This window comes from Rhipicephalus microplus, chromosome 6 (assembly GCF_043290135.1).
Source record: "Rhipicephalus microplus isolate Deutch F79 chromosome 6, USDA_Rmic, whole genome shotgun sequence".
NCBI lineage: Eukaryota > Metazoa > Arthropoda > Arachnida > Ixodida > Ixodidae > Rhipicephalus > Rhipicephalus microplus.
The window spans coordinates 107,337,365-107,459,260 of NC_134705.1; the positions used below are offsets into that span (position 1 = coordinate 107,337,365).

Here is a 121,896-nt window from a genome sequence, read left to right on the forward strand (position 1 = left end):
CTTAGAACCTAAACAGAATGGATGTTAACCTGACGTGATGGCTGTATCGAAGGAGTGCATATGCATTGTTTATAAAATTGGGCAAGTAGCACTGCAATCACTATCGGCATTTCACGAAAGCTTGCGTCAATTTGAACAGTACTTCCGAGACCTGGCATAGCTCTTTGGTAGAATGCTTCATTGCCACGCAAAATTATTTGGTTCAATTCCAGATGGAACCTTGACATTTATGCTATGACTTCTTTTGGTCGACGCTACCAATTTCGTGCATTGCTTAACGCTTACGCGTTGAAACTGCCCTTGGGTGCTTCTCGTCGTTCCAGGGTTGCAGATGTTTGTTTATCCAGTTGTTTGCACTTGCTCAACGATGCCAACTGGAACATGCGTATGAGCATGTTCCAGTTGACACTTAGATACTAAGTGTCAATCCCCTGTGGCACTTTCCCACATACCAGTTGAACATGCCTGGCCGTGGGTATGTGCCGCTGTCTGGCGGAAAATGTTTAGTTATGTACAAGGCGGGATTGCTACAATTACGACGTCTTCACCAGCGCGTCACATTCATCAAACCATCTTACCCTTCCATGCAAATTTTGGTTCACGCGAAGTGTAGGAGGTGACCACGAGAGCACCCAAACGTAAGAGGCTAGATGGAGGAATAGATATATAGATTGATACGCTCAAAGTCGCCGAAGTTTGCTGAGAAAGGCTTCGAATTTAATATAATCAGGGCCAAATATTTTCCCTTTCCATTTTCGCGAAACATGCTTGTATTCTGAAACGAATGGGGCAACACATTGCTACCAACGCCTGAAATATTCTGAGTAATTGTTCTCTTAATTGCAAGGTAGTCCACGGATAACTTTATTGTGCACACGACGGTGCCAAGTTCTCATACGTTGTTGGGTATCACTTGTTTCAGTTTTTGGTGGTGTCTGCGCAGAGCTGATAGACGAAGTGCACAAAGCGATGGTGACTCAACGCAAAGTTTATGTACAGTATTAGCAGAGGCATTATATATTCGGCACTGAGGCCAACAGCTTAACGACCTCGCACTGAGGTGCCACCATGACCCGGGATTGCTTTGGTCACTCTTTCTGTCTCTTCGCGCCATTCAGTTCTTTTAAATACCTTTGGGAACCCTTGTATCAGTTCCAAGCATCCAGTCAGGAGTCGACTGTGGCCGCTGGCTGGATTCGGAACCGTCGGTGAGGGGGGCTCTCCGCGCATTCTTAAGACGCGCCGCAAGAGATGCCCTTGATTGCATCAGCCTAGCTTACTCGCTGGTTTTGATGATAACCGCATCAGCCTTTCTATCGATCGTGACGCCACTTGCTTCAGACGATACAACCATGAATATTTTGCAGAAGCAATGAAGTTTGGTTTGGACTCCCATGCATAACAGCACCGAGATAGTCCGTTTTCAGGTGTAATCCTATAGTCCCATTTCATATTTAAACAGTATCTTGTAACACTGCCAGAATTGTTCAATTTAGTATTCAAAAAGAAGTTACCAAGGAAATAAATAATATTCATGGCCTCTTAAAAATTTGCTTATCGACCATTATAAAGCGGGCACGAAAAAAACAAGTCCCAGAAACGGCTAGGGACAATACATTAGAGAGCACAACGCAAGTGAGTACAAAGAGCACAAATGTAAACAAAAGCAAAAGTTGCACCAGTTACAGAACGCTCGTGGGAGGTAATTCATGTGTAGTGCAAAGATGCAATTACATGCGCACAGCGAAAAATATTTATTTTTTTGAACTTTAATCATCTTGGAAATATTTGCATTGAAATAGGAAAGCATTCTAAGTACTGCATAGTGTATTTGTACGTAATTTACTGTGACCATGAAGAAGTTCATTTTTAATTTGAATGATAGATATGTGGCGTTTAACGTCCCAAAAACACCATATGAATATGAGAGACGTCGCAGTCGAGAGCTCCGGAAATCGCGACCACCTGGGGTTTTTTAACGTGGAATAAAACTTTACCACACGAGCCTACAGCATTTTTGCCACCATCGAAAATGCAGCTACCGCAATCAAGATTCGTCGCACGACCTGCGTGTCAGCAGTCGTGTATTTTAACCACAAGGTGACCGCGTTGGGGCAGGTTGTCCGTAGAAAACTATTGCGTGTCAACTTGTACAACGCAATGGAAACCCAATACGCGCTCTCTTGCTTGCCCTCGCAGCTCGTCATTTCTTCCTCTCAACTGGTTCAATCCTCCATAGTCCCATCCCCTGCACCAAAGGCGCATGTAGTCGTGACCGCTTCTTGTAGGTAAAGCAGCCGTTGTCTGCTAGGAGAGCACGCATATTTTTTGAACACTTTATGGTATTCGTCAATATGAATAAATTATAGTGAAAGAGAAGCCGCTTCCACCAGAAGGGACCAAATGTGCAAAATTTACTTTACGCGGCCAATGCTCTCCCATGTGCGCTATGGCGGCAGTCACTCCATCATTGAATAAGAAGTCTTCGCCAAAGCACCTTCTGTGATAGATTCAAGCTGAGGGTCTTTTTCTGAATGATTTCATGTCTTGTGGTATTATGCGAAGGTTTATTGCTCACCTGCCGACTACATAAAATCACCTGAGTCGTCACAGATTGAAAATATGTTCCACACTTGCTGCTGCGATGACTTCGAGAGGCACTTTCCAGCACTCATATGTTCGAATCCGTAGAAATACCCTATCACTTGGCAGAAAGAATGACCAATAATATTCATGAATCGTTAGAGCATCTTATGTCAACCGAAGTATGCAAGTTGGATAGTTTCAGCAGGACATTGTCTTTGTTTCCTCGAAAGTTGCTTGCAACATATTTCACAATGTCAACAATCCACTTCAAATACCACAATCATGCCCCCTACAGCTTCTTTGGCTTCATATTTTGCTGATTTTACTAAAGCAATTAGAACGCACTCAACGAACCCTAAAAGTACCTGGTAAGCTGCCCAGTTAATAAATAAAAAGCGTGTGATCTGAGACGCCAGCTGCAAAAAAAAAAGAGCGTTACAAAGTCTGCACCACATGCTCCGCCGCGGTGGTCTAGTGGCTAAGGTACTCAACTGCTGACCCCCAGGTCGCGGGACTGAATCCCGGTTGCGGCCGCTGCATTTCCGATAGAGGCGGAAATCTTGTAGGCCCGTGTGCTCAGATTTGGGTGCACGTTAGAGAACCCCAGGTGGTTGAAATTTCCAGAGCCCTTCACTATAGCATCTTTTATAATCATAACTTCATTTAGGGACGTGAAACCACAAATATCAGTCACATTCTGCGTCACGGTGAAGTACGGTGCTCACAAAGATTTCAAGTGTTCTGTACACATGAATAGTCCATAAAGTGGAGAACAGGCGAAGCACAGCTGTAGCTCAGTTGGTAGAAAATCAGGTGCGCAATCTCTAGGTGGCAGGTGCGGCTGCCGCCATTGCCCTATTTTCGCTTCGTCCGATTTGCTTTCTTCACCGCAGCTTGAAAAGTACTACAACACCTTTACAACAATCAGACTGATGTGCCTTCTACGCTCTTTGACTTCATTATCTCTTTTTATGCACATTACGATTGCATCATACTTATGAAGTGTGCCTTTTGTATCTATAAAACGTGTTATTGTGCAAATACTACTGAATCTTTTTAGGCACCTAGTTGAATTAGGTATTAGTCAAAATTTTTGATTTTATGAATCTGTGTCCTGATGGCAATGCAATTATTTTTTTTTTAGCCTTCAAGTCCTCTAACTCTGGACAGTGTCGTGATCGGTGGAGTTTGGGCAAGTTTTTTCATTCCGATACATATAATACAACATTTACGGTAAAACGAAAGTTCTAAACATCAACCTGTTATGTGTCGTTAGTTGAGAGCACGACACAAAAAAATAGTGGGGGACCCTTAAGCTTCGCCTTTAAGAGTTGAACGCGATAGTGAAATTTGGCCCGTAGTGTGCCCCTCAAACGCCAAATGCATGCTTATTGATATGTATTGTTACATACACACACACGCACACAGCAGATTGTACAAGCGTGTGCGCTAATGGTACATACAGGTTTTTGATCTAAAGCAAGACTCGCATGACCTGCAAGTCAAACGCACCGCGCTCACCATCTGGAGGCCATAAAGCATCTCACAATGCCTCACAGATAGCAGCACATTATCTAGCGCTTGCTTTTGCTTGATCAAAGCCTCTGGAAAGGCATGGCAACTTTTCTGCTAGATGGACATGGTTGTTCATTTTTAGAGCTGTTTGAAAGTTCCTGTGTGTTTTTAGCGACGACGGCTACACTATCCCGGCTTACTTCGACGTAGCTTGAGGCCTCTCAAATGCGCCTACAAATCGCCGAATAGGCTCGTTTTCTTCGTGACACCTGTCGAAGAAAATGCGCTAAAGGGGCCCTAGAACACGTGTTCAAGGAACCATGGAATGAATTCTTTTGAAGAGCTTAATGCCTCATGAATTTAGCGCCACGAGAAGTTTAACCCTCGTATTCACAAATGCTCCTCGACCCGACTTTCACCCTTCACTTGATAGAGTTGACCACTGCACCGCTGCTCAGATGAAAATGACTCTGTGCTACTCAAGAATAGCAGCAAATTATCACTAATATGCAGTAAATTGCCCTGCCTTTAGATGGCGCCCCCATCGGCTTTCTCGAGTGAAGGTGGAGCGTTGAGTGAAGGGAGTTCTAGAATACGGTGGTAAGAATGCGTCCAGTGTGAGTGGAGTTACAAATATCTGTCGCGTGCTCTTATTGCATTATCTCTTCTCTCGCCCTGGCGAAAGCGCTGGAAGCTAAGCAGGAAGGGGTGGCAGGGGCAAAAAAATAAACACGTAATTCACACCTCATGACCTTGAGCACTTTTTTTCTTCGAATGCGTGTTTTTATTTCGTTTTGATCTTGGCCACGCGTGAACAAGGGGCGGCCTTCCGCGGTGATCTCTGTAACTTGCTTTTTCTCTCACAGAAGATTTTTTGCTCGCAACCAATGGGGCCTACACTGACGGCAGTATTTCTGTGAGCCCAGCTTTGTAATGCTCTTGCGTTAAAACGGTACTATTACCAGTGCAAGATTGGTATCATTCAGATAAGTAGGTGCACATGCGATCATCACACAGGAATGAGGTGGAGTATAAGTGTCACGGTAGAAACTCAAACCAAAGATTCACTCATTGCAGTGAACATTTTTCCAACTGTAAAAAGACTCAAAACAGCTCAGGCCAATACATGACTTTCAATTCGCATTTCAATTATTTCCCCTATCACACTTTATCTCTATAAGTCCCACAGTATTATAATTATTACATTGAATATAATACCTGGATAAAGGTACTATAAGTGTCATTCTGGGCAGCTATTGCAGATTTGACATGTTATCAAAAAGGAATAAGGACTTACATATTATACGATAGTAAATAATAATTTGCTACAAAAACTAATTAGGGTTTGCCTAAAACAAAATTTCATTCACATTGATCTCAAAACGAACTGCAAAAGGAGAATAAAAAGAGACAGTTTTTTCTAACAATTTTCGTAAAGGCACAACTGTTCGTTGGCATTACAGGGTTAGGGCCGGGAAGGCATTACATAAGAGAGGGTACATACCGAGGTTCCGAGACAATACAATAAATGTAATAGGAAAATTTTCAAACAAATGTAGCATCCAGTACACAGGGACACTTTCACACGTTGTGGTAGACGCATATTGTGAAAGCATATCACACGTTACTTTTTTTGCGAAAATTTTCTTGTTATGAGAAGAAAGCAAGGCTGTCAAAAAACGCGTCCGAGAGTATTTCGTTAGAAAAGAAGGAGTTATTCGTCGCCACTGTAAAACCAAATTGGTAGGCAATGCTACATGTGTGATCTAATCTCGAAGATTATCGCACTAGGTGCAATAAGATGCGTATCTCTTGTATGTGACTGACGAACTAAGCAACAAGCATGCAAACACTAGGAAGCGTACAGAGTGATTTGAGAACTTGAAGTGTCAGGGTGCGTTTCGAAGCACCAATACTAATGTATGATGAGTATTAGGATTTTTTATACGTGCTGCGTGGAATTGTATTGCTTGTATTTCTTCAGGAAGATACTGTTACGTGGAAAACAACAGTAGTCAGTCCACAGCCACAACGCAGCTCACCGACAACGTCCACTTCTTCACTCTCAGTCTTAGGCACCTTTATGGGTATGTCCCACTTTGCCCTGTTTCAGTCAGCCTAAATCACGTAACACAACCCCCGGCACCAAAAGCGCCAACCCGGTGAGCTTACGGGGCCACAGCAGGAGCAGTGAGATAACGCTTGAGCCTTGATTTGTAGACAATGTCCCGGGACAGCAGAGTAGAAGAGGGTTATGGATTATCAGGGACAATTTCATTTTTAGTATCCATCACTTGTCTAAGCACGCGGTATGGGCACGTGAAACGAGAAAAGAACTTCTCTGAAAGGCCCACCTGCATTATTACGAAACGACTTCTGCCTATTCCATTTGTGAAGCTAGGTTTATATTTAACCACAGAAAATGTTCTAAATTTTAGTGGCTCTGTTTTTGGAAATTGCCACATAGGTGCATTCGATGTGGTGTGTAATTTTATTGAAGACTCTAAAGATTTTCAACATAAAGCGCACGTTAACAGGTACACGAAAAAAAAGAAAACGTGTCGAAAAGTAATTTTTAAATCCGGATGAATCTGTGACATACCAAATTAATCAGGTTCGGCAAAACCAGCTGTCTCGTCGGCTCCCAAAATCAAGGTATAGCTATTAGTGTCTACTTTCTTGTTAATTTTTTTCTCACTCACTAAATCTTTGGTTTTTTCTTTTTTTCTTATATTGTCTTCACTCTACTACTCCCCCCCTTTCTTTGTTGTAAGCAATTGTGCAGTTATCGTCCATAAGAGACTACATGATCTCTTGGCCAATCCCCCAGTGTGGGTATGAGCGATGGATTCTAGGCTACAAACAAACAAACAAACAAACAAGGGCCCGCATGTCGCGTAGGGGACCAAAGAAGAAAGAACGAAGGAACCTTTCGGAAAATGTTTTTCATGATGCCGGTTGTCGTAACGATGCTTCTGCGAGTCTTGGGACACCAATAATCTGCTCCGGGCAAACTGACGAGCATGGTCAGCTCGTGTAGAAGCGTCGCGTGAATATTCAGAAGTAGACTGCGCAGTTGCTGGCAGGAAGGTATCCAACAGCAATGTTGGTTCGCGTCCAAACAGAAGGTAAAATGACGAGTACCCAGCAGTTTCATGCCGGGAGGAATTGTATGCGAACGTCACGTAGCGTAGTGCAAGGTCCCAATCACGATGTTCAGCCACGACGTATTTCGATAGCATGTCTGTCAGGGTGCGTTTTAAACGCTCTGTAAGCCCGTTTGTCTGGGGATGGTACGATGTCATGAGCTTATGTTGGGTAGAGCAGGAACGCAGGATATCGTCCACTACTTTTGAAAGGAACGTACGGCCTCAATCTGTCAGCAGTTAACGAGGTGCTCCATGCTCTAAAAAGAGATCGCGTAGTAGAAAAACAGCGACGTCTGTAGCGCAGCTTGTTGACATGGCTCGCGTAACTGCATAGCGGGTCGCGTAATCTGTAGCAACAGTGACCCACTTGTTTTCGGAGGCGGATGTTCGGAAGGGACCGAGAAGTTCCAAAGCAATACGAAAGAATAGCTCCCATGGGATGTAGATGGGCTGAAGGTACCCGGAAGGGAGTTATGATGGCTTTTTTCGACGCTGACAAATTTCGCAAGCGTTGACTTAACGACGTACGAAGCGTGAAAGGCCAGGCCAGTAGAAGAGTCTTTGCACACGGTCATATATGTGCGAGAGACACCAAGGTGACTCGCAGTTGGCGTGTCATAGAGCTTGCGTAAGACTGTGGGGCGCAGGTGCTTTGGTATGACCAGAAGTGGGTCGTGACCATTTGGCAATAAATTACGCCGATATGAGGTGTGGTCCTCTAAGGTAAACATGCGAACAGAAGCGTCTTGCGCTGAAGATTCAAGCTGTTGTATTAGGCGGCTGATATCCAGGTTGCGAGGCTGCTCGTCCCCGAGATGAAGCAGCTGGGAGATGGAAAGGACGCAACCCACAAAATCAGTGCTCGTAGGATCGCAGTCAGCGACAAGTTAGCGTGCCAGACAATCCACATCTTTGCGCAGTTTTCCTGATTTATACACTACGGTGTAAGAATACTCTTGCAGGCGGAGTGCCCAGCGGGCGAGATGACCTGTGGAATCTTTGAGGAAGGCGAGCCAGCAAAGAGCATGGTGGTCGGTGAAAACAATAATTGGTCGGCCGTATAAGTAAGGGCGAAATTTCGCGACTGCCCACAACAGCTCTAGGCATTCGTGCTCTATGATGGATTAATTACGCTCCGAGGGGGTCAGCAGCCTGCATGCACAAGCTATCACGCGATGCTGCCCACGTTGTCACTGAACCAACACAGCGCCTATTCCGTAACCACTGGCATCGGTGCAGACTTCGGTCGGAGCCGTAGGGTCGAAGTGAGCCAGAACAGGAGAGGAAGTGAACAAAGTGGTCAGGTCAGAGATTGCTGCTGCTTGCGAGGGACCCCAGGTAAACGTCTCATCTGGTTTGAGTAAATCTGTTAGGGGCCGAGCAATTTCCGCAAAGTTCTTGATGAACTTTCGAAAGTAGGAGCAGAGCCCCACAAAGCTGCGGACATCTTTGGCAGTTTTTGGCACAAAAAAGTCCTTTACAGCTCGAACTTTTCTGGGTCAGGCTGTGCGCCATAAGCGTCAACAATGTGTCCATGCATTGTAATGCGGCGGCGACCAAACCGGCACTTGGATGAATTCAGCTGAAGGCCAGTGAGATGAAATACATCAAGAATTTCTGACGGTCTCTCAAGGTGCGCTTCAAAAGTGGGAGCAAATACAATCATGTCATCCAGATAACAAAGACACGTAGACCACTTGAATCCATTGAGCAGGGAGTCCATCATTCGTTCAAAGGGAGTGGGGGCATTACATAAGCCAAAAGGCATGAATTTAAATTGGTAGAGGCCATCGGGTGTTACAAAAGCCGTCTTGTCGGTTTATAGGGTCCACGACAATCTGCCAATAACCAGAACGAAGATCGATAGAAGAAAAGTAGGCGGCACGATGGAGGCAATCAAGGGCGTCGTCACTTTGGGGCAGAGAGTATGCGTCTTCTTGGTGATGTTGTCAAAGTGGCGATATACTACACAAAATCGCCACGATTCGTCCTTCTTTTTAACTGATACCACCGAAGATGTCCAGGGACTGGAGGATGGTTCAATAATGTCCTTCGCTCGCATCTTCGTCACCTCCTTCTGAATGATGCTCCGCTCAAAAGCAGACACTCTGTAGGAACAGCGGTGAACAGGGTTGGCATCCCGTCTGTGTATGCGATACTGGACAAAGGACGTCTGCCCTAGACGTTGGTCGCCAAAATCGAAAATATTCTGGTAGGCCTCGAGAAGATGCTGTAAGGCTTCAACTTGCGGAGGCGGAAGATCAGTGGCGATCATGTCTACAATTTGACGGCTGCCCATATATGTTGCGAGTGGTGTGCGCAGCGTTGAAACAAGGGTGTCTAAGGCAAGCACTTCAGTTTGTCAATCGAGCAAGAAACTTAGGTGGGCCACAGAAATGCCTTGTGGAAGCACATTACTCATGTAGCCGAAATTTACAAGTGGTAGACAAGTTCTGTTATCTGTGATGCTGAGCGCCGTGTAGGCCACTGCAACATTGTTCGCAAGGAGTACGTCGGTGAGAGGCGTAGCGTAATAGTCACCATCGGGCACAGCTGGTGAGCACAAAAAATCGATGTACGTCACAATTTTGGAGGGCAGGTGAACAAAGTCACTGCATTGTAATCGGCATGTTGGTTGGTACGGGGTGTCACTGATTTGTGGCAGTTAAAGGTGGAGCACACAAGCGGAGCAATCAATCAGAGCAGAATTGGCGGCAAGAAAATCGATACCTTGTATGAGGTCATAAGGACATGATGCAAGCACGGTCAAAAAGAGGACCACTTGATGACCGGCTACGTTAAGTTGAGCTGTGCACATACCAACGACAGAAACTCTTGCGTCATCTGCAACTTGGACGACACTGGTCAAGGGGGGCGTGAGGACCTTCTTCATGCGACGACTAAAATGCGTACAGACGTTAGCGCTCGTATCAATCAAAGCTTTAACAGGTGTGCCATCAACAAATACTTCAAGGGTGTTCCGGTTCAAACGTAAGGGCAGCAGAGGATTTTTCAGGTAAGGTCGACTGGGCAGCTTCACCCCCAGAAGCTGCGCAACGTAGTTTTCTGGTGACAAGCGGCGGTTAACGATGGCGAGAGAGAGCGGCGATGCGTATTTGAACGAGAAGGGCGGCTTTGAGGCGGCGGCGACGACGGGACAGGGTGGCTGGCTGTAGTCCTCAGGGGCAGTAAATGCTGTAGAATCAGTGCGGATTGGATAACGGTGGTTCGGTGGACGGAATGAGTTACTGTAAGCGGGGTACGAGCCAGAAGGCGTAGATGGCCACTGGCTGCGGCAGTAACGAGCGATGTGTCCTGCGCGACCACAGTGGAAGCAGATTGGCTTATCATCAGCTGTCCGCCATTCAGACAGGTTTCTCGTTCCAATAGAGTACGGACGGTGACGTCTCATGTCCACAGAAGCTATCGAGAGATCAGTATTATCCAGGGTGGGTGCAGTGGACAGGATACCCAGGTTAGCGAATTCCTGGGGGACAACAGCCTGGATCAAGGAGACAGCTGGCGTTGGGGCATTGGGCAATGTCGGTTTGTTGGCAGCCGGGTAAGCGGCCTCGAGTTCACGTCAGACGATGCGCGTCACGTCTTCAGATGTAGACGGATGACAAGAAGTGGCTTCGCTAGACGACGTTGCAGCGGTGTTGGGTAGGCGCTGGTACTGGTGCAAAATGCGTCGACTCTTCGCCTGCTCGAGATGGCGGCACTCTTTGATCACGGCGACGATGGTCGTTACGTTCGTAAATACAAGCAGGCTGAACGCATAGTCTGCGATTCCTTTTAAAACGAGCGAAATATTGTCTGCCTCGGTCATGCTGGAATCGGCCCTTTGACACAACGCTAAGACGTCTTGAATATAAGCCAAGTAGGGCTCAGTGGACGTCTGTGTACGCTCGGCCAATTGCTTTCGGGCATCAAGCTGTTGACCAAACGGGTTGCCAAAAAAGGTCACAGAGCTGTTGTTTAAACATTTTCCAGCTTGTGATTTCGTGCTCGTGGGTCTCAAACCAGATGCGAGGGGTCTTGTCAAGATATAAATGTCATTCAGAAGCATAACGGTTGGGTCCCAGCCATATTTCTTGCTGACATGCTCGTACATACTAAGCCACTTGTCCACATTTGCGTTGTACTCTCCAGTAAAGGTACCGGGATCACGGGTTTGCGTTAGGGCGATGTACTGGGTCGCTGTCGTTGCCGAAGTAGGTGGCGAAGTCGTATCCCCACCCGGAGTCATGGTAGCAGACTTAAGGAGGCATCCACTGCATAGCTCCTCTGTCAAAAGAGCACCTAGCACTTCCACCAATATGTTACGTAGAAAATAACAGTAGTCAGCCCACAGCCACAACGCCGCTCACCGACAACATTTACTTCTTCACTCTCAGTCTGAGGCACCTTAATGGGTATGTCACCATGCCCTGTTTCAGTCAGCTTAAATCCCGTAACAATATGACTGTGATGTGTGCCAAGCGGATGACGCGTACTCAAGCTTCGGTCGCACATACGTCAAGTAAGCACGTTAAGGATGTCAACGCAGGTGGATTGGAGACCAGATAGACAAAGAGTCTGAAGCCTTCCACTATGGCGTGCCTCGTCATCATACAGCGGCCTTGACGCATGATATCCCAAGTCCAAGTGAAAATAAAGAGATATTGAAGAAAATTTTCGCTCTGAGATAAATTGCTCAATTGACGAATTCAAATGATTTGCCAGGAAAATGGTGCATTGACAACTCTTCTGTTACTTGTTCAACAGACATGGGTTAATTTTCAATGCGGCAAAAGTAAGTTCTGAGTTGAAACTTGCTACACTTGAACGTGTTTCTACGTCACGAGTATTTAACTCGTTTTGTGTATGTTTGCCAGATTACTTAACGAATTTCGAAACATGAATATTTCGGGAGGTTAAATTTGCTATCCCTTACATCGAAATAAGATGAGTGCGCGTGGCATACAGTATCATAATGGCTTTTTACGCCACCCTATTCATTGATGTAACGATGCTCATGTAAGAAATGCCGTTTATTAGTAACCGCTTATTTTATTTGCGTTATTTGAACAGAGTTCATGTTTTAAAATACTTGAGTTGAAGTACGTGGCATCAACTACTAAATTGTAGCCATAGTCTTAGTTCGCAAAATATGACCCAGAGTTGTACTGGTATTCTTACACACAAAAGGGGATCCTGTAAAGGCGCCGGCTGAGGATGCTCTCAAATCGAGCTCCTGCGCTTTGGCTGTTTGTGCAAAAATCATAGTGCAACCGTTACAAAATCTGCTTATCGTCTTCTTAGGGTTAAGAGAAACCCAACAACATCAACATTTGGACGTGGGCTTCAATACTTTTAAACTTTACAAAAAAAAAAAAACGCCGGCTGAACCAGCGCGACGTTCAACTGAATTCGCGCCATTGGCATAGTGCCAGCGGCTTGGTTTCGAAGCAGCTTGCCGGATTGTGAACTGGCACTCTGAAGGCAGTCATCACGAATTCAGTCCCGAAACCCATGTCGCAAATCACTAATGTCAATCATGAGCCCTTCTTGATTCATTTACGATCACCAATCACTCATGGACATTTGGGAGCGCTAAGTAGTTGCCGCCACGCTCAGGCTAGCCGCAAGCCAGGTTTCATGATCGTGGAATACGCAATAGCAGGCGATCAAACGTGCGTGCCTTCGAAAGCATTGTTTAAACACGCCACTAACGAACTGCTCCCTGTGCAACGAACGCACCAGCCAATGCTTCTACGTTGAAAGGCCATGCTGAGCCTGCCGAGCAAAGATTGCAAAGTTGTAACTAGATTAAGACATCGTATAAAGCTATAGAACATTGGCCTCACTAAACATCTGAAAATCTAAATAACAAGGCACTTTATTGAAAATACCTGTACAATAATTAAAGCCGGCAGAAACAGGCAAACTCCTACCGTTAGCTGGAAGTATATAAAATCCAGACGTACAATATTCACTTACTAGTGATAACATGCATAGGAGCGGCTGCCGCATCCAACCGTAGCGGCATGTGCAAAGCCTACACGGACGAATCCGACAAATATGTTTATGCAGAAGTATTGAAGAAAAACTCTGACATCGTTATCGTAAATGCCAAGAAACTAGGCGCACCAAGACACGTGGTAATCAGCTTTGCCAGCCAGGCCTCCTGCCATGATTCGCTACGGATATTTCACTTTGAAAGTATATCTCTTCCAGAAGATGCCTGCTTCAACTTCAAGAAGCTAGGGCACCAAACTTACGTGTTTGCTGAACGCTGAATGCGTAGTTCGCTCAACGAACAGTGCATCTGTCACACTGGTGTAGTTGTTGTGCTGCTCAAATTGTGACACCCTGGTGGAAGCATAAAACGGTGGCCAAGGAGGCCGCATTTTCCTGGAGGTGAAAGTGTAGTGGTAATTTAGGTCAAGGCCGAACAGCCGATTACCGATCTCCACAACAGTACTGATCTCCACAACAGACCCCACAGCAGACTTCACAACAGGCTACACGACAGACTTCATCATGAGGGCATTACAAAAACTCTGAATTAATAAAATTTCTACTAAACGAAAATTAACGTGGCCGGATTTCTTGCACATTACCCGATATTCTGCTAAACAATGTAGATTGTCGTCACATTTGCACGTTGAATGTTCAAAACGTTACAAGTGCTTAAAATTGAGAACTACAAACTTCAGCCACCAAAATATCAAGCATACTGCAACGCACGTTTGAAACAAAGAAGAAATTATGAAAATAAAGAAAGAAATATGAACTATGCTAAACAAGAAAGGTAGCACGACAAGGCCGCGATTCACGAACTGAACCGCATTGTGGTTCAGGCAGGCATTCGAAAATTTCAATCTTTTCCATCAACGATGCCAAAGGGCCTCTGAACAGGTGCTGAGTGACAAAAGAAATCTTTGTCTTCTTTACAAACGAACAGAGTCACGCTCCTGGGCATAAAATGTGGATTTAGATAATAACTTCTAAGGGACATGTCATTTGCTAAATATCATTACTGGAACTACTTTTGCTACAAGCTTAAGCACAACGCAGCTAAACAATATATGCAGTTCAGCTTATGTTAATTTACGCATCTCTCATTCCACACTGTCATGTTACACAATAAGTAAAGTCTGCACTGCAAAGTCAAGGACTGAAAAAATCTAGTTTTTTTCATCCTTAACTTTGCAGCGCAGCCTTTACCTTAAAGTATGTATGTTCCTACCCTCACAAGCTTCTCCGAACGATAAATAATATTTTCAGTCGCCGCAAAAATTAGGCTGCTTTTCTGGAGCAAATGGTTTCTTGCTTTCTATTGTGGCAATTCATGCTTCCTACATGGTGCTTATTTTGCAGAGATTCGCAGCAAGCATAGAATTTCAGTGCAACCCAAATCACTACTGTACTAATCACTGTTCAATGTGCTAATTTGAATCTACTTCAGCTAAGCTATATATCCAGCTCTAATTGTGTCCATCTAGGTATCTGTCATTAAAAATTGTCATGCGATACTCTTTTCAGTCACCGCTACGATTAAGCCCCTTTTCTGGCCCAAGTGGGGTAAGTGTTTTGATTATCAAATGATTTCCTGCATGTCACGTGGTGTTTTTCTTATTTCGTAGAATTTGCAGCTAGTGTAGAATGTCAATGCAATACACTCTATTACAGCCCAATATGATGACCAGCGTTCTCAGTCATGTAAACAATATATGCAGTTCTGCGTTCGTTTGTCTAGGTATCTTCCATTCAAAACTCTCATGCTGTACTCCCTTCAGTCGGCGTTACGTACAACCCACTTTTCTGGCCCACGTAGGGCGATTGTTTCTACAATCATGTCATTTCCTGCATGTCACGTGGTGTTTTCTTATTCGTACGAATTTGCAACAAGTAGAATTTCAATGCAATCCACTTTGTTACAGCACGATCTGATGAATTCTGTTCTATTTCAGCCAAACAATATATGCAGTTCTGCGTTTGTTTTCCTAGGAATCTCCCATTCGAAACTGTCATGTTGTACTCTTTTCAGTCACCACCACGATTAAGCCACTTTCCTGGTCCAAGTGGGGTAAGTGTTTCTACAATCATGTCATTTAGTGCATGTCACATGTTGTTTTTCTTATTTCGTACGAATTTGCAGCAAGCGTGGAAGTACCACGCAATGAACTTAATTACAGCCCGATCTGATGAACTGCGTTACATTTCAGCTGAAGAATATGTGCAGTTCTGCGTTTGTCTAAGTATCTCCCATTCTAAACTCTCATGTTGTAATCTTTTCTGTCGCCACTACGACTAACCCACTTTCCTGACCCAAGTGTGGCAAGTTTTCTACGATCATGTCATTTCCTGCATGTCACGTGGTGTTTTTTGTTTATTTCGTATGCATTTGCAGAAAGCGTTCAATTTCAATGCAATCCACTTTGTTACAGCACGATCTGATAAATTCTGTTCTACTTTAGCCCTACAATATATGCAGTTCTGCGTTTGTTTGCTTAGGTATCTCCCATTCGAACCTGTCATTTTGTACTCTTTTCAGTCACCACCACGATTAAGCGCCTTTCCTGGCCCAAGTGGGGTAAGTGTTTCGATTATCAAATGATTTCCTGCATGTTACGTGGTGTTCTTCTTATTTCGCTGAATTTGCAGCAAGCGTAGAATTTCAATGCAATACACTTTATTGCAGCCCAATCTGATGACCTGCGTTCTATCTCAAGTAAACAATTTATGCAGTTCTGCGTTCGTTCCTCTAGGTAACTTCGATTCGAAACTCTCATGCTGCACTCCTTTTCAGTCCGCGCTATGTATAACCCACTTTTCTGGCCCAACTGGGGCAATCGTTTCTACGATCATGTCCTTTCCTGCATGGCACGTGGTGTTTTCTAATTCGCATGAATTTGCAGCAAGCGCGGAATTTGAATGCAATCTACTCAATTACAGCCTAATCTGATGAACTGCGTTCTATTTCAGCTAAACAACATATGCAGTTCTGCGTTTGTTTGTCTAGGTATCTCCGATTTGAAACTGTCATGTTCTACTCTTTTCAGTTGTCACCACGATTAAGCCACTCTCCTGGCTCAAGCGGGGTAAGTGTTTCTACGATCATGTCATTTTTTGCATGTCACGTGGTGTTTTTCTTATTTCACACGAATTCGCAGCAAGCATAGAACTTCAGGCTCAATAAACTCAATTACAGCCTGTTCTGATTAACTGCGTTCTATTTCAACTAAAGGGTATATGCAGTTCTGCGTTTGTCTGAGTATCTTCCATTCCGAACTGTCATGTTAATCTTTTCAGTCACCGCTACGATTAACCCACTTTATTGACCAGAGTGGGGCAAGTTTTTCTACGATCATGTCATTTCCTGCATGTCAAGTGGTGTTCTTCTTATTTCGTACACATTTGCAGAAATCGTTCAATTTCTATGCAATCCACTTTGTTACAAACCCATCTGATGGACTGCGTTCTATTTCAGCTAAACAATATGTGCAGTTCCGCGTTTTTTGTCTAGGTATCTTCCATTCATAACTGTCCTTTTGTAATCTTTTCAGTCACCGCTACGATTAACCCATTTTCCTGGCCCAAGTGGGGCAAGTGTTTCAACCTACTGACTCTTTCTCTGTTTACAAATATTGACTCTTGATGATACCCGGCTTCATCCACCGAAGCGCTTGAATAGCATTGGTGGGCAAGAAGAGCGTTAGAAAATAGTCTATCAAAGTTTCTACACTTTCAGTCGCGCATTTAGCAAAATATATTCAAATAAATGTTCTTTTGAAATACATACAAACTACAAGATATGTACATGAACACCACGCACGTTCTTTTTATCCCGAAAACTTATAAAAATTTGTCCATATGCCTGAAAAAACGTGAAAACACCGTTCCAGTTTCAACGTTACAAACTAGTAAATGAGGTTACCGGAAGCTTTTTGGGGCACAACGCATGCAATCTTGAAACTGTTTATAGTGACAATTCATTGATGTCACTAGTTGTTTTCTTTATTTCAATGAAACTCGCAACAACCATAACACACTATAAATAAGAGAATTAGCGGTGTAAAACTTGAAATCAGTGGCTTCTCAAGCCAATATACAGTTTTCCACATACACCAAAACTTCTCTCTGACCTCCCTTAGTTTAAAATAATGTAGGAAGCTCTATGGCGAACCAGGTTTAACTGGTGCATAGGCGGTACTCAGCAGAATCTCGCTAGCAGAAGCTGCCTGTGTCGGCTTTGCGAGTTGAGAGAGAGAAAGAGTAGGAGAAGAGAAAGAGAGGAAGGGACGCGCATGTACAGTGGAAGTAAAACTCAATGGGGAGAAATGGTTAGACGAGAAGAGGCAGTGAGCATAGGTGAGCAGACGCTCACAGCGTCGCTGTTGCGAAGAGAGAGGATAGAGTTTAGAAGAGGAAAGAGAGGGGAGTGGACGCCCTTGCAAGTTGTAGAGAAGATGTTGAGAGGAACGTGCAGCTGTTGAAGAGAGAGAAGGAGGAGAGTTGCAAATGCGCAGGGTGAGTGTGTACTGCGACGTCGCGGGACATAGACCCGAGCAAGAGGTGCTCCACATCTACAATGTTATCGACACATGCACATTGTTCATGGGTGCGTATTAAGTAATTAGTTTGGAGCTCATTTGAGCTTAAAAAATGGAGGGCCACAAACTCCTGCTATAATCTGAGCGTAGTCACCAATAACCAAAGCCTAGAATGTTATTATGCTTTGTGCAAAGTTAGTGTGGACTTTACGTGATTATCAAGATAAGGAAAATGCTTTCATTGTTTTCTTGGCGTATCTGATAATCCGTTCAGTTACATTATACAATTTTCCGAATTCTTCAAATTCAAATTCTTGATCTTTTGGTATCTTAAAGGTACCAATAGCTTGTAATAGTTATGTGTCTCTTTTGGAACCATGCGTTCCCTCTTCAATTGTTTGGAAGGGGTTAGGATGCCTTCATTAAAATAGAAATACACGGTTCTGGGTGAAGTTAAAATATTTCCTTGAATGCACGAGAATTTCCAAAGAAACTTGGTTTGTGGCATGGCTAGTGGAATTGTAAGATCATCATTGAGGTTTTTTTTTTCAACAACTGTAATATGGGCACTCTCGAGAGGCTTTGGATATCGCCTTCGCCGTAAATATGAAGTTCCACTGAAGTCTTAATTGAAAAATCATCCCATGCTACGTAGGTTAAACCCGCCTGTATTAGGGTGACGTCACAGACGCGGAACACAGCTGAAGCAGGGAAACATGTCTGCCATGTCCGCCACATAGATGGCGCAAGCGATAACACGTCCCGTGTGCAAGGACTGGCATTGAATATTCCTCAAGTAGAGGGGATGTACTCTGCTCACTTTGACCTATAAAAAAAACTCGTGCGTGAAGTGGCAGCTGTGTTCCTTCAGCAGCAACATTTAGCTTTGGTATACTTTTCCACGCACTGTGTGGCGTTCCCACACTATGCGTTCACTCCATTGCCTGCGCGCATATGACCTCTCCGGCAAGAGTGGCTGCGTTTGCTTGCATCCCGGAGCCACGCTAACGATGGCCTTTGGCATAGTTCGCAATGCGTTGTTTAGCTGTATCTAGACAAAAGACCATCATGAAGTTTGAGCCACTGGTTCACTGGACGGTTATGGCTCTCAGAATAAGGCAGCGGTCCCTTTTGGTTTCCTCTCAAAGAAGACAGCGACCCCGAAATGGCCTGTTCAGACAAAATCTCCACCTATCTTTGTCTCTCTCCCCTTTTACATATTCGCACTATAACGCACTGTTCATTTCTCTTGTCAGCTGCTCATTTCAAAATTTGCTTAGTGTGTTCAACCCCACTGCGGAATGGGTAACATCGCGTTTTAATGATGATGCACAGGTGCGGCTTGACAGCCATTTTTATATTCAGGTCGGGTTCCATTTTATGTGCTCGGTGGTGGGTGACTGCCACTGTGATAGTGAATCCTGACATTCCCGGGTATAAATTCCAAGGTGTAACCGATGGAGTGGTAACACTTCATCGGTTACACTCTGCTTTATTCCGATTGATAGAACATAAATTGCCGATTCCACGTCTGGTCCCTGCCCTTATAAACTTTTATTCTGTAGCATTTCTAACTCAAATACTATAAATAATGTGCACTATGCTTTTACAGAATTTATTATGTGTGGTTCTGAATAGTGCTGTGCTCAACAGAAAAAAGAGAGCCATAGCAGTTATTTACGTGTTCTTTGAGATAAATAATCTTTATGACACACACTTGCTGGTAGGAAATAAGAGAAGCCTCTCACAAATATATGTATATAGTAGAATGTTCACGATATTGCTACGAAAGTTATTAGTTCAATTGTGCAATACGAGTCCGAGTGGCGTTTGTTTTGGGACGACTATTTCCACACAAAACACTAGTGGCATTTGCTGGATTGTAGAGCTCTAAGCTATTTGTTGTACAAATAAAATTTTTATTCGCCGAATTCTAAGTAGCGTGTTTAATGCAAGACATTGTGGGGTTGAACTAATATCAGTTATATTCTTTTCCCCCAAAATTTCTACCAACAGCTGTAGCTAGCCATCAACATTGTTTCTAAATATGCTGGCGAGAACGGGCTCAAACTGTACACACACAAAAAAGTACATATTCATGCTTATTGCGACAAATTAAGAAATGAACGAACTGGTATGCATTTTGATTAGGAGCGTCAAATATCGTGCGAACAGAGCTCTCTGGTAAAGCAATTATGATCATTTTTGCCAATATAAACTGATCTCATGCACTCGGTGCATGTTCGTTTGCGCCCAACTGCTTGCGCATGGCCCTCATTTGTTTTTATGGTCTAGGGGTGACACACAGAACATTGGAAACATAATTGTTGTTGTAATTATGTACCAAATAATTAAAAATCTCGTTATAAAAATATAAAGCTGTGAAGATTGGCTTGACTGAGCTTTCTTCTGGAGTATCGCCTTTAACTTTTACAGCAATCTCCTGCCTCAGCACCTGAAGTGGTTTTTCCTGGTCCAAGTTGGGCAAGTATTCTTTTGTTCTGTGGCATATTTTTTTCACCTATTCTTAACAAGCTCATGCAGTAGTGCTCTAATACAATATATTAGAATCTGCAGCCCCCTCCATTACGAAAATAAACAGTGGCACAATCAATGCCACGTGGATCGAACACAAAGAACGAGCGCTGACACACAGTCAGTGCTTCCACTCTGTAGTTTGTTTTTATGGCCGTGCAATTTTGCGCAAATTCGTAACAGTATGTACATCTAAATTGTTTAGTAGGCCATACAGCATATTTTAGGTTCACCGAATAACACTTGTGCGATAACCCCTTTGTGGGCGAACGCTTTGTTCTCTCCCTTAGAGGCTATTCTATATATGCCGGTGAAGAAAATTTTTACTTGAAACAGCTGTGTTTATTCACCAAGGTCTGAAAAATCTCGTAGCAAGACTAATCAATCGTAAGGCTCGGAAAAAAACGCCACGAGTAGTGTCACATTTAGATACACATAAACAAACTATAAAATAGTGCTTAAAAATGATTAATAACCAACCCGAGAACAACGTTATAAACAGCTACTGGTGATCGACAAAGAGGCCTACATGCTTCCGAAAGAGGCGAGAAAAATAAAAAAAAAACTCAAGATGCATCCCGAGTTCAAGTCGGTGGGTGGCAGTGAAACTGGCAAGAAGCTCGATTCTGGAATCCAAAATAAATGAAGAAACTGACTTCTTCACAAGACATCTGGAAGATTAGCCAGTGGGGAAAAAAACAGCCTACAAGATTTGCAAGATGGAGCGTTGTAACTCTGCACCGTCATTTACGTAGAAGTTGTGCGTCATATGAAACAATACGATATAGCCAAAAAAAAGAGCCTTGACTAAGCAAACTGATTGTAAGCGGTGCTGCGTCAAGTATAGTTCCTTTATTCTTAACTCTGTTGTTATTGTCACAGCCTTTTACATATGGTCTAAGGAAATTATTAGTATTGTTTTGTTATTACCTAACTTGTGTTCTTTTTCTTGAGTATTGCATTACACTTCTTGAAAACTTGGTGGTCCCCAAGTCCCCGAACAGGTACTTCACACTCGGCAACTGTTTCATCCAATAAGTGCTAAGTGATATGTCATCATGCAATGCTCAATTAAAGCATGCCAAAGAATATCTCAGAGCATAGACATGCTAGCAGAATTCTTACAACTGTAACTGTACAGAAACGTCACTGCCTGCAAATTTTCAATACAAATATACCCGCTTGCTGCAGTATCTGAAAAGGTAATTCAGAAATCTTAACTATTTATACCACTGGCAGTCACAATAATTTTCTTCCTTTGTGTCCCCCCTGGATACGTATGTTATCTTAAAGGGCCGTTCCTGTGTTCTTTCCACTGCAGAACTTATAGAAAAGGAGAAAGGTTAACTTTGGGCTGCTGGTATAGCGGGGGGCAGGAACCACACAGTAGTCCTAATAGAGAAACTGCTTGTGTAGCCTTAACACACGACAATGTGTATCTCATCAAACACACCGTTCTGGAAATTCTTCCCGCTACAAAGACAGATCAGAGCCTTTTCATTGTCAACTTTTAGAGTCTGCTGACGAACTTTTTCACGAGCTTTGATTTACTATTTTGTTCAAATACAACAATAACAACGGCAGGCCTTCGTGATGATATAGTGTGTGCCGTACATTTGTCACCATGGACAGGCACGCGTATATGCCCAGAGCAGCCCGCTAAAATTTGTGCCCCTTCCACTCGCGACAATTAGGCGACACGCACAATACTGACGTGAATTCTTGCCTTTGTTCAGGTTGCATTTTGCGCTGACAGTACTTCCGAAAGAAGTGAAGAAATGTACGACAGAGCACAAGCTCGAGGTAATGTAATATTTTCGTGTGTACCACCCTGCTTGTGTTACCACAAAACTGACAAGAAATAAACCAATGTCCATTACAAAGCGAAACACCATCTGTTGATTTCATGGACGAATCTACTTACTCCTATAAGAATAGGACAAAAAGAACAATAAAACCTTGTGGTACCCATATTGTTTGTTATAGCAAGATACCCCAACTGTGATATCACAAGCACAGCGAGAATATTTCAAATGGAATAGACTAGATTTGAAGAAACCCTATGAGGTGACCTCTGCTAGCTGCAAATGGACGTAGCCTACGAAAGGACACTCCTCAAGACTGGTAAAGAGTATATCACGGATGGAACCGCTTTCCATTGAAAAGAACTCACATAATGGATTGGAAACAATGAGGAGTGTACAAAACCTACAGCAGCAAAATCGCTGAAGTGAACGAAAAAAACTTAACAGTTTTAAACAAGCAGCGCACCTCCACCTTTTCCACCTGTGGGAAACCCGTTGAAGCCTTATCCGTCTATCTAAGGATTAGAAGGCAAACATGATCTTAAAAAATGAATAAGGAAGTTCACCAAGGCACAACTACAACAAGATGTACAACTCTCTAAAAAGTATTTGGTACCCACAAAAGCTGCCACAACAAAATTGATAACAAACTCCGGAAAAGTCATGACAAAGTTCATTCACAATTACGTGGTCTGGGATGGCGAAAATCGGTTAGAATAAATAAGAGCTGATAGGAGCTACCCAAGCTGAAATGCATATAGCTTTGGAGCTGAATCACACACATGTAAAAGAAATAATGGACTCGATCACCCATTCACACTGCAAGTTATTTAAATGCATTGGCAAAGTTAGCATGCAACGGGACCCTAGGTAAAGACCCCATAAATCAGAAGTTACCATGCAACGCAGGCGAGAATCAAGAAGATTACATTCAAAAGCTCGCAAAGGCAGCTGGAAAAGCGGGACTGTTCCAGAACTCTGTAAAGACGCTGAGATTTTCATGATATTCAAGCTAAGTGATCCACCGGATATAACAAATGTGCGACTCATATACCTCACGTCCTGCTTCTGTAAGTGGTATGAGCATTACGCTCCTCAACAAGCTTCATTCTTGAAGAAAATTAATGCTTGCCTGGCACCATGTATGAATTCCGCCATCAGTTATCAGTGCAAGACATCTTGTTGTAGCTGAAGGAGGAGATCATCGACGAACTATAGGCTAGCACAGTATGAGCGCAGTTATGCATTGGATGTCAAAGAACACCGGACGATGTTTTTTTCTTGCGCGGTACTGAGGGACCTTCAAGACACGTATGCCGAGGAAAGAACATACCGTCGCAGACAAAACTTTCTTACCCTCCAGAAGAGGAGCATAGTGCCTTAACACTCTGAAATCGGACCATTTTTAAACAACAAAGAAACTCCTCAAGGCTTTGTTATCTCACCACTCTTTTTGTTATACTCTTGATAATACTGTGAACATTTTGAAAGGAATGCAAGGTACAATCAACGCCCTATATGCAGATTATCTAACCATCTGAACAACCATCAGCTCTTTCGCACCTCAGCAAGATGCACTTCAAGAGGTAGTGGACCATACAGAAAACCACCTCAACACTCGTGGGCTCATATGTGCTCTAGAAAATTTGGAGCTTTTTCCATTCAAAAGAGAAGACGGGGGACGACCGGCAACAGGAAGAATCTTAGAACCAAAGCTTTGGTTGAATGGAGCGCACATATCTCAGATTATTTGGTGGCTCGTTGTCACTAAGGATCCTAACTCTATACTTCCACAATAGCGGATCGGGTGACTTCACATTATCGAACCTTCAAGAAACCCTAGCGAAAGTCTGGAACGTGGTAACTACGGACATCAAACAAAAGGCGCAGCTTGGAAGAACAGGATAATCTAAAAATGATGCATGCACTTATAATCAGTAAAACCAATTTTGGAACCTTTTTTTAGTAGCTCCAGAATGCAGAAATGGAAAACTGAATACACTCATTTGAGAGGCCACTAAGACTGTCATAGGGTTCTCTGAACGGGATTCCGGAAAGTGACCACTTTTCTTAGTTCTCCACAACACCCTGAAGAAACTTTTGGAAGCAACCACAGGAAATTACCTCGAGTGGCTTATACTTACTGAAACAGGGTGGGTGACACTTCAAAGATTGGCCTATATTGAAGCCACGGAACAATGTGATCAGAAAACGTTATCCTGAACAACAATTAAGCAACCCATTTCAGTCCTTTGCAACACACACTTAGGTTCATCCTACGGAACCTCAAATGTAGAAAATTCAACCATCGCAATTCGACCATCGCAAAGAGCTCCGTTGAGAACGCTGTTCCCCAGTGCTCGGCTCAGCGAGCCTTTGGTTCAGCAAGCTGGCCGTAACCCTGTACATGATGCCGGTGCTTTTTTCTTTAGGCGCACGCAATTCTCAAGTCACAGAACGACTGTAAATTGAAGTTTGCATATCTTTCAACCTTAATGCATCATTATTCATTATATGCAATGTCAACACAAGGAGCGATGACCATGAATACGACATGCTTTCACCAGCCCATGCTGTCACCAAAACCTGCCTGTCGCAATTAGCTGCTCCTTCTCCAACTTTTATTATGTAAGAATACATTATATTCATTTGGTAGCTTGGTCTACCTTCATGAACTAAAACAATCAAGTAATTTTTCAGTGGAGCCTATAGTATTTTATCGGGCTGTTTTTTCATATGTTGGTATCGACAGAACCGCATTTCAGTACGCGGGCACGCCCGCTTTACTGTGAAATCATCACTTTCGCGAGAAAATATTATACCCTATAATAAGTTCTGTACACTCGTATTTAAAGAACAAGTCATCACGAAACCTTTGTAAGTTCTCACCAGCCGAGAAAGCAAAAAATCGCTACAAAACAAAAAATGCCAGTGAGAGCCGAGAAACAGTGGCTGCTCCTACGTCCATTTTATGTTCTTTTTAGTGTTAAAATGTGAATACTTCAGAACACTTTGTCCTCATGCCAATATCTGCATTTTATTCTGTGCTTTCAATCGTTGGTTTGTGTCTAATTACGACGCAAACGTTATAATGAGTGTATATTGCACATATCCTTATTGTGTGACTTCTAATTTTGATACCAAATCGCGTGTACATTGGATAAAAGATTGTTTTACGAACACCTCGCCATCTTCTAACGTAGTGTAGTGGGGGGGAATAAGAATACTTAGTTGGGAAAGACAATCTTGTAGAGCGCAAAGCCACTGGTAGGTGATGGTAGGTGGCAGCGTCAGATGTCATTACGAAGTGCAGAAAACACCGGCTTTTTTGTGCATAGGATTAAATTGTCAGCATAGCGTAATAAACATTAGGGCATTAAGAAACACGTATCTCTGCATTTTCAAATAAACGAACACACCACCTAATAAGTTTGTTTTGATTTCATGCGTCATATAAGCTGAATATTTGCTTTTTGATCGATCATGTTCATATTTGTGAACCCGGCAGCCATATAAATATACTTGGGCGTCTGTGATGAGTGAAGAAAACGACAACGGCGGAAGTGCGGGGCAAGGCGCGTGTAATGTGCGCGTGAGTGTCAGCGAATCAGCTGATGACCTGTGGTGGCCCATAGAGGTGGCGTGCCACGATTCGGCCACGGGCGACCATCACGTGGCAGTGGGCTTTGTGGCTGGGGATGAGCCGAAGCAGCGGCAGACGGGAGACAGTGGGCCGAAGCGTCGGACGCAGGCGATCCAGGTTCCGGCCAGGGAACGCGGCTGTCCACGCTACTGTCATCCAACTACCAGCTGGGGCGGCGTTGCCGGCACGAGTACTGCATCTCGCGGCGCGGCCTGGCCTGCTGTTCTCTTCCTTGCCGAGGGCATCGCGGATCTCGGCGAGGTGTCTCCACGGTCAGCCGTTCGACACAGCGATGAACGTGGCCTGGCTAATGGTCACGGTTGCGTCGAGCATCACGTCTCAGCGCACGCTCTTCGCTGGACGGGCTGGCCATGCCCCGCATGGAGCATCGCGTCTCCGATGCGGGTTGACTGCTCCGTGGCCGCACCCACGCCATCAAGCGCCGGTGTCACCAGAGCATCGCACTTCGGCAAGGGACGAGCAAGATGTTCTGCCGGGCGAGACGCGGGAGTGCGCACAGAGGAGCACGGAGCCAGGCGAGGTTCAGGGTGGCCGAGGATCCAGGTGCCAGGGGAGTTCTGGCTGAATAGAGGATCGCCGAGCGGTGCCGAGCCGTACCGAGCGACGCGCCAGACTCGGACGTGGGCCACGAGCTCATGAGCTGCAGGGTGCACCCGAGGGTACCTGGCGGTGCCCTGGCCAAGAAGAAGGAACGTGCGGAAAAGAGAGCTCGAGGGTTGAGGCCAGGAAAGCAGAGGAAGCGGTGCACCGCTCGAGAGGACGAGTTCCTGGCAGCGTTCTTGAGCCGGACGTGAGACCCGTACGTGTCGACCAGGTCGAGCTCCGGTGTGTCTGTTCAAGGTCCAAGGCCGAGACCTGCCGAACGGCTCCTGCCTGGGTGCAGTGGCCGGGAGCATGTTCGGGGGCGAGGCCTACCGGGTGTGGTCCTCGTGAGCCGTGGGCTGATCCTGGACATCCGGAGTTGCGACCCTGACTGCTGCGTTGGCCGCGACGTCCGACTCAACGCCGCTGCACACGGTAGCGTATCCGTGCGCCGTCAGCCGTTCCACCCATGCCATGAAATAAAAAGTTCATGTTAATCCTTTCGCGTCCGCTATCAACAAACATAGTGACGAACGTCCGTTTAACCATCACCGCGTCCATCTATGAAGTTCTTACTGTTACGCTGGGCGGCTGATTCGTGTGGCAGAAAAACAAATGAACAGAGAGATAAAAATTTCTCTGTTCAAAAATCCCAAGACAGGATATCGTCTTTAATAGCACATATAATTTATTAAAGGTATATAAATAGCAATTCTTCGCTTTGAGGTTTACTTACGTGGCGGCGGCCCTAGCATCTTCTCCAACGTCAATGTTTAATTCGTGTCTAACATGTGCAGTTCTTCTCCGAGTCGCCGTTCAAGTGTATTTGCTTTTTAAGATTCTAGCAACAGGTGATATACATACTCCTCGTCTTGGCCAAGAAAACTTGCAACCATGTTGCACATTGAGCCTACCAAGAAAGAATGTCTTGGCTATAATATGGGTAACTTGAACTTTCCTACTGTAACTTTGTCAATTTTGCTGTTAAAATGATATATATCATCACGTTTTTTAAATTAGGCGTTACTTATTCTAAACTATCATTCTGTGCTTTTTCAGTCTCCACCACCATTAAGCCCTGTTGCTGGTCCAAGTGGGGTAAGTGCTTCTTCCTAATATAAACTACGCGATCATTGTGTTTCATAAAATATTCCTCATATTGCCTACCTCTTACGATTGCGAAGTGAACACACAACACTTAAGTGGACAATCACACTTCTACTTACGGTGCATATTTCAGACTAGTTAAAGATTTACGTATAGCTACTTTACGAAAAAAGAATCAAATAAGGCTAAGAAACTCCATCATTAGCCTTGCAAGGCACGACCATGATTTTGTGTCGTCAACGATCGACAGTCGAGCTGTTTGTGTTTGCGCAGCATGTCACAGTTTTGATAAATTGTTTTAATATTTCGCACCACCGTATTGTTACGGAAAAGCTAACGCGATACTATTAGGACTTCAAGGGTGTACCAAACTAGGATGCGCTCCCTAAGACTTGTCTGGATAAAACTGTGCATCACGATTTCTTTTCCAAGGTTGCCGATATTTTCCTGTTTTCTTCGGCTTTGACTCACGTGTCACAGTCATATACGAATTTCCAGTGGAAGTTGCGTCAGCCACTTACAGATAAACAGAATTCCAATGGTTTTATATTAGGTGTGGAATGAACGATTTCATTCATCATCATCCCCTCGAAAATGTCCAGTCTTCTTTTTGGTGCTCCACTAGCTTTTTTATATACCGCTACAATCATTAGATGCACAATAGATTCCATAAAGCTGAACAAACATTGGTTTATCAACCACGCTCACAAGAGTTGTATGAAACCGACAATCTCTGTATTTTGCGGTAAAGACTTATTCGTTTCGACCTGTGAGAGGACTCCTTGATCCATTCGAGCCCTGCATCTTAATTTGTTTGGAGTTGCACACGATGGTTAAGTGCCTTTCTTTACAATTTCAACAATGTGGTCGCAGTCTCTAGAACGATTCCTTTTGACTGCATATTTGGCACATCTGGCGCTTCTTAGGTGATTCCTTAGCACGGAATTACTGGAAAGGACATAACTGTGCCACGTGCGCTTATCATCACGCGCCTGATAAAAGCAGATGCCGTTGGTAGAGCGTGGTGAACCATGCTTGGTCGGTGATTTCGTACACCAGGAATATAACCATCCAAAAAGGCACTTGACTTGCGAGCTTTTAGCTTAGTATGAAGCAACCATCAGTGGCAGGTTGTTTGTAGCGCAATTAACGCGGCTGATGCAGAGCGTGGAGCCAGTTCCCAACCAGTCAACTATTCAATTCAATCGGTTTCGCGAAGGCAAACGTGGAAGACCCGTACACGGGACGAAAGGAGACTGCTTCGTTCCCAAGGTTCAAGAGCAGAGCCTTCAAAGGCTCTGCTCTTGAACCGAAAAAAAAGGGAAACCTTGACCGGAAGCGCGTCTTGCAAGGATTACGTGAAGCGCGGTCGTCTGAGTTTAAGTCATTGTTAGCATGCACGTGTGCCATTGAGAATGAAGGCTTACCATGGTTGCGGCACGGAGACGAGCTTATCCTCCCTTGCTATAAGTCATTACTGAGTATTGTTATGATGGCGGAGCACCTCGCTGTCGCATGCATACCTGGTCAGCACACAGTGCCTGACAGTGTCCGGCCAACTGCGCCAGTTAATTTCATCCTCCTTGACTAGCTTCTACACTAGCATACAGCGAAGGTGTTTGAGGTTCGGAATGGGCGCACCTTAATGACTCCAGTGCACTGAGGCAGCACGAAGGAACAGCCGTTATCCAGTGAAGAGACGCTTTAATGTAGCGCTGAGGCGTCTTCTGCCCAAGTGCAAGAACGAACCTCCGCTCCCCATTTCGCATTCAAACACACCCCTTTCAACCCTCGGTTGAACAAAAGCTATCCATACAAGCCAATCACACGTGTGGGCTCGCATCGCCACAACCAATCACAACAACACTTTTATAACAGGCACTGCATTGGTAAAGACCACGTTGCGAAATATAACATCAGAGGGGATAGCTTCTAAGCGTGTCACACTCTCTCCAATGTCAGGCCTAGCTTACGGCCATCGGCTGAAATTTCGTTGGTAGCTGTTTTCGCGCTCGAGCTCTGTCATCTCTGCCAATAAACATTGCTTCGTAGAAGCCTCCTTAAGCGCTGTGAGTAGGCCGTCAGGTCCTGTGCGCTGACCAGGTTTGCATGTGACAGTGAGGCACCCTGTCATCCTAACAACTCTCGGTAATGACGTAAAGCGGAGAGAATAAGCTCGTATCGCTGCTGCAACCATTGTCAGCCCAGTGGTCACGTTCCTGTGGCATTGTCAACGGCACACTTGCATGCCAACAATTTGAGACGACGGCTTGATGTGATTCTTGGAAGACGCGCTTCCGGTTAAGCATTCCTAATTTTCGTTCTAAACTGGGGCGAATTGGACGGCTCTGGATAATTTCGAGAAACCGTGTTCAAATTCTAGGTGCATGGTAGAATGTTGACTATATTGCTGGGAAAGTTTTTAGTTCAATCGTTCATTACGAGTCCGAGTGGCGAATGTTTCGGCATGACTATTTTCGCACAAACACGAGCGGCATCAGTAGGGTTGTTGAGCTCTAAACTTTTTGTTGTAAAATGAAAAATTTGATTCTCTGAATTCCAAGTAGTGTCTTTATTGCAACACAACATTCAAGAAATATGAGTTACATTCTGTTCCCCCTAAATTTTGAAGCAACAGCAGTAGCTAGCCATTACCAATGTTCTTAAATACGCTGGTGAGACTGGGCTCAGACTGTACGCAAACAAAAAAGAAGAGATTCCTGCTTACTACGAGAAATTAAGAAATTTACCAACTGGTATGCATTTCTGAACAAGGCTTTGAAGCACGTGCGAACAGAACCCTCTGGTAAAGCAAAAATGGTCGTTGTTGCCAAGATAAACTGATCTCTTGCACTCAATGCATGCTCGTAAGCACCCAGTCGCTTGCGCATGGCCCTCACTTGTATGTATGGTCTACGGGCGACACAGTGAACATTAGAAACCTAATTGCTCTTGTAATTGTGTACCGCTCAATTAAAAATCTCGTTAACAAAAACATGAAGTTGTGAAAATTTGCTCGACTAAGCTTTATTCATGGGTATCGCATTTACTGTTTCCAGCGATCCCCCGGCTTAGCCCCTGAAGTGGTCCTTCCTGGTCCAAGTTGGGCAAGTGTTCTTTTGTTATGCAGCATTTGGTGAATTGTTGAATGTAGCACAATCGAAGTTCCTATTGTATGCTGAATTTTCTTTCACCTGTTTGTAACAAGCTCCTTCAATAGTGCTCTAATCCAATATATTAGAAACAGCAGCACACTCTTTTGTGAAAATAAACTGGCAGGCAATCAGGGCCATGTTGAGCAAACACAAAGGACAAGTGCTGACACAGAGTTGGCACTTACACTGTGTGGTTTGTTTTTATGACCCTTAATTTTAGCCCCAACTCGTAACAGTATGTACATCTAACTTGTTTATTAAGCCATACAGCAGACTGCGTGTTCACCGAATAACATTTTTGCTATAACCCGTTTTGAACGAGCGCTGTGTTATCTCCCTTCTAGGCTATTTTATAGTTGTCGGTCAAGAAAATGCTTTCTTGAAAGAGCTGCGTTTATTGACCTACGGCTGAAAGCTTGCGAAACAAGAAAAATGAAACGCAAGGCTCGGAATGAAACGCCACGAGTAGTCCCACATTTAGTGAAGAAGAAACACACTATATACTAGTGCTTAGAAAGCATAAATAAACAACCCATGAACATTTCATACACAGCTACTGGTGATGTTTGTGGAAGAGTTCACGCTTACGAAAGAAGCCAGGGGAAGAAAAAACGCTCAAGATGCGTCCCGATTCTATGTTGGTGGGTGGCAGTGAGAATGGCAGTAAGATCGATTCTGGAATCCAAAATTAAATGAAGAAACTTCTTGAACGACTCCTGGAGTATATGCCAGTGGCGAAAAAAAATACAGGGTACAAGATCTGAAAGATAGGGCATTGTAACCCTGCACCTTCATTTATGTAGAAGTTGTGCGTCATATGAAATAATATCTTTTTAGCAAAAACAAGAGCCTTCACTAAGCAAACTGATTGTAAGCAGTGCTTCGTCATGTATAGATCATTTATTCTTAACTTTTATGTTATTGTAACAGTCTATTACTAAGGCTATACGGAAATTATTGGTAGTGCGCTGTTATTACAACACGTGTGTTTATTTACTTGACATTTGCGCTACACTTCTTGAAAACTGGGTGGTCCCTAAGAACCCTAACAGCTGGTTCTGTATTTGTTTCATCTCATGAATGCTGTGTGATATGTCATCATGCAACGCCCAAATAAAATTTGGCGTGGAATATCTTGGAGCATAGACATGCTAGCAGAATTCTTACAAGTGTATTTGTCTAGAAACGTTATCGCCAGCAAATTTTCAATACAATACTACAATTTGCTTGCTGCAGTATATGAAAAAGGTAATTAATAAATCTTAGTTATTCTGACCAATCGCAGTCACAGTAATTTACTCCCTTTGTGTCCCCCTGGATACGTAAGTTATCTTCAAAGGTTGTTTTCGTGTTCTTTTCACTGCTGAATTTTTAGATAACGAGAAAGGTTAACTTTGATCAGCTGATATAGAGGAAAGCAGGACCCACAGAATAGTCCTAATAAAAAAAACTTCTCGTCGCAATACCACACAACATCGTCAGTGCCACCAAACACACCGTTCTATAAATTCTTCCTGCCAAAAAGAAGATCATAGTCTTTTCATTGCCAGCATTTCGAGTCCGCTGACGAAACCTTTTACAAGCTTCGATTTACTTTTTTTTTCAAATGAAACAATAACAGCGGCAGACACTTGTGTTGATATAGTGCGGTCCACTTATCACCATGGACAGGAACGCGTATATTCCCAGAGGTGCCCACTCATATGTGTGCCCCTGTCACTGGCGACATTTGGGTGACACGCACTATACCGTCGTGAATTCTTGCCGGTGTTCGGAGTGCATTTCGCGCTGATAGTTTTTCTGAAAGAAGTGAAGAAATGTATGGCTGGACACAAGCTCGTGATTAAGAGAGACCAACATATGATTATGAGAGACCAACTTATGATTATGAGAGACGCCGTAATGGAGGGCTCCGAAAATATTGACACCGGGGTTCTTTAACGTGCACCCAAATCTGAGTACACGGGCCTACAACATTTCCGCCTCCATCAGAAATGCAGCCGCCACAGCCAGAATTTGATCCTGCGACCTGTGGGTCAGCAGCCGAGTACCGTAACCACTAGACCGCCGTGGCGGGGCCGACAACAATAAGACACAGTGAACAATAAAACGATGTGGCACCAATCTTGTTTGTTATATCAAGATACCTCTACCGTGATATCGTATTCGCAGCGAGAATATTTCAAATGGAATAGATTAGATTTGAAGAAACTCTAAGAGGTGACCCCTACTAGGAGCAATTGGATGTAACCTACGAAAGCACAATCCATAAGATTGGGAAAGAGTACATCATGGACTGAACCCCATTTTCTTAGAAGAACACTCACACAATGTTAAGAATACAACGAGAAGTGGACAAAACCTTCTGCAGAAAAGGCGCTGAAGTGCACAAAAAAAATAACAGCTCAAAATCAAGCAGTGCACCCCAAATTCTCCTTTTGTGGAAACCCCACGGAAGCATTATCAATCAATTGAAGTATTACCATTCAAACAAGATCTTAAAAAACGAACAGGGAAGTCTACCAGGGCAGAACTAGAACAAGGTGTACAGCTCCCTAAGAATTATTAGGTACCCACAAAACTTGTCACCACGGAATGGATAACCAACTCCGGAAAGGCCCTGACAAAGTTCATGCACAATTACGGGGGCTACGAAGGCGAAACTTTGTTAGAATAAATAGGAATCTATATAAACTACCAAAGCTGAAGTAAATATAGCTTTGGAGCTGAATCACACATGTACGCTAAATGATGAACTCGATCGCCAGTTCACACGGCAAGTTATTTAAATGCATTGGCTAAACTAGAACAAAACGGGACCTTAGGTAAAGACCGCATAAATCAGAAGTTACAATGCAACCTAGGCAAGAATCAGGAAGATTACTTCCAAAAGCTAGCAAAGACAGCTCGAAAAGTGGGACAGTTGCAGCACTCCGTATAGACGCTGAGATTCTCATGAGTTTCAAGCTAAACGGTCCTATGGGTATACCGAATATGCGACTCATGTTCTTGACATTCTGCTTCTGTAAGTGGTATGAGCATACGCTCCTCAACAAGCTTCATACTTGAAGGAAGTCAATGCCTGTCGGGCGCGATATATGAAATCCGCCATCAATTATCAGTGCAAGGCATCTTGTTGCAGCTGAAAGGGCGCATCATCGACCACCTAGGCAAGCGCAGTAAGAGCACAGTCGTGGCATTGGATGTCCAAAGAACACTGGACGATGTTTTTCATTGCGTGGTATTGAGAGACTTCCAGGACACGCATGATGAGGAAAGAACATACCGTTGCAGAAAACACTTTATTACCACCAGAACGGGAGCATAGTGCCTTGGCATTCTGAAATCGAACTATTTTTAAACAACAAAGAAACTCCTCAAGGCTCTGTTCTCTCACCACTACTTTTTTAATATTGCCTTGATAATTCTGCGAATATATTGAAAAGAATGCAGGTGACAATCTACACCCTATATGCAGATGACCTAACCATTTGGACAACCATCGGCTCTCCCGCACCTCAGCAAGATTCACTCCTAGAGGTAGTCGACCACACAGAAATCTACCTCAACGCTCGTGGGCTCATATCTGTGCCAGAAAAGTCAGAGCTTCTCCCGCTCAAAAATAAAAGACGGGGACGACCGGCAACAGGAAAAATCCAAGAACAAAAGCTTTGGTTGAATGATGTGCACATAGCTCAGAGTTCTTGGTCGCTTGTATTCACCATGGATCCTTACTCTATACTTCCTCGAAGGCAAATCGAGCGAAGCTGTATTACCAAAGCTTCAAGAAACCGCAAAGAAAGTTCGAAAGTTGGTACGCACGTGCTTCAAAGAAAAAGCCCGGCTTGGAAGAAAAAGAAAAATTCAAAATTATGCACGCACTTATCATCAGCCAAACTACTTATGGAACCTTTTATAAGTAACTCAATGATACTGAAGTTGAAAACTGAATACACTCACATGAAAGACGACTAAGACTGTCATAGATAGGGTTCTTTGAACGGGCTTCCGCACAGTGACGACTTTCTCAGTTCTCAACAACACCGCGGAGAAGCTCTTGGAAGCAACCTCAGTAAATCAACTTGAACGGTTTAGACTTACTGAAACAGGGTGGATGACACTCGAAAAATTGGCCTATTTTGAAGCCATGGAACGATACGACCTAAAAAAGGATATTCTGAACAGCAATTAAACAACACAACTCAGTCCCTTGCATCCCACACTAAAGTTCGTCCTACCAAACCTCAAATGCGGAAAATTAAACTATCACAAACATCGGCGCTGAGATCGCTGTTTCCTAGAGCTCGGCCCAGCGGGTCTTTGATTCCGCACATTGGCTGTAACCCTGTACATGTTGCCGGTGATTTTTTTCTTTAAGCACACGCAATACAAAAGTCAACAAACGACTGTATCTTAAAATTTGCGTTTACGTAACCATAATGAATTATCACTTGTTCTGTGCGGTATAGGCATAGGGAGAGATGACCATCAGTGCGACGTGCTTTCAGCCGCCCAGGCTTTCACCGAAAGCTCTGCTCCTTCTCCAACTCCTATGTAAGAACGCGTGACATTCTTTCAGTAATGTGGTCCGCCTTCATGAACTAAAACAATCGAATACTTCTACAAAGGATTTGATAATACTTTATTGGGCTGTTTTTTACATGCAGGTATCGCCAGAACCGCAATTTATTACGCAAGCTCACCTGCTGTACTGTCATGTCATCGCTTGGACGAGAATATATTATTCTCCCTATTGAGTCCTGTACACACGTATTCATTGAACTAGTCCTCATAAAATTTTTGTTAATGCTCACCAGCAGAAAAACCAGAATTCGCTATGAAATAGAAATTGGCAGTAACAGCCGACAAACAGTGGGTGCTCCTATGTCCATTTGATGTTTTAGTGTTAAATGTGAATTCTTCTTACCACTTTGTTATCTTGCCACTATCTGCGTCACAATCTGTGCTGTCAGTCTTTGGTTTGTGTCTAATAAAGACGCGAAGGTTATCTTTAATGTAGGATTGTACATATCTTCACTGTCTGACTTCTAAAGTTGATGCTGAATGGTGTGTACGTTGGAAAAAAAGTTGTTTTACTAACACCTCGCCATCTTCTGGCATAGTGTAGTGGATAGCGTACTCCGTTGGGAATAAGATGATCAGTTGGGAAAGAGAAGATTGTAGAGGGCAGAGCCACTGCTAGGTGGTGGTAGGTGGCAGTGCCATTTGTCATTGCGAAGTGCAGAAGAAGAACATAAACTTTATTTGTCGAATCGAGACGATTTGAGTATGGCGTTTTTTAGTGGGCATGGGCACCCACCGCGGATGCGGTTCCGACACCTTGTAACGAAGCGACTTCCTCGGCACGCTACACAGCCCAGAGTTGTGCTGTCAGGTTCGTGCTGAGCAGTGCGGCCATCCAATGGGAGTGAAGGCTGGCGGTAGAAGAGCGAGACGAATCGACACTGTTCGCATTGTTTATTAGGCCCTGACACTCCCACAGCATGTGACTAAGGGTGGCAACCTCGCCACATGGCCTGCACCTGTTTGTAGTGTATATGTATGGATACAAGGCGTGCATGAGTCTGGGGTTACTGTATAAATTTGTTTGTAATTGTCTGAAGTGTACCGCCTGTGTTCTGTTTAGCCCTTCGTGAGAGGACGGGTATATGCGTCTTTGTAACTGATAATGTGTGCTGATGTCTTGAAACCCGGTCATGCAATCCTCCAATGCCCAGATGTCTGCAGTTCCCCGCGGGGGCTCGTCGTCCTCCGGCGATGCTCGGTGAGTGAGGCCTCGAGCAACGCGGTGAGCCGCTTCGTTGGGGGTGCTCAGTCCGGTGTGTGCCCGGATCTATAACAGGTGCCTTCGGTTATTGAAGTCGACCTCTCCTGGATGTATGGGATGTCGTTGGAGTATGTGAAACGCCTCTTGCGAGATGTGTCCGTTGTCCAAATTGCGAATTGCTGTTTGCGAATCAATAATCACGTATGTGGCATTGGTCTGTGTGAGGGCCAGTGCTATAGCCGCTTCCTCTGCCGCTTCAGCGTGTGCCGTGTTCACAGTGAGGCTTGTGATGTATTTGCCGCGATGGCCAGTAACTACCGCCACGAAACTATTTTTATTTGTATAATGTGCGGCATTATTGAAAACCGCTTCAGTGTCGTTGGAGTAGGTTTGAGTAATGCGTTGTGCCTTAGCTTTACGCCGTCCCGTATGGTGTCGGGGGGTGCCTGTTGCGAGGCAATGGGGGTACGTGTACTTGCTCGCGTACCGATCTTAGAATTTCGACTTTGATGCCGTGCTGCGTATGGCACGTGATGCCCAGTTTTCCGAGTAGGTGTCGGCCTGGGCGGGCCTTGGATATGCGCTCGAGCTGGGAAACTTGTTGCGCCCCAACGAGTTCCTCGAGGGTGTTATGCAACACTAGCTCCAAGAGTTTGCTGGTGCTAACTCCGGGTGCCAGTCCCGACGCGAACTTGTATGTCTTGCGTATCAGGGCGCTAAGCTTGTCTTTTTCCGCAACTGTCTATTTGTGAAACGGTGCCGTGTACGTTAGTTGTGAAATGACAAAGGCTTGTATGAGTCATACGACGCTGCCTTCGCGCATGCCCGCATGCTTGTTCTTAATGCGACGGATGAGTTGCATCGTGATGGTGGCCTTTGCCATTATCTTGCGCAGTGCTTCATCATTGCCGTCGTTCTGCTCAATCATCCTCCCCAACACCCGGATCTTCCTTACCATTGGGATTCGTGAGCCGTTTGATGATGTTAAACTGATTTCTTGTTTTTCTGAAGGTACGTAGTCCTTGAGCGGGAGTCCCTTTTGCACCGGTCTATATTGCAGTAGTTCGGATTTTTTGGTCGAGCAGGTGAGTGCCGTACCTACGAGGTAATGTTCAGAAAACATCGGCTTTTTTATGCATAGCATCAAATTGTCAGCGCGGCGTAAGAAACACTAGGGCGTTTCCGGCAGTTTAACTGTCGTAAAAAAACACTAGGTCTGATTCGTGTGACAGGAAAAACAAATGAACAGAGAGACGAAAATTTCTTTATTGAAGTCTCACAAAACAGCATATCGTCTTAAATAGCACATATACTTTATTAAACGTATATTAACGGTAATTCATCGCTTGGAGGTTTATTATACGTGGCCGCGGGCCTAGCATTTTCTCCAACGCAACTGTTCTATTCGTGTCTAGCATGTGCGGTTGTTCTTCTAGTCGCCTTCTATGTGTATTATGTTTTTAACAGCCTAGCTAAAGGGTATATACATCCTCGTCGCCTCGGCCGCGCAGACATGCAACCATGTTGCACACTGAACCAATACAGAAAAAAATGTCTTCGTAATATTATGGGTAATTAGACATTTCTTACTGTAACTTTGTCAATTTCGCTGTCAAAATGATATATATCATCGTGTTTTTTATATAGGCGTTACCTATACCAAACTATCATGCTGTACTTTTTTCAGTCTCCACCGCCATTAAGCCCTGTTGCTGGTCCAAGTGGGGTAAGTCCTTCTTCCCAATATCGTGTGTCATAAAACATTCCTCATATCGCCTACCTCTTACGATTGCGAAATGAACTCAGAACACTTAGGCGGACAATCACACTGGTATTTATGGTGCATATTTCGGACTATGTGAAGATTTACGTACAGCTACTTTACAAAAGAAGAATGAAATAACGCTAAGAAACAAAATCATTGGCCTTGCAAGGCACAACCATGATTCTGGGTCGTCAACGATCGACAGTCAAGCCATTCGTGTTTGCGCAGCAGGTCACCATTTTCGATAAATTTGTCAATTTTTCCCGCCACCGTATACTTACAGTAATGCTAACCCGATACAATTAGGACTTCAATGGTGTACAAAACTAGGATGTGCTCGCTAAGACTTGTTTGGATAAAACTGTGCATCAAGATTTATTTTTCCAATGTGGCCGATATTTACCTGTTTTCTTCAGCTTTGACTCACGTGTCACACTCATATACGAATTTCCAGTGAAAGTTGTGCCAGCTGCTCACAGATAAACAGAACTCTTGTGATTTTATATTAAGTTTGGAATGAACGATTTCATTTATCATCATCGCCTTGAAAATGTCCAGTTTTCTTTTTGATGATCCACTAGCTCCTTTAAATACCATTGCATTCATTGCGTGTTCAATGGATTCAATGAAACTGAGCACACATTGGTTTATCACCCACGCTCAGAAGAATTGTAGGAAACCGACGTTCTCTATATTTTGCGGTAAAGATTTATTCATATTGACCTGCAAACTCGGACTCCTTGATTCAATTGAGGCCTACTTTTTAATTCATTTGGGGTTGCACACGATGTTTAAGTCCTTTCATTACAATTCAAACAATGTGGTGGTAGTGTTTAGAGCGATTCCCTTTGACTGCATATTTAGCACATCCCGTGCTTCCTAGGTGATTCTCTAGCACGGAATAATTGGAAGGACATAACTGTGCCACGTGCGCTTATTATCACAAGGCTGATCAAAGCAGCTAACGTTGGTAGAGCATGGTGAACCATGCTTGGTCGGTGATTTCGTACACTAGGAATATAGCCGTCATAAAAGCACTTGACTAGCGAGACTCCATGTTAGTATGAGGCAGCCATCAGTGGCATGTTGTGTGCAGCGGAATTATAGCGGCTGATGCAGAGCGTGGAGCCAGTTCCCGACCCGTCAACTATTCAAGCCGAGGCGTTTCGCGAAGGCAAACGCCGAAGAACCGCGCACGAAAAAGAAAGGAGGCTGCTTCGTTCACAAGGTTCAAGGGCAGAGCCGTCAAAGTTACCCTAGTTTAACGAAAAAGGGGAAGCTTAACCGGAAACGCGTCTTGCAAGAATCCAGTGAAGCACGGTCGTCTGAGTTTAGGTCATTGTTGACATGCACGTGTGCCATTGAGAATGAAGGCTTACCATAGTTGCCGTACGGAGACGAGCTTATCCTCCCGCGCTATAAGTCACTACGCAGTATTGTTATAATGGCGAAGGGCCTAGCTGTCGAATGCATACCTGGTCAGCGCACAGGCCCAAACGATGTCGGGCCAACTGCGCCAGTTGACTTCTTCCTCCTTGATTAGCTTCTACACCAGCTAAGAAGCGAAGGTTTTCAAGGTTCGGAATGGGCGCCCCTCAATGACCCTAGTGCACTGTGGCAGCGCGAAGGAAGAGCCATAACTCAGTGAAGAGACGCTTTAATGTAGCGCTCAGGCGTCTTCTCAGGTGCAAGCCTGAACCTCCGCTTCCCATTTCGCATTCAAACACACCCCTTTCAACCCTCGGTTGAACAAAGGGTATCCACACAAACCAATCACTCGTGTGGGCTCACTCGTGTGGGCTTTCATACCAGGCACTGCATTGGTAAAAACCACGTTGCGAAATATAACATCAGTGGAGATAGCTTGTAAGCGTGCCACGCTCTCTCCAATGTCAGGCCATGCTGGCCTCTGTCGGCTAACCTTTCGTTGGTAGCAGTTCTCACACTCGAGCTCCGTCATCTCTGTCAAAAAATACTGTTTCGTAGAAGCCTCCTTATGCGAGGTGAGTACACCGTCAGGTGCTGTGTGCTGACCAGATGTGCATGTGACAGTGAGGCACCCCGCCATCCTAACAACACTCGCTAAGAACGTAGAGCGGGGGAGAATAAGCTCGTCTCCTTGCCGCAACCATTCGCAGCCTAGTGGTCGCGTCCCTGTGGCATTCTCAACAGCACACGCGCAGGCCAACAATTTGAGACGACGGCTTGACGTGATTCTTGCAAGACGCGCTTCCAGTGAAGCTGTCTTATTTTTCGTTCTAAACTGGGGCGAATCAGACGGCTCTGCCCGTTAACCGTGTGTGTTAAAGAGTCTTTTTTTATTCCCGTGCGCGCATCTTCGGCGTTTGCCTTGAGGAAGTAATTGGTTTCATTAGTTGACGTGTTGGGAACTGGCTCCGCGCTCTCCTTAAGCCACATTATTTCCGCTGCTCACAACGTGCCACTATCAGTTGCCTCATACTAGCTCTCCACCTCTATGTCTACGCGATGAAGTAGCTCCTGTACTAGCTCTTCCGATGACAAGCGTCTAGACACTGGTTTGCAGCATTGTCTTGAAGCACCCCCCCCCCCCCCCTCTACGTGAAGACCTCTACCGGCATGGTTGCATAGGATAGTTCCGAGCAACCAAGTGCAATAAATCCTCTGATTTTCATTAGGACAGTGTCCACCAGGTTGGGCAACGAGGCCACGTCACTGAATGAATTTGTTTACTTGTGCGTTTCCAAGTTCGCCAATTATAGTTGTTCAATTGTCTTCTTGTTTCCACATAAGTATATGTTTCTTAAAAAATGCTGGCGTGTTCTTAGGGCCCCTTCGTTGCTTGAATGCTATTGATGGCCTGCGATGCCTGTCCGGTTACATGGTTCTTCAATATAGTTCCACCATTCAATGTTCATCAGCATCAGGGTTTCATGAAGGCCGTCCTTGAAAGTTGCACATGCACCAGAAAGCTTTCCGTAGCATTGGGCGTCCATTCAAATGAGCATCTCAAAATTAGAAAGAAGAGAGCCGATGAGCACATATCTTATCTGACAGCCAAAGACATTGGTTTCCCCTTTGGCGGTACTAGGAGCGTCGTAATCATACTCTGCTATGGAGGCAAAATCTTCTTCAATTTATTCATTGGTGAGGTGCGCTTCAAGCTGCACCCGCTGGTCATCGTTGCACACCTTTGAACTTTGGAGCTCCACATGAAGATCCGACGACGTAAAATAGTTGGTGTCAATGAGTTGTCATGCTTCATTTTGTAGGCACGCCTCCAGAGCTTGCTAAGTTTTGTTTTTATTTCCTTGAATGCCCTCCATCTTCGTTGCGGGTGAAGTCTTTTCGTAGGGTCGCTTGGATTGCGTAGTCCAAAGCTTCAGGCGCCATGAAATGTTGAATAAAGGAGTCTTCGCCGGCAGTTTTGAGCAAAACTAAGGTTAGGTAACTGAAAAAAAGACACGGAACGTGGTTTTATTAGCAAAGTGTAGCAAACTTTTGGCTCATACTCACCCCGGGAAATTTGTAAATTTCGGGTAGTTGCATTTGAGCGCGCAGTTTTTTTTTTGGTTGTTTGTAGCCTAGAATCTATGGCTCATACCCACTCTGGAGGATTCGCGAAGAGAACATAAAGTCTCATGTGAACGATAACTCTCTCATATGTCGATAACTGTGTGGGACCAAGCCACTTTGAGGACAACGAGTCTTATCTCGGCTTTTACCCACCCCAGGACGACAAATCAGGTCTCAATTGAGTCGTTGAAATCCGGACATAGCCGTAAAAAAAACCGCGAACGTCCAATTCAACTGAGAGCGTCAAAAGAGACTTATTCAGAAGACACAATTAGTGTTGCCGGACTGCTGTCACTGCTTGAGCTGGGTTCGGTGAAACAGCTTCCACAGCGAATTAAGCTCACCGGAACTGCTGCACCACCTTTTAGCCAATAAGCACAGATTATTCAAACTGCGGGAGCGGGAGCGGCCGCGTCAGCAGCACGGGTAAGTGAGCTCTGCACATATCTACCTATAACTTTAGCGATTTTGATCCTAGGAGGGTTAGAGTGGTGTCTATTTGTTCGTGAAGATACAAGGAGTTTAACCGCTACAAATACTGCTATTACAAACGAAAATTTCAAATTTTAGGAGCGGAAAACAGTGTGAATCTGTGAAAACAACAACAGTCGGACCACGTGTTTTTTTTTACGATCGCTTGTAGCTTCGTTATTATTCTACCGGGAAACTTCTTACTTATAAAGTTGAAAGTTCTTAAGGTTGACCTGACGCTACTGAAGTTTCATCAAGCTAGGTTTAATAGTTCCAGAGTTATTCCGCAATCAAAATTAAGCCTAATCACTAAAAAGAATAAATTGGTAATATCACCTCGCAAACGCATTTACACTTTGTCCGCTTAATATAATAATAAACCGCACCCCATAGGCTACCACGAGGCCATATTCCGCGCAATCTAGGCCCTTAATTAAGGTGGTAATCAGCCAAAAGCTCTTTTCATGAAAACAAAATTTCAAAAGGAGCTACAAACGCCACCGAAAAATAGGCAATATCTTCTTTTAAAACACAACAGTCCGGTTTTTTCCGTGTAAGAATAATTTTGATAGCTTAAGGTAACCGGAAGATACAGAGTTAGAAAGAATATAACGAGAACCACTAATAAATGTGGGGCGCCCGCGTCTTCCCTCGCTCAGAGGAGAAGGGTGGCTTACTGCTCGGAAGAAAGGTACGCCCGTCAGATCAAAGTCTTCAACCACGGTTTTTTTTTCACGATTGTTTTTAACTTTGCTAATAACCTACCGGGAAACTTCTAACTCGTACAGTGTAAAGACCTAGTTGTAGACCTGTCGCTGCTCAGGTTTCATCAGGACAGGAGTAATAGTACCAGAACTATTTCGTGACCAAAATTAAGCCTAATCACTAAAACGATTAATTTGGTAACATCACCTCACAAACGAATTTAAATTTTGTCCGCTTAATATAATAATAAACAGCACTCCATAGGCTAATCGGAGGCCAAACTCCGTACTCTCCAGACCCTTAATTAAGGGGGTAATCAGCAGAAATCTCACTTCATTAAAACATTTTATAAAATAACCACAAACTTGACTGATACACCGCTGAAACCTACATTTAGAACATAACAATCCGGGTGCGGCGATTGCGTAGTGGTTAGAACATCCGCCTCGCATGCAAAAGGTCCGTGGTTTAAATCCCGGTGCTGCGCAGTTCCCAACCGAAAAAAAAGAAAAGAAAAGGAAAAAAATCCGCATGTTGATGGAACTGCATTAAGAAGCCTGGGGTGCGGCGTCACCGGTAACCACGGCCGGGAACGCACTCCCTCACCAGAGAAGGATTGGCCACCCTGGTGCAGTATCTGCCCACTACCTCCCATATGCATACATCAAATAACTCACGGCCCTCAGTCCCCAGCAGCTGCGAAGCAACTGACTACGGCGGCGGTCAGATCTGCATCGCAGCAGAGGGTGCTAAGAATCTCTGGACTACAGGCCGCCTTTGGAACCTGAACTTGGCAACGTTTAACGCTAGAACCTTATCTAGTGAGGGAAGTCTAGCTGTACTATCCGAGGAGCTAGAGGGTGTTAAATGGGATATAATAGGGCTCAGTGAGGTTAGGAGGACAGATGAGGCCTATTCGGTGCTACACAATGGGCACGTTTTTTGCTATCGGGGCTTGGCAGACAGAAGAGAACTGGGAGTGGGAGTCCTAATTCACAGAAACATAGCTGGCAACATAGAGGAATATTATAGCTATAATGAAAGGGTGGTAGGTATTGTAATTAAACTGAATAAAAGATACAAGATGAAGGTAGTACAGGCTTACGCGCCTACATCCAGCCATGATGACGCTTCAGTTGAAAGCTTTTATGAAAACGTTGAATCGGCAATGATTAAGGTAAAAACACAGTATACTATAGTGATGGGCGACTTTAATGCAAAGGTAGGGAAGGAGCAGGCTGGAGACCAGGCAGTAGGAGATTATGGCATCGTCACTAGAAATGCCAGAGGAGAGCTACCAGTAGAATTCACAGAACGCAATAATTTGCGGATTTTGAATACCTTCTACCGAAAACGAGAAAACTGCAAGTGGACATGGAGGAGCCCTAATGGCAAAATTACGAACAAAATAGACTTTATAATGACTGCACGCCCAGGAATCGTGCAGGATGTGGAAGAGGTTGGCAAGGTACGATGCAGTGACCATAAAATGGTACGGTTCGAATTCACCTAGACTTGAAGAAGAAACGACAGAAACCGATACGCAAGAAGCCTATCAATGAGCTAGCACAGAGAGGAAAAGTACAGGAATTCAGAGTGTCGCTGCAGAACAGGTACTCAGCTCTTAGTGAGAAAACCTACCTTAGCGTAGATACAATGAATGATAATCTGACGAGTATCATTACGGAGTGTGCAGTGGAAGTTGGAGGCAGGGTAGTTAGACAGGACACTGGCAAGCTTTCCCAGAAAACGAAGGACCTGATTAAGAAGCGTCGAATCATGTAAGTGTCAAGTACAACAGACGAAATAGAACTGGCAGAGCTTTCGAAGTTGAATAATAAACGTAAAGTATGCGATGTAGGAAGGTATAACATGGAGAGAATTGAACACGCTCTGAAAAATGGAGGAAGCTTCAACGCAGTGAAGAGGAAACTTGGGATAGGCAAAAGTCGGATGTATGCACTAAGGGACAAAGAAGACAAAATAACTACCAATATGGATAGGATAGTTAAAATAGCGGAGCAGTTTTACAGAGATCTGTACAGTAGCCTAGCCAACCACGACCTTAATACTATAAGAACTAGCAGTAACACAGATGACACCCCACCAGTAATCATAGAAGAAGTCAAAAAAGCTTTGGAGAGCATGCAAAGAGGCAAAGCTGCTGGTGAGGATCAGGTTACACCAGATCTGCTGAAAGATGGAGGACAGATTGTGTTAGAAAAACTAGCCACCCTGTTTACGAGGTGTCTCCTGACGGGAAGGGTACCAGAGTCTTAGAATAACGCTAACATCATCTTAATACATAAGAAAAGAGATGACAAGGACTTGAAGAAATACACGCCGATCAGCTTGCTCTCAGTAGTGTACAAGCTATTTACAAAGGTAATTGCTAACAGAGTAAAGAAAACATTAGAATTCAATCAACCAAAGGAACAAGCAGGATTCCGAAGAGGCTACTCAACAATTGACCACATTCATACTATCAATCAGGTAGTAGAGAAATGCTCAGAGAATAACCAACCACTATACATAGCCTTCATTGATTACGAGAAGGCGTTTGATTCAGTAGAAACATCAGCCGTCATGCAGACACTGCGGAATCAGGGCGTAGATGAAGTACATATAAACATTCTGCAAGAAATCTACAGGGGATCAACTGCTACCATAGTGCTTCATAAAGAAAGCAACAGAATACCAATCAAGAAGGATGTAAAGCAGGGGGACACAAACTCCCCAATGCTATTTACCGCGTGCTTACAGGAGGTTTTCAGAAGCCTAGAATGGGAACAGTTAGGGATAAGAGTTAATGGAGAATACCTTAGTAACCTGCGCTTCGCCGATGACATTGCAATGCTGAGTGACTCAGGGGACGAATTGCAACTGATGATTACGTAGTTACGCAAGGAGAGGAGAAAGGTGGGTCTTAAAATTAATCTGCAGAAAACGAAAGTAACGTACAACAACCTCGGAAACGAGCAGCGCTTCGAGATAGGTAATAGTGCACTTGAAGTTGTAAAAGACCATGTCTACTTAGGGCAGGTAATAACCGCAGAGCCTAACCACGAGATTGAACTAAATAGAAGAATAAGAATGGGATGTACCACAATCGGCAAGCATTCTCAAACTATGACAGGTAGATTGCCATTATCCCTTAAGAGGAAGGTATATAACAGCTGTATCTCGCCGGTACTTAGCTACGGAGCAGAAACTTGGAGACTCACAAAGACGGTTCAGCTTAAAATGAGGACGACGCAGCGAGCAATGGAAAAAAAATCGAGGTGTAACCTTAAGAGACAAGAAGAGAGCGGAGTGGATTAGGGGACAAACGGGGGTTAAGGATATCATAGTTGAAATAAAGAAGAGGAAATGGACATCGGCCGGGCATGTCGCGCGTAGACAGGATAACCGCTGGTCATTAAGGGTAACTAACTGGATTCCCAGAGGAGGAAAGTGGGTTAGGGGGAGACAGAAGGTTAAGTGGGCAGATGAGATTAAAAAGTTTGCAGGTATAAATTGGCAGCAGCAAGCACATGTCCGGGTTAACTGGCGGAACATGGGAGAGGCCTTTGTCCTGCAGTGGACGTAGTCAGGCTGATGATGATGATGGACGATAACTGCACTATTGCTTACAACAAAAAAAGGGAGTGGTAGAGTGAAGACATGATATTGAAAAAAAGAAACCGAAGATTCAGATAGTGAGAAAAAAATCAAAATAAAGTAGAAACTGATTGCTATACTTTGATTTTGGAAGCCGACCAGACAGCTGGTTAAAACCGATTATTTTGGTATGTCATCGATTTATCCAGATTCGAGAATCACTTTTCTACCTGTTTTTTGTACCTGTATATGTGGGATTTTGTTGAAAAACGTTTAGAGTCTTGAATAAACTTACTAACCGCGTCAAATGCATCTCTGTGGCAATTTCACCAAACAGAGGCACCAAAATTCAGAACATTTTCTGTGGTTAATTTTAAACCTAGTTTCGCAAATGAATTATCTAGAAGTCATTTCCTAATTAATGCATAAAACCGACATGAGCCAAAATAATGTTCAATAGTTTCTGATTCTTCGCAAAACATACGAAGAGGGGAAGTGTCAGACCAGCTCTGTGTAAATAAAAATTTAATGGGGGGACACGACACCGGCATCTGAAGTATATAATTTAAAGTTTTTTTGTTGGACTCTACAGAGTTTTTCATGGAAATTTCATGTGCTGCTGATCTGTCCATTGTTTACCATTTTCTAAACTATCTGTAAAATAGCGAATTTTCTATAATTAATCCCTGATAAATATTCTAACTCGGCAAGTACTGAAATGACTGGTCCTTCAAGTGATGCTCGTGCCAAAGCATCTGCCAATTCGTTTATTGTAATCCGCTGTGACCTGTTACCCACACTAATTTGAGGAGTTTTAAATGCGGTGGTGCTAATGTGCGAAGCACAGCTAGGGCTCAGCTGCATCTCTAACTCCTTTGTTTTCCAGTGTGAACACTCTTTGTTCCTGTTCCCCTTGTCATTGTGGTACAAAATCGCTTTAGAAAATCGGCCAATAATTGAGTGGTTTATCACAGTATATAAATTTTAGAATATTGTGGGTTATTTTTTTCAAAAGTTACAGATTACCTAGAAAATTGTTGTACTTGTATATTGTGCCTATCTATAAAAACATTCCTCTCCGGGCCACACCTCGTTTTCTTCTTTCTCGATTGAGTAATCAAGAATAATCAACAAAGCTGACACAAAGGACAAGTGATGACACACAGTGAGCGCTTTTGCCGTGTAATTTCTTTTGTTGGCCATGCAATTTTGAGCAGTCTTGTGACAGTGTAAATAACCAATTTGTCCAGTCATCCACACAGCAGGTTTTATGTTCACTGAAGAATACTTGCGCGATAATCTGCTTGGAGACGAGTGTCTCTTTGTCTCCTTCCGTTGTCCTTTCGTGTCCGTATGATACTACTTCCTAAAAAAGCTACGTTCTTTCACTAAAGGCTGATAAATTATCTGACTAGGCGGGTGAAACGCAAGGAACAGATGGAAAACCAGACGGCCGACGCGGAATGCGCAGCTTAGTGACAGCGAGAACTGTAACAGCGACTGTTCAGTCTCTTTATGTATTGAAGGCCTTTTTTAAGTAACTGCTGCAAGCACATTTGATGAGTATCCACAGCGCGAAAAGTCATAACTTTCATGTTGTAGGGAGGCACTCGCTATGCCATCCTTCGTTATTTTTTGAAAAAGCTTGGTACCAGCTACTTACTTACAAATCATTTCTGAAATTTTCTTGAGTTTTAGCTTACTACGATGATGAATTATGCCTACAGCCTTTCTACGTGGTTGGAGTATTTCACGAATTATTTGTTAAGCCATTCGAACTGTGTGATGCCTGGCTATGCCTTTGCAATCCTAAAACACTTCATTACTCATAATACCGCGATAGCTTTCACGACGCCAAGCCCGCCTGACTCCGGTTTGCAAAGAAGTTTCAAGCACTAGCGTAGCTGTCAGGTAGAATACTCGGGTGGCACGCTGGAGACGTGGGCCCGTGTGCCATTGTGCTCTTGGTGCTTTTTCATTGCGTAGTTTTTTGCCACTTCGCGCAATGATGGTTACGCACAGCGGTGGTGGTGGCTGTGGCGGCTATTCACGGTGCACGCGATGCTTCTTGTGATCTCAAAACAGCTTACGCTGTAAAATGCCCTGGGCAGTCAAGAATTAGCAATAAATAAATACAGAATATATTTCTGCTTGAAGAAACATGGAAAAATAATCCAGAAAAACACAGCCACTGCTGACCCTCGAGGAAGCCTGCATGCTTCCGCAAGAAGCGAAGGGAAGAAAAAAAAACTCAGCAATCATCCCGAGTGCATGTCAGTGGGTGACAGTGAGCATGGTAACTTTTTCAACTCTAGAATCAAAACTTAAATCGAGAAAGTTTGACTTGACAAGACACCTGAAGTATATACCAGTGGTAAGAAAAAAAACAAGCCTACAGCGCCTGCAAAACGACGTATTGTAATTCTGCACATTCAATCTACGTAAAATGTATGCGTCGTACGAAAAATTTTCAATTTATTTGAAAAGAGCGGTTCATTTAGCACACACATTGTACACGGTTCTGCGTCTCGTACTGCTTGTATATTATTGGCCTTGCATTTTTTTTGTCTTTACACTTTACACATTTCATGAGACTAATGATAATTTAAGTTTATTATTTCGTTTGTGTTCAATTTATTGCTGATGACAATACACTTTTCAGCCTCAATGGTCGCCAAGCCCTAACACGGGTAGATCAAATCCAGTAAGTGGTTTATTCTATTGCACGCTATCTGTTTTGTCAGGTTCAGGTATGTTGTTTCATAATGCCCAAGGCGCCTAACGTCTGCTACTTTATTGGGATCTAGCTTAGTCCTCGGAAAGCCGTTGGCGCATCTCATCGCGCGCTGCTCCAGGGTAATTAAAAACTTCGCGATTGCTTCAGACCATTCCCTTGAGGGTGACTGCAAAGCAACAATAACTGTGTTTTCAATAGAGCTTACGCAAGTCGCAGCGATTACGTGAAGGATACACGAGCGTATAGAAAAGTCGAGACACTTCAGAGAAAATGAAGTGCCGACCATTGTCTGAGCTTGGCACTATTATTTAAAGCAGTACTGTTTGTTGTTTGTCTTTTACTTTTGCTAAGGCTAAATACAGCAAACAAAGAAGTTTCATTTTTACCGGCTTCAGAATCACACCCTTCATTGTCAAAGCCTCATGACTGTAATAATACCCGGGTAAAAACGAGAACTGAGTACGAGACGGCATGAAGGTAGTGCAAGTGACAATTCAATATGGTTACCTTTTTACTTACGAGTATGTATACCATACAACATGTAGTGATCAAAACAAAAAAAAACTGTTCAAATGAACGTGGATTGCTTTTGTGGCGAAAAAAAAACTGAATACGAGGAATGATTATCTAATTTTAACTGACTTATCTCTTTAGGTAGCACACTTGCCTTATGACTGCAGGTAATTCATAGCGTTAAGAATATTTGGGTAAATCCGCATGACAATTCTCCTAAAGAATACGCCATATAATATGAATGTAAACAAAATATCTTTTGCGATATGAGTTCAAAGAAGAAACAATGACGCATTGAATTCAACTAACCGAGTACGTGATTCGATGTTTGCACATTTGGATCCCCACAACGAGAACTGGATTATTGTTTGTTCACACCAGGGCTCCGGGCTATCTTGCGCGTTCATCTGCCTAATATCATGTCGTCGAACGGCTTCACGCATGCATATTCACGTATATGTAAGTCATATGCATTATGAAAAAGCCAAAGGGTGCAAAAAGAGTGAGTTTGAGAGGAGGAGATAGGCTGCAGTGCAATATAATACATCCAATCATGACATCTCGCAAGCGAAGCTATGTAGAGTATAGCTATGCATATTATACTATTCAAAGGAAGAGAAAAGGGACGTAAGTGTGACAAGGAGGCACAGGAGAAAGGGAGAGTATAGATACTTGCTTAACTTAGGATACTACAGCATAGTATGTAAAAATAAAAGCACAAATTTGAAGGCCCTTTTTTGTTACAATATTAATGAGAACTTGTTACCAGACAACTATGCTAATGAAAGTACAGGGAATATTCTTGCAAAATATTTTCACCCAAATGTTGGTTCAGTAGACTTGTAAATTAAATTCATCATCTGCGGAATGTCCCTTTAGATCGTTATCCGATACGACACCATTTCACGATGTTAAATTTGTGGTGCGAAGTGATGGTAATGGGCTGATCACCGAATGTTGTTAAGTTGCACAGTTTCTGATATCGTAGATGATATTTAAATTCAAAGAACAGGTCACCACTTGTAGTTCTATTGGCTTGTTAGCCCGCGCCTTGTGTTTCCATGATATACTTTGATACAAGGCAAGGGTGATATATCTCCAGCTTTCGTTTCTTCACTCTGGCACTGAATATTGTAACAATTGGCAAAGTTGTCTAATTTAGTGAGCAGTAGTTCAGATATTGCGTCGGTGCACCACCTCTTTGAGATGCAGTCAGCTCGGAAGGAGTTAGGTGACCCCATCAATCATGGTATTGATCCGGCAGCCTTGCCAGCCGCCCTCTACGGAGCCTAACTATAGGGCACTACGAGACGTGGTGAAATTGTGGGTGCCAGTTTACACGTACGCTATGGCCTAATATATCTAACCAACGTTATGGCTATACACTACGTTAACCCTTGCAACCCAGAAAAAAATGGAATGAAAACGAAGTCAGTCTAACGGGTTTGTTTCAACGTTTTCGATCTTCCTTCGTTGAAGGAAGATCGAAAGAGCCAAAAACAAAAAAAGAAGGGAGAGATTCAGACAGGAAAAGACGACGACTGATTCCAACTGGATGGTCCAGCCTGGCATGCCCTCAACGTGCCCTCTTTAGCAGGAGCGGCAGCATTTGCTTTCATTACGGAGCCAAGCAAGCGATGGCCCCTGGCATACTTCGCAATGTGTTGTCTAGCTGTATCTAGACAAAAAAAATTATAAAATTAGTGCCACAGAGTCACTGGACGTTTATGACTCTCAGATGGAGGCAGCGGTTCATTTGAGCTTGCGCCAGAAGAAGACAGTGCCCCGAAATGGTCTGTGCTGTGTTGGGGGCTGGCTGGTCCCGACGAAGCAGAAGAAGAAGACGGCCGACGGAGACGTACGCGGCCGGCGGGGACGCCGACCAGCCCAAACACGCGGGTTGGCGCGCAGCGCCGAACAGCACTCCATGGTTACCCAACACACCGTACTCCACGGTTACCCAACACACACTGCTTTTATTTTACAGTCGCCTTAAAATCCTAGATGCCAGAGCGCGCCCCCTGGCATCCTCACATGTCATTCCGAAACCGAAACCGAATACCCAGAACACAACAATCATCCCCTCCTCAAAAAAAGTTCACCTATACACTGTTGATATTTATACAAGATCGATACCAACGTATTTTACAAGGTATGTACATTAGAACACATGAAAATTCAGAGCACGGCACACCGAACTCACACACTACGTGTCCTGAAAATGCACTGATAAACAAAAAAATGTACACAACTGTTCCGAACAAGAGTTCTACATCACGTAGTCTTTGAACTGACGCGGTTTCGGCCGCTTCCGCTTAGGGCGGGCCCATTTGGATGTAGAATCAGGTGTGTCTGCACCTTGGTCACTTGTGCTATGATGTGACACATCAAGAGCAGTAGAAGATTGTGAAGGCTCTGAAATAGCGTTAAAATTCGCAGTCTCATCAGAGCTCGCAGCATGAGCTTCGGAAGAATTTGACGGACCGGAGTCCGGTTCAACGGTCTCAGCGGTATTTGAAGGTTCGAAGTGATTCGTATGACTTGGTGTACTTGAACCAGCGACACCGACTGGTAACTCCTCCCCCCTTGAAGAAGAAATGCCTGTACACGGAGGCCACATGTAACAGTCTGATGCGTAGTTGAAAGGCGTGGACGGAACGTGATGAGGAAGACTTTTAGGTTTTGAAGGCGAATCCGTATGAAAAATAACAAGGCGCGAAGCATTCCAGATGTTATCATCACTTAGGCGAAAAGAAGTGGGGCTAACCTGGCCTAAAACTTTGTAAGGATCCCTATACTTGGGGCGCTTGCCTGGCACACGAACCTTGACTAGATCGCCAGTGCGAACTTTGAACTGCTTTGCACCTCAACGGGTGTCGGCATACTTTTTCATTGCTTGTTGATGAGATAAAACCCTGGTACTTATTTGATCAGGAGAAGACACTGCTATGTTACGAGGCAAAGAGGCTATGTCGTGAGCAACTCGCGGTTGCCTACCGTGGAGAAGTTCAGCAGGAGACACTCTAGTGGTGCCTTGTCGTGTGAACCTGTATGAAGCTAAACATTCAGTCAAGACTTGCTTGAGGGGAAGGTGCTCTGATTGGGCGATCTGGATATGGTCCTTCAGAACGCGATTAAAGCGCTCGATTTGTCCATTTGATTGGGGATACAAAACTGATGACCTCAAGTGCTGAATTCCTCGTTGTGAAAGAAAAGCCTCGAAATGTCGGGACTGAAACTGTGGACCATTGTCAAAAGCAATGCCATCAGGAAAACTTTCCCGGCTGAAGATTGAAGACAGAAACTCAATGATGACCTCAGAAGTAACCGTATGTGTGAAACAAAGCTCTGGCCATTTAGAATGGTAGTCAATGAGAGAAACAAGGAACCGGGCATTTTGCGGAACATTATGCAAAGGACCGATGATGTCCATGCCGAGTTTCTGCCAAGGCCGATCAGGCCACTGGACTGGCTGCAACGGAGAAAATGCAGGTTTGGCAGACTTGTCAGCTGCCTGACATATATGGCAGTTGTAAACTGCATGCTCGACCTGCTTGTCTAAGGCTGGCAACCAGTACCTGTCTCGGAGTTACTGTTTGGTGCGGACAATGCCTGGATGGGCCTCATGGGCAAGCTGTATTTGCTTGTTACGGAAAGAAGCAGGAGGAATCACGCGTTCATCGCGGAAAAGCAAGTCCTCGACACTAGACAGTTCCTGTCGGACTGCAAAGTGAGAAAAGAATTCAGAAGCAAGAGCACATTTGGAAGGCCATCCTTTAAGTAAATATTTGAGAACTTGAGACAAAGTGGAATCTGCAGCTGTAGCTGCCTGAAGCTCAGCTTTAGTAATGCAGGAAGTAACTAATGAAACCACTTTCTCATCCCGCTCTTCAGTAACCGGTATCTGAAGAGGAAGGCGCGACAGTGCATCAGCAACCACGTTATTAAAAAGCTTTATAATGATGAACACTGAAATTATAATACATGAGTTTGGCACACCAACGGGAAATGTGAATGGGGTGGCGGCCTTCGGATCCTGCAGAAAGAAGAGCAACTAGTGCTTGGTGATCTGTACGTAATGTGAAGTGCCGGCCCCACAAGTAAACATGCCATTTCTCAAAGGCAAAAAGACACGCGAGAGCTTCACGCTCTCCTACTGAATATCGGCGTTCAGCAGGGGTCAATGTACGAGATGCAAAAGCGATAGTGATCAGCTGATCACCTCTGAGTTGTGAAAACACTGCTCCCAGTCCAACATCAGACGCATCCGTCGTGATGACGATGGGAAGCTTCTCATTGAAAGTACTAACAGCTGGCTTTGAGGGCTGTATTGACTTAACTCAAATGAAGCTCTGTTCAGCTTCAGCTGACCAGTTAAAAGGCTGTGCTTGACGAAGTAGAGTACGCAGCGGTTCAATAACATCAGCATAGTCAGGAACAAACTTGGCATAATAACCAACAAGACCTAAAAATGATTGCAAGGTTTTGGCATCTGTAGGCCGTGGGGAACTGACAAGGGCCGGAACTTTACATTCAACAGGTGTCAAGCCGCGGGAACTGGTATTATGTCCGAGAAATTGTAACTCATTCTCAGAAAATATGCACTTGTCATTAAGTTTCATACCACAATCACTGATGCGGTTGAGAACAGTATGCAAGTTAGCATCGTGCTCTTCGCGAGTACGTCTCCACACCAAAATGTCTTCCAAGTAACAAAGGGCGCCATTACAACGCTTAAGAATAATTGACATCGTTTTCTGAAACACTGCAGGGGCAGATGCAAGCGCAAAACACACGCGGCGAAACCGAAACAAGCCTTCGTGCGATACAAATGTGGTTAAGTCTCTACTGCACTCAGAAAGTTCAACTTGGTGATAAGTGGACGCAAGGTCTAGTTTGAAGAAACATACCGCTCCGGAGAGCTCATGAAGCAGTTCTTCAATGGGAGGAAGTGGCAAACCATCCACGACGATCGCCTTGCTTGGTTCTCGTAAGTCGACGCATAGTCGAAGGAATCCATCTTTTTTCTTGACGACGACCAGTGGAGAAACCCAGTCGGAAGCAGAGACAGGCTCGATGATTCTGCTGGCTTGAAAGCGAGACAGTTCTACAGAGACGTGCTCACGGAGAAGAAGAGGAATGCGGCGAAGCTTGGTACGCACAGGGCACACATCTGGTCGACGCATCACTTTATGCACAAAACCGCGCACACAACCCAGTTCACGGGTGAACAGGTGGTGGAATTCAGAAGGCGCGTTGGCCGGAAGATCATCTTGGACGTCGACTTGAGCACACGTCATAGACGCACCGACGATGTTGATGGACAAAGCCGTGATGGCATCACATCCCAAAAGCGAGCTCCCATTGGCTGTTACATAAAAAGTAATGGAAGCAAGGCGATTGCGATAGGAGACCTGAGCTGTAAATTTACCTAAATTATATCAATCGTTCCCATAGAATATGTTTGTAGAACGACGTGTGAAGGCAAAAGCCGAATGTTGGAAAAATGACTATGAAAGTCAGCGGCACTGATTAAAGAGACTGAGGTACCAGTGTCCGCGAGAAATGACAAGGGCACATGGCCCACTGAAGCTACCCTAGCAAACATTCTGATAGAAAAACTGATAGCTATCAGGTTATTGACAGTTGTATAAGTCTATGAGTGTATCAGTCTATAGGTGTATCAGTCTATGAGTGTATAAGTCCATCAGTGTATCAGTCTATCAGTGTACAAATCTATCAGTGTACCAGTCTATCAGTGCACCAGTTTATCAGTGTACCAGTACTCGTGTGCCAGCCTATAAGTGTAGCATTCTACTCTGATAGGCCCACAACCGAGTCAGTGCTTAGCCAACTGGCAGGTGCACCGCTACATCAGAGCAAGCAGGACACAAATATGAACACAGAAATGAAACAAAATATTTTATTTGATGTGCCATTCCTTGGTTAATCTTTTAATTTCATAAAGTCATTAATTTTGTTTGCCAAAGCTTTATTGAGGAGCTTCTTTATTTGCTCAACCTCTCCAATTAGAACGGTGTGCTTCAAAACAATGGTTGAAGAAATCTGCATGATTAAAAACAAAGGAAGTTACGGGCACTTATTAAGTGACAATTATGTGCACTCTAAATAGAGGAGCCAGTATGACAAGGAAATAAGTAGGAGTGCTACCAGTCTGCCTCTCTAATATTGTTTAAAATTAGTTTGTGGATTCTTGCATAAAAGTACCCAGCTCCAGTAGGCAAAAGCTACACTTGAAGCTTTAGTAAGTAATTATAACACAAGTTGGAAGTAAAACCTCGGCTGATTACGTGCAAAAATGAAGCCACCAGCTTCCCTGAATTTTGGTCAGATTGCAAAATTTCACCTACCTGAAAACACAGCATATGTTTCTTTCTCCTGGGGAGATTTAGCCTCCCCTTAAGACTGATTGGAGGCTGCGCCAGTAACACTTCTACCGACTTGGCCTGCTGTACAAAAAATGGTAACGGCCGCCTCACGAACAAAACGGGTCTGTCTTTTCAAGCCCATGGGGTGATTGTACAACCTCTTGGGGACGGTGATTGTTTTTCTCCAATGCACCTATAAAACAAGTCAAAGATGACGTTCACACATTAGTTTGTCAATGCTCATTTTCTCATTAAAGCAAAGCAACATATCTTCAAGACAAAGCATACTAGAGTTTTATGATACCTCTCTGTCAGTGGGCACATAATTCATAAGCGTACAGCCTCCCTCACACTTGAGTGGGCTACTTCAGGGCTGTCTGTGGTCGCTGTGGTGGTTCCAGCGTGGCAGCACATAGTGGTGGCAAAGGTGCTAGTCGTTTCTGTTCTTGAGGCTTGCGGCTGAAACACCCGCAAAGGACAAGGTTCTTTGCTGCAATGAAAAAGTAGAGTGTGCAGAAATAAAGTATATTGCACCCTCAATTGTCATGGTAGCATCCTAGGTGTGCATGGTGAAATAATATATATGATAAACCTAGCATGCAGTTGAGATATGCAATTAAAGTGTAATGATACGTTGCATGTCACGTCTCAAAACTATGGTGTGATTTTAGGGGATGCCGTAGTGGAGGGCTCAAGAAATTTTGACCAAGTGGTGTTCTTTTTTATATCCACCACACTGTGAAAGTTATAAAAGCACATTTTCAAGTGATTAGAAAAACATGCATGCATCCATGCCACCCATGAGCTTACATGGCATTCTACTTTTCAGCAAAATTGCACGCTATAAGAATAGGGCAACTTGCTGCTGCATACAACCCTAGCGGCAGTGCGTTACAACAGCTTATGAAGAAATGATAAACCTCGTTGGAAATTTTTGCTGCGAAGGGCATTTTCCAGTAGGCTTATTCTTTCTAATGCTTTTGTATTTTGAGCCCTGAGCATATATATTCACTTCTTTCAGAAGCTCTTTCTCTGTTCTTTTTTTCAGCATTAGCAAACAGCAGGCCTCCCTGCTGCTTCTTAAAACGGTTGCTGACGTGCTTTGTCTTCCGCTTAATAGCAGCTTGACGTCGTGTTTCTTACAACTGCAGACAACCCAACACACAAATTTCACTGCTAGTTCGCAAGCACAAACAGGGCGTATATCCGCACAAGAAAAAATAATTTTAAACCAGTCAATTGTACAAAAAAATGTGCCTAAGTTGTGCTCATACCACAATAGAATAAAATAAAATAGCTCTTCAGCATACTGCAACTTTACTAACACCTTCTATACGACGTTCCGGCGCCCGCGCAGTAGTGGAGCGGCGATGCTCTGATATATTCACTAAGGGGGCGGGGAGTATATCAGAGCATTGGTGCTTCATGTGTGACACGGCACCACGTGCAGAGCAAAATTGGCTGTCGATTGTAATTGCGCCGCTGTAGCACATCAGCCGCAATGTCAACGATAGACAAACTTGGCTGTCGGTAATAATTATGCTGAAGTAGCAAATCAGTTGCAGTGTTACCAATTGCAACTTACTTTTTTAAACGACTCGTTGTCCACTTCATTTGAACTGCAGCTATCGGAGGAGTCGCAATCGGGTCTGCGGAATGGATGGTCGTTTTTCTGTTGCATTCTTTGCATTATCCTCGGTGCCTAAGAAAATATGACCAGTAGATAACTTCAGAACGACTTCTTCTTCCTCTTTGTTTTTGTATTGGGAATACAAGAGGCGCGGACTTACCGTAAAGCTTAATCACTTGAGCGTGATAGTGGCCGCAGTACGTGTTATCCTTCCAGAACACCCAGTACCACTTGTGAGGATGAAAATTGCCTGTATCCTTCGGATCGATGTACTTACATGCACTTACCAGGACCATTACTTTTTAATTATCATCGCGAAACCAAACATATTGGAGAATTGCGAGTGTACAGGCGCGATACTGAGCAATTAAGACACGCAACAATGTTCACATGCACTACACACGCACCAAGGCCGCCACAATCTTGCTATTGATGACGATGGCAGTGGCATTTGTGGATCTTCCAAGTAGTTTATGCAACCACGAGTCCACGACTTCTTCCTCAAAACAACGCAATTTAGTTTTTGAAAACAAAAATATTTATTTGCAAAACATTTACTTCATGTTTTTACAACCTTAGAGGGTAATTTTTTTAGAGCTCACAGCAAGTTATCTATAAACAATGAATGCAATTACTGTGAAATGGTGACGCTGTGCATAGCCTCCGAGATGGCAAACGCGCAATGACGGGCGCGCAGCGGCAATTTCAGAGGTCATGCGCTGTGTCGCCAAACTCGCGTTGGTTAGGCTAGGTGGCGTTAGCCGCTGCCCAATTTAAAGGGTACAGCCATATCAATCCACTCATCCATTTTTCTATCACATTAATATGGCTACTATCATCTAGCCATATTAGCAGTCAGCGACCACCATGGCGACGACCACCTTCCTCTGTGGCGACCACAGTACAATACACCTTCACCACGCGAGGGGTTCTGTAGAGTCACTACCTCGCGCCGTGATCTCACGGCACATGTTTAGGCACTGCACCGTGCTCCCCACAGGGTTGCAGAAATTATGTTCCTTTTCTCATCTTCTAACCACTACCACAACCATCACATGTTATAGTTTACGACAAAATCCGCGCCGCGTGCTTAATATTCAAGGCACAGCAAGCAGGTTATGAATGTGAAGCCTTGGTCGATGTAATCAATCTTTACCCGTTCTCTTATTATCAGTCCCGCAGCCTCACTTTGCGTGGACACCATCAAGCGCGCTACTTGAAGTTTGTGTCAAGTTTGACGAGAGAAGGATTCAACTCAACCCCAGGCTCGATCAAAAAGAAGAAAAAAACGCTATTTGGAGCCTGGATCGCAATATGTAGTACCTCGGACAAGGAACGGTGGAGGCGCAGTCGGCCAACCAGCTACACTCAGCAAGAGCATTCCTCAGTCTTTAGCTGGTAATTGATGTTCTGGAGTAGCGGCCTTCAACACGTGAAGTCTGAGTGATGCGCATGGTGACAGCAATGAAAATCCTGATCCAGACGACACTTACGGCTTCGAGGAAAACTCGCTCAGCGATTCCGACCGGACTGCAGATGCGGCTCGCGACAATGTTGGCATGAGCGACACTTTTTAAATGCAACAATGACATGTATTTTACACTAGTGCATGTCAATAAACTGCCAGGCTCTGTGTGTGTGCTCATGTGTGTGAGGCTTACATCAAAACTATTCAAGAACTCATCTCACATTGGTATTTGCTCAGAAACACAGAAAAAAAGTTGTGCTTTTACCAGAGGATGTCGCCAGTGTGCTTGCACATAAAAGTTGGATGTGTTTGCTACGTTGCTGTTGTACCAAACTTGTTTAAAACTTGTGACATATATAGCCAGTGTAATATGAGTTTAGCAAGGTAGGACAGCTAAATGTTGGCTCGATCCCTTCTATTGTTGTTCTCTTCACAACTGAACATTTCTCATGGAAGGCAGTTTCTTGTGTGTGTGTGTGCGTGTGTGTGCGTGCGTGTGCGCGTGTGTGTTTTGCAGTCCAATGCTTTAACCTTAATTAGTACATGGTTTTTGATTTATAATTCTTGTGAGGATTACAGGCAAGTAATATAGCAGGTCTGTGCCACCGCTTGGGCTTTGTGAAAAGACACACCCGTGAATAACAGATGCTGCTATCAACATATCAGCGAAATCTTGCACCTGCAAGTGACTTTTTTCATATAGATTACTGTGCTCACTTCAAATTTTCGGACGCCTGTATGTGGTGTAAAACAACTGAAAGCATGCTATTGGCCTATAGCCAAAATAAATCAAGAGCAGCGTTTTAATCGAATGTGCTTCTTGCCACAGTGCGCTGCCACATGCTGGCACTGCTGTCCAAAATCTTCTAACATTGTATAGTCACACTCGCACATGGGAATGGCAACACGAAAAAGCTACTGTGCATGCTCTAGCTCATAATTTGTGCTTACATATCGCACTCCTTTACTGCCATTCCTCCCGGTAGTTTTCGGCGCTGCTTGTTGGGACCGACGAGAAAAAAACAGAAAGCGGTTGAAGTGCGCAATAAACCCCTCAACTTGCTTTGAAATATTTCTGGCAGTGGATTTGCGAGGCATTAGGTTTTGATGATGAGGTAAATTAATGATTACTCAAAGAAGCATTTCATTGTTCATTTAAACTATCTCATCCAGTATGAATTATGACACTAATGTAGTGGCTCGTCATTAAAGGCAAAGCATGTGGGAGAGACAGCTGGGGTTGGCTTATGTTGTGAAACGGAGAAACTGCAGCACAAACGGAAGCTTTTGAACCCACGCCGTTTGGAAAAATTACTGTATCAGCAAGCTCATTTGACAGTAGTGGACTGATTATTAAGTTATCTCCCTTGCAATGTTTACTGGCCCTATAACTTAAAATTTAGAAATTATGGTAATATCGATCTGTTATGAGAAGTTTTGTTTGTATTCTTTCAAGTTACGTTTATACTGTCATCTGATAAACTTTGGATACTAGTATCTTGAAATTTCTAGACGTCATCTATCATTGTCAGCATTAACTGTGTTGCTATCTTGCACCTGCAATCTGCTTTGTACACAGAATAAAGCATTCATCTAGGCTGAAAGCTGCTTTGCATATTTAAAGCTCAGTTTGTCAATTATGCACCACCATAAAACATTGTGCATTTTGTTCTACGCATCCAACAGCTGCCAGTTGCACTCTTTGAGTCATCATAATATTTCACACAATGGTCGTCAAGTGTTCAATAGAAAACACTGATACACTAATACACATCCAGAAATGACTTATGACGTATATGTGGGCAGTGTGTTCAAAAAAAGAAGTACCATTAAAATGACAGTAATGCATCTTGAAGATCCGATAAATAAACAAAAGACTAAAAACCTAAAGACTAATATATGCCATAAAAATGACCAATCAAACTTATTCAAAAGCTGGTAGCACTGGTAAGACTGTGTATCAGTCTGATATGAGACTGGTAGCACTGGTAAGAAAATGTACCAGACTGATATGAATGTCTAGAAGAACTGGTAAGACTTTGTATCAGCCTGGTACAAGACTGGTACAACTTATAGGAATTTGTATCATACTGATTCAGACCTCTATCAGAATTTTCGCTAGGGTACGATGCTGGGCTCTGACGTAGTGTGCAGGCCATCCACATTTAGAACAGTGACCGTATTGGTTTGTGCAGTGCTCGAAGGAGCGGACGAAGAAACTGGTTCGGGACGATTTGCTGGACGGGACTTGCATACGGACTGAAAATGTCCGATTTTTCCGCACGCAAGACTAGTGTGGTTTCTCGCGGGACACTGCGCAGAATTGACTTAATGCCGAGCTGATCCGCAATGAAAGCAATGCGCGGTTGCGCTTGGAGAAAAAAATTGCGAACGCGAGTTAGGAGCTCGGTGCTGTTCCGGAAACCCAGAATTTGGCGGAATGGGGTCGCCATATTGCTGGCTTCCTCGCCCCCGCGACGCAGAGAGGCCGCCATGTTGGCCACCACGGAAGGACTGTGCAGGCGGGCGTCCATGTTGGCCACCGCGCCGAGGCGAAGATGAAGGGCCGCCATGTTGAAGCGTCCCGTGAAACAAAGAGCCGCCGCCTTGGCCCCCCGCAGCAGAAAGTTGCTGCACTGAATGCGAAGCGAATTGCTCCAACTGGGAGCGAATAAGCTCGTCCTCTCGCGCAATCGAGAGGGCTTCAGATAATGAAATCAAGGAGCCTTTTTGAAGCATGCGGCAGCGGACATTTTGCGAGGCTACCCGGTGAAAAGCTGATGGCGGATCATATCGTCCTCGAGCGCGCCGAAGCCGCACGACGCGGCGAGCGTTCGAAGAGAAGTAATGAACTCGGCGACTGGCTCGCCAGGCAATTGTCGTCTTTCTTGGAATTCTACGCGTGCGAGATAATCGCACGAGACATCTTTAAATTGCTCATCGAAAAGAGCAACAGCATTCTTGAAGGCATCGCCCGACGCTGGCGTCAGCAATGCGTTGGTGGCGTCCAAAGTATAAAAGAGCTTTAACCCGGCAGGGCTCAACCCGTTGAGCAGCAGGGCCTTGCGACTCTAGGGCTTTCTGGCGTCCTCCCCGGCAACGTCTGCGTAGGCCTGAAACATCAATTTCCTGTCCGCCCACAGAAGTGGCGGGTATCCGGGCGAATGAAGAAATAGGGGAGGTGGAATAGGAGACGCCATTTCATGCAAGAAGAATGGAGATGTGCAGACGAGAAGAAAATGACGCCAGTGCACTGTTTGAAGAAGACGACACAGGCGGCGTAGCTGAATGAAGAAGGAATGAATCGACGCAGCACGCAGCAGCTACCTTGCTGGGAACAAAGAGCGTCTAGGGTTAGCAGGTTAGGTCTGTTAAAAGCAAGAAAAAGACAAACACGGAGAATGAAATGGGTTCTTACACGTCCTCGTCGCCATTGCTGTGTTGGGGGCTGGCTGGTCCCGACGAAGCAAAAAAAGAAGACGGCCGACGCAGACGTACGCGGCAGGCGGGGACGACGACCAGCCCGAACACGCGGGTTGGCGCGAAGCGCCGAAGGAAAGAACAACCGCACTCCTCGGTTACCCAACACACACTGCTTTTATTTTACAGTCGCCTTGAAATCCTAGATGCCAGAGCGGCACCCCTGGCATCCTCACATGTCATTCCGATACCGAAACCGAAAACCCAGAACACAACAGTCTGTTCAGACATAATCTGCAGCCGGATTTCTCTGTATCTCTCCCTGTTCACGTATTCGCATTATAACACAATGTTTACCTCCCTGTGATCTGCTCATTTCAAAATTTACTGAGCGTGTTCAACCCCACTTCGGCATGCGTAACATCGTGTTATAATGATGGTGCACATTTGCGGCTTGAAAACCGTTTTTAATGTCTGGCCAGGTTCCATTTTCTGTGCTCGGTGGTGGGTGCTGTTAGGTACGACGAGCCCTCCCCCTTTTAGGTTGGCGCCGGGATAAAAAGAAATGCAACCGCTACACTATGTGAAGATAAGGAGGAGCTCAAAGACGCTGGGCTCGTTTTCATCTACTGGGAGGGAAGGCCACGACACCGTGTTTCCGTTAAAAAAGGAAGTTCGACCGCCACGCTGTGCGTCTCTGAATGATGAGCCTCTGACGCTCGAATCAACACCAGATATCTAGGCAATGACCCTTGGAGACGCGGAGCCCGCAACCACCGTTCGACATGGTATGGGTGGTCGGTCCACCCGAGCGCCCCGCTCGCTTGAAGGAAGCTTCGTTGGATTAGGCAGCATTGATTGATTGATATGTGGGGTTTAACGTACCAAAACCACCATTAGATTATGAGAGACGCCGTAGTGGAGGGCTCTGGAAATTTCGACCACCTGGGGTTCTTCAACGTCAACAATAATCTGAGCACACGGGCTTACACCATTTCCGCCTCCATCGGAATAAGCCGCCGTGGCCAGGATTCGAACCCGCGACCTGCGGGTCAGTAGCCGAGTACTTTAGCCACTAGACCACCGCGGCGGGGCGAGGAGGCAGTATCACCGCGACCATATCGTGTTTGTGTTGTGTATGTGTGCATGTTAAGGGCGGTGCCGCCATGATGACCCTCGGAAGGACTTGATTGATTTGTGGGGTTTGACGTCCGCAAGCCACTATTTGATTATGACAGATGCCGTAGTGGAGGGCTCCGGAAATTCTGACCACCAGGGGTTTTTTAACGTGTACCCAAATCTGGGTACACGGGCCTACGACGTTTCCGCCTCCATCGGAAATGCAGCCGCCACAGCCGGGATTTGTTCCCGCGACCTGAGGGTCAGCAGCCGAGTACGTCAGCCACTAGACGACCGTGGCGGGGCACGCTCGGAAGGATTGTAAGATTTGTTATTGGACAGCGCGATCTGGACCCATTTACCGATCTAGGGACCTGGGGAGAAAGTACTCTATATAAAGAGCCTTGCAGCGCATTCGGAGGCACTCTAGAAATACATACTATGTGAATAAAAACTCTCTTCATGTCTCTCTTCCTCCTGTCTCGGCGTGTCAATTCCGAATCCCCAGTGCGGGGAAGGCCAGTCGCAACAGTGGCTGCCACTGTGATAGTGATTCCTGACATTCCCGGGTATAAATGAGAAAGTGTAGCCGATGTAGTGCATGAAACGACAGGCACTTCTCTGTTTCGATTGGTGGAGCATAAGTTGCCGCTTCCATGCCAGGTCCCTGCTGTTGTAAACTTTCATTTGGTACCGTTTGTAGCTCAAATACTACAAATTTTGTTCACCATGCTTTTACAGAATTTATCATGTGTGAGTTTGTGAATAGCGGTGTGCTCAACAGAAAAAAAGGGGAGGCATAGTAGTAATTTTGGTAGTCCTTGACATAGAACATCTTTGTGGCACAGACTGGTTGGTACGAAATAAGCAAGCCATTCACATATAAATGTACATGGTAGATTGTTGACGATATTGCGGTAAAAGTTACTAGTTCAGTCGTTCATTACGAGTCCGAGTGGGGAATGTTTCGGGACGACTATTTTCACACAGAACACGAGCGGCATTAGGTGGATTGATGGGCTCTAAACTTTTGGTTGTAAAATGAAAAATTTATTCTCCGAATTCGTGGTGGTGTCTTTATTGCAAAACATCACGGGGTTCAACAAATATCAGTTACATTCTGTTCCCCCTAAAATTTGGAGCAACAGCAGTAGCTAGCCATAAACAATGTTCTTAAATACGCTGGTGATACTGGGCTCAGACTGTACGCACACAAAACAGAACAGACTCGTGCTTACTATAATAAATTGAGAAATTAACCAACCGGTATGCATTTTTAAACAAGGCTTTGAACCTCGTGCGAGCAGCACCCTTCGGTAAAGCTAATATGGTCATTATTGCCAAGATAAACTGATCTCTTGCACTCAATGCATGCTCGTAAGCACCCAGTCGCTTGTGCATGGCCCTCATTTATATTTATTGTCTAAAGGCGACACAGTGAGTATTGGAAACCTAATTGGTCCTGTATTTATGTACCGTTCAATTATTATTTCGTTAACAAAAACATAAAGTTGTGAAAATTTGCTGGACTAAGCTTTCTTCATGAATATCGAATTTACTCCTTACAGCGATCCCCCGGCTTAGCACCTGAAGTGGTCCTTCCTGGACCAAGTTGGGTAAGTGTTCTTTTGTTATGCGGCATGTTTTTACGATGGTGAATTGTTGGATGTAGCACATTTGAAATTCCTATGTATGCTCACTTATTTCACCTGTTTGTAACAAGTTTGTGCAATAGTGCTCTAGTACATATATTAGAATCTGCAGCACACTCTATTGTGAAAATAAACTGTCAGACAATTAGGGCCACGTGGAGCAAACTGAATTTGGACCATTCTTAAACTAAGGAACTCCTCAAGGCTCTGTTCTCTCCCTACTACTTTTTAAATAATGCCCGAATAAATCTGCGAATATATTGAAAGGAATGCAGGTGACAATATACACCTTATATGAAGATGACGTAACCATTTGGACAACCGTTGGCTCTTCCGCACGTCAGCAGGATTCACTTCAAGAGGTAGTCGACCACACAGAAATCTACCTCAACACTCGTGGGCTCATACCTGTGCCAGAACAGTCGGAGCTTCTTCCGCTCAAAATAGAAGACGGGGACGACCGGCAACAGGGAGAATCTCAAATCAAAAGCTTATGTTGAATGAAGTGCACATAGCTCAGAGGTCTTGGTCACTCGTATTCACCATGGATCATTACTCTATTTTTCCCCGAAGGCAAATCGGGCGAAGCCCTATTACCAAAGCTTCTAGAAACCGCAAACAAAGTTTAAAGTTGGTACTCTTGTGCATGAAGGAAAAGGCCCGGCTTGGAAGAAAAAAAAAATCAAACTTATGCACGCACTTATCATAAGTAAAACTACTTATGGAACCTTTCATTAGTAACTCAAGGATACAGAAGTTGAAAACTGAATACACTCATATGAAAGACGACTAAGACTGTCAGAGATAGGGTTCTTTGAACGGGCTTCCGCACAGTGACGACTTTTCTAAGTTCTCCACAACACCCCGGAGAAGCTCTTAGAAACAACCCAAGGAAATTAACTCGAACGGTTTAGTCCTAATGAAGCAGGATGGGTGACACTTGAAAAATTGGCCAATTTTGAAGCCATGAAATAATGCGACCTAGAAAAGGATATTCTGAACAACAATTAAACAACACATCTCAGCCTCTTGCATCCCACACAAAAGTTTGTCTTACCGAACCTCAAATGCGGAAAATTTACCTATCACAAACAGCGGCGCTGAGATCGCTGTTCCCCAGAGCTCGGCACAGCGGGCCTTTGTTTTTGCACGTTGGCCGTAACCCTGTACATGATGCCTGTGGTTTTTTCTTTAAGCGCGCGCAATTCTAAAGTCACAGAACGACTGTAAAAAAGTTTGTACTTCTGTTTACCTTAATGAATTATAACTTGTTGTGTGCGTTGTCGGCATAGGGAGAGATGACCATGAATGCGACGTGCTTTCAGCCGCCCAGACTGGCACCAAAAGCTGCTGGTCGCAATGTAGCTGCTCCTTCTCAACTCATATGTAAGAACGCGTAACATTCTTTCGGTAATGTGGTCCGCCTTCATGAACTAAAACAATCGAATACTTCTACAAAGGATTTGATAATACTTTATTGGGCTGTTTTTTATATGTAGGTATCGACAGAACCGCATTTTATTACGCGGGCTCGCCCGCTGTACTGTCATATTGTCGCTTGTGCGAGAACGTATTATTCTCCATATTGAGTCCTGTACACACGTAATTATTGAACTAGTCATCATAAAGCTTTTGTAAATGCTCACCAGAAAAAGCCAAAATTCGCTATGAAATAGAAAATAGCAGTAACAGCCGACAAACAGTGGCGGCTCCTATGTCCCTTTGATGTTTTTTAGTGTTAAAAATTGAATTCTTCAGAACACATTGTTATCTTGCCAACAATTGCGTATCACTCGGTGCTGTCAGTCTTTGGTTTGTGTGTAATAAAGTCGCGAAGGTTATCTTGAATGTAGGAATGTACATATCTTGACTGTGCGACTTCTAAAGTTGATGCCGAATGGTGGGTACGTTGGATAAAAAGTTGTGTTACTAACACTTCGCCATCTTCTGGCATAGTGTAGTGGATAGAGTACTCCGTTGGGAATAAGATGATTAGTTGTGAAAGACAAGATTGTAGATCGCAGAGCTACTGCTAGGTGGTGGTAGGTGGCAGTGCCATGTGTCATTGCGAAGTTCAGAAAACATTGGCTTTTTATGCATAGCATTGAATTGTCAGCACAGCGTAAGAAACACTAAGGTGTTTCCGGCAGGTTTATTATTTGCTTTTTCATCGATAATGTTCACATGTGTGAACCCAGCAACATCATAAAGATAACTGGGCGTTGAGCTAGAAAACGCTTAAAGACTCGCTGGGCGGCTGATTCGTGTTACAGGAAAAACAAATGGCCAGAGAGACGAAAATTTTTTTATTCAAGTATCGCAAAACAGGATATCGTCTTGAATAGCACATATTCTTTATTTAAGGTACATTAACACTCATTCATCGCTTGGATGTTTCTTCTACGTGGCCGCAGGCCTAGCATTTTCTCCAGCGTAAATATTCAATTCGTGTCTAGTATGTGCAGTTCTTGTTCTAGTCACTGTCTACGTGTATTATGTTTCTAACAGTCTAGCAACGGGGTATATACATTCTCGTCGCCTCAGACATGCAAACACGCAACCATGTTGCACACTGAACCAACAAAGAAACAAATGTCTTCGTAAGAAAATTGGTAACTAGACATTTCTTACTTTAACTTTGTCAATTTTGCGGTCTAAAGTATATAAAACATCACGTTTTTTTAATATACGCGTTACTTATTCTGAACTATCATGCTCACTTTTTTCAGTCTCCACCACCATTAAGTCCTGTTGCTGGTCCAAGTGGGGTAAGTGCATCTTCCTAACATAAACTACTTCATTATTGTGTTTCATAAAATATTCGTCATATGAACTACCTCTTACAAATGCGAAGTGAACACACAACACTTAAGCAGACAATCACACTGGTACTTACGGTGCATATTTCACACTATGTGAAGATTTACATTTAGCTACTTTACAAAAGAAGAATCAAATAACGCTAAGAAACACAATCATGGGGCTTGCAAGGCACAACCATGACTCTGGAGGTGTCAACTATCGACAGTCAAGCTATTCGTGTTTGCGCAGCATGTCACAATTTTCGATAAATTTGTATATGTTTAGGGCCACGGTATTCTTACGGTAAAGCTAACGCGATACAATTAGGACTGCAAGAGTGTGCAAAACTAGGATGCGCTCGCTAAGACTTGTTTGGATAAAACTGTGCGTCAAGATTTTTTTTCCAAAGTTGCCGATATTTACCTGTTTTCTTCGGCTTTGACTAACGTGTCACACCCATATACGAATTTCCAGTGAAAGTCCTGTCAGCTGCTCACAGATAAACAGAACTCCTATGATTTTTATGTTGAGTTTGTAATGAACAAATTCATTCATCATCATCGCCTTGAAAATGTTCAGTTTTCTTTTTGGTGATCCACTAGCTCCTTTAAATACCGCTGCATTCATTGCAGGTTTAATGAATTCCATAGAGCTGAGCACACATTGGTTTATCAACCATGCTCTGAAGAGTTGTAGGAAACCGACGTTCTCTCTACTTTGCGGTAACAACTTATCCGTTCCGAGCTGCATACTAGGACTCCTCGATCCGTTCGAGCTGTGCATCTTCAGTCATTTGGGGTTGCACACGATGGTTAAGTGCCTTTGTTTACAATTTGAACACTGTGGTGCAGTTTTTGTAGCGATTCCTTTTGACTGCGTATTTAGCACATCGGCCACATCCTAGGTGATTCTCTAGCACGGAATTATCGGAAGGACATAAATGTGCCACGTGTGTTTACCATCACGAGGATGATCAGAGCCGGTGCCGTTGGTAGAGCGTGGTCATGCTTGGTCGGTGATTTCAAACACCAGAAATATAACCGTCCAAAAAGGCACTTGACTAGCGAGCCTCCAAGTTAGTATCAGGGAACCATCAGTGGCATGTTGTGTGTAGCGCAATAATGCGGCTGACACAGAGCATGGAGCGAGTTCCAGACCCGTCCACTATTCAAGCAGATCAGTTTCGCGAAGGCAAACGCGGAAGACCCGCGCACGGGAAAGAAAGGAAACTGCTTCGTTCACAAGGTCTGGCAGAGCCGTCAAAGTCACCCCAGTTAAACGAAAGGGAAAGCTTAACCGGGAGCGCGTCTTGCAAGAATCACGTGATCGCGGTCGTCTGAGTTTAGGTCATTGTTGGCCTGCACGTGTGCCATTGAGAATGAAGGCTTACGATGGTCGCTGCACAGAGACGAGCTTATTCTCCCCCGCTATAACTGATTACCGAGTATTGTAATGATGGCGGAGCACCTCGCTGTCGCATGCACACCTGCTCAGCGCACAGGGCCTGATAATTTCCTGCCAACTGCGCCAGTTAGTTTTTTCCTCTTCGACTAGCTTCTACACAAGCTAAGGAGCGAAGGTGTTTCAGGTTTGGGATGGGTGCCTCTCAATGACACGAGTGCACTGTGGCAGTGCGAAGAAAAGGCCGTAATACAGTGAAGAGATGCTATATTGTAGCGCTCAGGCGTCCTCTGCTCAGGTGCAAGCCCGAACCTCTGCTCCCCATTTCACATTCAAACTCACCCCTCTCAACCCCTTGTCGAACAAAGGGTATCCACACAAGCCAATCAGATGTGTGGGCTCACATCGCTAGAACCAATCACAACACTTTCATAACAGGCACTGCATTGGTAAAAAACACGTTGTGAAATATAACATGAGCGGATATAGCTTCTAAGCGTGTCACACTCTCTCCAATGTCAGGCCGTGCTACCCTCTCTCGGCTGACCTTTCGTTGATAGCAGTTCTCACGCTCGAGCTCCGTCATCTCTGTCAAAAGACATGGCTTCGCAGAAGCCTCCTTAAGTGTGGTGAGCACACCATAAGGTCCTGTGCGTTGACCAGGTGTGCATGTGACAGTGATTCAACCCACCATCCTAACAACACTCGGTAAGGACGTGGAGCGCGAGAGAATAAGCTCGTCTCCCAGCCACAATCATAGTCAGCCCAGTGGTCATGTCCTTGCGGCATTCTTAACGACACACGTGCATGCCAACGATCTCAGACGACGGCTTGACGTGATTCTTGCAAGACGCACTTCTGGTTAAGCATTCCTAATTTTCGTTCAAAACAGGGGCGAATTGGACGGCTCTGCCCGTGAACCGTGTGTGCGAAGGAGTCTCCTTTCATTCCTGTGCGCGCATCCTTGGCGTTCGCCTTTGCGGAACCATTCGGCCTCATTAGTTGATGGGTAGGAAACTGGCTCCACGCTCTTCATCAGCCGCATTATTTGCACTACACACAACATGCCACTAACAGTTGCCTCATACTAACTCTACACCTCCAAATCTGTGCAATGAAGTAGCTCCTGCACTACCTCTTCCGATGACAAGCGTCTAGATGCTTGTTTTGCAGCATTGTCTTGAAGCACCCCACCTCTACGTGAAGACCTCAACGAGCATGGTTGCATAGGATTGTTTCGAGCAACTGAGTGCATTAAATTCTCCGATTTTTATGTGGACAATGTCTAACAAGTTGGGCAATGAAGCCATGTCACTGGATGAGTTTATTGACTTGTGAATTTCCAAGTTTGGCAAGTATAGTTGTTCGATTGTCTTCTTGTTCCCATATAACTATATGTTTCTTGGAAACGTTCTGGCGTGTTCGTAGGGCCCCTTTGTTGCTTGATTGCTACTGATGGCCTTCGATGCCTGTCCAGTTACATGGTTCTTCAAAATAGTAGAACCATTCGTTGTTCATCAGCATCAGATTTTCATGAAGGCCATTTTTGAAAGTTGAACATGCCCCAGAAAGCTTGCCGTAGCGTTGGGCTTCCATCCAAATGAGCATCTCAAGTTTAGGAAGAAGAGAGCTGATGAGTGCGTATCTTGTCTGACAGCCAAATACATCGCTCCCTCCAATGGCGATACCAGCAGCGTTGTAATCATCCTCTGCTACGGAAGCAAAATCTTCTTCGATTAATTCAGTGGTGAGGTGTGCTTCAAGCTCAAAATTTAGCACCTGCCGGTCATCGTAGCACGCCTTTATACTTCGAGTTCCACACGAAGATCCGACGACTTAAAATAGTTGGTGTTGATGAGTTGTCATGCTTCATTTTGTAGGCACGCCTCCAGAGCTTGCAAAGTTGTTGTTTTTTTATTTCCTCGGATGCCCTCCATCTTTGTTGCGGGTGAAGTCCTTTCGTGGGGTCGCTTGGATTGCGTAGTTCAAAACTTCTAGTGCCATGAAATGTTGAATAAATAGTCTTCGCCGGCAGTGTGGAGCAAAACTTAGGTTAGGTGAATGCAAAAAGTTAAAGAACTTGGTCATTTCAGCAAGGTGTAGCGAACTTTTGGCTCTTACTCACCCCGTGGAATTCGCAAATGTCGGGTAGTTGCGTTTGGGCGCACAGTTTGTTTGTTTGCTTGTTTGTAGCCTAGAATACATGGCTCATACCCAATCTGGGGGATTGGGCAAACGAACATATAATCTCATATAGACGATAACTGCACTATTACTTACAACAAAGAATGGGAGTTGTAGAGTGAAGGCAGTATTATACAAAAAAGAAACCGAAGATACAGATAGTGAGAAAAAAAATCAGCAAGGAAGTAGAAACTAATTGTTATACCTTGATTTTGAGAGCCGACCAGACAGCTGGCTTTGCCAAATCCGATTAATTTGGTGTGTCACGGATTTATCCAGATTCTAAAATTATTGTTCTACCCATTTTTTGAGTATCTGTTATTGTGGGATTTATGCTGAAAAACGTTTAAAGTCTTGAATAAAATTACGCACCACGTTGAATGCATCTCTGTGGCAATTCCCGGAAACAGAGGCACCAAAATTTAGAACATTTTCTATGGTTAATTTTGAACCTAGCTTCCCAAATGGGATATCTATAAGTCGTTTCCTAATTAATGCATAGTTCCGAGATGAGCCACCATAATGTTCAATAGCGAATTTTTTATATCTAACCCCTGATAAGTATTCTAACTCGGGAAGTACTGAAATTACTGGTCCGTCAAGTGATGGTCGTGCCAAAGCATCCACTAGTTCAATTATTTGTAATCCGCAGTGACGTGGGACCCACACTAATTTAAGAGTTTTAAATGCGGCGGTGCTAACGTGCAGAACGCTTTTAGGGCTCAGTTTCATCTCTTACTTTTTTCTTTTCAAGCGTGAACTCTCTTTGTTCCTTTTTTCGTAGTCGTTGTGGTACATACCCACTTTGAAAAAATCGGCCAATAATCGAGTGGTTTCATCACTATATGTAAATATTAGAATACTAAGGGTAATGTAAATCAAACATTACAGATTACCTGAAAAGTTGTTGTACTTGTATTATGTGCATATCTATAAAAATTATCCTCCACTGCCCACACATCGTTTTCTTCTTTCTCGACTGAATAATCGAGAATAATCAACAAAGCTGACACTAAGGACAAGTGACGACACACATTGAGCGCTTTCGCTGTGTGATTTCTTTTGCTGGCCATGCATTTTTGAGCAGTCCTGCGACAGTGTAAATAACCACTTTGTCCAGTCATCCACACAGCGGGCTGTATGTTCACTGTAGAATAGTTTCGCAATAATCTGCTTGGAGACAAGCGCCTTTTTGTCTCCTTCTGTTGTCCTTTCGTGTCCGTATGATACCACTTCCTAAAAAAAGCTACGTCCTTTCGCTAGAGGCTGATAAAATATCTTACTAGGCGGGTGAAACGCAAGGCACAGACGGAAAACAACATGGCCGATGCGGAATGCGCAGCCTAGTGACAGTGAAAACTGTAACAGCGACTGTTAAGATCAATGAGGTACTGAAGGCACTTTTAGGTAACTGCTTCAAGTACATTCGAAGAGTACCCGTTACACTAAAATTGATAACTTTCATGTTGTAGGGAGGCCCTCACTATGCCATCCTTTGTTATGTTACGATAAAGCGTGGTACCAGCTACTTACAAAAAATTTGTGAAATTTTCTCAAGCTTTAGCTTACTACGATGATTAATTATGCCTGTAGCCTTTCTAAGTGGTTGGAGTATTATACGAATCAATCGTTAGGCCATTCGAATTCCGTGAGGCCTGGCTCTGCCTTTGCAATCCTAAAACACTTTATTACTCATTATACCGCGATTACTTTCTCGACACCAAGCCCGCCTAAAGGCAGTTTGCAAAGAATGTTCAAGCACTAGCGTGGCTGTCAGGTAGAATACTCGGGTGGCACGCCGGAGACGTAGGTTTGTGTGCCATTGTGTTCTTGGTGCTTTTTCATTGCGTAGTTTTTGCCACTTCGCGCAATGATGGTTACGCACAGCGGTGGTGGTGGCTGTGGCGGGCATTCACGGTGAACGTGACACTTCTTGTGATCTTAAAACAGCTTACGCTGTAAAACGCCATGGGCGGTCAAGAATTAGCAATAAATAAATACAGGATATCTTTGTGCTTGAAGAAACATGTAAAAATAATCCAGAAAAACACAGCCACTGCTGACCCTCGAGGAAGCCTGCATGCTTCCGCAAGAAGCGATGGGGAGAAAAAAAACTCAGCAATCATCGGGAGGGCATGTCGGTGTGTGACAGTAAGCATGGTAATACGTTCAACTCTATAATCGAAAATGAAATCGAGATACTTTCACTTGACAAGACACCTCAGATATATACCAGTGATAAGAACAAAACAAGCCAACAACGCCTGCAAAAAGACGTATTGTAGTCCTGTGCATTCAATTTATATAAAATGTATGCGTCGTACGAAAAATTCCCTATTCATCCGAAGAGAGCAGTTCACATAGCACACAGATTGTACGCATTTCTGCGTCCTGTAGTGCTTGTTTATTCTTGCATTTGTTGTTTTTGTCGTTCGAATTTACACATTTCATGAGACTACAGATAGTTTGTGCTTATTATTTCGTTTGTGTTCAATTTATTGATAATGGCAGTACACTTTTCAGCCTCAATGGCCGCCAAGTCCTAATACGGGTAGATCAAATCTGGTAAGTGGTTTATTCTAACGGATGGCATATGTTTTGTCATGTTTGAGTTGTTGTTTCATAATGCCCCACGCGCCTAACATCTGCTACGTTATAGCGATCTAGCTTAGTTCACGAAATTACGTTGGTGCATCTCATCGCATGCCGCTCCGCAGTTTTTGAAAACTTCGCAATTGCTTCAGACAATTCTGTTCAGGTTGCCTGCAAAGCAATAATAACTGTGTTTACAATAAAGCTTACGCAAGTCGCAGCAATTACGTGAAGGATAAACGAGCGTATAGAAAAGTTGATACATTTCAGAGAAAATGAAGCGCCGACCATTGTGTAAGCTTGGCGTTGTTATTATAAAGCAGCACTGCCTGTTGTTTGTCTTTTAATCTTGCTAAGGTTAAGTACAGCAAACAAGGAAGTTTCCTCTTTACCGGCCTCAAAATCACACCCTTCATCGTCAAAGCCTCATGACAGTAATAATACCCGGGTAAAAACGAGAACCGAGTACGAGACGACATGAAGGTATTGAAAGTGACAATATGTTATGATTATCTTCATATTTACCAATATGCATACCACACAATATATAGTGATCAAATAAAAGAGACTGTTAAAACTACCGTTGATGGCTTTTGTGGCAAAAAAACATCACTGAATACGAGGGTTGATCATCTAATTTTCACTGACATATCTTTTTAGGTAGCACACTTAGCTTATGGCAGAAGGCAAGTGATAGCTGTAGAATATTTGCGGAAATCCGCGTGACAATTGCCTAAAGAGTACGCCGTACAAATTGAATGCAAACAAAACATTATCTTATGTGTTAGGAGTTCAAGGAAGCAACAATGACTCATTGGATTCTATTATTCGAGTACGCAATTCTATGTTCACACGTTTGGATCTCCACGACGAGAACTGGATTAACACTTCTTCAAACCAGGATTCCGGGCTATCTTGCGCGCTCTTCTGCCTAATATCATGTCGTCGAACGGCTTCACGCATGCATATTCACGTATATGTAAGTCATATGCATTAGGAAAAAGCCAAAGTGAGCAAAAAGGGTGAGTTTGTAAGGAGGAGATAGGCTGCAGCGCAATATATTACAGCCAATTATGATATCTCGTAAGCGAAGCCCAGTAAAGTATAGCTATACATAATATACTATTCAAAATGAGAAAAAAGGAAAGTAAATGTGACAAGAAGGCACAAGAGAAAAGGAGAGTATCATAATTGCTTAACTTAGGATACTACCGCATAGTATGTAGAAATAAAAGCGCGAATTTGAAGACCCTTTTTTTATATGTTACAATATTATTGAGAACTTTTTACCAGACAACCATGCTAATAAAAGTACAGGGAATATTCTCGCAAATTATTTTCACCCAAATGTTGGTTCAGTAGACTTGTAAATTAAATTGATCGTCTGAAGAATGTTCCTTTAAATTGTCATCTGATACGACGTCGTTTCACGATGTTGAGTGTGTAGTGCGAAGTGATGGTGATGGCCTGATCACCGAATGTTGTCAAGTTGCGCAAAGTCTAATATTGTAGATGATATTTCAACTCAAGGAGCAGGTTACCACTGGTAGTTCTGTTGGCTTGCTAGCCCGCGCCTGGTGTTTCCATGATATACTTTGATACAAGGCAAGGGTGATATATCTCTAGCTTTCGTTTCTTCACTCTGGCACTGAATAATGTAACAATTGGGAAAGTTGTCTGTATTAGGGGGCAGTAGTTCAGAGATAGCATCGGTGCACCACCTCTTTGAGGGGCGGTCAGTTCGGAAGGAGTTAAGTGACCCTATGAATTTTGCTATTAATGCGGTAGTCTTGCCGGCCGCCCTCCGCAGAGCTTCACAATAGGGCGCTACGAGACGCGGTGAAATTGTGGGCGCCAGCCTACGCGCACGCTATGACTTAATATATCTAACCAAAGTTAAGGCTATACACTACGTTGACCCTTGCAACCCACAAAAACATGGCATGAAAACGAAGTCATTCTAAGGAATTCGTTTGAACGTTTTCGATCTTCGTTCGATGACAAGGAAGATCGAAATAGCCAAAAACAAAAAAAGCAGAGAGAGATTGAGACAGGAAAAGGCGACTACTGATTCCACCTGGGTGGTCCAGCCTGGCGTGCCCTCAACGTGCCCTCTCCAGCAGGAGCGGCAGCATTTGCTTTCATCACGGAGCCAAGCAAGCGATGGCCCCTGGCATACTTCGCAATGCGTTGTCTACCTGTATTTAGACAAAACAAAATGATAAAGTTGGAGCCACAGAGTCACTGGACTGAGACGAAGGCAGCGGTCTATTTTAGCTAGCGCTAGAACAAGACAGCACCCACAAAGGGCCTGTTAAGACATAACCTGCAGCCGCCTTTTTCTGTCTCTCTCTTTCTTCACGCGTTTGCGTTATAACGCAGTGTTTACCTCCCTGTAATCTGCTCACTTTAAAATTTACATAACGTGTTCAACCCCACTTCGGGATGCGTAACATCGGGTTATAATGATAGTGCAGAGTTGCGGCTTGCAAGCCAATTTTAATGTCTGGCCAGGCTCCATTTTCTGTGCTCAGTGGCAGGTGGTGTTGCGTTCGACGAGCCCTCTTCCTATATGTGGGCGCCGGGATCAAAGAAATGCAGCCGCTTTACTTTGTGAGGATAAGGAGGAGCGCGAAGACGCCTGGCTGGTTTTCATCTACTGGGAGGCAAGGCCACGACGCCGTGTTTCCGGCGAACATGGAAGTTGAACTGCCAAGCTGTGCGTCTCTGACTGATGAGCAGCTGACGCTCGAATCAGCACCAGATATCTAGGCAATGGCCCTCGGAGACGTGGAGCCCGCGACCACCGCTCGACATGGCATGAGTGGTCGGTCCACCCGAGCGCCCCGCTCGCTTGAAGCAAGTTTCGTTGGATTAGGCAGTATCGCCACGACCATATCATGTTTTTGTTGTGTATGTGTGTATGTTGAGGGTGGTGCCGGCACATGACGCTCGGAAGGACTGTAGGACTTGTTATTGGACAGCGCGGTCTGGACCCATTTCCCGATCTAGGGACCTGGGGAGAAAGTACTCTATATAATGCCCCCCCCCCTCCCAGCGCATTTGGAGGTACTCTCCAAATATATACTATGTAAATTAAACTCTTTTCATGTCTCCCTTCCTCCTATCTCGGCATCTTCATCCCGGATCTCCGGTGCTGCAAGGGCCAGTCGCAACAGTGGCTGCCACTGTGATAGTGACTCCTGACATTCCCGGATATAAATGAGAAGGTGTAGCCGATGTAGTGGATGAAACGACAGGCGCTGCTTTGATTCTATTGGTAGAGCATAAATGGCCGCTTCAATTCCCGGTCCCTGCCGTTGTAAACTTTCATTTGGTAAAATTTGCATCTCAAATACTATAAATTTTGTTCACTATGCTTTTACAGAATTTCTAATGTGTGAGTGTCTGAATATGGGTGTGCTCAACAGTAAAAAAGGGGAGCCACAGATGGTATTAAGGTATTCCTTGACATAAAAATCTTTGTGGAACAGACTTGCTGGTAGGAAATAAGTAAGGCATTCTCATATATATGTACATGATAGAATGTTGACAATATTGCGGTGAAAGTAATTAGTTCAATCGTTCATTACGGGTCCGAGTGGCGAATGTTTCGGGAAGATTATTTTCGCACTGAACACGAGTGGCATTAGATGGATTGATGAGCTCTAAGCTTTTCGTTGTAAAGTGAAAAATTTGATTTTCCAAATTCCTAGTAGCGTCTTTATTGCAACACATCATGGGTATCAACAAATATCAGTTACAATCTGTTCCCCCTAAAATTCGGAGCAACAAAAGTAGCTAGCCATCAACAATGTTCTTAGGTACGCTGGTGAGACTGGGCTCAGACTGTACGCCACACACACAAAAACGCAGATTCCTTCTTACTACGAGCGATTGAGAAATTTACCAAAAGGTATGCATTTCTGAACAAGGCTTGGAACCTCGTGCGAACAGCATCCTCTGGTAAAGCAATTATGATCGTTGTTGCCAAGATAAACTGATCTCTTGCACTCAATGCATGCACGTAAGCACCCTGTCGCTTGCGCATGGCCCTCACTTGTTTTTATGATCTAAGGACGACACAGTGAACATTGGAAACCTAATTGCTCTTATATTTGTGTGCCGCTCGTTTATAAATCTTGTTAACAAAAACATAAAGTCGTGAAAATTTGCTTGACTAAGCTCCCTTCATGACTATCGCATTTACTCTTTACAGCGATCCCCCGGCTTAGCACCTGAAGTGGTTCTTCCTGGTCTAAGTTGGGCAAGTGTTCTTTTGTTATGCGGCAGTTTTTTATTATGTTGAATTATTGGATGATTGGATGTAGCACAATAAAAATTCCTATAGTATGCTCATTTTTTCACCTGTTCGTAACAAGCTCGTGCAATAGTCTTCTAACACAATATATTAGAATCTGCAGCACATTATATTGTTAAAATAAACTGTCAGACAATCAAGGCCACATGGAGCAAACTGAAATTCCACCATTTTTAAACTACAAAGGAACTCCTCAAGGCTCTCTGACCTCACCACTTCTTTTTTATTATTGCCTTGATAATTCTGCTTATATAATGAAAGGAATGCAGGTGACAATCTACACCCTATATGCAGATGATCTAACCATCTGGACAACCGTCGGCTCTCCCGCACCTCAGCAAGATTCACTTCAAGAGTTAGTAGACCAGACAGAAAACTGCCTACACTCTTGGGCTCATAAGTGGGCCAGAAAATTCGGAGCTTCTTCGGTTCAAATAGAAGACGGGGGACGACCGGCAACAGGGGAAATCCCAGAACAACAGCTTTGGTTGAGTGAAGTGCACATAGCTGATAGTTCTTGGTCTTTCGTAGTCATCAGGAATCCTTACTCTATACTTCCACGAAGGCGGATCGGGCAATGCCACATTACAGAACCTTCAAGAAACCGCAATGAAAGTTCGAACGTTGATAATCACGGGCATCAAACAAAAGGCCCAGCTTGGAAGGAAAGGCAAAGTTCTTCACAACACCCCGGAGAAGCTCTTGGAAGCAACCCAAGTAAATCAACTCGAACGGTTTAGACCTACTCAAATAGAGTGGGTGACAATTGAAAAATTGGCCTATTTTGAAGCTATGGAACTATGCGACCTATAGAAAATAATATCCTGAACACTAAATAAACAACGCATCTCAGTCCCTTGCATCCCTCACTAAAGTTCGTCTTACCGTACCTCGAATGCGGAAAATCAAACTCTCACAAACGGCGGCGCTGAGATCGCTGTTCCCCAGTGCTCGGCTCAGCGAGTCTTTGATTCCGCACGTGGCCGTAACTCTGTACATGATGTCTGTGGTTCTTTCTTCAAGCACACGCAATTCTAAAGTCACAGAACGACTGTAAAAAAGTTTACACTTCTGTTTACCGTAATGAATTATTACTTGTTGTGTGCGGTATCGGCATAGGGAGAGATGACCATGAATGCGACGTGCTTTCAGCCGCCCAGGCCTTCACCAAAAGCTGCTGGCCGCAATGTAGCTGCTCCTTCCCCAACTCCTATGTAAAAACGCGTAACATTCTTTCGATAAAGTGGTCCGCCTTCTTGAACTAAAACAATTGAATACTTCTACAAAGGATTGTATAATACTTTATTGGGCTGTTTTTTATATGTAGGTAGCGACAGAACTGCGTTTTATTACATGGGCTCGCCCAGTGTACTGTCATATTGTCGCTTGTGTGAGAACATATGATTCTCCATATTGAGTCCTATACACACCAATTTATTGAACTAAACATCATAAAACGTTTTGTAAATGCTCACCAGCAGAAAAAGCAAAAATTCCCTATGAAGTAGAAAATAGCAGTAACAGCCGACAAACAGTGGCTGCTCCTATGTCCATTTGACGTTTTTCAGTGTTAAAATTTGAATTCTTCAAAACACTTTGTTATCTTGCCAACATATGCATATCATTCTGTGCTGTCATTCTTTGGTTCGTGTCTTATAAATACATGAGCGAAATTTCGAATGTAGGATTGTACATATCTTGACTGTGCGACTTTCAAAGTTGATGCCGAATGGTGTGTACATTGGATAAAAAGTTGTTTTAATTACAACTCACCATGTTCTGGCATAGTGCAGTTAATAGAGTACTCCGTTGGAAATAAGACGATCAGTTCAAAAAAGACAAGAATGTAGAGTGCACAGCCACTGCTAGGTGGTGGTGGGTGGCAGCGCCATATGTGTTTGCGAAGTACAGAAAACACCGGCTTTTTTGTGCATAGCATCAAATTGTCAGCCCAGCGTAATAAACACTACGGTGTTAATAAACACGTATTTGCGCCTTTTGTACTAAACAAATACACCACCTGATCATTTTGTAATGATTTCGTGCATCACAATTGTTTTTATTTACTTTTTGGTAGATCATGTTCTCAAGTGTGAAACCAGCAACTATATCAAGATGATTCGGCGTTGAGCTAAAAAACGCGCACAGATTCGCCGGGCGCCTGATTCGTGTGACAGGCGGCTGATTCGTGTAAAACAAAGGACAGAGAGACGAAAATTTAGTTATTAAAGTATCGCAAAACAGGATATCGTCTTGAATAGCACATATTCTTTATTTAAGGTACATTAACAGTAATTCATCGCTTGGAGGTTTATTCTTCGTGGCCGCAGGCCTAGCGTTTTGTCCAACGCAGATGATCTATTCGTGTCTTGCATGTGCAGTTCTGGTTCTATTCGCCCTCTATGTGTATTATGTTTCTAACAGTCTAGCTACGGGGTATATACATCCTCGTCTCCCCAGCCGAGCAAACACGCAACCATGTTCACCTCGCAATGTTCTGGCATAGTGTAGTGAATAGAGTACTCCGTTAAGAATAAGATGATCAGTTCGGAGAGACAAGACTGTAGAACGCAGAGCCACTGCTAGGTGGTGGTGGGAGGCAGCGCCGTATGTCTTTGCGAAGTGCAGAAAACACCGGCTTTTTTGTGCATAGGATCAAATTGTCAGCGCAGCGTAATGAACACTACGGCGTTAAGAAATACGTATTTGCGCCTTTTGTACTAAACAAATGCACCACCTAATCATTTTGTAATGATTTCGTGCATCACAAACGTTTTTTATTTGCTTTTTGATAGATCCTGTTCACATGTGTGAAACCAGCAACTATATGAAGATGATTAGGCGTTGAGCTAAAAAACGCTTACAGATTCGCCGGGCGGCTGATTCGTGTGACAGGTAAAAATTAGGGACAGAGAGACGAAAATTTCTTTATTCAAGTATCGGGAAACAGGATATCGTCTCGAATAGCACATATACTTTACTTAAGGTATATTAACGGTAATTCATCGCTTGGAGGTTTATTCTACGTGGCCGCAGGCCTAGCATTTTCTCCAACGCAAATGATCTATTTGTGTCTTGCATGTGCAGTTCTTGTTCTAATCACCCTCTATGTGTGTTATGTTTCTAACAGTCTAGCAATGAGGTATATACATCCTCGTCGCCCCGGCCACGCAAACATGCAACCATGTTGCACACTGAACCAACACAGAAATTATGTCTTCGTAAAAAAATGGGTAACTAGACATTTATTACTGTAACTTTGTGAATTTCGCTGTCAAAATGATATATAATCGCGTTTTTTTAAATAAGCATTACATATTCCAAACTATCATTCCGTACTTTTTTCAGTCTCCACCGCCATTAAGCCCTGTTGCTGGTCCAAGTGGGGTGAGTGCTTCTTCCCAATATAAACTACGTTAATATTGTGTGTCATAAAACATTCCTCATATCGTCTACCTTTTACGATTGCGAAGTGAACTCAGAACACTTAAGCTGACAATCACACTGGTTTTGCGGTGCATATTTCGCAATAGGTGAAGATTTATGCATAATTATTTACAAATGAAGAATCAAATAACGCTAAGAAACACAATCATTGGCCTTGCAAGGCACAACCATGATTCTGGGTCGTCAACGATCGAAAGTCAAGCTATTCGTGTTTTCGCAGCATGTCACAATTTTCGATAACTTCGCCAACCTTTCGCGCCACCGTATTCTTACGGTAAAGCTAACGGGATACTATTAAGAGTTCAAGGGTGTGAAAAACTAGGATACTCACGCTAAGACTTGTTTGGAAAAAACTGTGCATCATGATTTTTTTTCTACAGTTGTCGATATTTACCTGTTTTCTTCAGCTTTGACTTACGTGTCACACTGATATACGCATATCTAGTGGAAGTTGTGTCAGCTGTTTACAGGTAAACAGAACTTCTATAGTTTTTATATAAAGTTTGGAATGAACGATTTCATTTATCATCATCGCCTTGAAAATAAACAGTCTTCTTTTTGGTGATTTACTAGCTCCTTTAATTACCACTACATTCATTGCATGTTCAATGGATTCCATAAAGCTGAAGACACACCGGTTTATCAACCACGCTCAGAAGAGTTGTAGGAAACCGACGTTCTTTGTATACTGCGATAAGGACTCATCCGTTTCGACCTGTAAACCAGGACTCCTTGACCTTGCCCCCCTTTAAAATTCGAACAATGTGGTGGCAGTCTTTAGAGCGATTCCCTTAGACTGCGTATTTAGCACATCCGGCGCTTCCTAGCTGCTTCTCTAGCGCAGAATTATTGGAAGGACATAACTGTACCACGTGCGCTTATCATCACGAGGCTGATCAAAGCAGATGCTGTTGGTAGAGCGTGGTGAACCATGCTTGGTCGGTAATTTCGTACACTAGGAATATAACCGTCCAAAAAGGCACTTGACTATCGAGCGTCCAAACTAGTATCAGCCAATCATCAGTGGCATGTTTTGTGTAGCGCAATTAATGCGGCTTATGCAGAGCGTGGAGCCAGTTCCGGACCCGTCAACTATGTAAGCCGATAGGTTTCGCGAATGCGAACGTGAAAGACCCGCACACGGGAAAGAAAGGAGACTGCTTCGTTCAGATGGTTCAAGGGGGGGGAGTCGTGAAAGTCACCCCAGTTTAACGAAAAAAGGGAAAGCTTAACCGGAAGTGCGTCTTGCGAGAATCACGTGAAGCGCGGTCACCTGAGTTTAAGTCATTGTTGGCATGCACGTGTGCCAATGAGAACGAAGGCTTACCATAGTTGCTGTATGGAGACGATCTTATCTTCCCCCGCGATAAGTCAATACCGATTATTGTTATGATGGCGGAGCGCCTTGTTGTCGCATGCATACCTGGCCAGCGCACAGGGCCTGACGGTGTCCGGCTAACTGCACTAGTTGATTTCTTCCTTCTCGACTAGCTTCTACACTAGCTAAAGAGGGAAGGTATTTCAGGTTCGGAATGGGCGCCCCTCAATGACCCAAATGCACTGTGGCAGCGCGAAGGACGAGTCGTAATCTAGTGAAGAGACGCTTCAATGCAGCGCGCAAGCGTTTTCTGCTCAGGTGCAAGCCTGAACCACCGCTCCCTATTTCACATTAAAACACAGCTCTTTCAACTGTCGGTTGAACAAAGAGTATACACACAAGCCAATCACACGTGTGGGCTCGCATCGTCAAAACCAATCACAGCAACACTTTCAAAACAGGCACTTCATTGGTAAAAACCATGTGGCGAAATGTAACGTGAGAGGGGAGAGCTTCTAAGCGTGTCACACTCTCTCCAATGTCAAGCCACGCTGGCCTCCGTCGGCTGACTTCTGTTGGTTGCCATTCTCACGCATGAGCTCCGTCATCTCTCTCATTAAACGTTGCTTCGAAGAAGCCTCCTTACTACGCGGTACGTGGTAATACGCGGTACACCGCCAGGCCATGTGCGTTGACCAGGTGTGCATGCGACAGTGAGGCGCCGCGTCATTTTAACAACATATGGTAATGATGTATAGCGGGGGAGCGTAAGCTCGTCTCTGTGCCACAACCATGGTCAGCTCTGTGGTCGCGTCCCTGCGACATTCTCAACGGCACACGTGCATGCCAACAATTTGAGATGACGGCTTGACGTGATTCTTGAAAGACGCGCTTCCGGTTACACTTTCTTACGATTTGTTCTAAACTGGGGCGAATTGGACGGCTCTGCCCGTGAATCGTGTGTGCGAAGAAGTCTCCTTTCATTCCCGTGTGCCCATTTTCGGCGTTCGCCTTTGCGGAAGCAATGGGCTACGTTAGTTTACGGGTCGGGAACTGACTCCACGCTTTCCATCAGCCGCATTATTTGCGCTACACACAACGTGCCACTGGAAGTTGCCTCATACTAGCTCTCCACCTCAATGTCTATGCAATGAAGTATCTCCTGTACTACTGCTTGCGATGACAAGAGTCTAGACGCTCGTTTTGCAGCATTGTCTTGAAGCAACCCACCTCTACTTGAAGACCTCGACGAGCATGGTTGCATAGCAGAGTTCCAAGCAACCGAGGGCAATAAATCCTCCGATTCTTATGTGGACAGTGTCCAACAGGTTGGGCAATTAAGCAACTTCAATGGATGAATTTATCGGCTTGTGCATTTCCAAGTTCGCCAAACATAGTTGTTCGATTGTCTTCTTCTTCCCACATAACTATGTTTCTTAGAAGAGTGCTGGCGTGTTCGAAGAACCACTTCGTTGCTTGAATGCTACTGATGGCCTTCAATGCCTGTCCAGTTACATGGTTCTTCAAAATAGTAGAACCATTCGATGTTCATCAGCATCAGGTTTTCGTGAAGGCCGTCCGTGAAAGTTTATCATGCCCCAGAAAGCTTGCCGTAGCATTGGGCTTCCATTGAAATGAACATCTCAAAATTAAGAAGAGAGCCGATGAGCACATATCTTATCTGACAGTTAAAGACATCGCTTTCCCCTATGGCGGTACCAGCAGCGTTATATCATACTCTTTTACGGAGGCAAATTCTTCTTCTATTTATTCATTGGTGAGGTGCGCTTCAAGCTGCAACCGCCGGTCATCGTTGCACGCCTTTATACTTTCGAGCTCCACACGAAGATCCGACGACGTAAAATAATTGGTGTCGATGAGTTGCCATGCTTCATTTGGTAGGTACGCCTCCAGAGCTTGCTAAGTTTATGTTTTTTTGCTTTCCTTGAATGCCTTTCATCTTCGTTGCGGGTGAAGTCCTTTCGTGGGGTTGCTTGGATTGCGTAGCACAAAGCTTCAGGCGCCATGAAATGCTGAATAGAGGTGTCTTTGCCAGCAGTGTGGAAGCAAAACTAAGGTTAGGTGACTGAAAAAAGTTACAGAACCTGGTCAATTTAGCAAGATGTAGCGAACTTTTGGCTCCTACCCACCCCGTGGAATTCGCAAGTGTCGGGTAGTTGCGTTTGAGCGCACAGTTGCGTTTCTTCCTTCTTCCTTTGCCAGCGCGAGCTTTTTTTGTTCTTGTTCCCCAAGTAACTGTGGTACATACCCACTTTAGAAAATCGGCCAATAATTGAGTAGTTTCATGACACTATATAAATTTCAGAATACTGTGGTTTATATAAATAAAAATTGCAGATTACCTAGAAAATTTTTGTACTTGTCTAGTGTGCATAACTATTAAAACCTTCTCGCTCCTGCCCACACACTGTTTTATTCTTTCACTCTCAGGACAAGTGACGACACACAGTGAGCACTTTCGCCGAGTAATTTCTTTTATTGGCTATGCATTTTTGATTAGTCCTATGACAGTGTAAATAACCAATTTGTCCATTCATTTACACTGCAGGCTCTATGTTCACCATAGAATACTTGCGCAATAATCTGCTTGGAGACGAGCGCCTCTTTGTCTCCTTCTATGTCCTTTGGTTTCCTTATAATATCACTTCCTAAAAAAAGCAACGTCCTTTTGCTTAAGGCTGATAAATTATCTGACTAGGCTCGTGAAACGCAAGGCACAGATGAAAAACAACATGGACGACGCAGAATGGGCAGCCTAGTGACAGCGAAAGTTGTAACAGCGACCGTTCAGATCCTTTAGGTACTGAAGGCACTTTTAGGTAACTGCTGCAAACACATTTGAAGAGTACCCACTACGCTAAATGTCATAACTATCAAGAAACAGGAAAGCGCTCAATATGTCATCTTTTGTTATTCTTCGATAAAGCGGTACCAGCTACTTACCTACAAAAATTTTATGAAAATTTCTCAAGCTGTAGCTTACTGCGATGATGAATTATGCCTGTAGCCTTTCTAATTGGTTGGAGTATTTCAGGAATCAATGGTAAAGCCATTCGAATTGCGTTAGGTCTGGCTATTCTTTTGATATCCTAAAACACTTTATTACTCATAATACCGCGATTCCTCTCACGACACCAAGCCTTCCTAAGGCCAGTTTGCAAAGGGGTTTCAAGCACCAGCGTGGCTCTGAGGTAGAACATTCGGGTGGCACACTGTAGACCTTCGCTTGTGTGCCATTGTCCTCTTGGTGTATTTTTATTGCGTAGTTGTCTGCTTACAGTATATCGAATAATGAAGAATACATATCGTTCAGCAGAAGCCACAGGTTCTTGGGGAGTCATAATAGATAGAAACCTGTCGTGGACTCCACACGTGAACTATGTGAAGAAGCGGCTAATCGCAACGTGCCACATGTTCAAATTTCTTGCAGGAAAGAATTGGGGAGTGCCCATACCATGCATGCTACAACTGTACAGAGTGCTGTTTATCGGATTCTTACGGTACAGCTTACCTGCAATATCTAACACCGGCAAGACCAACCTGCGCGCTATTCAGAGCATTTAAGCCCAAGCACTTAAGATATGCCTTGGAGTACCCCGCAGTGCTTCAACGGCTGAAACCATTGCCATCGCTCAAGATCACTCGATAAATACACATATTATTACGGAGACAATGCGCATGCACCTCAGGCATTATGCCAGGACCCCTTCTCACCACCTGGCGAGCCTGGCTGCTGAAAGGCCGCGCACGACATACGGCACTATTGTTTCCAAGCATCGTTCATCGTTTGCTGAGACATACGCACCTCCAACAAAGCCACTGCTTCCTCCTTGGAGCTTGAGCCGGCCTCGAGTTCACTTATTGTTTCCAGGAATGAGGAGAAAATTGGACTTACCGAAACATGCCCTGAAACAACTGAGTCTATTCCTACTGGAAGCAAACTACAGTAACCACGTGCACATTTACACGGATGGCTCTACTACGCCGTCTAGTTCAGGTGGAGCAGTGGTTATACCATCACAAGGGGTAATTCGGTCTTTTAAGACTTCACATGTGACGACTTCAACGACGGCAGAACTCGAGGCTCTGCGCAATGCACTGGAACACATCAATTCAGAGGAAAGACCAGGTAAATGGGCTGTGTTTTCTGACTCAAAACCAGCGTTACAGTGCCTGATATCAATTCTCCAACGTGGATGCCACGACCACTTGACCTACCAAACCGTGAAACTTCACCACCTGCTAATACAAAAAGGCCATGACATCGTCTTTCAGTGGTTACCTGGGCATAGTGGTATAGGCGGCAATGAATCTGCAGATCATGCTGCTCGCACGTCACATAAAGAAGCGAACAGCGTTCCGATACCGCTTTCAAGAGCGGATGCGGCGAGGCAGATTCGTCAACTGGCCCACAGTCTCACACTGACTGAGTGGAACACACCAAGCATACAACGTACACCACTGCACGAGCTCGACGCTTTACTACAACTCCAGCCTCCACCCGGCCTACATCGACGTGAAGCTTCGCTTCTCTATCGCCTTTGGCTGGGAGTTCCTTTCACGAAAGCTTATACCACGTTAATCAAAATTACTGACAGTGTGGCGTGCGATGTTTGTGGCACCGACGAAAATATCGAACACCTGCTGTGTCATTGTCCTCGATTTGCCTCAGATAGAGAAGTACTTTCCAACGCAATGCGGCGACTGGATGATCAGCCTCTTTCAGTGCAGGTGCTATTACAGCAACGTACACATGCCTCGACAGCCCACAAGGCAGTGAAAGCCCTGCTGTGTTTCCTGAGAAAGACAGGCTTGTGTGAACGCCTCTGACATGCGGTAGAGTTCTACACGCTGCAGTGAAATTACTGTCAGTCTCTCCCCCACCCCCTTTTTTCCCTCTTTTCCCTCTTTCTCGTCTTTCTTGTCCCCTTCCTTAATCCCCCAGTGTAGGGTAGCCAACCGGATGTCTTTCTGGTTAAACTCCTTGCTTTCTCCCTTTTTGTTGCTTCCTCTTCCTTTGATTTCACTTCGCGCAGTAGTGGTTACGTACACCGGCGGAGGCGGCCGTTGCGGGCATTCGCGGTGCACGCGACGCTTCTTGTGGTCTCATAGCGGCTTATGCTGTAGAACGCCACGGGTAGTCAAGAATTAGCGATAAATAAATACAGGATAGATTTGTGCCTAAATAAACATGTAAAGATAGTCCAGAAACTTTTTACACGCAGTCACTGCTGATACTCGAGGAAGCCTGCATGCGTCGGCAAGAAGCTACTGGGATAAAAAAAAACTCAGCATGCATCCCAAGGGCCTGTTGGTGTGTGACAGTGAGCATGGTAATACACGCAACTCTACAATATAAAATGAAATTAAGGAACTTTGACTTGACAATACACCTGAAATATAAGCCAGTGCTAAGAAAAAAAACAAGCCAACAACACTTCCAAAGAGGCGTATTGTAATTTTGCCTAAGCAATTTACGTAGAAGGTGTGCATCGAACGAACAATTACCTATCCATCTGAAAACAGCAGTTCACTAAGCAAGCAGAATTGTACATGGTTCTGCGTCCTGTACTGCTTCGTCATTCTTGCATTTGTTGTTTTTGTAGTTTTTCTGTACGCATCTAATGAGACTAATGATAATGAATAGTTATTATTTCGCGTGTGTGCAGCCTTTTTGATAATTGCCACACACTCTTTTCAGCCTCAATGGCTGCCAAGTCCTTACTCGGTAAGTGGTTTATTCTATTGCACGCTATATGTTTTGTCAGGTTCAGGTATGTTGTTTCATAATGCCCCAGGCGCCTAACGTCTGCTACTTTATTGGGATCTATCTCAGTCCACGAAAAACCGTTGGCGCATCTCATCGCACGCTGCTCCGCAATGTTTGAAAAGTTAGCGATAGCTTCAAAGAATTCTGTTGAGGTTGCCTGCAAAGCAATAGTAACTGTGTTTACAATAGAGCTTACGCAAGTCGAAGCGATTACGTGAAGGATAAATGAGCGTATAGAAATGTTGAGACACTTTAAAGAAAATGAAGCGCCGACTATTGTATTAGCTTGGTGTTATTATTAAAAAGCAGTACTGCTTGTTGTTTGTCTTTCACTTTTGCTAAGACTAAGTACAGCAAAGTAGGAAGTTTCATCTTTACCGGATTCGAATCACACCTTTCATCGTCAAAGCCTCATGACAGTAATATTACCGTGGTAAAAACGAGAACCGAGTACGAGACGACATGAAAGTAGTGAAAGTGGCAATTTATTATGGTTACCTTCATGTTTACGAATATGTATACCACACAATATGAAGTGATCAGAACAAAAAGAAACTGTTCAAACTAACGTTGATGGCTTTTGTGGCGAAAGAACATAACTAACTACAAGGGATGATCTAAATTTAACTGACATATTTCTTTAGGTAACACACTTAGCTTATTGCAGCAGGTAAGTCATAGCGGTAAAAATATGGGCGGAAACCCGCATGACAACTGTCCAAAAGAGTACCCCGTATAAAATGAATGTAAAAAACAATATCTTTTGTGTTAGAAGTTCCAAGAAGCAAGAATGACGCATTGGAATTCAACTAACGGAATATGTATTTTGATGTTCGCACGCTTGGATCCCCACGACGGGAACTGGATTAACACTTATTCGCACCAGGGCTCCAGGCTATCTTGCGCGTTCATCTGCCTAATATCATGTCATCGAACGGCTTCACTCATGCATATTCACGTATACATCTCACTCATATGCATTATGAAATAGCCAAAGAGTGCGAGAAGGGTCAGTTTGAGAGGATGAGATAGGCTGCAGTGCAATGTATTACAGCCAATCATGACATCTCGCATGCAAAACCATGTTAAGTATAGCTATCCATAATGTACTATTCAAAGGGAGAGAAAGGAAAAATAAGTGTGACAAGGAGGCACAGTAGAAATAGAGTATAGACCATTGCTTAACCAAGGTAACTACCGCATACTAAGTAGAAAGAGAAGCGCAAACTTAAAGGCCTTCGGTTTATTTGTTACAATAATATTGAGACCTTGGTAACAAACAACCATGGCAAGGAAAAACAGGGAATAATATTACAAATCATATTTACGTAAATGTTGGTTCAGTACAGTTGTCAATTAAATTCATCGTCTGCGGAATGTCCCTTCATATCGTCAACTTTTGGTGTCGTATGAGACCGTGAAACCATCTCATACGACACCGTTTCACGATTTTCAGTGTATGGTGCGAAGGTATGGTGATGGACTGATCACCGAATCCTGTTAAGTTGCGCATTGTCTGATATTGTAGATGATATTCTGATTCGAGGAGCAGGTTGCCACTGGTAGTTCTGTAGGCTTTGTAGCCCGTGTCTGGTGTTTTCATGATACAATTTGATAGAAGGCAAGAGTGATATAGCTCTAGCCTTCTTTTATTTACTCTGGCACCGAATAATATAACAATTGGGACATTTATCTATCCTAGTGGGAAGTATATCAAAGGTTGCGTCATTAACCACCTCTTCGAGGGCGATCAGTTCATAAGGGGTTAGGTGACCTCATAAAACATGCTATTAAATCGGCAGCCATGCCAGCCGCTCTCCACGGACCCTAACGATAGGGTGCCACGGGACGCGGTGAAATTGTGGGCGCTAGCAGACTCGCACGGTATGACCTAATACATCTACCCAAAGTTAAGGCTATACACTATGTTAACCCTTGCAACCCAGAAAAACATTAAAGGAAAACGAATCGATTAGATGACAAGAAAGATCGAAAGAGCCAAAAACAAATGTGAAGGGAGGGATGGAGGCAGGAAAAGGCGACGACTGATTCGACCTGGGTGGTTCAGCCAGGAGGTGCCCTCAACGTGGAGCCGAGACCAAAGGGGTGTATGGCCTCCGCCGGGTGGAGGTCAAAACACCCGACAGTGGCATCACCTACAGGATCCCGTTTTTTGCGTACATGGCTCAGCTACACACAGCTAAGCGTTGAAGAGGTACGAAACCCCCTTTTCCCGGTCAGATCAGGTCCATGGTGTCATTACGAGCTCTATGCATTTTGAGAGCCCGGCTCTTAAAGCTCGAGGCAAAATGCTGGTCTTCAACAGAAATCCTTCCTACTGTTTCTCAACACGTGCCGTGGCTTTTAATTCGCGCCAAACCACGCAGGCCATCTGCGTAGCCACTGCGTGAGCCGAGTGTGGGCGACATAACGCGCACGCTTGTACCGTGGATGTTTCAACCAGCTTGAAGCTTCATTTCTAGCACAGAAGTTTCGAGCTTCTTTTATTGTTTGTGACAGGCTGCGCTTGTACTCCACTGTGTCGACGTGAATGAAATATTTTAGATAACCCATGAAGGTCACAAAAACCACCTAATAATAGAGCGATTTCCCGTTTTTTTTAACTTTACACTACAAGTGTACAAAGAAAAAAGTGACATTGTGTGAAACAAAAAAGAACAATACAGAAACTGTACTCCGACAAATATATACATGTGCAGAATTTCTAAATATCAGGTGGTATTCATTATGTATTTCAGCCTAATTAATTTTATCTTCACCTAGAGTACTACATTACAGCTTAAAGAACGGTCACTACTATATATGTGAATTCTTGGCCTAGGTCACTGTGAAATGAAATTGGTTCTTCCAATGCACTGCAGTTTTTGTACACTTTAGAATTAGTAGTTATTGTTCGAAACAAATGTCTACTGACACACACTGCCTTGAAATCATATGCTTGCGTATATTCTTTGGTCCTGATTATCGTGCCGTGGTCTTTGCAGCCGCTGCTCCGTGACACATTGCGGATGTTGGCGCCTCGTCCAGGTGAGGTAAGTGGTCTATTTCAATGATCTGTGGGTTATATCTGATGTTCAAAGAATTGGCTTTATACAACGCCTTCATAGCGTTTTTCACCTAATGAGGTCGCAGGCGCCTTGAACATACTGAGTCACGTGGCCCATGAACCTCTCGTTTACAGCCCGTGTTTTTTTGCGCATGTCCATTGCATACTTTTTTGTATTATCTCGATAAGTATGTTCGTGAGCTACACATGCATGACAGATCTAAAGCATTTTTTTTTCGTGAGGCACACTCTCTGGGTCATCACGTGTTGATATAATATCTTAAAAAAAGGCTGTCTTTGAGAATCAACCTGCAGGTTGCAGTTATATTGAAGATCAGCATCAACGTGTTATTGCAGTCTTGGGCCAAGACCTTCTTCAGAAACCACACGCACTAGAGATGTGGCAAAGGATTTCTTTTAAATGGCAATGTGTGCAGAAATTGTAAAAACTACCCTTCTCCTCACTTTACGCCTTTACAGGACTAAATTGTGTCATTGGAGCTTGCAAACTGAGTCAACCTTGAAACTACCTGAAGTACAGATTAAGATATGAAAAGCTGGTGCACAGAGAGTGTACCAATGCATCGCAAATGAAACTCCATGTTTCTCCTTTGATGTCAACAGGCTGCACGTATGGAATGCAAGCGTGCACTTGCTGTACGGCCAATAAAAATAAATAGCGCATCACAGATTGGCAGTTCGTATATCTTTCAGTTTGATTGCAGCTGCATACTTGTTAAGACAACGGTGTGGCTATAATAATTCTTATATCCCTGCCTGTTGCTAAGGGGTGCCAATGAATGCCGTGGTATGGTTACAATTTCGAAGAGCCAAGTTCTCGTTCTCATAAATTTCAGGCTGTAGCCGCAAATTCTTAACGTAAGACTCGATATATTTCTGAGGATTGTTTCACACACAGCACTGGTTATCCGTGCGATCACGACATAGTAGAGAAAGCTTCAGAGGTGGTTAGGTGGTTTTGGTGATGGAATGCTGAACTCATGGAGGCGGGCTTGTCTTCCGGCAGTATAGGCAGTTCAATGGCAGCAAAATGGTAGGTGTTTGTTATAAACTTTTTAGACGCAAGTCGAGCACGCATAAGGACAACATTTTCGGGGACCTTGTTGACAGCACCCAAAGTTATTCTACGGCTGGTTTTAGGATGTCAAGCTCCAACACCTATTGTAATAGGCTTCTAAAGTTGGAAGGTGAAGGGTCAAGCAACGCCAACGCCATTATGCTGAATTAGATATTAGAACGTGCAACCAGAATGAGTACAAAGAGAAACACATTGCAGTTGACGCTACCACTTGCCTTTACATATTTCAAGAGTTCAGTACTATTCGGTAATGCCTAATCAACTTATGGGTTAATCAGTCGCAATATTAGGCGAAGCCCAACGACAATACCAACAAATGGCGCTTTTGGCACACAATAATTGTGATGCTGGTTCTTAGATCCACATCGCTTTGACCCATAGGTCGCGGGTTCAAATCTCGGCTGCGGCGGCTGCATTTCCGATGGAGGCGGAAATGTCGTAGGCCCGTGTGCTCAGATTTGGGTGCACGTTAAAGAACCCCAGGTGGTCAAAATTTCAGGAGCCCTCCACTACGGCGTCTCTCATAATCATATGGTGGTTTTGGGACGTGAAACCCCACAAATAAATTAATCAATCAATCAATCGATCAATCCACATCGCTTCACTTTTGCAACATTAGGATTGCATAATGGGCAAACATTTAAAAGTGAATTACACATAAACAGCAAGTGTGATCATTTTAGGTAATCAAGACGACACAGAAGAGCAAATCTCAAACTTCAGAACACCATGGTTTCTGTGTTTCACTTTTGTGTTTTTTGTGTTCAGAACAATCGAACGTGCAATATTGCTGTAGACACTTGTCACGCTTTGAAAACACGTCACATCTTAATTGACGAGTTTTTGTGAATTCTGGTTTCTTCGGTAATGATAACCATGTGCAAAATTCAACATCAATACATGCTAACCAGCTGCATTAGTCGCAGTTGTTGTGAATACAATGTGTTTGACCTCATGCTTTTTTCCAAATTAAATTTGAGCAGATGCGTTTGGACTTTCGAAATAATATGTAAATGAATCAAGGTCTTATGTAAAACAGGTGACTATTACTGTTTTATAAGCGCAATGACATAATAGAAATCACTGCTGACACTAAAAAAAACTCCAATGGGCACCCTCATCGCATATTTTAAAGGCTTTCTCACAAAAACTATGGCTGTTAACATTCATTATTAAACTGAAAGCAATGAAATTAAATTTCACCCGAACTTCACTATATTTGCTCCAGGGGCAATGATTTTAGACTCCACTTTTCCTATTCTTGTATTCGAAACAGCAATGCAAAGTAGCCGCCAATCATGGACATTGAATACACGTAGCAATCCACGGAAGGCCGATGAGTTTCGCTGTTGCACTCCAGAAAAATACAACATTTCGAGAATTTCAACACCAAGGTCCAGGCTCAATTCATATGCCAACTAAATATTTCTGTCACTTTGCAACACTATTGAAATAAAGTGTTTGAACAGTATTAAGCAATAAACTTGATAAAAAGTAACTAATTTTTTTAATCTAGGTATATCAGCGGAAAACTACGTTCGAGCAGCCCATACAACGCGTCTATAATGCAGCATTATAATACAATCACAAGTGGTTAATAAAAGAAGTACTGCTAATGTGAACCCATAGTTTTATGCACTCATGTCCAGGGTTCCTTATTGATTTTGATTGTCTCCATGTTTCAGCCTGGGTCAGAAGGCAATCCCGGAACTATCGAGCCTGGTCCAACTCAGGCAAGTGTTGTTCTTTAAAAATCACAGCTAGGAACACCTGCGTGCTACTTGCGGCGTTGTCTTTCTTGTGGCAAAAGGCATCTTCAGATGAGTACAAACATAATTATGGCAGTATTTATATAAAACAACACAATTACATTTTCTCCATTCGTGATAGCCGGTCGATTCATATGAGTGAATTTATGCCCTTCCTTCGAATAATCTATAGCCACTTTGAAACATGGAAACGTGACCACTGGTAATCAAAGCGGAGCGCAGATTTAGCCTTCGCCGTTATCAACCGTTCATTTAGACACTTCACTTCGAGGCCGCTTGTCGTCGCTCGTTAGTTCTTCTCTCCCAAAGCGAGGGAAACAGCGTCGTCGTTGAGGGTGTTCTCAAAGCGAACAGTAGATGCGCTGTTTGGTGTGTTGTTTTGGGTCTCACCAGCTAAATTGGCCAGATTCGCCGCAAGCTTAATTTGCCAGAAGAAATTGGCATGCTGGTGCTACGATGCAGATTCGTTAATTGCGAAGCATTTCTTTGCATCGTCAGCGACTTCGAGCGTATCTATCTATCTATCTATCTATCTATCTATCTATCTATCTATCTATCTATCTATCTATCTATCTATCTATCTATCTATCTATCCACCTATGACTTCTAGCTGTCCTGGCAGTTCCAATAATGATATTGATACCTAAATTTGTACGGCATAACACGACATTAGGCTGAGCATAGGTGACTAGTCATAACAAGAAAATCACAACATACATTTCATGAATGTCATGATTTACAGTTTATGGACTTGCTGCTGTTTCGGTTGTTTTCTTCACATGTCATGTTGCGAAACTGGTATGGTGTAACATGACTGCATGACGAACACAAGTTACAGACCCTAAGATTAAAATTTTGACATGCGTGTCATGTAAAAACATTACTACATGCCAAACAATGGTGAGCTCGGGGCTGTTTGGCTACCTTCACAAATACCAAATATCGTATTACGGGACGTGATTAAAACACGAATGTACGTAACCGGTTCAAACATGATATTAATGAGACGCGTGTCGTGTAAAAATATGACTACATGCCACGCTCATGATGCGTTCGAGGCCGTTTCGTTAGCTTCATGCATACCAAGCTCGTCGTTACGTGACGCAAATGAATGACGAAGGTAAATGACATATCAAAGCATGCTAATTATTTCATGCGTGTCATGAAACAACATGACTACATGCCACACTAATGGAGCTTTTCATATCTTGAAGTATACAAAATATGGTATTATGTCACATGAATGGCATAATAAGTTATGTGACTGCAGTAAATATGATAATCGTGAGATGCCTGCCATGTAACAACCTGACTAAATGCCACGCTCATAATGCACTCGTCGTCGTTTTGCTTGCTTCACATATGCAAAATGTGGTATTACGTCACGTCAATAGATGACGAAGATATGTGACTGGTTTAAACTTGATAATCATGAGATGCATGTCATGTAAAAGCATGACTTCATGTCACGCTCATGATGCACTCGCGACCATTTTGCCAGTTCACAAATACCAAGTTTTGTATTACGTGACGCGAATGGACCAAGAAGGTAAAGGACACGTCGAAATATGATAGTCATGAACTGTGTGTCATGTAATAACATGGCCACGTTCCACACTCACGAAATCTCGTGAAATATTGATTATTCCAGCGCCAGATTTTAAAGTGCCACCAATGGGGACGTCAAATCTTACTTCGATCCGAATTTCCACTTACCACTTTACCACTGTCTTGACTTTTATAAAAAAACCAGTGGAGTGAATCCCGCCCTTTGTGTCATAACGCCGAAGACAGTGTCCCGTATTTTTCATATTTCCTCTGTTTCTTCAGCCCTTCACTTTAAGTCCTCTGCCGGAATATATGGAACTCACTCTTCAAGACACTGTCAAATAAAGGCAACTACATTGTTGTCGAAAAGACAGCACGAAAATATAACAATCTCTAGAATACATCCACAGCTTTCGGCCGACAGACTACATGACATTCACTGAAATTGTGTGATAATGAGAAATCATGAAATAGAAAACATCGGCCATGCTATCGACATGTTCAGATTTTTTCCAAGTTGCGAATGCTGTCAACAGCAAAGAGCGTTTAGATGGCTAACGCGTGAGCGCAGCAGCCATTAACACCTGCGTTTACGATAATGGATGAATAAGTATTAAACAGTTTCACTCTTCTATACTGGCTACGCTGATTCATAGACTCCACAGGGCTGCAACCAGCTTACAAATTAGACTACACAAAGTGACGTCGCCATAACTTGAGATGACATCTTGCACAGGGGAGCACACAGGTGGAGAGCAAGAAGTTGAATCAGGTGACTGAACAACTTTCTCTCTAGTACTGGCATGTTTACCTTCAAGTCAATTTGAAAGCTTTTGCCTAGCAGTGCTATTACGACATAATATCAGAAAGCGTGAATAGACAGTGTTGAGCTTGGCAAAAAGAGCACCTGAGTAACTTGCAATATTGTATTGAGGCTGTTTGTTTTGAATCCTCATCTGCTGCAAAGAACTGATGATTGGCCAGCCTACAATTAGCCCTCTCGTTTTCCACCTAACATGTTCGAAGCCCTAGAGAAGTGCGCTTTAAAAGACTAATTAAAATTGTGAACTTTTGACAGGAACACATGTGTCTGATGGCTAGCTCTTGGACGAGATTGTCGCTCAAGAACAAGATTGTAGGTCATCACCACTTAAATGACACTACAGGTCTAGAGGCTTATCCAGTACCTTTGATTGAATTAGGATTGCCGAATATAACTATGTCGGAGCGTTTTGACTCTCTATTGCTTTCGTGGTTTCTTAGACTCTAAGTGCGACCTAGGGCACCCCGATGAATACATTTTCTTCCTTTAGGGGGCTTTCGAGTATGTTATGCCTTCAAATAATAAACTCCACCAATTCTTCCTAAAGCTTAGGCAGTTTCGTTTTAGGAGCTTCTTCGGGAAGATTATGCTCGTGCCTTGCCCTGTGACGGCGGCTGTGTTACAGTTGCTATAATAGGAAAGTGTGACAAACGTGCCTGCTATTGCGTAGCGCCTTGAAAGAAAACCGTTGGAAGAACAGGTATCTGAACCTACAGAGATATCTAGCGGGCTTCGACAGGAATGTTTCTTGCCACCTTTGTTGTTTAGGTTGTATCTCCAGGGGCTAGAAGCCAAATTATAGGGGAGTTGACTCGGCTTCAGCATCAATTTTGCCAAGCAAAGGAAACACAATGAACAGTCATTAAGAGCATTTATGTATGCAGATGATATTGTACTATTAGCCGAGAAAGAAGAAGATCTGCAGGGATTGATAGACATCTGTGGTGATGAGGAAGATAGGTTAAATTTGAAGTTTAGCAGGGAAAAATCCGAAATCAAGATTTTTATTGACGATAAAGGCAGTGAGCATAGGATACACGAAGTCACGCTAGAAATAGTGGATATATACAAATATTTGTACGTTGGAGTAAATAACGGGGCTGAGTATACAAGGGGGCATCAAAGTTACGTAATGACTAAGGGCACCAGGAACGCAGCTGTAATGAAAAATAGGACACTATGGAACTACAATAGGTATGACATTGTGAGACGGATTTATAAAGGTTTCATGGTCCAGGGTCTGACGTTCGGCGATGCGGTATTGTGCAAGAGATGAGAACTTCAAGCAAGATTCAACATAAACAACGTTGCATAGATAGAGTTTTTTCGAAAGCGCACGAGATTACCCCAAATCAGGAGGTACAGGGTGACATGGGATGGACATTGTTTGTTTGCAGGAAAGCTTGCTGCCGGATAGAAATTGAGGAGCGATTGAGAAAAATGGGAGAGAAGCATAGGGCTACAAACTTTTTCAGCTACTTGTACATGAAGAATGTTGATACTAAATGGAGGAAGCGAACTCAAAAACTGTCAAGCAAGTATTTAGACAACCGCAGAATACCAAGCCAAAAGGATGCATTGGTTAAGAAGCAGGTGAATGAAACAGAGAGGGACATGTGAAAGATAGGAATGCTTACGAAATAATCACTGGAGACTTACCAAACCTTTAAGCGGGAAGTTTCAAGGGAAAGATCTACGATAATTCTCGGCGAAGTTCTCTCTTCTTCGAGGCTAGAACGGGAGTATTGTGGACCATGATCTACCGAGCGAAATACGAAGGCAAAGACATGGTATGTAGTGCGTGTGGAGAGGAGGAGAAAATTGCTGCACATTTCATAACGTTCTGTAAAAGGCTCCGCCTTGTAGCCGAGGATAATGGCGCCGAATTCTTCAAAGCATGGGTGTTTAGGGACAGTTAAGGCAAACTAGACGTTAAAGAGGTAGAAATAACCAGGAGGAGGCCAATTTATTGGTGGCTACAATCGAGGCACAAGTGAAATTTAATCCTTAATCAAACGGTGATGGTACTTAATTTTATGTCTAGGGGTCGTGAGCCACCAGATCTAAAGGGCACAGCTGGATACATTCACCCATTCATCCTACGTTACCCAGGGCGGCGATGCGCTGCGCAGAGATGAAAATCAACCAGGCGCATGGACAATGTGAAGAAGTTAAAATATAGTTTATTTCTCGTGCATGACCTCAAATGGCGACCGTGCAGATATGTTAATTAGCTTCTGAATCTACAAGATGCCTACGCAGTTTTGCGACTGAACTGAAATATCGAAAGAATGCCATAAGTCAGCGTGTGATGGCATGAAACATGTATCCATTGTGAAGTGGTCGAACAGTGGAACGGTGAACGCAGTTGTGAGTCATTGCTTGCAACATCTCCCACAGCGAATCATCATTTCCTCATGCACCAATCTGAAAATAAGGCCCCATTTTTCATAACTTGCATAGCTCGCTATGGCTGCTTCTGATAACACCATAGAGTTTCATACAATAATACCTAAAGCAAACTCATTATCAAACCCAGAGACGACAAACAAGAGCGGTCTCTGGATGAAAACATTTTATCTTTTGCACACTGGTCAAACAACGCTTTTCGAGTAGTAACTCTCATGTTTGAATTCTTATTCTTTGATTGCGCGTCTTTTTTATCTACAAAAATGGTGTTATAGTTCACAAGCGCAATATTGAACATTGTTTCCCTTGGCTAGGTGACTTGCGTGAGCGTTAAGTGCTTTCTTTTTTCACGGGAAAATGCTGGTTCCTTGTGGAGTGCCTTGTGTAAAATAAAATTGGTTGAGCAGAAAACACTCGCTCACTTGATTACTGAGGCTCGAACTATGTTGTGCACACCTCAGTGTGACACCTCTTTTTTTCTGAGCAGAAAACAAGCTTACTCTCCTAAGCTTTCACTGTGAAGCGTGTTGTAGCTAAACCACTTTGATAAACTGATTTCAAGGGTGTCCACAAATGCGAAGAGCTTTTCTGAAAGGCCTATTCATAGGCATCCGCACGAGGAGGCAGAGGGGGAGGGAGCTCCTTCTATAGTGAATCAGCTGAAAGGGGGGCGCTAAATCTGCTCTACACAATGATTACCTGGCGGGGCACTCTTTCAGTCACCTAAAAGGGGGGTGCAAAATCTGCCTTATACACTGATATAATGGACAGGAGGGCACAGCAATGACCTCCCTTCCCACCTGAACGGGAATCCTGCGCACGCCTATACCTTTCAATGTGGGCAATTTCTCGCCCTTCACAGTGTTCTCGAAGTGCAGTACCTCTCGTCGAAGTACAACTCGCACACAGCCGAGTTTTCTTGAAGGAGCTTGTCAGCGCGCGGAATCACTTTTCACTACCGCGCTAACAGAGCTTTGTCGTTTGGAATGCCGAACAACGCATGCTTCATTTTAGAGGACTTGTAGCCCGTAGTGCACCCCGAGGCAAGCAATGGCTTTGTTTTTGTGACTTGAGAGTGCATACAGTAGCATCGGTGTCAGAGTGCCACCGCACAAAGAGAAACAACAATGAACGCGCCTGACAAAACTGACGGAAACGCGCAAACACCGTATAAATGACTGCGTGCGCCCCCACACGGCCGCTTCGGAGAGGCTTTAGTGCACTCCGTAGGCTCCGCATGCCGCTCATCACACTTCCCTTATCTAGCCACTGTAGCCGTGTGTACACTTCTTCGATGACTTCAGAAATTCAACCTGCGCGTGCGCTTTCTTTCGCTTTGCCGAGAGCTCACGCCGTTAACAATATTTGTCACCACTCGGCCACCTGGACACCTAAAAACTAAGGTAGCAACGGGGAGGCTTCCTACCAAGTCCCTGTGGCGACATCACAGGAAGTCATTAAGCGAAGAGAGCTCATTGCACAATCATGTTTTAGGACAAAATTGAAAAAAGTTTGTATTGAGCGTATACCTGGTTAATTTTCTCAATTTTCTATGTCTTGCTTTGTTTGTAAAAACATTTTCGTAATGTTCTTGTGACTTGTTCTTTCATTATTCGTATTTTGTCTTTTTCTTTGTATTAACGTAGGAGGCCCCGCCTGCGGTTCACTACCTTGGGACATTGTCATGCATACTTACATCTAATGTACTACACTTCTGACGCGACTAAAGAAAGATTGATTTATTGATTGAGTGAAACCCACCAACTCGTTAACAAGTCTTCCTACAGAAGGGGTATCATCAAGAATCACCCGTGCATACCTGGCTCGAACAACTGGAATAGTCACTATTGTACGAATAGCTTAAAATGAATATTGACCTGAGCCGCTTCGTGCTAGAAGAGAGATAATGGGAAGGTCATCGATGCCAAGTTCTATATAGGAATTGATGGCCTTGATGATTTTTACAGGCTTCCACCACACTCAACGTCACGCTGATCCTTTGGCATCATAATTTGCTGACCATTATTAATTATTAATAAAGGCGAACGAGTCCCTGAACTCATCAAGAGACGATTTTATTTGTACTTTGTACCATAACATGTCTTCCGTATTTGTAATGATATATCACTCAAAGTGTATATGGCACATTAACATGTAAAATAATTATTGTGTGTACAATATCTGTATAGGGACGTGGTCGCGTCTATAAATCACGGTGGATGTGTACGGAGGATTCGCGGCTTACCCAATTTCCTGAACATCAGTGCAACTTCTCCATGGCTTACATTAATGCGGCCTATACACATTCTCACGATTACGAGAAATATTTTGAATAAAATATTATTGCTCTCGAGAGGCTCTATGGCTTTACACTTTCCTTCATGTAATAAAATCTAACGTGTTGAAAGGTCAAGTGATTTATTTTTACTGTAAGTGATGGTCATTTTTGTTCTAATTTTGACAAGCTCTGCTATGTTGGGGAATACTTTCATCTGCACAATAACAAGTGTGTACAGCATTGTGCGTAACTCAAATAGCCACTAACCCAATTACTCTGTAGAGGTGTGAAGTTGATTTGGTGAACCTCAGCTGAGAGTTCGTTGAGAATGACGTAATGAACAGCTCAACTGTAACCGCCAAACTATAAATACTTTTTTCAAATGGCAATATTGTGTAGCATGTGCCTGCTTCTAGTTCCTTTCACTAATCGCCACACCATCCTCATTTCAGAGATGGATGGCCGCAGCATTTTATGGTGGCTTGATTCCTCTTGAAAGGGCAAGTCTTTATTCACTCAATCTGTACAATGAAAAATAGATGTTCAAACGAATTACTACTCTATTCGACTGTCTAATTTATATACTGAATAAACATCGGGCCAATTGTTATGAGTCAGCACTTACACAATTGATTTAATTGGTATGTGGTGTTTAACGTCCCAAAACCACCATAACATTACGAGAGACGCAGTAGTGAAGGGCTCCGGAAATTTCGACCACCTGGGGTTCTTTAACGTGCACCCAAATCTGAGCGCACGGGCCTACAACATATCCGCCTCCATCGGAAATGCAGCCGCAGTAGCCGGGATTCGATCCCGCAATTTGCGGATGAGCAGCGGAGTACCTAAGCCCCTAGACCACCGCGGCGGGGCATGAAAATTGTGTAGAGTTGCTAAAAACAGAATTGTTGTTTTAGAGGCCTGGAGTGTGAATGCAGAAAACTGGCTATTCGTGATAGAGTAACTGATCTTGATTATCAAAAAAAAACTGAATATTGAAGTTCACAGAGTTAAACAAGACAAAAATGAGGGTCTGGTTGGCAAAATAAACGAAATTGCGTGCAAACTGCAGAACGCCCCCTGCACTGAGCAAACTGTCAACTCGATTCACAGACTTCAACAGTTAAATAACACGCTCCAAGAAATAATCATGTTTCTCTAACCAGGCAATAAGGGACATAAGGCTTTAGTAAAGGAAGACTTTGGCGGAGAGCCACAAAGGGCTCTTCATGCCGGAAAATTTGACTGCTCAAGATGATTGATGATAGATGTGGTGTAACTTCGCAAAACTACCATGCGATTATGGGAAAGGCCGTAGTGGAGGGCTTTGCAAATTTTGACCACCTGAAGTTCTCCAACGTGCACCCCAAATCTGAGCACACGGACCTACAGCATTTTCGCGTCCATCGAAACTGAAGCGGCTGCCACCGGGATTCAATCCCGTGGCTTGCGGATCCGCAGCCAAGTACCTCAGACACGAGACCACCGCAGCAGGGCGACAGCGCAAAATCATAAGCTTCAAAAAGTGGCGAAAGAGGGCGTGCGACTAAACAACTTTTGTTTTTCAAGGCACCAGCTGAAAAGATATTTGTCCGAAAGAGTGAAGGGGAGCGAGCTTACAAGATAAGGTTGGCCGCTGATGGGCCTAAGATATTTTTTGAGAATGAAAACGAATATTGTCGCTAACATGTATGCATTGTCACACTCTAATACGTACTTCTCATGGAACCTTCCCGATAATGTATGCGTGCAGAGCAGTGGCGTTCTAAACTGCGTCTACATAAACTGCCAATCTGCGAAAAACAAAAAAAATGAACTTGACGACCTATTCATCAGCCTGAACTTTCACGATCAATTCATAATGCTTTCTGAGACGTGGTAATATGACTTAGATACCCTGGCGTCCACCAAGATATAGGTGCTTCACGAAATTCTGAAAAAAAAACTTACGTGCTGGCGGGGTCAGCTCACTTGTGTGCAACTCAATTATTGCTAAGTATGTTGGTGAATTTTACTGTGTTTGTGAAGACTATGAGATACTGTCAGTTTTATACGCGCATACAGTTTGTTTGTTGCCTACAGACCTCAAGGTCATCTGGAAGGCTTTTTGTATTTTTTGAGAAATTTTGAAAGCACGTTGTTGAATCTCAGTACAAGTTGATTTACTGTGGTGATTTCTATCTGAACATGTTTACTGACTAGTTTAACACGTGATTTCAATTTGCTTTTAAAAACTTACGCATGCTTCAATGCTATCAACACACCAAAAAGAATGAGGTATGAAACATTGACGTGCCTTGAATGGTAATGGCTAATCATAGGACAACTATAGTAATGGTGGCACTATACCTTATAGCTTAAGTGGTCATGTGCCTGTATTTTTTTTCTTAAACGAAAGTCTAAAAACACCACGGAGAATGTCTGTTCCTCGCAAATTATTACGGAAGACAGACTTTTAAGCCCTTGCCATGGCTTGCGTAAAGAGTTGTGGGATGAATTTTTTGCCGCTACAAGTACTGGTGGCGCCTATGATGTTTTTCTGAAAACATTTGTTCCATACTACGATAAATGCTTTCTTTCCTGTCGATGTGTTTGTCGCGTCAAAGATTCGTAAACTGTGGGTGACAAGTGAACTCTTTGCAAAGATAATAGAAAGGCAAAGCTACTTCAGAAACTGACCATGTCCTGGATACCCGATGATTTCAAACTACTCAAGTCATTTCGAAATGGCCTTACTACGGAACTACTCACTACCAAAACGGCATAATAAATAAAGCCTTGTCATCTTGTGGCAATCCCAGCATTAAAATTAGACGTTTACTTAACTTCTTGTTAAACAGAGGGTCAAATCCAAGTGCATTGACGAGTGTCATTTCAGATGGAGTTAAAATACCCGAAGACAAAACGACAAACCATTTCATTGATTACTTTTCTTACCTTCCACTTAGAAATAGCAATGAAGATACAAGCTGTTTTTGAGTTGAATTGCGAGCGTTCACCTTTTCTGCATCGTTGATTGATTGATTGATTGATTGATTGATATGTGGGGTTTAACGTTCCAAAACCACCATTGAGAGGTGCCGTAGTGGAGGGCTCCGGAAATTTTGACCACCTGGGGTTTTTTGACGTGCACCCAAATCGGAACACACGGGCTTACAGCATTTCCGCCTCGTTCGAAAATGCAGCCGCCACAGCCGGGATCCAATCCAGCGGCCTGCGTGTCAGCAGCCTAGTACCTTAGCCTCTAGACCACCGGGGCGGGGCCTTCTACGTTCATAAACTGATGGAAATGTGATTGAAATATTTTCTTAACTAAACAATAACAACTATTGTGATGCAGATACTATTGAAATGAAGCCTTTCAGGCTCGGTTTAGACATATTCCCAATGGTACTTGCACATATTCACAATATATGTCTGTCTATGAAAAGTTATCACAAAAGAAAGCAGATTGCGAATGTAGTTGCGCTATGAAAAACCGCGAAAATACCATGCTATCTAATTAAAGACTCGTTTCTATTCTTCCCATTTTTTAAATAGGTCTATAAAAATGATATTTGTTAGAATCTCTGAAGTAAGACTGATAGTCGGGCTAGTTGGGTACGCGCGGTAACAGCGCACGTACTCACGGGAAGAAGAGTCCCTCGACAAGGCCCCACGCTGGCCCCTCTGTGTATGCTCTGTATGTTTATCTTATGTGTTCAGAAAATTTGTTTATTTCAATAAATCTTCACTTGAGACTCAGCGCTTGTTTGTGTCTCTTATCTTCGTCCCATGAGCTTGTGCGCTGTTGCCGCCCATAAAGAATATCTGAGTTTCTGGACAAACACAGTCTGATAAGTATACGTCAGTATGGCTTCCGTAAAGATAGATCAACGCTGCTTGCTCTGCTTGAACAAAAATAATTTAAAACAAAATTGAACAACGCTAGTACACAATAGGAGTGTTTGTTGATTTTTTATAACATTTCGACTCTATAAGTCATGAACTGCTCATAAATCTAGATCGTTATGGTATAGACAGCATCGCTTTAGATATATTGAGGTCTTTTTAGGTAATAGACAACAGTTCATGCAGATCAATAGCGGTGAACTAGAAGTTAGTTCAAGTAATGCCGGCGTGCCCCAGAAAAGTATCCTGGGGCTCCTGTTTTTTAATACTTTCTTTTATGACATTGTAAACATTCAGTAAAGTAAAAAGTTGGGCGAGTTGGTGCTGGTTCATGATGATAAGGGGCGCGAAAAAAAAAACGACACACAACAGAGAAGAAGTACACGGGACGACGCGCTATTGTAAACATTGATGACAACACATGCTACGCGGTCTACGCCGATGATACTACGTTATTATTTTAATCTAGCAGTCCAGCCGAATCGGTCACAAAAGCGAATGCTGTTTTGGATAAATTAAACTCAAGGTCGCTCAATAACGGTCTCACCAATAATCCTGCAAACACCAAAGGGGTGTTGGTTCGCAGTGAAAAAACATGCGTGTAATCTGTAGAAACAATTTATTCCAAATTATATCCAAAATCAAAATTCTTAATTTTCTAAAATTTTAAGGTGTTATGCTTGATCAGAATATGACGTTATGTAGCTATACTGATTTTCTTACAGGAAAGCTTTCGCAAATCATGGGCATTGTTTATTATTTGAACTACCTTCCTCGCTCTATCAAGTGCCTAATTTTTAATTCCCTCTTTTTTTTGGCCACTTAATCTCTTTTTACCTAGCGCGAAGAACAACCTCGATAATTAATATAAAGAGGCACTACGTTATGCAGAGATAAGGCTCTTTGAGCTATTTCAAATAAACCACGTGAATCTCCTTCAACATTCTTGTTTCAGGATTTTAGCATACCGAAGGTAATGACCCTAATAATATACCGCTTAGTACTTCTGTATTACGCAAACACTGACACGGCTTACCTGACGCAGCTCGCAGCTGCTCATAATACTAGACAACCAGAGTGTTGGTCGGTACCGCGTTCCTGTACCAACTAATGTTCACAAGTGTTACGCGCAAGACTACCTCGTCTTCTAAATGCCCTGACTGTTAGTGGAATTGACAATTCGTCCTGTTCTTTACGCGCAATTCTTCACTTTTTTTTTTAATTGTAGCATCCCTTCATTTTTTTTCGTGTTGTGAAGAAGTTTTCTTATGTTGTATACTATGTCTATAATAATGCCAGTGAAAATTTACAACCTGCTTGAAAAATTCTAATATGCACTGCTATGCTGCTCCTTTGTTTTGGGGCTGATAAAACAGCTATAGCTGCCTTTTCCCCAACGCCCTTTGCAGCAATGCTTTGGTTTTTTTGGGAACTACATCATTCATTTATTTATTCATTCATTCATTCAACTATTCATTCATTCATTATTTCATTCATTCATATCTACCACTGTTCTCTCCCAATATTGTTGGTAAAGTTCAGTGATGCAGCTCGAGCGCGTCATTCTCGATTATAGCTTTCAACGTGCCCTTTCTAAGCGTCTGTCACATTCGGCCAATCTCTAGTTGAAGTTCAGTTTTCAGCGCCTTAACAGAACCCAAAGTTGAAAACTTTGCTCAAATGTCGGTGGCACTCACAGCATTCATACCTAACAAAAAATAGCTTTACAACACAGACCGACTTTGCCTGCCTTTAACTCAGCGTTCCCCTCATACTCTCGCTACGCGGAAAACTCCGGACGGCAAAATGGAAGAAATGACAACGTTGCGTTTTCCTCTGTTCGGGAAGTGGTGGTCAATAACTCCAACGCGCCGTGAGCATGCAACCACAGCCCAAGTTCGGCGTCAAATAAGTCCCGCTCTTCTGGCTGCCATATCGCTTTCTCTTGTTCTGCTGTCATCTACTACAACTACCATCAACATCCATGTTCATAAAGGCCTGTTTAATTGTTATGATGTACGTTAGTCGTCAGGTGGAAGATGCATGACTAAGCGACAAATTGTGTGCATCCACGTTAAGCTGTGCTACAGTTTACAATTGCAAACACCATGAGACAATCTGCAAGCTATCTTAAAACAAACTACTGCTTTAAGGACACATCATACTTTCCCATCATACGGATTCCTATCACAGAGGAGTCAATTGACAATATCTTTAGAGCTTGTGACTTGTATCTTTGGACGTCAGGACGTTTTTTTATCAAACTGTAAATGTAAGTATGATTCAACCATATATTTGCAGTTTGTGACAAGCATGTTGAAACCTCAAAGCTCTTCTTAGCAAGTTAGAATGGTCAGTAGATATGTGATTACCTGTTGAATTCAGCATGCACGCTTTTATGCTCCGGGGACACTGGTAGCATTGCTCATGTGAAAGAATGCGCGAAGCGTAGCCTCGGACGCCCTCTCACTCAGTGTGCTCGCCAGGATGACCAGCTGTCTGTTCCCGAGCTTTCGTACCGAATGGGTTTGCTCTGGCTGCTTCCATGTTTTTGTTGTTTTTTGGAGAGGGGTGGGCGGGAGGGGTGCTACAACTAGTCACCAGCTCTGACGCCTAGTTTTGGGACAAATGGAATATCGCCTTCGAGCCGCAGTAGAGCGTCGACTCTGTTACCACCTCAACCTGGAAGGCGAGGCCAACCCCAAGCAACGGACACAATCAACGTGGCAAGGACACAGACCAGCGTCGCCGAGGAAGCAGGACGGTGTAAAGTCATTGATGAAGGAAAGCCATAGGATGGTGACGAGAAGATTGATACGCGCGCTGGTCACGTGGCTGTAGGACTGCCAGTCCTAAGCCATTCATTGGCTCAAAGGCAAGCCCCAGCAACATTGTCGCGCTGACCACATCGTCTTGTCAGAGGTCTCTTTCCTGCCGGTCGAAGGGTAGTGGGAAATAATCTGCGTTTTATGAGCAGCAAACATTTGCTAACAGAGCCAGGGAATAATGTGAAAGACCAGTGATCTGTATCTGAACATGTGTCAACACCTCTCACCAATTCGTGTCTCACACACCACGTCAACGAAGAAGGAGGGGACAGTGCTGGGAAGCCTTATTGCTTCCAGCATAATAACGACATGAAGGCCAGCTCGCGGCTCACTCAAAGATGACGGGTTGGGGCTTTCCATGACAGTACTGTTTTCCTCGGGTATAGGGGGCAAAGGGTGCTTTTTACCACTGTCTCTTCTTGTCGGCTGTCACCAATCACCAGCCCACTTCCCTGACTCCTCAGCTGTCAAAAGCAGAGGAAAAGTGGAATAGCTTTAAGCTTTTAAACCCTGGAGAAGCCTGACGTCCTGTGCCGAATATAGACCACCTGTGACGCAGCCGATTAGTCATTCGAGTAGTCGCAAAGCTCATCACGTTTCGAAGTTCTAGAAGCGAACATTCCTCCTCTGGGTAAACTGCAAGTCGTCTTGATTGACCGGCAGGGCGAAGAAGTGACACTTGTCGATCTGCTGACATTTGGCAGCTTCAAACGTTGCCGCACCTAACAATGCTGACCTGCGCAATTCAAGCTTCACTGTCGTTTCAATCCCCCAAAAATCACAGTGCCACAGAGTCACTTCGTGCTCTTCACTTTTTATAATACCTACATGTTTTGCGTGGTCAGTTACAATCACAAACGCTTATTCGGACTTCTGGGGGCAAAATAAGCCACAATTTTCAAACATTGCTTAGAAGGTCAGCACCGATTTTCATTTCTCAAATATTTTTTTTAAATATTATAGGGTGTGCGCAATAGTGAACAATAATACCGAGAGGCGATGTGAATGTAAAAACTTTGGTCATTTGTACACCCTTGTGAAACAGAAAAACCTACAGGCTGAATGCAGTCAAACTAGAGATAGGCCTCATGTAGTAAGCGCACATGTTTCTCACCTTTTAATTCTCAGAATCTCACAGCATCCGAAAACTCTTTAAGCGGAGCTTTTATAAGCTCCCGATTTTGGCAGGGACAGTGGTATAGTCCACAATAAACGTGGCCATTGAGAGCGCGCCAAATGTAATCCTTGTAAAGTTGTCCTCAAACGTTCGCCGTTCGCACGTATGATCGTATATGCCATTTTCAAATGAATAATGCTGCCTTGATTTTAGACTTGTTGGGAGTGTTCACGTCAGACATGACAATCGGATATTTTATAGATGACACTCGTCAAGTCAAGCTGATGCCTGATTTTTATGCTGCCTGAAGTTGAATTTGTGGCCGTGTTTGAGACATGTAGCAATATAAATGCTTCGCTGCTTAATAGCTTGGTTCTTCGCATGTAAAAATAAAAATGTTAAAGCGGTTTTGCGTCAAGAAATACAACAGAAAAAAAATGCTATTGCAGGTCATTCATTAGGTTGAACGCTTCACATGTACCTTTTTCCCCGACGGGGAGAGGCTTTTAATCTTTCCTGGTAGTGCACAGGTTTGCTCCTCATGTTACTGCAGCAGGATAGTAATTTCTCCTTCATTTCATCACGTTCGTAAGTCTTGCTCAAGTCCCATCATTTGCTCATACCACAATACCACATTGCAAATTTCGTGTTGTTAGTCACTGTATAGTAAAAGTTGCAATTGTATAAGCCACAACCTTGGGTGCATAAGTTCCATCTCTCTCTCTAAACTAGAAACTCCAAATCCTTCATGGGAAGTATCCGACGTTGACATGGACGCCATCGAACCTATTTCTTATACTGGCTGTGCATAGTACTACCTAATGAGCATAGTGTTATTAAATATAAGCGTTCGTAAAATTGGGTGCAAAGAAGATACCCATAAATGGGTTGCCCTATTGCGAAGCGTCAATGTATTTGTGCCCGTATTCATGTTTGGCCATATACAAGAGAATTATGTGCCTAGTACGTGCCTAGTACAGTTACACTATATAGTTGTTTTTTTTCGTTCTGTAGTTTTTGTCTTTATGAATTCGTACTTCACACTTCTTCTTTGCACTTCGTACCAAGTGCTTTGTAGACCCGAATAACAGTGTGGGGCTGGAGGTTCACGAGTCCACTAATGTGTGTCATAGCTCTTGTTTGCTGGTTTACGATGCTGATCACTGTACGACGATCCAGCCAGATAAGGTCTCTTGAAAGCTGCACTCGTTAACGGCTGCCGATGCAGCACTGATGACACTTCAAAGATTGTGCATTCCTAATGTTGTGGCTACAGCTGCTATCGGCAGCAAAACAGCTTCATTCATTTGTTTTACCGCCATCATACTGAACCTATAGCTGAGAATTGTAAAGCATTGAAAGAGCACATTTGTAAGATAGACAATACTTTGTCTGTTTGATAATTATTCTTTTCACGAGTGTTGTATTGTCGGAAACAAACACTAGCATAGATCTTTTTTCTTCACTGTGCTTCTGCGCCATTTTTCTTTCGTCTTCACTATAGCTGAAGATCAAGAACGAAAAATGCTACAAGCGTTACATCTGCGAAGAAGGGACATGTTGCCTTGACTTCGGCGGCGTATATAAACGATGTAAACCACTAGCAAAACGTGGTGAACATTGTGTAAAGTGGGCTATTACTACTGTGTACGTCGGCGTTTGCCCCTGTGATCCAAACGAAGGTAACATATATTTTGTATTATCGTTTATATAAGCTACAAGCCAGAGCTTTTCTCGTTAACTTGTGTCATACAGCTTGATATAAGCAAGCAATTGAAAAGCATTTCATTATCAACTTGATTCATGATGCAAGAACGTGTGAATGAAAACATACATAGCAAATCTTTGCAGCTTTTTTATAAGCCTTGCGCAACCTTAAAAAAATATTCTTCGAGACAGCAGTGTTTTCTCCACTTTTTGACCACGTGTATTGACAGAAGTACTTGTACAGAATCTTTGAGAGCGTGAACCGGCGCAAAAAGGGCACTAATGCTATGATAGCGTTTTTACTTACTTGCGGCGAATGTGCCACGTGGCTAATTGTGATAGAAAAGGTTCCAAAACGTACCGCTGAAAATATTGTCCTAAGGTGCACCCACATTAGAATAGTTTCATTTTCAGCATCGCTATGCAATACAAGCGGCCTTTTTGGTTACTTTCGTACTTTAGAGCTCACAACACACTTTTCTTGAAATGAAGCTACAATAGATCTTGTATTCAATTGGCGCAAGTGTGGTGCTTGTTGATGAGAGCAAAGCAGCAAAAAAGAGACGAAAAGGTATAGAATCTTCTACCTTTGGTACCATATCATATACAATCATAAATAAAAAAGATATCTTTTTGCGTATTTCCCTGCCACTACGTACCTTGCTCTTTATTCCAATTACTTTTTTTTGAGTTGTTAGAAGCTTTACTGGATGGTAGTTTCAGTTTTATGCAATTTTACAACATTCTACACCACCCTCAGATAATGCACACACTGCAAACTCTCATTTTACGATTCATCTACGGAATATTTGGCACAAAATACTTCATAAATGAGACTAATTGTTATTGCTACAGTAGTAATCGTTATATCTCTTTAGAATTTGTGCTTGTCCACGGGGCCAACCATTTTTATGAAACATTTCTGTAATTCCTCGGGTACTTTACTCTCATAATGCCCACGCGTTTTTTGTGAAACCACCTTGTATGAACGTTTTCAGGTGTTTCCATGTGCATCAAAAAAGATTGGTATGTTCGTTTTGATGCAAAGCCCAAAAGGACTTCTTTTTCATCAGTTGAGGTGTCAGCATTGTTGGTTGTGGGCTGAAAATTAACATTGGTCCCTACTGAAAAATTGACAAAGATGCAAACAAAATGAATACGTGAAGTTCTAGAGTTTATAAAATATCAAACGCCAACTTATACTATGCTAAGCAGGCTTTGCACTAGAAATCTACATCATTGAACAATACTGCTTAACAAAACGGCACCAGTTGAATGCTGAGTTTTGGTAGGACTCTCCTCAACGTACGCATTATGGCCTGGCAGAAGCATGAAACCATTGTGGCCATGACAACTAGTAAATGGCGAAATGAGTTGTGTTTGAAACGATTGCTGCACCACGTTTTCAAGAAACTATTCAAACGACGTGAGACTATTGCCTCGTGAATCGATCTACAAAACAATTTCTAAATTCCGTGTAATACGAGCTGCGTAACAGATACTGGCCCAAAGGTGTCATCATTTTCATTTTTTTTGTCATTGCGCGAGTGATTTAAGCTGAGCATGGAGCGATGTACGAAGGAAATTAGTTACGTCATGGGTGAGTCTTCACGTTTAACACTCTTTATTCTTATTTTGTTCGATTGGGTATTTCAATTTCTCTATGATCGCAGCCACGCATCCTGTGGCCTCCTTCGGCAGCCACGGAAACAATGAAACAAACAATGCTCAAATCTCGTTTTGTACTACAGTGCTGATGGCAGCCAGTGAAAAAAGATTGTATATAGTCCAATATACTTTAAATCAAACAATCAATCAACCAATCAAATCAGCCCGTGGCCGGGCATTTTGGTATATTGCACGGTGATAGGGAAGCAGTGTCAAAGCAAAGCAGCCCAGTAGGTGCAAGGGCTTTATGAGGGTACAACAAATACTATAAGTTCCTTGAGCGAGGTGGATTTAAGCCGATGTGGAGTGTTAACGTGTGAAAAGGAAGAGATGGTCCCCAATTCTGGCATGATCATGCAAAACAGCGCATAGCTTGACGCTGTAAAGGCACACGCGTAGTCGCGCAATCGTACATCGCAGCTCCACGTCACTGTCCCATGTCGTTGTACTACACATGGTCGCGGGTTCTTTGTCAGACGGAGATTCCAGAGAAACAGCCCTGAGAGCTGGGCGAGTTGCTAAGTTACATTTTAGGATAAACCTACAGCGCGCTAAAGATGGTGGACACGTTGCTGGTAGTCTCGCTTCTTGTGCATCATATGTGCCACGCAGCACGTTTACTCGAAACTGTCGCGCCCAGCGATTCTGGGGTCAGTCAGGCCGCCTACCACCGAGCCAAGAATGAACTCGGTACTGCTTCGGACTAACAATTATTAGGTGAACCATCCCATGTGATTATTTGTTCACCATCAAACTTTATAATAACATAATTAACGCTAGAAAGACTTTTTATAAAGTTCAACAGCCATGATTAGCCGTGTATAGAGGGAACGTTTTTATACCACAATTGGCCACTATGTTTGAACTACACACCACCGTTCAGAATCCGGCTATTGTTTTTGAAATATAACGGAAGCTCCTGTAAAAACTCGAGTGCTGACCTTACCAACTACCACAGAGAACCTTTTGTGAACCCATGTAGTAGACGTCTTTGTTTAGCCCATGTTGCTCCCAAACGAACGTAATTCACACAAAAACGTTGTTTTATCTCGTAGTACGCAGCTCTAAGTGAGAAAAATTAAAAAAAAAAATGCTGCGTAATAAGCTATGCGATGACTGCTCGCATGGCCCATGAATTTTCTTCAGTCTATTGATTGACGTTGTTGACGCAAAAGATGGTAGATCTGCTGTTGCGCCATTGGGTTCACAAGCAGCACCTTGGCATCTGCCCGAGTTCTTTCCAACGAAACTGAAAAAAATCTAATCCGAACGTGTTCACACAGTTACAGACCCCAAATTATATGCAATGATTTACGAAGCCTGCACTCCATGATTTTAACACCATATATTTTACTATTACAACTTGACTGCTAGCGGAAAAATCTAGAATGAAGAGATATTTTTAATTACACCAAAATAACCGCGCGCGTTGCCAAAATTATGATTGTATATTTGTATCATCGCAAGATAGGATCGTATAAATATTTTGGTACGTTTTTATGATAGGCTTGTGGCACCAAGGAATGACCGCGTACGTCATTTCTATCTAATAAAGTCTTCAATTGCCACCTTTCAACCTAAGACGAATATAGCAGACGGCTTAAACACATAGACGCTTTAACTCCTTTGACCTTTCGGCGTTTTGCAGCGTAAATGTCAATATCAATTTTCTTGATCCGCATTTTTATTTTCACGCGTTTTCTCGCTTATCAGACATCGTGTCGCGTAGTTGCTTTGGAATAATAAAATTTTCTTTAAAATAATATGCAAAAATTATTATTCTTTCTTCCGTTCCTTTAAGCTTTATGCTTGGTTAAGCATCCTCTGTGGCTCTCTGTGTGAATGGACAGGTGGTTAGTCATCAAAACCCAAATTTCAGTGGCCAGAATGGCCACCATTGTTAAGATGGCACATTTTCTCTGAATCTTCATAGCCAAAGAAATCACGCATATCACAGAACAAGCCGGCCGGTACCCCAAAATGCCACGACAACATTTCAAACTTAAAATGACAACTGCTTAGTCTCAGAAGTTAAGGAGTACCTGTCCTCACGAGTGGTGGCTCTGGAGCGCCGTCAATGAAACCACTCATTAAAGAAACCCTTAAACGGTTTTTTTAAAGTTTTGTCAGTGTTTAGGCTAGAGCATTATAAAAGCATTTGCACCCCAAGTTTTCTGACATGCCTTGTATCAAGAACGAACATTTCTATCATACCCTTCTTCTCACCTCTACCTGGCCTCCTCAACTCGCGAGGCACGCTGATGTCACTACCATCGCAAAGATGTCACGAGCGCAGTCGACGATTCGAGCTTTGACCTCTCTAGACCCGGAAGATAGCATGTCGAGAGGTTGTGCGCAGTCTGGAAGTCAATCATGCAGTGTGCCCCGCAGCTCTCACTGCAAGCTGTGTGACGAACATCGCAGTGCGGTTTATATATATCTGCTCTGATAGGTGCCTCCTCCTTTCCGGCCAACCTTACCTCCACCAATTCTACAGCCCATGACAGCCAATCAGATCAGCAGCCATGATGATTTCAAATGACCTGAGCATGCTGCTCTGCGAATCGGTGGATGAAAACGCGGTTGGCCGAGTAACAGCGATCGGCAGTGATGTGCAGCGATCCGCCGCAATCCACCGCTTTAAAGCTTTGTAATGAATTATACCGTTTACGCACAGACCTCAAGTTGGTTTCTAAATGAACGTTAGGACATGATGTACCGGCTCAATTTGTTTTACAGAATTGGCTAAACCGTTTCAGGGTCCCTCTAACTCCGCCGTTCATTGCAGAGACTCTTACCAATCGGAGATTCGCGTGATCCAATTCATCCAATCGTATACAAATCACTCTGCGCAATTGCCGGGGCTTTCGGGCTCACACCAAGTGTCCAAACCTTCAGCTTTTTCTAACAACACTTGAAAACCTTCCTACTCTGGTAGTCTCCAGGAGCCAGGGAGTACTGTGACGCTCACAAAGAATCCTACATTTCAGCAGGGCCCTTTATCTCGCATCTGCGTGCAAAAAATAATAGCGCCAATTTATTTATTTTCACCTGGAAATAGAATTTGTAGGTGATCGTTACACATCTTTCGCTGCGTAAACAGAACCCTTCATTGCAAATGCTAAGTATTTATTACGCTCTGCGACTAGCTAACATCACATGCGCAAACCTTCTTAGCCGCGCCTTATTGGGTTCTGGCAGTGAGACGAGAGGGATCCCCTGGTGTTTGTGGGCGATTTCAAGTTATTCACTAGCCTTTGAGGGTACGTGCGTTGAAAAAAAAGAACTCGTCTTAAGATGGCGGAGCTCATGTCCACGCAGGGCCTCACTCTCGACGTCGATAGTGCCTACCAAACTCGCGTGCATACCTTTGTGACTCAGGACACATGTCCGCATCTTAACCTCACGAAAACTTGCAGTATGCTGATTGGGTATACACCAAAGAGACAGTCGGAAGCGAGAAATGTTTGCTCAATGCAACTTTTTGCCGACACCATTTGGTAAGATAGTTGGTTCGACAACTATGCACCAATCGGATCACCATTGCAATACAAGAGGACCATGCTTGGTGCCAGCTACTGGTGTCCACTTTTTGCTCTATATAAATGCACAATGAACTCTGGAAGGTAACTACGGTGGCTACCTTCTTCACCTCTGGATGATCCAGCACAGCTTCATCTGCGCGATGGTGCAAACCTTACCACAAAAGTGAGCCGAAAATTCGAATTGCCAAACTCACGTACTGAGCGACACAATACGCGGCTCAGCTCGCTGACTCGAACTGGATGGACCGATGCGACACGACTGCTTGACAACTGTCCAGCCGCAGTACTTGGCCATTTTGCCTTTATTATAAATCTTACCTGTACTTGAACAGAGGCGCGAAATCATCTTCAACAAGCGTTTCACACTGTTATTGCCGCCACTGAAAGATTCACAAGAGCACTCCGAAACCCCTATCTATGCACAGCAGGGATTCTGAAGGCTCGCGTATTTGTATGCATGTACCAGCAATACGAAGTTGCATCAACTTTTTCACCTAAGTAACCTAAAAACGGCTATGGCAAAAATTGGGCGAGAAATTGCACCATAAAGAATAAAATCACCCTAAATTATTGGCAAACCTTTTTGAGTATGCCTACACCATGCTGTTTTTACACATAAACTCAAATTTTGATCGAAGCAAGACCCCTCCCGATTGACTGGAACACCGCACTGGGGACCATCAACCCCAAGGCAGCCAAAGCCAAAAGCTTGGACAAACTGTGCCTCATCTTCCTCACTTGCTGTGGGAAGAAGATATAATGAAGAATGCAGTGCTCGATAGGTTGTCCGAGTTTCTGGAAGCCAAAAATGTATTGCAGACACAATGTTCGGGTTCTGCCCACACCGGCCCGCAGCCGAATATATAGCTTAAGCGTGATACTGAGATCATGAATGAGATCCAGTACCCCGAAATGACAAAAGTGGGCTCGCTTTGGATCTGAAGGGGGCCTTCAATAATGTTATCCGATACTTTATCCAAACACATCTCTCACGAATTCAATTAAGTCAAAACATATTCAACTACATTAGGCTGTTCGAAACCAACAGACAATCACACATTCGCATTCAATGCTTTGAACATGGCCTTTATTAATTAGCCACGAGGGCGTCCCCAGAAGTAGCTGTCCTTTACATACTTCAATTTATTCTTGCAATGTTAAAACTCCCTATGGTGGCCAAAGCTCGAAGAATGCAGCATGCTTTATGCAATTACTCACTATATGGTCGTCAAAGAAGTTGGCTCTAGAAATGCAAGTGAACCTGCCCATAGCGGTGGACATCGTGGACGACTACGCCTGTCACTGCGGACATCAGAGCTTACCATGCAAGTGAGATTTTTTCACATACGTCCATCACCAAAAAGCACCACCACAATCGACCTCTCACTTCACGGTGGACTCATATCACATCGCGATGAGATCAGTTAATCGAAGCGGACACAAAATTGGCCACTTTGCGTAAGCTGGAAGAGCAGGGGGCCGGATCGTATGCCGCATATAAAAAACAGCGCAGAGTTTTGTACTTGGCTTCATAACTTCACTATGCTAGTTCACCGAGACGCCACTTGAAGACCTTCTCCGCAAAATCTACAAGCGCGGCGTCGATCTTCCAGTAATACCTCTAACCAGCGCCTTCTGTGCATCAGAATGGCAAATAATTTCAACAAGTTGCCAGATGCACACATCAAAAACCATTATACCAGGCTGTCCCCGACATTGTCGTAATAGCTGAAGCGCGTATATACATTCTTGAAGATACAAAATAGTCTACATGTGGGCCCTCTCCCAGCTAACATGCCCTGAAACAGCCACAGCGGGTGCCGCATCGGGCGGGCACGAAGACGCCTTGGCTCACCACTATGGTCACCAATTCAGTTTTTGACGTGGACGCTTCCAGCCCGAACCACGGAAGTTGGTCCATGGTCGTAGTCGTCCGCCACAACACCGCAGTAAAACGACTCACCTTCCGGGCACATAAGGTCATGCACGTGGAGGATATTGAGATTACGCTAGCCGCCACAGATCAGGACTGAACGGGTGCCAGCTACAGTATTGAAGAGGGCTACCGCCCGTACTTGGCCTACACTAGTCTGTAAAACAGTGACTACTTAGGTGCCCCCATGCACCGGTTGATCGTTTGGCCTCCGGCTCACATAGGCCTTGATGATAAGGAGGATGCCAATGCTGCTTGCTGCTCGTGCACTCAGTCTCCAAGCATCGTTCTTATCCCAAAAAACCCGGAGATTGAGAACACTTCGGTTTACACCTTGAAAAAAAACCGCTAAATATAACCAATCCGGCGATGACAACAATGCGAAACAATTTAAAGGCCCAACGATAACGAAGGAGTGAATCCTTTTTCGACTTCACACCAAAGCAGTCTTTTGCCCAGTAATCCTAAACACTTCCACCCCACTTCCACGAACAATCTCTGCACTGTGAGTAAAATTCCTGTGATACTTTCTACATAGTGTGGGCGTGGCGAAAAACCTTGAACCTCATCTAATGGCCAAAAGGGCCTTGAATGAGCGTGCCCGGGGTGCGGTCGACGCCAACGGTTTACCTTAAGGAGGATGCCACGTAGTGTTTGTAAGAGACAGTCCCATAAAATACCACTCCATAATCTCCCTGAGCACAACCTTTACAAATGAATGTTTTTCAACGTCTTCAAGTGTGGATACATTGAAGTTGAATAAAGTAGAATGCTGGGCCACTTGGTACAACATATGAAAAATAATGAGCGCACAGGGTAGAAGCGAAAAATCACTTGACAGCAAAGACGCTCAACTTACAACTCAACTTTTAATAAAGAACATTAATTGCACGAGACAACAAACGCGCAGGAACAACCAACTATCATTTCAGTGTTTCACACCCCCCCAAAAAAACTAAAAAACATGCCACGCTGTTTTTACTGTGTACTTCAATGGTTGTGTACATAATACCCTTATGCTGCGGAAAAGTGTTCATCGGCCAGATAGACCGTTGTTTAAATGGTCGACTCCGAGAACACGGGACGTCCTTGAAGGTTCTCGCAGGTGGCACGCACTTGTCGATGTCCCGCAGGTATTGTAGGTGCAGTCTGCAGTTTGACAGAACAAAGATTCCGGGCAAATACAAACACAGATTGACCACAGAAATCATGGAAGAAGAACAGATCAGGGCGAAAGCAAGCACGTGTATCAGTGTTCCCTCGGTAGCACTAAGTGAAAAAGAGGTGTCTTTTTTTGAGCTGTTGAAGTAGATACACATACCTTTTCTTTTCTTTTTTTGAAGAAAAATGGCACCATGAGGTGTTAGTTGGTTGCACCTGCGCGTTTTTGTTGTCGGGCAATGAATGTTTTCTAATAAACTTCAGTTGTAAGTTGAGTGTCTTTTCTGTCAAGCGATTATTTTTCTTCTGTCTTGTGCGCCCATATATTTCTACATCCTTGTGGATACGTAACCAGGAAAAAAACAAAGATTCCCTACTCATTTGTAATTTTGGTCATCAAGACCAGTATCTATATCCTATTGCAATTTTATTCACCCGTCCCCTTAATATTGAGCAATATATGATTGAGAAGAAGGAATTTACAAAGTAAAAAAAATATTTGACATATTGTACAACATGCCCCACCCAATTTTCCTACCGTCTTGACTGTCTTGGCTCTCGCAGGAGTAAAATTCGTGACGGTGGACTGTTAGCTGATGCGAGTTTGAAACCCTGGTTTGAGGCGTCGGGAACGTGGAGTTCAGAGAGAAGTTGCAGGCTGAACCTAATGAACCGGGTTCACAACATGAGAATTGAGAGAGTAGTAGCAGCTTCAGGCGTAGCTCTGTGTACACGGAAGCAACTTTTGAGCGAAGACACCGTGAGCTGAGCACATGTGGCCAGCACGATGGTGCAAAAAAGTATGCTGGGAAAAAATATTTCTTGTACTTTTACCATGTTAGCAAGAAAAGAACGAAAATCTCAAATTATGTTCCTCTTTTTCAGGTACCTGCCAGTTTGGTATTTGCATGTAGTTGGCGTTCATGAATCGTTCGCCCAATGCCGTGCAGATGAATTAAGCAGGCGTTGGAGTTATTCGCAACTTATGGGTCTTGAAGTTACCCCTTCTGTGTCCTGGTTTAAAAAATAAAGTGAATACTTTTCATTAAGCCTTACATAATTTGCACTCACTTATGCGTTGAATAAAACGCAATCGCAGTCCACTTCTTACAAAACGTACGAGACTTGACGTTTGCAATTTATCATCATTCTTATCGGCGTGACTAAGCTCACTGCAGGACAAGTGCCACTATCATGGGTCGCCAATAATCGTGGTGAGGTGTTTTCTGCTCCTACTGCTCTAGTTGTTATTTATGCATGCCCCTTTAGCATGAAAACTGAAGATGCTACAAAGAAAAGAATTTGTTCTAGCTAAGTTTAGCAAAACTAACTTTAGCAGCGGACTTTAGCAAAAACTTTCGCACAATTTTTTCTCGCACACGAATCGCAACTGGAATAGTGTTCCTCAAACCATATGCCGTCCTGTTTTTTTCTACATCAGTAGTGGACATTTCTTTTTTTAATGTGGCTTATAGGCATACCATTCCTTTTTTCATAATTTTTTTCAAGTAGCACATATTATTGCGTAATACTTGCTTATACATAAAAAATTCCGTTTATTGAGTCAAACGTTTGGCCTGCAGTATCATGAAGCACTTACACGAAGATACAGACGGGCCGAGCAACACAATCACGATACCTAATTGCCATGCTGCATCGCAATACACATGCCTATGCCTACCGAATGACAAGTCAGCTGAAGCATACAATGCGTTCTGCCGACAGTGCAAAAGATGACAGTATACC

At 43.7% G+C, this 121,896-nt stretch overlaps 1 protein-coding gene across 3 annotated transcripts; it reads left to right on the forward strand.

The window, feature by feature from the left end:
* Positions 1–37,968: 37,968 nt before the first annotated feature.
* Positions 37,969–121,210, forward strand: LOC142765418 (uncharacterized). 3 transcript variants are annotated; one of them, XM_075866397.1, is made up of 10 exons: positions 37,969–38,153; positions 49,186–49,227; positions 65,368–65,415; positions 68,181–68,219; positions 89,239–89,265; positions 92,313–92,360; positions 95,159–95,206; positions 102,753–102,800; positions 111,641–111,818; positions 121,036–121,210. In XM_075866397.1, the coding sequence occupies exons 1-10, from the start codon at positions 38,097–38,099 to the stop codon at positions 121,062–121,064; spliced, it is 564 nt and encodes a 187-aa protein (XP_075722512.1). In that variant the 5' UTR covers positions 37,969–38,096; the 3' UTR covers positions 121,065–121,210. The 3 variants fall into 3 exon arrangements, with proteins under 3 accessions (XP_075722512.1, XP_075722513.1, XP_075722511.1); XM_075866396.1 differs by lacking the exon at positions 68,181–68,219 and adding an exon at positions 82,100–82,138 and having other exon boundaries at positions 37,980–38,153; XM_075866398.1 differs by lacking the exons at positions 68,181–68,219; positions 102,753–102,800 and adding an exon at positions 82,100–82,138 and having other exon boundaries at positions 37,975–38,153.
* Positions 121,211–121,896: the final 686 nt, after the last annotated feature.

Excerpts from the sequence above, each read along its gene's own strand:
- LOC142765418 (XM_075866397.1), top strand. The coding sequence starts at position 38,097 with ATGCTGTACTTTTTTCAGTCTCCACCGCCATTAAGCCCTGTTGCTGGT. Across the intron at positions 38,154-49,185 it reads CTGTTGCTGGTCCAAGTGGG|CCTCAATGGTCGCCAAGCCC; the intron begins GTAAGTCCTTCT and ends TACACTTTTCAG. Across the intron at positions 89,266-92,312 it reads GGCTGCCAAGTCCTTACTCG|CCGCTGCTCCGTGACACATT; the intron begins GTAAGTGGTTTA and ends TGGTCTTTGCAG.